This window comes from Jaculus jaculus, chromosome 5, assembly GCF_020740685.1.
Source record: "Jaculus jaculus isolate mJacJac1 chromosome 5, mJacJac1.mat.Y.cur, whole genome shotgun sequence".
In the NCBI taxonomy this organism is placed as follows: domain Eukaryota; kingdom Metazoa; phylum Chordata; class Mammalia; order Rodentia; family Dipodidae; genus Jaculus; species Jaculus jaculus.
Window position 1 is genome coordinate 126,819,800 of NC_059106.1, and position 144,179 is coordinate 126,963,978.

General features: G+C 44.2%; 1 protein-coding gene, 2 non-coding genes and 2 pseudogenes across 3 annotated transcripts; 1 reads left to right on the top strand and 4 right to left on the bottom strand.

Annotated features, from left to right (window-relative positions):
• Positions 1–2,160: 2,160 nt before the first annotated feature.
• On the top strand, positions 2,161–68,258 carry Grhl1 (grainyhead like transcription factor 1). The gene is made up of 16 exons (XM_045149363.1): positions 2,161–2,270; positions 5,666–5,852; positions 8,442–8,512; positions 13,736–14,126; positions 16,052–16,128; positions 18,151–18,307; positions 18,457–18,568; positions 19,771–19,865; positions 48,866–49,024; positions 57,220–57,271; positions 58,225–58,364; positions 60,138–60,175; positions 63,717–63,808; positions 64,123–64,208; positions 66,305–66,369; positions 67,923–68,258. Exons 1-16 carry the CDS (start codon positions 2,251–2,253, stop codon positions 68,035–68,037), a joined length of 1,857 nt encoding a protein of 618 aa, XP_045005298.1. The 5' UTR covers positions 2,161–2,250; the 3' UTR covers positions 68,038–68,258.
• LOC123461328 lies at positions 54,842–54,971 on the bottom strand. The gene has a single exon (XR_006637615.1). It is a non-coding gene; the product is annotated as a small nucleolar RNA SNORA33 (small nucleolar RNA).
• On the bottom strand, positions 55,652–56,084 carry LOC101617251 (annotated as a pseudogene).
• A 15,705-nt stretch (positions 68,259–83,963) lies between the features above and the next one.
• Positions 83,964–84,065, bottom strand: LOC123461153. Its single transcript, XR_006637470.1, has one exon. It is a non-coding gene; the product is annotated as a U6 spliceosomal RNA (small nuclear RNA).
• A 7,011-nt stretch (positions 84,066–91,076) lies between these two features.
• LOC101604581 lies at positions 91,077–111,004 on the bottom strand (annotated as a pseudogene).
• Between the last annotated feature and the right edge of the window lie 33,175 nt (positions 111,005–144,179).

A 144,179-nucleotide genomic window follows, 5' to 3' on the forward strand; every position in this document is an offset into this window, starting at 1 on the left:
TTACATGGGTACTGGAGAATCAAATCTGGGTCCTTAGGCTTCATAGGCAAGTGCCATCCAGCCCACTTATTTTTTAAAAAATATTTTATTATTTATTAGAGAGAGAGAGAAAGGAAGAGAGAGTAGGAAATGCCTTAAGCATTAAGCCATCTCTCCAGCCCTGCTTATTTTAAAAAAAATTATCTGTTTGCAAGCAGAGACAAAGGCAAGAGAATGAATGGGCATGCAAGGGCCTCCAGCTGCTGCAGTCGAACTCCAGATGCATGTGCCATTTTGTGCATCTGGCTTTAAATGGCTACTGGAGATTTATTTATTTATTGGCAGCCATGGTTTCACTTAGGCTGGCCTGAAACTGGAAATCCTCCTGCCTCAGCCTCCTGAGTGCTATCATTACAGACTTGCACCATTTAGCTATCCTTGACTTTTTTCTTTCTTTCTCTTTGTTTTTTGTTTTTCGAAGTAGGGTCTCACTGTAGTCCAGGCTGACCTGGAATTCACTATGTAGTCTCATGGCGATCCTCCTACATCTGCCTCTCTAGTGCTGGGATTAAAGGCCTGTGCCACCACACCCAGCATTATCCTTGACTTCTTGACTCACTCTCCGTATCCAATTTTCAGGAAATCCTGTTGGTTCTGCCGTCACAAACACATCTGAAATTCAAACACTCCTCCCCACTTGGCTCCATCACCCTAGGCCATGCCTCTGGCTACTGTTTATCTTTGCCTTGCATTCTTACAGTCACCTCGTATCTGGTTCCCTGCCGTTCAGTGGCCAGATTATTTTAAAACATAAGTGAGATCTGTCACTGTCCTACCCCGGTCCCTCCAACACTTCCCCATTGCAGAGAAAAGCCAAAGGCCTCAGAAAAGCCTGCGTGGCTCTGTAGTTTTCTCCCCTGCCATGCTACTCTCTGGCCATACATCCCTTCCTCCTCTGTGGCCACGTTGCTTTCCCAGCGCTTCACCGGACACACAAGTGTCCCCTCCGCCAAGATGCATGGCTCTGTCTCTTGCCTGCACCACTCACTCTTCCTCCAAGTATGTGGAGGCCTACACTTCTGGTCTTGTCATGTCTTTAAAACTGGACTTCCACCCAATTTTGTCCATCTGCCTACAGAACGCGCCACTTCTCCATATACATTGGATTTACAGTGACTCGGAGGAGGATGTTCATGGAACATGGGTTGCAGTGTCTAGAACTGCCTGGCATCATTCCGGCTGCTCAATGAGCAGGAGCTCCTCTGAGGAAGGACAATCTGGAAGGCAGGGGTGGAAAGGAGCAAGAGCTGGCATCACAAGCAGAGACTGCATAGGCAAATGAGTGTAGAGACGCCTAGGCCCAGATGGAGGTCTATGGGGCAAGCAGAGACGACATCCGAGAGGCTGGTGAAATCTCAGAGAGGTCACATGGTGGGCACCAAATAGGCGAACACTCACAGGGAAACAATGGGTTAGGTGGCTGTGGGGTTTCAGTGACCATCATACAGTGGACAGAATGAAATGGACGAGCAGGAAGACTGAAGCAGGACAGCTGCGGTGGGCAGAAGGGGCAGGGAAGCTTTCAGTGGCATTGTTCAGGAAAAAGCCACGAGACTCACTCAGAGAACTGGAAGGTGAGAAAAGGGCCAGCGAAAGGCACGGGAGGTGCCTTGGCCTGGCTAGTGCACCGGATCCGTGGGGTCCTTGAGAGGGAGAGAGTGGGAGCACGGGTGGGTGAGCCAGGAAGAGTCTCCACTGACCGGGACGGTCGTGAAGGGGGCGGCCGCGCCGAGGTGCGCTGAGAACGGGAAGTGAGAGCTGAAGTTCGGTGGCGCCGGCGCGGGCGCCAACCCAGCGAGCGCAGACCCGAGCCGGCGGAGAGGCACAGCCGGAGCGCAGTCGCGCGGAGCGCCGCCCTACGGCCCGCGAGAACCCCCCTCCCTCACCCCCGGCCCCGGCGGCCTCGCCCCAGGCCCGGCTCTCCGACGAATCGGGAGGCGCACCGGGCTCCTCGGCCTCCGAAGTCCCGCCCCAGACTGGCTCACCGCCAGCCAATGGGCGGCCGAGCCTGGGCGCCCAGTGCGCGCTGCCGGCGCGGAGCCGGCTCAGAGCGAGAAAAGCGAACCCAACCCGTCGGGGCCGCCGCTCCGGACCCGCCAGCCGCCGCCGCGCGCCGCCCGCCGCCCGCCGCCGCCTCCTCCCCCCCGGATCGGGTGTACTGTCCCAACCCGAAAGTCCAGTTCTGCGGCCCGGCAGCGGCGAGTGAGCGCGATGACACAGGAGTACGACAAGTGAGTGAGGCGCGGGCGCGGAGTCCGGCCGCGAGGGGCCATCGCTGCCCGCTGCCCTGCCGCCCGCCCGCTCGCCCCGGCGACGGGCTGAGCTGGGCGCCGGCTCCGAAGGCCCGCACGGCGGCGCGGCGGGGGGCGGTAGGCCGTGCGCTCCGTCCGGCCCGCCGCCTTTACCTCCCCTTTGTTCGGTGCTGCCTGCGCGGGGGACACGCGACCCTGAGCGGGGCCTTTCCCTGCTTCCCGGGTTCGCATCCCGGGAGGGCGCGAGGACCGACGGGGCGGTCGGGGTCGCCTCTCCCCAGATGCTCTAATGGGTCTTTGGGACGCGCTTCGCGACGGACAGGTAGACTCTTGGCAGTCGGCTGCCTTGTCACCCACGGGCTGCCAGAACTCCCAGAGATTTTGGGGCAGGTGGAGGTGTCCGGTGTCCTGGCATTTTGTTTTTCCTGGCTGGTGTGTGAGAAAACTGCTGTGGGTGCTCTTTGCCACTGGCCTCGCTGATGGTAATTAATTACAGATGACCGTGTTTTTACTGTTCGGGACGATCAAGCGGAAGAAACTGAAAACGGGGTGATAAGCTAGGAAATACTGTACAATCCGTATGCCTTTGGGAGTCCGTGATTTTAAAGAAGCATTTAGACAGGTGTTTAATGATAGTGTAAGATGTGCTAAGACGCTTGTGGAACTAGGGTGAAGGATAGTTCTGTATTTTATTTGCATCTTTTCTGTAAATATAAAACTGTTCCTAAAGACCAAGCCAATCAGTAAATCCCAGGCAGATACTTTCATAATTATTTGTTAAGGTCATTGTAGGTGTGCTTGTTTTCTGGATGAAAAGGTTAAGATATGTGTGGAGTCAGGAAAAAAAAAAAGGATTAATTTTGTCCTGTAGAATGTGCGGCTAAATTGTTGCTTGACTTTAATTTTAGCAGCCTGAAAGAGCACTTATGGAGGGTCTGTGGGTCATCTGAAGACACTGATGGGACAACAGCTTGATAGTCATAAAGAAGTAGATTGCAACTGCTCTTGTGTTTATTTCTTGACTTATTGTTCAGTTAAGGTAAAAGTCCCAAAGCTAACATTTTGGCCTTAGGCACACTTTGGAAATATAAAATGCCTTCCGGGTGACCACAGACATAAAGTCACTTGAAAAAATATTTATTTTTGATACTTGTACGAGTTTAGGGTGGGGGTGAGAGAAGAAGGGAAGCTGAAAAACTAGCATTACAGCAATCAGATGAGCCAAGTGTTGGCATAGTCTTCTGCAAGTAGCTATTAGACTATTAATAATAGCTCAGTAGTGCACCAGGAAATCTCCCTGAGGTACCACTGCCTCAGTAACTGTTGGACTATGGACCTGATGACTTAGGGAATGTCACTGTAACTTTATTATGTTAAATCTTGAGATTTGTATAGACAGCCTTCTCCATTTTTTAAGCAGGTTGTCTATTTTGAACAAACCTTTCTGTTTGTTTCATGTTAAAATAATAGGCTATCTCCAGACTTGAGCAATTAGGATTATATTCCTAGGTATGAGTAAAGATACAGGCTCTGAAATAGCTCTTCCTTCAGACTGAGGGTGAATGAAATTTCTGGACTTTGCCTTCCCTTTTCAAGAATGTCCTCCTTTTTCTTTTCTTTTTCTTTTTCTTTATTTATTTGCAAGCAGAAAGAGAGGAGAGAGAATGGGCACACCAGGGGATGTAGCCACTGCGAATAGACTACAGATGCATGGGCCATTTTGTGCTTCTGGCTTTACATGGGTACTGGGGAATCGAACCTGGTTGCTGGGTTAGGCTTTTGCAGGCAAGCACCTTAACTGCTAAGCAATCTCTCCAGTCTGTCCTCCTTTTGCTATATCTGTTTTTAAAGTGCCTGGGTGACTGCCAAACTCTAACCTTTGTTGATTACTTGAAAAGATAATCAGTCTTTCTACACTCACTTTTCGAAAAGGTAGGTCACCTCTAGGCCATTTACATATTTCATTTGTGTGTTGCAATGAGAACTGATCCTTAAATTTGCTTGTTAGAACAGTGACAATTCAGAGGAGGTGCGGACATTCAAACCCATTTATTCCTTTTAAAAAAATAACTGCTTCATCTTGCTAAAGTCAATGTTCCATTTTTTCTCCTTATTGACTTACTAAATAGTCCCAACTGCACAGTTGTTGAGACTGTTTACACTGCAAGGTTTTGGAATCAGTAATGTTTGCTTGAATCGTTTAAATTAAACCTTCTATAAAGCTTCACTAAGCTCACCATTGACTTTTCTGGATTTTTCCCACCAATCTATACTGTTACTGTGAAATAGTCCTTGCCCACTATGAAAAACAGGTAAAAATATTCTTTATTTTTTTTTGGGGGGGGCGGGGTGCTAGGGATTCACAAGGGAAAACTCAGGGCTCTAAGCAGAGTAAGTAATTACACACTGTTCTCTTAAAAACTAGTAAAGCCTTTTAAAATCATATTTCTCCACTTGTTCAAAAATAATCTCTTTAAATTCAGTGGCTTCATATACAGTAGGGTTCACTCCCATGCCAGAGAATGGTGCCTCTGTATTGATTTATAGTCCCCTTTAGCTACATTCCATGCTCATTCTGCTGGTAATCAGTGGAGTCTTCTCTGTCATATGCCCTGGAGGACTAAGCCAGCTATCTCTTTTGCTTCCTGGCCCTCCTCCCTGCTCCTGGGTCTCAGAAGCAGCCTCGGCGGGTGGGCGGGGGATGGAGGGAGTAACATGTAGCAGCATGAGGAACCGTCTGTGGGCTTGGGAAGAGGGTGCAGGCTGCGTGTGTTTGAGGAGACGTTCCCTTTGCCTCACTGTGTGTGTTTATGCAGAGCATTTGAATAGCTTGGTGGCTTCTTGGCGGTATTTGGTGTTTTTACAAATAGTAACCCCTGGGTAGATGCCTACCATGGATGGCTTGGCTTCAGGTTTTCTCCCTGGTCTGTGTCTTTCTGAGGGACCCATGGGTCTATACCTAAGTGTCTATACCTGCCTGTTGGTTTTGTCTTGATTTGACTTATGAGGATCATTGATGAAACTAATAAATCATGAGACAATTTAAAAATGGGTCTTTAGCAAAAGTGTTTCATGTCCATAAAGTTCATCCTTAATTTTTTGGAAGTTTTTACCTAAACGTTTTAAAAAGACATGCCTTCTGGAGGAGTTTAACATCATTTTCTTGGTACTTGATTTGCTGTGCTGGGGATGGAACCTAGAGCCTTGCCTATACCAGGCAAGTGTTCCGCCATCTATAATTATTTCCTGGCGTGAAGCCATGTCCTATATTATAGGACTGTCAAGGAATCGTAAGGTTCTTAAAAATCAGCTTCTGATGCCGTACTGTAGGAAGCATGAATTTTTACTTTTTTCTTCTTCCAATTTCTCTGAAGCAAACGGCCAGTGTTGGTTCTTCAGAATGAAGCCCTGTATCCACAGCGGCGCTCCTACACTAGCGAGGATGAGGCTTGGAAATCGTTCCTGGAAAACCCTCTCACTGCAGCCACCAAGGCGATGATGAGCATCAATGGGGACGAAGACAGCGCGGCTGCCCTGGGCTTGCTCTACGACTACTACAAGGTCGGCTGCCTCTAGTCTCAGACGCACTGGATTGGGCAGCATATAAAACAGTCATTTGCTGGCAGCATGTAAAGCTAGTTGCTTCTGTAGTGACTATAAATAGTTTAATGAGTACTTTGCCTTACTGTGGTTCAAAGCTGAACATCTACGATTATAGAATCAAAGGGTTGTTTTTAAAACATGTGAAGCAGCCAGCCGCCCTGCTTTATCTAAAGGGGACGCTGCCATAAAAAGGAGGTGGGAGCTGTGTCTTACTGTGTTTGTACATTTTACCAAAGGTAGTTCCTAGTGCCATGAAGAGTGGGCACAGCAATGTTTCTTTGCAGGCAGAGTGATTGTCTTTCACTTACTTTGATTGTAGGATTTATGGGGGAAAAATCAACATTAAGAAAATATTTATTTGAGAGACAGTGAGTATGACAGGGCCTCTAGTCACTGTAAATGAACTCCAGATACATGCACCACCTTGTGCATCTGTGGGTACTGGGGAAGCGAAACTGGGTCATTAGGCTTCACAGGCAAGTGTCTTAATGGCTAAGCCATCTCTCCAGCCCCATATATTTTTTTTAGTTAATTCTGGGACCTTCTGGTTCTAAGATCAAAAATATGTTCTGAGGTTTTTGTTTTTTTTTTTTTGCATTATATGTGTGTAGGGTGTGTGTATGCATGTTCATATATGTGAGGGTTACATGTGTGTATGTGTGGAGGCCAGAGACATCAGGTCTATTTAATCACTGTCTACCTTATTTGTTGAGGCGAGGTCTCTCTGTCTCTCTTTATTTATTTTTTTGACGTGGGTCTTCCTCTAGTCCAGGCTGACCTGGAATTTACTATGTAGTCTCAGGTGACCTTAAACTCACAGCAGTCCTCCTACCTCTGCCTCCCGAGTGCTGGGATTAAAGGTGTGTGCCACCATAGCTAGGACTCACCAATGTGGCTAGGCTAGCTAGCCAGGTTGCCCTGGGGATGCCCTGTTCTGCCTCCTGGTGTTACAGGCAGGCTGCCACGTCCCCTGGCTTTTATGTGGGTGCTGGGGATCTGAACTGTAGTCTTCACACTTGCTTAGCGAGCACTTTGTCCACTGAGCCATCTTTCCAGCCTCAGAATATGTTTTGTTGCTGTTTCTAGACATCTGGACTAGTCTTAAATATCACCTGTACCATAGAGGGTTTTTCACATGGTTTTCATTCTCTGAAGAGGACACTGCTCATCTGCCTCATTGTCCTCATTAGAGTCCCCAGAATTCAGCTGCCATTCACTGATGACATGTATCACACCGGACATGTGGTCAAATGTTTGTCACTTTTCGCTCTGATGTCCTGCCACTGTGATGTATTTAGCTGAGGTTCCAGTTCTGCTTTGGTTCATGCCAGAGGCTGTCTTCTTCGTGGTACAGCATAGTGGCTGCTTGGAGCCTGGCATGCTTTTCCTTTACCCTGACCATAATAAGCCAGGCATGGTGGCACATGCCTTTAGTTCCAGTACTTGGGAGGCAGACGTAGAAACATTGTTGTGAGTTCAAGGCCAATCTGAGACTACAGTATGAATTCCAGGTCAGCCTGAGCTAGAGTAAGACCCTATCTTGGGAAAAAAAAAAAACAAAACAGTTCACAATAGGAGCTGGAGAGATGGCTTAGCGGTTAGGGTGCTTGCCTGCAAAACCTAAGGACTCAGGTCCAATTCTCCAGTACCCACAGAAGCCAGATGCAGAAGGGGCACGTGCATCTGGAGTTTGTTTGCAGTGGCTGGAAACACTTGTGTGTCATTCTCTCTCCATCTGCCTCTTTCCCCCCCCCCAAATAAATAAATAAAATGTATTCTTCTAAATAACAGTACCCTGAGTGGAAGCACAGCTTTTGCCAGGTGGCTCTTGTCTAGCTGTTTCCATGTGTAACTTGCGTGCATTTATTGTGCTAGTACCGCTGCCTTCGTAAAGATAGGAACTGCTCACTTAGCTCTGGGAAGAAATGAATTGTCTCCTGCCTGCTCCTTGACTTTGCATTTGGCCTGAGAGGAGAGCAGCGTGGTGGAGTGGTTTGGAGGTTGAGGGGCTCCGTGTGGCTTCAGCAACTTCTCTGCCAGGTTATGTATACAAGTGGGTACAACCAGGCACAGGTGTTTCTTCTTCTTTTTAAAAAAATTTTTATGTTTACTTTTATTTATTTATTTGAGAGAGACACACAGAGAGAGAAAATGGGCATGCCAGGGCTTCCAGCCACTGCAAAAGAACTCCAGATGTGCGTGCCCCCTTGTGCATCAGGCTTACGTGGGTCCTGGGGAATCGAGCCTTGAACCAGGGTCCTTAGGCTTCACAGGCAAGTGTTTAAACGCTAAGCCATCTCTCCAGCCCAGGTGCTTCTTTGAAGATGTGACACCCATACCCCAATGATGGTGTTTCTGAGACCCTGAGCTTGTCGGACAAGTAAGGAGCAGTTGCTACTGACTCTTTGCGGTGGTGCAGACTGAACGCTCCTTGAGAGCAGATGTGCCTTCCTCAATTGAGAGTGCTGCAAAAGAAAATAAAAGGTGGCTTCTTTAGGTAAAGCCTTCTCCATTGAATCAGGACTGACTTCTTTTCACATGTGTTAGGTTCCAAGAGAGAGAAGGTCGTCAGCAGCAAAGCCAGAGGGTGAGCACCTGGAGCCAGAGCACAGCAAAAGGTAAGGCTCCTTACGGGTGGCAGAAAAGGCACAGTGGAGGACAGCGTGCTCGCCCTGCCCAGGAAATGGGGGGGGGGTGGGGGGGTGGCGGGGGGGGCGTGGGGAGAGGTGACAGGACAACTCCTCACTTGGCATTCAGATCTTCTTATTGATTTGTGTCTGTTATTCTGAGAAGTTAGACTTTTTTTTTTCTTTTTTGGTTTTTCAAGGTAGGGTTTCACTCTAGCCCAGGCTGACCTGGAATTTTCTAGGTAGTCTCACTCAAGGTGGCCTCAAACTTACGGTGATCCTCCTACCTCTGTCTCCTGAGTACTAGGATTAAAGGCGTGCACCACCATGCCCAGCTAGAAGTTAGATGTTTACTTATTTACTTTCACTATTTATAAAACTATTTTATTTATTTATTTGAGGGAGAGAGATGAGGGGGTCATGGAGATGGAGAAAGAATGGGTGCGCCAGGGCCTCCAGCCACTGCAGACAAACTCCAGATGCATGTGCCATTTTGTGCATCTGGTTTACACGGGCCCTGGGGAACAGAACCTGGATCCTTTGGCTTTTCAGGCCAGCGCCTTAACCACTAAGCCATCCCTCCAGCCCTAAAGATATTTTTTTTGTTTACTTATTTGGGGGAGGGAGAGAAAGAGAGAAAGTGCACCAGAGCCTCTAGTCATTGCATACAGACTCCAGACGCATGAACCACCATGTGCATCTGGCTTATGTGGGTATTGGGCAATTGAACCTGGGTCCTCAGGCTTTGCAGGCAAGTGCCTTAATGACTAGGCCGTCTCTCCAGCCCTGTTTTTGATTTTTAAAAACATTTAAAAAATATTTATTTATTTAATTATTTGAGAGAGAAAGAGGCAGAGAGAGAGGGAGAGAGAGAGAGAAGAAAAGACAGACAGAGAGAGAATGGGCATGCCAGGGTCTTGCAACCAAACTCCAAACACAGGTGGATACTGTGGAGTCAAACTTGGGTCCTTAGGCTTTGCAGACAAACTCCTTAACAACTAAGCAATCTCTCCAGCCCAGTTGTTGTTTTTGAAACAGGGTCTCACGTAGCCTAGGCTGGCTGTGGTCTCCTGATTCTCATGCCTTTGCTTTTCACCTCCTTGGCACAGAAAGGAAGAGCCAAGAGAGGAATAGAGCCAACTAAGTTAGCTTTGTCTTTTGAGTGATGGGCCAAGGTGACTAACACGCTTCGTGTGGGAAGTCAGCACTTGGCTCTTGAAAGAAATGAACTGTCCATGAACTGGCCCTGCCCGTTTCTTTGACTCTGCCTATGGCTTGAGAGGAGAGCAGCGAGATGGAGTGGTCTAGAAGTTGAAGGACTCGGTGTGCTGGGATTACAGGAGTATACCACCCCCAACTGGTTTATGCTTTGCTGGGGATTGAACCTAGGGCCTTGTGTGTACTAGGCAAGTACTCTACCAACTGAGCTATATCTCCAGCCCAAGTTATTTGTTTATTTAGGCTAAGTTCCTGTTCCTAGAAACAAAAGCATCAAATTTCTGGTCCTCCAAAAGGATTTTTTTTTTTTGAGGTAGGATTTCACTGTAGCCCAGGCTGACTTGCAATTCACTGTGTAGTCTCAGAGTGGCCTCGAACTCACTACAACCCTCCTACTTTCGCCTCCTGGCCTCCCTAACTGGGATTAAAGATGTGCACCTCGATGCCTGGCTCAGAGGGATTTTTTTTTTTAAGTTTTTTAAATACATATTTATTTATTTATTTATTTGAGAGTGACACAGAGAGAGAGAGAGAGAATGGGCATGACAGGGCCTCCAGCCACTGCAAATGAACTCCAGATGCATGCGCCCCCTTGTATATCTGGCTAACGTGGGTCCAGGGGAATCGAGCCTCGAACCAGGGTCCTTAGGCTTCACAGGCAAGTGCTTAACCACCAAGCCATCTCTCCAGCCCTGGAGGGATGATTTTAGTGAAAACTTTATGTGTTTGCTCATTTGCTTTGAGACCCTGTTAAGGAGGATGTGGTAGTGTGCACAGGGTCTTTTAAAAAAATACTTGGTAGCCAGGTGTGGTGGCACACGCCTTTAATCCCAGCACTTGGGAGGCAGAGGATCACCATGAGGTCAATGCTACCCTGAGACTACATAGTGACTTCCAGGTCAGCCTGAGCTAGAGTGAGACCCTACCTTGAAAAACAAGAAAAAAAAAAAAAAACAACTTGGGAGCTGGAGAGATGGCTTTGCAGTTAAGGTGCTTGCCTGAAAAGTGAAAGGACCTAGGTTCCATTCCCCAGAACCCATGTAAGCCAGATGCACTAGGTAGTGCACATGTCTGGAGTTTTTTCCTAGTAGCTGAAGGCCTTGGTGTGCCCATTTTCTCTCTATCTGTCTCTCTCTCAAAAAAATTAAATTAAATTAATTTAAAGCATTTTAAAAAATAGCTGGGCATGTGGCACATGCCTAATCCAAGCACTTGGGAGGGAGAAGCAGAAGGGTGGAGAATTCAAGTCTGCCTAGACTGTAGCTAGCAAGACCTTGTCTCAGAAACAGCAGGGATTGGAGTTGTAGCTTGGTGATGGAACATTTGCCTAGCATGGAGAAGGCCTTGTGTTCAAGCCCCGGCTCAGCAAAAAGAAAAGGAAAAATTAAATACTAATGATTATTGAACAGTCACCTGAATAAAAGTGAAGTAAATTAAATAGCATTCAAATTCCTCTTGAAGGTATTTTTGGTTAAAACTTTCATAGAGTTAAATTAAGACTTTACTTTATGGTCATGAAAAACTTAAACATTCTAAATTGTCCCATATTTTATTAATAATAAAAAAATAAGGGGCTGGAGAGATGGCTTAGCAGTTAAGGCGCTTGCCTGCGAAGCCTAAGGATCCAGGTTCCATTCACCAGGTCCCACATAAGCCAAATACGCAAGGTGGTATATGCATCTGGAGTTTGTTTGCAGTGGCTAGAGGCCCTGGCGTCCCCATTCTGAGGAGGCAGAGGTAGGAGGATTGCTGTGAGTTCAAGGCCAGCCTGGGACTGCAGAGTTAGCCTGGGTTAGAGTGAGACCCTACCTCAGAAAAAACAAACAAAATAGTAGGCACGGTGGCATACACCTGTAATCTCAGTGCTCAGGAAACAGACGCAGGAGGATTATGAGTTCAAGGCCAGCCTGATCTAAGGATTGAAACCCTGTCTCAAAAAAAAAAAAAAAAAGACATTTAGAGAAAGAATGATCAGGAATTGCCGCCTCCCGACAAGCATGCCCTTCTTGTTTCCGCATGCACACAGATTTGGTGTGGCTGTGGTTACAGTCACAGATAGGCTTTGGTAGTATGCTTTCTACCACTTAATTTGTTTCATAAATATTTTCCATGTTGTTACTTGAGTCTTCATAAATATCTGTTGGAGAATGGCATATTTATGGCTTTTTTACACATTTATTTTTTATTTATTTATTTTTTGATTTTTTGAGGAAGGGTCTCACTCTAGCCCAGGCTGACCTGTAATTCACTATGTAATCTTAGGGTGGCCTCGAACTCATGGTGATCTCTTACCTCTGCTTCCCAAGAACTGGGATTAAAGGCATGCACCATCACACCTGGCTACTTTTACTTTTTTTTTTTTTTTTTTGGTTTTTCGAGGTAGGGTCTCACTCTAGCCCAGGCTGACCTGGAATTCACTATGGAGTCTCAGGGTGGCCTCAAACTCATGGCAATCCTCCTACCTCTGCCTCCCGAATGCTAGGATTAAAGGTGTGCACCACCACGCCCGGCTACTTTTACTTTTTAAAATGGACCTTTTCATATGGTAGGAGAAATACTGTAAGCACATAGGTATTCATTACCTGCTTCAGCAGCTGCCAATACAGTTTCTCCTTCCTCTTTAACATTCAAATTAGTTGGTTTCATTTTATTGATTTTGCTGGAGTAATTAAAACAATTTTTTTTTGTTTATTTTTTATTTATTTATTTGAGAGTGACAGAGAGAGAGAAAGAGGCAGAGAGAGAGAGAGAGAGAGAGAGAGAGAGGGAGAGAGGGCTTCCAGCTACTGCAAACAAACTCCAGATGCGTGCACCCCCTTGTGCGTCTGGCTAATGTGGGTTCTGGGGAACCAAGTCTCGAACTGGGTCCTTAGGCTTCACAGGCAAGTGCTTAACCACTAAGCCATCTCTCTAGCCCAATTTTGCTGAAGTAATTTAAAATAAACTGTATTGCAGCAATATATCTTTTTTATTATGACAAAGCTTCAGTGAAAAACTTCATATTGAGACAAGTCCTTCGAAAGTTATTTAGGTTAAGTAAGAACTCCTGCCTCAGCCTATAGACTTTCTTTCTTTCTTTTTTTTTTTTTAGGATAACTTCTCAGGAGTGACTTAATGGTTCAGGGTTTGATCTTGAAATGTACAAAGTACCAATTTTTTTCCCTTTAACATTTCAGGGGACTTTACAAAACAAATCCATGGGCTTGGGATGTAGCTTCATGGAAGAACGCTTGCATGTAAAAGGGCCTGAGTTCTATCCCCAGCACCAAAAAAAAAAAGACAAAACAAACAGAATCCCCCACATACACATTACCTGCTCACTAGAAATAATCATGCATTGTCCAGAATACTTTTGGACCCCAAAATAATTTAATACAAAACACCTACCAGTGTTCTTTGGAAAGGAAATCCAGATGGCATCAGTATCAGGACTATAATGGCAAATATTTCTGATGTGTGTACCCAGAGTCCCTCCTTTCATTCCAGTCTCAGAACCCTGCCCCCCCTCCCCCCAGGACAGACACCATTGCTTCCGTATTTCACAGATGAGGGTTAGGTACTGAGGGATCAAGTAGTTTGCACAATCAGACACAGATTTGAACCCGAGTACTCTGACGCCAGAGTCTGATCTGACGCCAGAGTCTGATCAAATTACCCTCAAGGTTATAGTAAAAATATTACTGAAAATAGCGCTTATTGGAGGAGAGCTGAGTCCTCAGCATTTCAGAGATTTTGCTTTTGCTTTTGGGTTTTACCCAACCGAATGGCGATGAAGTGTTCACTAGTAGTGGGTTGTGCCATTTTCTGTGGAGTCTGTCTCTACTGGGTGTGTTATTACCGTGAGGAACCTCAGTCACCAGGGGGTGCAGGGTATCTGCAGTACTGTGTGCCATGCATGCATGAGGCCCTACCTTCAGCCCCAGCACCACCCTCTGCCAGTTGTCAAAGAACTTTATCAACATCATTTTGAAAAGTTTTCTTTCTCCTTCCCTAAAGAAACAGCATACCAAGTGTGACCGAGCAGCCCCTCATTTCTGCTGGAGAAAACAGAGTGCAAGTACTGAAAAATGTGCCCTTCAACATTGTCCTTCCCCATGCCAACCAACTGGGTGTTGATAAGAGAGGCCATTTAACAGCTCCTGATACAACAGTCACTGTCTCCATAGCAACTATGCCTACTCACTCCATCAAGACCGAAATCCAGCCACATGGCTTTGCAGTGGGAATACCCCCAGCGGTGTACCATCCCGAGCCCACTGAGCGCGTGGTGGTTTTCGACCGGAACCTCAATACTGACCAGTTCAGCTCTGGTGCTCAGCCCCCCAACGCTCAGCGGCGGACTCCAGACTCCACCTTCTCTGAGACCTTCAAGGAGGGTGTTCAGGAGGTACAAGAAGCAAAACCATCTTCCTAAGACAGCACTGTATTTGTATAAGTATTTGGTTGCACCTTTTCCTTGTTATGTAAGCTTGAAACTCAGCCTGCAATGAGCGGATCCGGAGTAAATGATTTTTTTTTTTTTTTAAGAGAAAAGACTCATAGGTATAATATGTAAGCTAAGCCTACAAATCCAGAAATTATCAAGGGCACATGGCTAATCTTACCAGCAGCTGAGTTAACAATTAAGATTTCTGCTAAGAGATTCTCTGGGGAGAGAGAAAGGGAGCCCATGTGTTATTGTCCATTAACCACAAGTTTATTTCCACCATCTGTTTTCAACTTTTGAATATTTTATTTTATTTTTATTTATTTGAGAGAGAGAGAGAGAGACAAAGAGAGAAAAAGAATGGGCATGCGAGGTCCTCCAGTCACTGCAAATGAACTCCAGATACATGTGCCACCTTGTGCATCTGGCTTATGTGGGTCCTTTGGCTTTGCAGGCAAGTGCCTTAAATGCTAAGCCATTTCTCCAGCCCTGTTTTCAACTTTTATACCAGACCCAAGCCAGCTCCTGAAGCTAGCCTTAACCTTTGCTGGGTGCTTCATGGTTGGTGGCTGTCCAGGAAGGAAGAAGTTCACAGGTACATCTTGTGAAATTTCAGAGTTGTGACAGTTTATGATCGTGTACATCTCAATCAAGTATAAACTAGAGATGCATGATGTTGGAAACACTTCTCACTGTCCTTATGGTGGAAAAAAAAAATATTTGTCCCAGCTTGTGGAATTAGGAGTAGAAGGTGGCCACTCCCAGTGAAAGGTACTATCAGATTTGCCCAGCCCTGGTGCGAGTGTAGCTGCTAGCCCCTGTGACATTACGGATGCAGATCCTAGACTTGAACATGGAGCATGTGTGAAAGCTGGGAGGGAGAGTGGCTCAGGGGTGCTTAGTGAAAGCTGTATATGATGGTCTTTATTTACTTGAGTGGTATAGAAAAATGGATATTTTGGTTTTTTTTAAATATTTTTATTTTTATTTATTTTTTAAACAAACTCCAGATGCATGCACCACTTTGTGCATATGGATTTATGCTGGTACTGGAGAATTGAACCCAGGTAGTTAGGCATTGCAGGCAAATGCTTTAACCACTGAGCCATCTCTCCAGCCTATATTTTTTTATTTTATTTACTTATTATTTATTTGAGAGAAAGATGGGCAGATAGAGAGAATGGGTGCACCAGGGCCTCTAGCCACTGCAAACAAACTCCAGATGCATGTGCCACCTTGTGCATCTGGCTTACATGGGTACTGGGGAATCAACCCTGGGTCTTTAGGCTTCCCAGGCAAGTGCCTTAACTGCTAAGACATCTCTCCAGCCCTTTTTGTTTTTTATAACATTTGTTTTGTTTTGTAAAAATTTATTTGAAAGAGAGAGGGAAGGAGGGAGAGGGGAAGAATGGGTACACCAAGGCCTCTAGCCACTGCAAATGAACTCCAGATGCATGCGCCACCTTTTGCATAGGTTTACATGGGTACTGGGGAGTTGAACCTGGGTCCTTAGGCTTCTCAGGCAAGTGCCTTTAACCACTAAGCCATCTCTCCAGCCCTTCTTTTATTTTTTGAGGTAGAGTCTCACTCTAGCCCAGGCTGACCTGGACTTCACTGTGTAGTCTCCAAGTGGCCTTGAACTCATGGCTCTCCTCATACATCTGCTTCCCAAGTGCTGGGATTAAAGGCATGTGCCGTCACACCAGCTTTTCATGACATTTTTGTTGATTTTTTTTGTAGTAGATTTAGAATTCTTATATTGAAACAAACCTTGAAAGAGGGTTGTGGGTTGTTATAATCCACACTCTGTATGGTGTGCCAGACCTTGGTCCTTGGTAACCATGAAAACAGTTAAATAGATGTGGCTTATTACATTGATATTTCAGGTTTTCTTCCCCTCGGACCTCAGTCTGCGGATGCCTGGCATGAATTCAGAGGACTATGTGTTTGACAGTGTTTCTGGGTAATAGTTGTCTTTTAATTTAACTTTTTAAATTTCAGCATTTATGATCTCTTGCCTGTTTGTAACCTTGATTCTGACAAATCTGGGGTAGCTGTGGCATACTTTCTCTTCCTCTGGCTCCGAGCCAGCTGTGGCTTTTATCTTCTGTGGTCTGGGCATTTGCTGCAGGACATTTGATTTGGGGCTCTGGTTTCCAGTTTCCTCAGCTCCTGGTGTTTGTGCTTTTTCTTCCCTGGCTTCCTTCTCTGATGTGGCAGGGTGGACTCTGGAAGGAGAGATGGGGCACTGAACTAGATTGCTGGGGCCCCTTTTATTCCCAAAAGTTTATAGTTAGATGAGCATTTAGGAGTAACTTTTAAGTGGATGAAGACCTTTTTTTGGGGGGGAGGTTGAGGGTTTTGAGGTAGGGTCTCACTCTAGCCCAGGCAGACTCACACCTTAAGTTTGTTTTGTTTTTAAGTCTAGGATTTCAATTTATCATTTTATGTATTTTTTAACATGTATTATATTTTTAAATAAAAATGTTTATCTAATGTCAGGATGCTTGTTTGTTTGTTTTTCAAGGCAGAGTATCACTCTAGCCCAGGCTGACCTGGAACTCACCCTGCAGTTCCAGGCTGGCCTCAAACATACCTCTGCCTCCCCACTGCTGGGATTAAAAAGTGTATGCCTGAAAAAATTTTTTTTTAATCTTTTTTATTTGCAAGCAGAGAGAGAAAGAAAGAGGGTGGGAAGGAGGGGTTGAGAGAGAGAGAATGGTCATGCCAGGGCCTCTGGTCACTGCAGTTGAACTCCAGACACATGTGCCATTTTGTGCATCTGGCTTTAGGTGAGTACTGGGGAATCCGATCCAGACCGTCAGGCTTCAGGCAAGCGCCTTTAACCACTGAGCCATATCTCCAGCCCGTGTCTAGTGCTTTAAAGGAGCTTCTTGTTTGTTTTTTTGAGGTAGGGTTTCACTGTAGCTCAGGCTGACCTGGAGTTCACTATGTAGTCTCAGGTTGGTCTCAGATGCCCCTAGGGTTTGGAATAGGGTTAGCAGATTTTTTTCCTGTAACACGATAGAAAATAAGTATTTTAGGCTTTTTGGGCCACCCAAAAAGTAGTTTTGTGACTGCCCAGCTCTACTATCACTGTAAACAGGGAGCTCAGGTGATGCAGAAACCAATGGTGACTGGATTCTAATAAGATATTATTCACAAGCATAGGTGTAGTTTGCCAACCTCTAGTCTAGGAAGGTTCTTTTTTTAAAATATTTTTAAAACTTTTTAATTCATTTTTATTTAGTTAGTTGAGAGTGACAGAGAGAGAAAGAGGCAGACAGAGAGAGAGAGAATGGGCACACCAGGGCCTCCAGCCACTGCAAATGAACTCCAGATGCATGTGTCCCCTTGTGCATCTGGCTAACGTGGGTCCTGGGGAAATGAGCCTTGAACCGGGGTCCTTAGGCTTCACAGGCAAGTGTGTAACCGCTAAGGCATCTCTCCAGCCCGCCTCAGAAGGCTCTTAAGGGGCAGGTCTGAGTGGTGGCTAGGAAACACAGCATTATGGTGTACCTATGTAGAGAATTTAAATTGTACACAGAAGCAACAAGAAAGTGCTGGTGGGCCAAATATGATTTAATCCCAGGCTTCCAGCCCCTTCTGGCAACTTTGGCTTGATAAACACCTGATTGGCAGCATGTCCTAGGAGGTGACTTCCACCACACTATGACTTACTGATATCTCAGCCTGTCCTCCAAGCGTCTAGTTGTTCACACGTCATCATGGAACTTCTAGTCGGTGTTTGTAGCATCCCTGCCCCACCCAGTGTGAAAAGCTCTGGTCATTGGGTACTTGTGTTTAGGATTCTATTTATCAGGAAAAGGTAGCATATGCTGCTTGTAATATGATGCAGTTGGATGTTTGCTGGCTGGTCTGCTGTCTTAGCACACGTTCACTGGAGCCTTCCAGGACTGCAATGAAGTGTTCAGGAAACCCTCAAGGAACTCATCTAGAGATCTATGACTTCTTTGTCCTTTAGGAACAACTTTGAATATACCCTAGAAGCTTCCAAGTCACTTCGGCAGAAGCCAGGGGACAGCACTATGACTTATTTGAACAAAGGCCAGTTCTATCCTATCACCTTAAAGGAAGTGAGCAGCAATGAAGGCATCCACCACCCCATCAGCAAAGTTCGAGTAAGTTCTCCAGGGATGCCTCCAGGTTGGAAGCAGCTCTGACGGCCTGAAAGTGTCATTTGAAGCTTTAACATCTAACACTAAATAAGTTTCCCCAACACTGCTGCACCCCTCGGTGTCTTTACGCTGTGCTGCCTTCTGGTTCACAGAGTGTGATCATGGTGGTTTTTGCTGAAGACAAAAGCCGAGAGGATCAGCTAAGGCATTGGAAGTACTGGCACTCGCGGCAGCACACGGCCAAACAAAGGTGCATTGACATCGGTGAGTGGCTCGGGAGCCTGCCTGTATTCCCAGAGGTGCAAGCACCCAGCCTTCTAAATCCAGTTATTTTTGGCAACCATCAGCTTCCTGCCGAAAGCACTTGAGTTGTTATGCCAGCCACTGGTCTGTTCCAGACCCTGTCCCGCACCTCCTGGAACTGGCACACTTTCCTCACAGGGCTTGTGCCCAGGCGGGGCCTTCCCATGTGTCTCTGGAGCCAGGAGCTTTATCCAGCCCACAGAGGAGAGTCCCACTTTTTTAGCCTGCTCTCTTCTTTTTTTTTCTCCTTCTTTGTGATGTTGGGGAACATGTTCTGGGCAAGCTCTCTGCCACTGAGCTATAACTAAGCTGCCTGGCCTTTTTTTTTTTTTTTTGAGGGATGTCTTGAGGAGGTGCTTGTTATAATCTGGAGATGATAAGGAGGAGAAGAAAAAGTAAAAAGAAACACCATTGCTATGCAGTTGTTGGGTGGTCTTCCCTAGCTTCTGCGGAACGATGTTGCCCGTCTCACTTGCCCTGCGGTGCGGCAGCAGACTGGGCACTGCCTGTTTCCCAAGCCTCTGCTCCATTGTATCCACCACACAGGTGGCCCATGTTCATCTTAGGGCTGCTTTTTTTGTGCCTTCTGTGACACTCATGGTCTCTTTGGAAGAATCAGAACCAAGGGTGAAACTGGTGTTCCAGGCTGGCCTCAAATTTGTAGTGACTTTCTTGCTTCAGCTTCCTGGTTGCTGGTTTACAGGCATATGCATCACTTGGCCCAGAGAACTGAGTTCTGAACTTGGTTCTATAAAGATCTACATATTCTAGGGCTGGAGACATGGCTTAGCAGTCGAGGCGTTTGCCTGCAAAACTTAAGGATCCAGGTTCGATTCCCCAGTACCCACATAAGCCAGATGCATGGCACATGCATTTGGAGTTCATTTGCAGTGGCTAGAGGCCCTGGTGTGCCCATTTTTTTCTCTATCTGCCTCTTTCTCTCTCTCTCCAATAAATAAATATATTTTATAAAAAGATCTACATATTCTAATTTTGGCTCCATGATATTAAATTAAATGTATCTAATCTTGCCTCATACAACAAAATTTCTGGGATTCTCTATCTTCATTTGATTTCAAATTTCTAAATATCCTTTTGAGCTGCTTTGATCTCACATGGAAACTAACAGTCATGAATTTCTTCTCGTTCATCACTCCATACAGCTGACTACAAAGAAAGCTTCAATACCATCAGTAACATTGAAGAGATTGCTTATAATGCCATTTCCTTCACCTGGGACATTAATGACGAGGCAAAGGTATGTCAGAAGGTCAGGGTGCGTCCCTCTCTAGCTGTTTGAGTGTTGTGACAGCTGATCTCAATTTGCAGGGTTGCATGTTTTCACTGCTCCGTGTAAGGAAGCTGTCCGTTCCGCTTTGTCCTCCTCAGCCACAGCATCTTCACTGGCACCCTTCAACACACAGAGTCCAATGTGTGAAACCTTGGTACTGAGCTGTCAGCTGCTACTGCTCCCTGTTTGACCCCCAGTACCACCTGATCCCTCATTCACTCAGCTTCACTTCCTCATTTGCAGAGTGGTGTTCATACCTGTCACCTCCCTCCATTCAAGGGTGATGTGAGGATTAGTGCCACAGTGCTTGTCAACCTGGTGGAGTTCCTGGAGAAAGGCTTCAAAATGCAAGATATAATTAGCAATCCTCATTTCCCATCATTCCTGTGTAAACATAACTCACTAAGACTCTTCTGCCTTGAGCTTTTTCTATTGTTAATGGCCTCCAGTTAAGACGGTCATTTGGATACTCTGATGGGAGTTTTTAGTCCACTTAAAAAAAAAAGTATATTCTTAATTGTATCTACCTTTCCTAGTACATTCTTTCCTTGTAGGATAATCTCTCTGCTAAACTATTAGCATTTGAATTACTTTAAAAATTAAGAGCTTGAGAAACTGTTACTGGATAGTTGTTGAAATGAGACTGATGTCTGGTTTGTGCAGCAATCTTAGTAATGTTTTTCTCTAGAATCTAGTACAAATTCTCATTTCTTTCCTATCCTTTTAAAAAATTTATATGAGAGAGAGACAGAGACAGAAAGAAAGAGGCAGAGAGAGAGAGAGAATTGGCTTATCAGGGCTTTCTGCCACTGTACACAAACTCTAGATGCATGTGCCACTTGGTGCATTTGGCTTTATGTGGGTACTGGGAATCGAATCTGGGTTGTTAGGCTTGGCAGGCAGGTGCCTTAACCACTCATCTCTCTAGCCCTGTTTTGGAGGTTATTGAGATAGGGCCTTGCTCTAGTCCAGACTGACCTGGACTTCACTATGTAGTCTCAGGCCACTGCAGGCAGGCACACTCTGCTGCAGGCCTGGCATGGGGTGCCACATGAGCCTGTACGCATGCAGCCATATACCATACACATATACCACATTACACATATGAGCAAAAAAATCAATTGATTAATCAAATGATGAAGTCTGGGGAAATGACTCAACCGTTAAGACACTTACTTGTAAAGCCTGCTGGCCTGGATTCAACTCCCTAGCACCCAAGTGCAAAAGCAAGATGCATAAAGTGGCACATGTGTCTGAAGGTTGTTTTCAGAGGCCCTAGTGCACCCATGCTCTGTTTGTCTTTTACTTTGTCGCAAATAAAAGAATATTTTAAAAAATCAAATGAGGAGGCTCTTGGGAGTCACATGAAGTTCGTGCTGGAATTACCTTGCTGTCTGAATTGTCATGTGTGTAATGTAGAGGGGGGTCTTCCCATGGCAGGAGACAGCTGGCAAGGAAGCTCTGGTGACTGTAATGGCTTCCCTGCTGACCCACACAACCGAGTTCCAAGCCTGCTTTGTCCAGAACTGGGTGCTGAATTAAGTATCCGATTCTCGCAAAGGGGCTTCCAGGGGAAAAGTAAGTTTGCCACTTCCTGTAGTTGTGTCAGTTATGTTGAAATTAAATGCTGTAATAGAGGTTGGTGTCTGGCTTCTAAGAAGGATCAGTGAGGGGAGGTGGCCTGTGCCCTCTGGGTGCTTCTGGTCTCACAGCTCCTGAGAAAAGCTTCCTGTTGGTTACTGACTGGGAAACTGTGGAGCAGGCAGCAACCAAACTAAGTCCTGAGTTCACTTTTCTGGCTTATGTGTGACCTTGGATCGGTCCCTCAGTTCCTAAGCTCAGTTTTTGCCCTTTTGCCACTCTAGAAAAATCAAAAGCTAAAGTACCAGCTCTTTTCTCTGTCGGGTGTGGCCAGGGTTAATAAGCACTGTCAGGGCCTTAGAGATCTTGGCTAGAAGGGCCTGCCATGGGCAGGGCACTGTGTTTGTTTGATGTGTCACTCTCAAGGGTGGGAGTAAGGAAAGCTGAGACAACAGATAGGGACAGTGGGTGTTCGGTATTCATACCGAGAGAGGTTCTCCTGGAGGAGGAGGGTCTGCCAGCTTCATGCCCTGCTACCTGATGGAGGCACAGTAGGCTCACTCCCCACCCCTCCCGACCCAACACATGTGCCAATATTCAGAGTTCACAGCTCCACCTGCTCCCCAGAAGGTGGAGCGCCATTTCTTAATGAGATTGCTCCCTTTTGAAGCCGGTATCCGCCATCAGCCTTAAGTCTGTGTTGGAATTCAGCATTTAGATTCCTCGCTTTCCCTTGCCAAATTGATGTTTCTGCTTTTATGCTTAAAATAATTAATGCCTCAGGGTAGAGTGAGCAGATGTGCAAGCAGAATCCTGTATAGTTGAGGTGTTTTGTTTAATTACTTTGCCCCCTGAGAATAATCTATCTTCTTACATGGACACTTGTTCTCACTTAAGACAGGTTGGGTTTGGGGCTGGGGAGATGGCTCACTGGTTAAAGGCACTTCCTTGCAAAGTCTGATGGCCTAGGTTCGTTTTCCCAGTGCCCACATAAAGCCAGATGCACAAAATGGTGCATACATCTGGAGTTTGTTTCCAGAGGCAAGAGGCCTTGACATACTCATTCTCATTCATTCATATTCATTCCCCCTTTCTTCTTTGTCTGTCTTTTTTTTTTTTTTTCTTTTTTCTGGTGGTACTGAGGATCCAACCCAGGGCTTCATTCTTGCCAGGTAAGCACTCTACCACTGAGCTATACCACAAGCATAAGTAAATTTGCTTCAAGGATTTGTAACTTCAATTCCTTCTTTCCCATAGACATAAGAGTCTGTGGGAGTTTAGTGGCATCCCTTTCCCCCATCTCATGATACTTCATACCTTTCTGGCCATGCCACAATGAATAAACCCAGAGTTGTGACCCAGCGTCGACCTCTGAGACTTACCTATAGCTTTTATCTCTTACTTTGAGATCACTGTATTTTGAGGGAAAACGAAGGTGAATCACAAACATCTTGGCTTCCCTTGGGCAAACAGTGTCCCAGCCAGGACGGACCTCACTGTGCCTGTGCTCACTTAGTTCATGAATGTAAGCATGTACCTGCTGGTGCCATGGAAACACTAAGGAAAACACTGTTTGTTTTTGAAGTGGTCAGAGAGAAGTTGCTTTGAAAAGTAGAACTATCATAGGGTATAGACCAGTTTTACTCATTTTGTGGTTTTCCATCAAAGTTAGTCAGGCATCTTCTAAAGAGTTAGCATTCTTTTTTCCTTTCTTTTTTTTCAAGGTAGGGTCTCACTCTAGCCCAGGCTGACCCAGAATTCACTATGTAGTCTCAGGCTGGCCTCAAACTCAAAGTATTCCTCCTACCTCTGCTTCTTGAGTGCTGTGATTAAAGGTGTGTGCTACCATACCTGGCTAAGGGTTGGGATTCTCTAAACAGATTACAGTTCAGACCTTGACATTTTACTGGACAATAACTTAGATGACTTTCCTATTTTTTAAAGCTTAAGTTAATTTGTTTACTTAATTGCATGTGTACATATAAGTGTACCAGGGTCTCTTACCATGCAAATTCACACCAGACACATGTACTACTTTATGTGTCTAGTTTTATGGGTGTGGCTAAGGAATTGAATCCAGGCCAGCAGGCTTTTGCAAAGCAAGTGCCTTTAACCACTGAGCCATGTCCCCAACCCCAGATTTCTTGCCGCTTGCTGCATAGCTGAGACTCCTCTTGGAGGTAAGTTCATCAGAGAGAAGCAGTGGCTATCTTTGAAACATGGGAGATTGGCAAGTGCTGAAGTGCAGTAATTATAGGGTAAGACATGAGGGCCCTGGCTACCAGTGGAAGAGTGGATGGGGGCAATGAGGGACGTACAGTGAGGCAGGGCAAGTGCAGCCATGCGGACATTTGCCCCATGCCAGCAGGTACCTTTCACACAGCAGCAGCCAGACGAAGTTGCCACAAGCAAAGCCTCATGCTAGCTGCAGATTCTCTGAACTCCAGATCTGTGGTCCCACGCTCTAACACTAGGATTGTGGATTGTTAAATAGGCTTTGTGGGGTAGCCTGAGGCCTTAATCATAACATCATGGTATCTGAAGAAAGATGCACGCTACTTCACACACGAACTGTGGGGACACAAACACTTGGTCACTTGGAGCTCTCTGTTGCGCACTAGTTTCCGTGTCTCCTAACCCGAGTGAGTAATTGTGAACATGTTGCATGTCTTGGCCTAGAAACTCATTTCTTGCTTGAGTGGTAACCTGAAACATTTACAACAGCATTGAGATTTGGTTAGTGATATGAAGTGAGGACCTCTCAGAGCCTGAAGATCTAAAATAAATAAAGGAAAAGAGAAGTCAGGGAGAGAACTACGTTCTTTGAGGGCCTGTTTTCAGCAGTGCTGTACTGTGCTGTGCTGAGGGGCTGTACCTGTGTTCATACTCTCCCCAGCACCGTCCAACAGCACTTAGTCCTTTGAGATTCTCCTTGTAGCTTGGTGATGAAATGAGTCCTCTGATGAAACAAAACTCTAGATCCTAAATTGGATAGCAAGAGCTGTTGATGGGAGATTGTTTATCGCCATCCTTTCAAATGTACACGTTGTTTCTGATAGGGCAGCATTGTGGACTTTCTAATAGAAGTTCCTTCAGAAGAGCACTATTGCTGTGCAGTTCACTGTGTGGTGATCAGCTGTAGAGGATTGGAAATTATGAGGCAAGAAGGAGTTCCTTGAGTCTGCTGTGGCCTGGCAGTCCTCTCCCAGGACACTCTGCACCAAGGAAGGCCAGCCAGTAGTGTCCTGGGAGTGGCACTAATCACAGTCCATGAGCCAGAATGGCAAAGAGGAAGATGACCATCAGCTCAAGATTTATTTATTTTTTTTGGTTTTTCTCACTCTAGCCCAGGCTAACCTGGAACTCACTATGTAGTCTCAGGGTGGCCTTGAACTCATGTCAATACTCCTACCTAAAGGCATGAGCCACTCCACCCGGCTTATGTTTTATTTATTTATTGAAATATAGTGAGAGAGAGAGAGAGAGAGATCACACATGAGAGAGAGAGAGAGAGAGAGTGAGAGCATGATGGGCGCACCAGGCCCTCTAGCCACTGCAAAGTCCAGACACCTGTGTCACCGTGTGCATCTGGCTTATGTGGGATCTGGGGATTCAAACCTGGGTCCTTAGGCTTTACAGGCAAACGACTCAACCACTAAGCCATCTCTGTAGCCCGGGTCAAGATTTTTTTGTTGTGTCCAGGTAGATATGATCTTTGTGACTATTAAGCAGATCCCTTAAGGATGTAATGAATTCCAGAGATATAAAGTACCTAACCAATGTGTGTTTCCTTTTTCTTATCTTTTTTTTTTTTTAATTTATTTGAGAGCGACAGACACAGAGAGAAAGACAGATAGAGGGAGAGAGAGAGAATGGGCGCGCCAGGGCTTCCAGCCTCTGCAAACGAACTCCAGACGCGTGCACCCCCTTGTGCATCTGGCTAACGTGGGACCTGGGGAACTGAGCCTTGAACTGGGGTCCTTAGGCTTCACAGGCAAGCGCTTAACTGCTAAGCCATCTCTCCAGCCCGTTTTTTTCTTATCTTTTATTTTACAGAGGGAGAGGGAGAGAGAGAAAGAGAGAATTGGTGCTCTAGGGCCTCAGCCACTGTCATTGAACTCCAGACACTTGCACCACCTAGTGGACATGTGCAACCTTGCGCTTGGCTCACCTTTGTGCATCTGGCTTACATGGGATCTGGAGAGTGGACCATGGGTCTTTAGGCTTTGCAGCAAGTGCCTTAACCACTGAGCCATCTCTCCAGCCTCAATATGTTAGTCTAGAAGATAAATTGTATTGCAAGTGCCATTTACACATTCTGTGCAAAGGAGCTCGCTGTCAGGTGAATGTACGGCTCCTCCTGGAGGGAGTGCTGTCAGAGAAGTGTTAATTGGACAGCCTAGTTGTTCTGCTGTATTGTGTATTCTGTGGCTCAAGACTGCCTCAGTTCTGGACTTTTCTCCATGGTGCTGTCCTAAAGCCCCCAGTAACCAGCACGTGACTATTTCTGTGCTGTGATCCTGTCTCAGGCTTCTCATCTCTTCCTAGCTCATTTCCTGCCTTCCATATAGGGAAGACAGAAGGGAAGGGAAGGGCTAGGGACAGTCAGAGGCAGGACAGTGTCACAGAGTCTTGTTCCCTGGACGAGGAAAACCCTGTCAAATACGACTCTGTCTTCACTGTTAATGATAATCTGTCAGCGCTGGGAAGGCACTCTGCGGTATTCGGAGGGGTTGTCCTGAGACCGAGTGTTTGATGTCATGGAGAGGCTCATGTTCCTAAAGAAAGAGGATTAAAACAGAACTTGGCACTCTACTGCAGGTCCCACAGGCTTTACCACGAGGGTACTTGTGTTTAGATGGAGCGTGGCATCTCTCCCTTTGTCTCCTTGTCTCAGCCACAGCGTGCAGAGTTCCTGAGCCGCGACTGTGGAGGCCGGTAGAGCGCATTCTGTAAAGGGTGTGACCGCTCTGGTAACTTGAACTTCAGGCGTTTTGTATGCACTCGTGAGATGCAGGTTTATGAGTTTAATAATAGTTTTTTTTTTTTGTTTTGCCTCAGTGTAATATTTGGAATTCATTGTGAGAGTAATTTTTAATTTGTTTGGACTGAACATATTGCTTGCATTTATAAGGATTCCTTTCTAGTGAGGCATCAGTCAAGGGTGCCATTAAAATAAGGTGTTGCCATGTTTGGTTGCATTAAGCAGGGACAGGTTTGGTTTGTTTCACAACTTTAAATTTCTAGTGTGAATGAGAGGGTGGAGGGCAGAGAGAAATGAGTCAAATATCCTACTTGGAATGGCAGTTCCATGAAGGCAGGAGATTTAAACCTCGGGTAGTACTCCCTGGCCCAAGTAGAGAAGTCAGGAAGTACTGTTACTTTTAAAACAAAGGATAGGAGACACAGAGTCTAGACAGATCACAAAACTAACCAGACTGTTCTGGGTTGTCTGAGGGTTCCTGTCCTGAAGCCCCAGGGTAAACTCAAGGTAACTATCTGCATTGAGATTCATTTCTCTTGAAGATTTTACTTTTACACAGTTTTAAAATGCCAGTATGTTAAAGTAGAAAAATGTACTTTCCAGAGCAGCAGATACATTCCTTTATAAAGAATGAGGATTCTGGGCTAGAGAGATGGCTAAGCGGTTAAGGTGCTTGCCTGCAAAACCTTACAACTTGAGTTTGATTTTCCAGTACCCACATAAAGCCAGATGCACAAAGTGGTGCAGGCATCTGGAATCCATGACACACCCATTCGTTCTGTTTGTGTCTCTTGTATCTCTGATGGCTTACATATAAATAAAAATATTTTTTGAAATATGTGGATTTTTAAAGAGCTGATCAGTATTGAAAATGACCATATGATTTTCTTATTTGGAAATTTGTGGATCATGATATTGATATTTGCAGATATTGAATCAGAATTAGAAATTATTCTCTGTGACAGCTGTCTGGGTATGATTCTGAGGGTAGTTTCTCTGAAATGTCTTTTCTTTCTTTTGTTTTTTTGTATTTTTGAGGTCGGGTCTCACTCTAGCCCAGGCTGACCTGGAATTCACACTGTAGTCTCAGGCTAGCTTCCAACTTGTAGCGATCCTCCTATCTCTGCCTCCCTAGTGCTGGGATTAAAGACGTGCACCACCATGCCCAGCATGAAATGTATTTCTTTTCAAGCTTGGTGCTTAGGGTTTGAAACATTTCAAGATGTGTACTCTTCAGTGTCTAAGCAAGAAGGTCTCTCCAGATGTACAGCAAAACAAAAAACACAGTGGATCATGGTGGAGCTTTAAAATCTACAGCTAACAATAGCCTGCATTTATTCAGCACATGCCTAAGGGTAAGGGCCCAGCATAGATAGGATGTCTCTGCCACTGGGATGCTTGGCAGCTGAGGAAAGCCTTAGGTTGGTAGTGAAACTTGCATCTTGTGAAACGGGTTTATTTAACCATTCATCTGTGCTGTTGTCATTTCAGTTTTTTTCCTTTTTTTTTTTTTAGGGGCAGAGGGCAAATATCTCCTTTCTCTGCCACTCTCAAGAAACAATAAGCTCTTATTTGATAGCTTGTCATCTTAACTCTCCTTCTCAGGGGCTGTCCTGAAATCCCATCTGTGGTTTTGACTCTGGCCTGAGTTCAGGGTGTATGAGACCTTGGCATCTGAGTTTCTTGTAAACAGCAGCTCATCCTGGACAGCCCCCCCAGGCCTTTAGTTCCCATAGGAAACTCTCACATTAATTCATGGATTTTTGCCTTTAGCCTTTCACTCTTGTGTATCTAGAACTTGTGCTTGGCAGTCAGCTTGCCTGTGGAATCACCTTTCCACCCCATTTGCTCACCTGTCCTATTCTGTACCCAGGGATGGTGGAATGTGGTCTGTGTTTGCCTTGTGTCACGCCCCCATCCAGTTCTGCATATTTCGGAGCTCACAGTCTACTTGTTTGGGACAATAAGTGCCAGATCACTGTACCTGCCAGGTGTCCTTAAGTTCACCACATCTTGTGCACAGGACGTGAGAGAGGGAAGATAGTGCGCAAGCCGTTCTGAATGCCTTCTCCTCATCTCTCTCTATCTCCGTGACTTTTCCCCTGGCCCTGGTGCCGGTGCCACACAGAAACTAAGGCACGGTGTGGGCGGTGTGGGAAGCGGTGCTGTGGCAACAGCAGGCCTGCTGACTAGGTGCTTGTTTTTCCTCCAGGGAACACCCTCCCGCCCGCCGGGCCCAGGCCGTGGGAAGAGAGCGAGTCAGTGTTTTTCTCCTCCCACGTCCCTGCCCGCCCCACCCCTTCCTACCCATTGGTTTCCTTTCTTCTGATGGTCATTTGATAGTCTGAGAAATAACAGAAATGCTAGCTGCATACTAGAAGAGCTCACAGCGACAGTGTCTGGTGGTGGGACATCACAGTCCCCTTCCATGGTCAGAGCAGCAAGGAAGTGTGCCGCGCTAGGATTATCTGCCCCCTAGTCCTGGGGCTGCATGGCTTCTGAGAGGGGGATGACTCATTTCCAATACCTGCTCAGTCTCTGTGCACCCATTAAGCAGCCGGGGAGTGGGAAGTGGGGGAAGTGCAGGGCAGCCCAGAGCTAGGCATCAGGCTTGTCTGTGTGTGCTCTTTGACGGGGAAGGTGGGAGGAGGGCTGGAATTATGATTAGGTGTTGGCCATGTAAAGCCTACTAAATGTTCTCAGCTAATTAGACCTCAGCCAAGAATTAGATCTTGATTTCTTTTTTTTTTTTTTAATTTAATTTAATTTTATTTGAGAAAGAGAGAGAACTGGCACTCCAGGGCCTCAGCTACTGAACTCAAATTCCAGACACTTATGCCACCTAGTGGGGAGGTGCAACCTTGCACTTGCCTCACCTTTGTATGTCTGGCTAACGTTGGATCTGGAGAGTAGAACATGGTTCCTTAGGCTTCGCAGGCAAGTGCCTGAACCACTAAGCCATCTCTCCAGCCCGATTTCTTATTTAAAAAAAAATATTTTTATGTTTTCATTTGCAAGGGGAGAGAAAGAAAATGAATAGATGCACCAGGGCCGCCTCTAGCCATTGCAAATGAATTAGCGGGCTTACATGGGACCTGGAGAATCAAACCTTGGTCCTCAGGCTTCGCAGGCAAGTGCCTTAACCACTAAGCCGTCTCTCACACCCATGACCTCATGTTTTAATTACAGCTGTCAGGAAATTTGTACCTTTGAAGAGTTGCTTAAAACTCTGAAGTGATTTCTATATAGATTTAGGGAATTAAATTCCAATTTATTCTACAGTTTCTACTTTAACGTTAGTATTAGAAACATTGCATTCTATAAATGATTTTATGGATATTACATCTCTATTTTTCTAATTTTGAATCTTAATGAGTTAGAATAATACAGGCTCCCAGAGGCCATAGTGACTATATCCAAGATGGCTATAGCTGTGTCTCATGGTCATTAGCTAAGTCCCATGACTTACTTCTAGCAAGTAGGGGCTTTTAATTTCATGTCTCATCATCAAGATGACCTTCTTTTAGCCCCCTAGGTATTCCTTTTCTACCTTTCCAAAGAATTTTTCCATACCTGTCTTTTCTTAATATTTTATTTTTAATATATTTTTTATTTATTTATTTGACAGAGAAAGAGAGAATGGGCATGCCAGGGCCTCCAGCCACTGCAAACGAACTCCAGATGCATGTTCCCCCTTCTGCATCTGGCTAACATGGGTCCTGAGGAATCGAACCTGGGTCCTTTGGCTTTGCAGGCAAGCACCTTAACCACTAAGCCATCTCTCCAGCCCCATACTGTCTTTTTATGTGGCAGTATGGTTTCCAGAAATGGCATTGAGATTGAAGTCTGAAGAACTGGGGCTTTTTCTTCTGTTCACTATGTTTCTTTTGTTGCTGTTGTTTTGTTCTTGTATTTTTGAGGCAGGGTGTCACTCTAGCCCAAGCTGACCTGTAACTCACTCTGTAGTCCCAGGCTGGCCTCAAACTCCCAGAAACCCTCCTGCCTATGCCTCCAGAGTACTGGGATTAAAGACGTGAGCCACCATGCCTGGCACCATGTGTCTTTTATAATTGGTGTCTTTGGAACTTGTGCCTTGGCCACAGCTAGTGAAAAGATGGTGACATTGACAGTGAGGTATTCATGGGAAGGGTGGGCAATCAGAATAAGTGCATTTGTGAAATGTCAAGCTCTTTCATTTACCAGCTTTCTGAAGCATCTTCCCTACTTAAATCAACCTAATTTTCTTTTGCTATTGGTTCATCCAGTAGTTAGAGCTCTATTGAACTTTATAACTGTGCATCATAACACACAGATGACAGCTGTTTATGCCATCTCAGTTGAGCAAGCAGCTGTCAGCTCTGAGGCTAAGTCTTCTCCACAAGTCCATGTTCAGTCTGAAGTGCACTAGCAAAGTGCTTTCATCCACTGAAGATTAATGGACCAGTATGACTCATTCCTAACATCCCTCCAGGGATCTCTGTGCACATCATCAATGTATTGCTCCTAGGTGGAAGAACTGGCTCGAGATGTTATGTTGCAGAGTTGGCTTCCCTAACTACACTTACTCCTGCAGCCAGTCCTCATACTTTCCTGTGAGCACTGGGAGGGGACAGAAAATGATTCAAGGGTGAAGCCTGTTCTCTAGCGATTGCACTCTTCATATGATGATACACATCATCAGTGGGGCTACAGATGCATCCTTGGCAGCTCTGGGGAAGAAGTGCTGTCAACTGAAGGACTCTCAGAAAGCTTCCTTGACTGTTAAATACTTTTTAAAAATTCTTATTTATTTATTTGAGAGTGACAGACAGATAGAGAGAGAAAGAGGGAGAGAAAGAGAATGAGTGTGCCAGGTCCTCCAGGCACTGCAAGTGAACTCTAGTTGCATGTGCCACCTTGTGCATCTGGCTTATGTGGTTCCTGGGGAATTGAGCCTTGAACCAGAGTCCTTAGGCTTCACAGGGAAGCACTTAACTGCTAAGCCATCTCTCCAGCTCCCCCCCCCCCTTTTTTTAGGCAGAGTCTCACTCTAGCCCAGGTTGACCAGGAATTCACTTTGTAGTCCCAGGCTGGACTTGAGCTTACTTGCTATGTAGCCCAGGGTAACTTTGAACTCATGATTCTCCTACCTCAGCCTCCAGCTGCTGAGATCACAAGCATGAACCACCATACCTGGCTCTTTGAAGATTATTTATTTATTTTTAGAGACAGCACATTTGAGAGAGAATTGGCACACCAGGGCCTCAGCCACTGCAAGTGAACTCCAGATGCTTGTGCCACCTAGTGCTTATGTGCGACCTTGTGCTTGGGTAACCTTTGTGTGTCTGACTTACATGGAATCTGGAGAGATCAAACACAGGTCCTTAGGCTTCACAGGCAAGTGCCTTAACTGCTATGCCATCTCTCCAGCCCAATTAATCTTTTAATTTTTTAAAATTATTGACAGCTTCTATAATTATAGACAATAAACCATGATAATTCCCTCCCCTATAACTTTTCCCTTCATAACTCCACTCTCCATCATATCCCTACCTCCTCTTGATCAGTCTGTCTTTTATTTTGATGTCATCATCTTTTCTTCCTATTATGAGGGTCTTATGTAGGTAGTACCAGGCACTGCAAGGTCATAGATATCCAGGCCATGTTGTACCTGGAAGAGTCCATTATAAGGAATCCTACCCTTCCTTTGGCTCTTACATTCTTTTTGCCATATCTTCTGCAGTGGACCCTGAGCCTTGGAAAGTGTGACAGAGATGTTTCAGTGTGAGCACTCCTCTGTCACTTCTTCTTAGCACTATGGTGCCTTGTGAGTCATCCCAGAGGTCACTGCCATCTGTAAAGAAGCTTCTGTAACCAAAACTGAGAGTAGCATTAATATATGGATATGAACATTAAGAGAAGTGTTTACCAGGAAGTTTGATGAGCATAATGTATGCATGTAGTCAGACATTATACCCCTAGGGCTTATGACTTCCCCTGTTGTAGGTTTTTCAGTATCAGGCATGTATTTTAACCCGTGGACTGGACCCCCAGTCCAATTAGAGAGTAGTTGGTTTCCCCCTTAACAGACATGCCGCTATGGCACATGTTGGCTCATTTGGCCTGGCTGGCCAAATTTAAGGTTTGTAGTGTCCATTGTTGTTTATCTCCACTGATAACTTCTCTCTCTCTCCCATGGAGCTATATGCAACATTGCTTTTTCCATCTTTCTGTCAGTTGGTTTGTCTTTGAAGATTTGTAATACTATGTTCTTAGTTCATTAATAAGACTTGTTAAATTCAGGATCATACTTGGTATTCCAAAGAGTCTCATCCTGCAAGAGATGTCAGTGTCACTATTTGGACTTAGGTATTGGGTTAACCCAACAGGAGGCTATAGGGCACTGTGAGGCCAAGCTTTTTAAAAACTATTTTATTTTTATTTATTTATCTGAAAGAGATAAAAAGGCAGATAGAGGGAATGGGTGTGTCATGGTCTCCAGATGCTGCAAACAAGCTCCAGTTGTATGTGCCACCTGTGCATCTGGTTAACATGGGTCCTGGGGAATTGAACCTGGATCCTGTGGCTTTGCAGGCAAGTGCCTTTACTGCTAAGCCATTTCTCCAGCCCTACCAAGCATTTTTTTTTTCAAATTAATGTATCTTTTATTAACAACTTTCATGATTGTAAACAATATCACATGGTAATGCCCTCCCTCCCCTCACTTTCCCCTTTGAAACTCCACTCCATCATATCCCCTCCCTGTCTCAATCAGTCTTTTATTTTGATGTCATGATTTTTTTCCTCTTATTATGATGGTCTTGTGTAGGTAGTGTCAGGCACTGTGAGGACATGGCTATCCAGGCCATTTGGTGTCTGGAGGAGCACATTTTAAGTAGACCTACCCTTCCTTTGGCCCTTATATTGTTTCCGTCACCGCTTCCACAATGGATCCTGAGCCTTGGAAGGTGTGATAGAGATATTGCAGTGCTGAGCACTCCTCTGTCACTTTTTCCCAGCACCATGATGCCTTCTGAATCATCCCAAGGTCACTGCCATCTGAAAAGAGACGATTTTCTACCAAAAGTGAGAGTAGCATTAATATATGGGTATGAACATTAAGAGAAGTGCTTATTGGGCAGTTTGATAAGCATAGTATATACATTTAACCCGACAGCAGCAGAGGTTACACCCCTAGGGCTCATGACTACCCCTGTTGTAGGTTTTCAGTATCAGGGATGTATTCCCTCCCATGGAGCACTACCAAGCATTTTTTAATATGTAAATAGAATAGTCTTGTTCAAATAGGCCTAGATACTAGATATTTAGGGGTTAAGAAGTTTTCTGCCTTTTAAGAAGGATTTGTATATTTGCATATGAGATAATGCTGTAGGTGGTAGAAAATGGCTGGAAAGGTAAAGTAGAGCCACAAGTTCAGCATGTTTAATGCTGAGGTGTTTAGTCCTTATTATGTACACTTGTAAGTGTTTCAAGCGAGAATAAGTAAGTAGGTGGCAGAGGCAGGAGGATTGTGAGTTCAAGGCCAACCTAGTGAGGAAGGAAGGAAAAGGATTAAGGTTGAGCAGTGATACTGATACTTGCCTAATATTGAGAACCTCTCTTCTCCTTGCTTTTTTCTTTTTTTTTGTTATTTATTTATTTATTTATTTATTTGAGAGCGATAGAGAAAGAGGCAGCTAGATAGATAAACAGATAGATAGATAGATAGATAGATAGATAGATAGATAGATAGATAGATAGATAGAGAGAATGGGCACATCAGGGCCTTTAGCCACTGCAAAGGAACTCCAGACGCATGTGCCCCTTGTGCATCTGGCTAACGTGGGACCTGGGGAATCGAGCCTCGAACTAGGGTCCTTAGGCTTGACAGGCAAGCGCTTAACCGCTAAGCCATCTATCTCTCCAGCCCTCTTCTCCTTGCTTGATTTGCTCAGGACTAGAGAAAGAAGGGCTAGTTTATACAATTTTGTTGTGGCACTTCTTTATTGAGTGTTTACTGTATTTATGTGGGAGCATTCTTGTATTTAAAGCTCTGTGAGGATTTGAGGATAGATATATTTTGTATTCTCATTTTTTGTCCCTCATTGCTCATTGCCAGTATTTAATTCAGGAGAATTCTGTAATAGGTGACAAAATAATTACTAAGCACTTGGAGAATTTTTCAAAGTGAATTTTTCAAACCACAGTCCTGCCCTCAAGGTATGCAGGGTACTTAATAACTAGTGTGACAGAGTTAAACAGAGATATGTGCTCAGGATTTCCTGCTGTTGACCTAGGTGATAATCTTGACCTTAGAGAAGTGGCTCTTCACTTATAGAAGCTCATAGTTTGTCCTCATGAGTCCTTGAGGGGAGGGAAAAGCCACCTAGTATAGGTCGATCAGTGGTGAGATGGGCCTGTGGACAGACTGCCATGGGGCACACTGTGGAGCATTGCATTCCATTGGGTTAACTCAGCAGTGAAGGTGTGTGCACTGGTGCTAGGTCTTTGTTGAGAAGGAAAACATCAGTGAGAGTGAAGTAAAAGGACTTTCTTTTCTTTTTTAAGGTAGGGTCTCATTCTAGCCCTGGCTGACCTGGAATTCACTCTGTAGTCTCAGGGTGGCCTTGAACTCATGCGATCCTCCTACCTCTGTCTCCGGAGTGGTGGAATTAAAGGTGTGTGCCACCACACCTGGCATAAGAGGAGTTTTTAAGTTGAGGGAAAAGGAAACAACTTCAAAGTGCAATAGTTCCTCTAAAGGAGGATGGGACCTAGGGTGGGAGGACTCTGAAGGAGGACTGGTTCCAGGGTGGGAGGACACTAAAGGAGGACCGGATCCAGGGTGGGAGGACACTAAAGGAGGACTGGATCCAGGGTGGGAGGACTCTAAAGGAAGACCGGATCCAGGGTGGGAGGACTCTGGAGGAGGACTGGATCCAGGGTGGGAGGACTCTAAAGGAGGACCGGATCCAGGGTGGGAGACTCTAAAGGAGGACCGGATCCAGGGTGGGAGGACTCTAAAGGAGGACCGGATCCAGGGTGGGAGGACACTAAAGGAGGACTGGATCCAGGGTGGGGGGACTCTAAAGTAGGACCGGATCCAGGGTGGGAGGACTCTGGAGGAGGACTGGATCCAGGGTGGGAGGACTCTAAAGGAGGACCAGATCCAGGGTGGGAGACTCTAAAGGAGGACCAGATCCAGGGTGGGAGGACACTGGAGGAGGACCGGATCCAGGGTGGGAGACTCTAAAGGAGGACCAGATCCAGGGTGGGAGGACTCTGGAGGAGGACCGGATCCAGGGTGGGAGGATTCTGGAGGAGGGCTGGATCCAGGGTGGGAGGACTCTGGAGGAGGACCGGATCCAGGGTGGGAGGACTCTAAAGGAGGACTGGATCCAGGGTGGGAGGACTCTAAAGGAGGACTGGATCCAGGGTGGGAGGACTCTAAAGGAGGACCGGATCCAGGGTGGGAGGACTCTAAAGGAGGACCGGATCCAGGGTGGGAGACTCTAAAGGAGGACCAGATCCAGGGTGGGAGGACACTGGAGGAGGACTGGATCCAGGGTGGGAGGACTCTGGAGGAGGACCGGATCCAGGGTGGGAGGACTCTAAAGGAGGACCAGATCTAGGGTGGGAGACTCTAAAGGAGGACCAGATCCAGGGTGGGAGGACACTGAAGGAGGACCGGATCCAGGGTGGGGGGACTCTGAAGGAGGACCGGATCCAGGGTGGGAGGACACTGGAGGAGGACTGGATCCAGGGTGGGAGGACTCTGGAGGAGGACCGGATCCAGGGTGGGAGGACTCTGGAGGAGGACTGGATCCAGGGTGGGAGGACTCTGGAGGAGGACTGGATCCAGGGTGGGAGGACTCTGGAGGAGGACCGGATCCAGGGTGGGAGGACACTGAAGGAGGACCAGATCCAGGGTGGGAGGACTCTGAAGGAGGACCGGATCCAGGGTGGGAGACTCTAAAGGAGGACTGGATCCAGGGTGGCAAGTGGAGCAGGGCCTGGAGGTCTCAACGATCGGATTCCCTTCTTCAGTCTGGGTAGCCATTGCCAGTGACTTTTCTCACTGCTGTACTTTTCCTGGGGCACTGAGCTGGTATTATCCAGTGGTGCCCTAGGGTCTGACATTCACTCTGAGCAGAATCTATTGCTACTCTGTTTCTCTTTCTGTTTGAGAACTAGATTCCTTGAATGAGATCTTTATCCCTTAAGAAGGAAGCCACATCCAAATGATCACAAGGGTGATTTGTATTGTTGAATGAGCCTTAAGGCTGACATTTTGAAGATTTTATGCTCATATTCATCAGAGAAAACCATATTAAGAAAGCCTTAAGAAGTTATTCTCAACTTCACAGCAGCAATTTACAGGGGCATGCAACATTCTTCCCAATCAGTGGAAAAAAACCAAAATCCAAGACCATTTAGGTGTCATGTTCCTTCTTGTACATGAATTTTAATATATAATATTACTGTTAGTCATCATGGTAAAATTTAAAGAACAATAACCTTATTGCTAATTCATGAAAAATATCATGTGTTAGTGATCTCTCTGCTGTATGGGGTGTTCCTACAATTTCCTCTTAGAGTTTAAATTCACTTATTAAAGTTCATATTCAGGGTTGGTTGAGATAGCTCAGTAGATAAAGTGCTCACTGTATAAAAGTGAGGACCTGGAACCCACATAAAATGCTGGGAGGTTGAGACAGGGAACCCCTGAGGCTCACTGACTGATTGACCTAACTGAATCTGTGAGTTCTAGGTTCAGCAACAGATCCTATCTCAAAAAGTACAAGTGGAGAGCAATCAAGGAAGAAGCCCGATGTCTGCCTCTGGCCTCTGTGCACATTTGCATGCACATCACACGCACGTGCTCCCGTGTATATATGAACATGTTTGCCTGGCTCCTCTCTTTACACAGCCCGCACGTATTACTGCCATTGTGCTTGGTTTGTGGTTATAAATCCCTAGAGCAGTAGGGGAGTCTCAAATCGATACACTTCATTCTCTGTTGCCTCTGCTTTGCCTGCTGGAAAAATGACCTTTGGGGTCGTCCCTGAGCACCCCGCTCCTTGTGTCTCTGAGTTATATGCAGTACCCTGAGGTTGTCATGTGCTTCCTTGAGTCTTTGGACTGTAGTTCAGCACCTGGCTTCTTGTTGCTTTCTGTGCTTAGGAGCACTTGTAATGAGCCAATTCCTTTGACAACGTCCGTCACTTTATTTTCTTGTTTTACTCCCATTTTCAACTGAGGTTTGCAAATAAAATGAAATCTGAAGTATTCTGAATGCAGAAATTCTCAGATTCTCAGCCAAGAATGAGGAACTGCCCTTTGAAAAATGGGCTGGACGTTTAAAAGAATCTTGCAGAGCATCTTTGGCCTGTTCAACACTTTGTTTTTGTGGTTAGTTTTTTTTTTTTTTTTTCTCTTACAAGAAGTTTGGGTGGGAACATTAGTTGCTTGTCTTTCGAGACAATGTTTTGGTTGTTTGCAGAGCACCCTACTTTTCCTCAAAATAAATAGCAAGGAAATAAAAAATCAGAAGGGGCCATAAGATGCCATTGTAGAGATCTTCACAGTAGTGTAAGGAGGGAAGGTTGTGTTGTTTTTTTTTTAATTTTTAAATTTTTATTAACATTTTCCATGATTATAAAAAAAATCCCATGGTAATTCCCTCCCTCCCCCCTGACACTTTCCCCTTTGAAATTCCATTGCATATTTTTTTAATCATAATTTTACTTAAGAGAGAAAGAAGCAAATAGAATGGGTGCACTAGGGCCTCCAGCCGCTGCAACCAAACTCCAGACACATGCTCCTCCTTGTGCATATGGCTTATGTAGCTCCTGGTGACTTGAGCCTAGGTCCTTTGGCTTTGTAGGCAAGCACCTTAACCACTAAGTCATCTCTCCAGCCTGGGAGGTTGTGTTTTGATCACCCTATTTGCAGGCTTCACCATTAGGCTTGGAAGTGTGTGGTGTGCACACACACACACACACATCTCTACATGTTTCATAGAGAAGCTGGGCCTGTGACCATCTCATTCTGCTCCTCTGACATCCTCTGTGGAGTTTTCCTGTAATCATACAATAGAGGGTATGAGTCTGCCTGGTGAGAATGGTCTGAGCATTTATTTTATCCAGATCTGGATGACATGGCCTATCGTCTTGGCTATTTGGAGGCAGAGCCTGCCAGTCTTAAGGGCTAAAACTGGGAAGACAGCTAATCTTGTCTTTCCATAGGACCTAGAGGGGAGCTGTGGCTCATATTTTTTTTATTTTTTATTTTTTATTGACAAATTCCATAATTATAGAAAATGACCCATGGTAATTCTCTCCCTCCCCCCACTTTCCTCTTTGCAGCTCCACCCTCCATCATATGTTTTCCCCTCTCAATCAGTCTCTCCTTTTATTTTGATGTCTTGATCTTTTCCTCTTATTATGATGGTCTTGTGTAGGTAGTGTCAGGCACTGCAAAGTCATGGATATCTAGGCCATTATCAGACATTTTTGTGTCTGGAGGAACACACTGTAACAAATCCTACCCTTTCTTTGGCAAGAAAATCTTTCCTTTTTTTAATGAGCAGAAAAATCATTCTTTTAGTAAAATTACCAAAAAAAGTTGGTATAATGCACAGTATACAGAACATGTTGAAGATGTGATGTCCCCTACCTTGTCAGTCTTGACAAGGTCCATGCAGGGATATGTCTCATAATGAAATAACATCTTTGTCATTTGTGATTGATTGCATGATGGATTTTGAGACCAGGATCAAGCTGGCCTTGAAATTTCTAAGTAGCTGAGGATGACTGTGAACTTTTGGTTCCCCTGCTTCTACTTAAGTGCTGAATGTTAGAATGACAGGTGGGCCCACCGCACCCAGTTGATGTGCTGCTGGGAATTGAACCCAGGGCCTTAATGTGTGCCAGGCAGGCACTCTGCCAACTGAGCTACCTCCCCAGCATTTTTTTTTCTTTTTTTCTTTTTTTTTTTTTTTTTGAGGTAGGGTCTCACTCTGGCCCAGGAAGACCTGGAATTCATTATGGAGTCTCAGGGTGGCCTCAAACTCATGGCGATCCTCCTACCTCTGCCTCCCGAGTGCTGGGATTAAAGGTGTGTGCCACCATGTCCGGCTTCAGTTTTTTTTATTAACAACTTCCATTGATTGTAAACAATATTCCACGGTAATTCCCTCCCTCCCCCCACTTTCCCTTTTGAAACTCCTTTCTCCATCATATCCCCTCCCCCTCTCAATCACTCTCTCTTTTATTTTGATGTCATGATCTTTTCCTCCTACTATGATGGTCATGTGTAAGTAGTATCAGGCACTGTGAGATCATGGATATCCAAGCCATTTTGTGTCTGGGAGGAGCAAGTGGTAAAGCGTCCTACCCTTCCTTTGGCTCTTACATTCTTTCCACCACCTCTTCCACATTAGACCCTGACTTTGGAAGGTGTGATAGAGATTTTACAGTAATGAGTACTCCGGTGACTTCTTTCCAGCACCATGATGCCTTCTGAGTCATCACAGGGTCACTGCCATCTGAAAAGAGAAGGTTCTCTACCAAAAGTGAGAGTAGCATTAATATATGAGTATGAACATTAAGAGAAGTGCTTATTGGGCAGTTTGATAAGCATAGCATATACATTTAGCCAAAAAGCAGCAGACGTTACACCCCTAGGCCTCATGACTAACCCTGTTTTAAGTTTTAGTATCAGGGATGTATTCCTTCCCATGAGGTGGGCCTCCAGTCCAATTAGAGGGCACTTGGTTTCTAGCATGATACACGTGCCACTATTGCACCTGTTAGCTCATTTGGCCTGGCTGGCCAAATATAAGGATTGCAGTGTCCACTGTTGAGTATCTTCACTGGTGATTTCTCTCTCTCCCATTGGACTGCATGCAGAATGGCTTCTTCCAGATTTCTTTCAACTGGTCTACAGAGAGGAGGTTTTCAGCTCAGTTCCAGCAGGATTTCTCAGTGGCCTTGCAGCCTGAGTATGTGGAGTCTTCAGCAATATGGTCTTACCATCTATTCCTGGTGGGAAACCAAGGGCCTCAGCCTGTAATGTTTTGGGGGCATCACGGACCTCTCTGGCCAACAACTCATTGGAAGGTATCCCATCCCTGGCACTGAAAATTTTCTAGCAACAACCTACGGCTCCTGAATGTTCCATTGTCCATAAAAATCAGATTCCATGTGATTTATTTATATCCTGTTAGATTTTGATTAGCCCTCTGTCCACCTTTCTTTACTCAATCTGACCTCACTTGGGCCTTTTCACCCCCATTAATCTATTCTACTTACATATATACAATACCACCCTATTAAGTACCCTCTCCCTTCCTTTCTCTTCAGTTTATATCTCTTTTCTAGCTTATTGGCATTTGTAACTGAGTTTTATTCCACTCACACAGAAGTCCAGTCATCTGTAGCTAGGGATCCACATATAAGAGAGAGAACATGTGATGTTTGGCTTTCTGGGCCTGGGTTACCTCACAGTATAATCCTGTCCAGATCCATCCATTTTCCTGCAAATTTCATAACTTCATTTTTCTTTACCGCTGAGTAGAACTCCATTGTATAAATGTGCCATATCTTCATTATCCACTCATCAGTTGAGGGACATCTAGACTGGTTCCATTTCCCAGCTATTGTGAATTGAGTGGCAGTAAGCATGGTTGAACAAGAATTTCTAAGGTAATGACATAAGTCCTTAGGATATATGCTTACGAGTGCTATAGCTGGGCCCTATGGTAGATCTATTTTTAGCTGTCTTAGGAACCTCCACACTGATTTCCCCAATGGCTGAACCAGATTGCATTCCCACCGACAGTGTAGAAGGGTTTCCCTTTTTCCACATCCTTGCCAGCATTTATGGTCATTTGTTTTCATGGTGGTAGCCAATCTGACAGGAGTGAGATGGAATCTCAATGTAGTTTTAATCTGCATTTCCCTGATAACTAGTGATGTCGAACATTTTTTTAGATGTTTATATGCCATCTGTGTTTCTTCTTTTGAGAACTCTCTATTTAGTTCCATAGCCCATTTTTTAATTGGGTTGTTTGATTTCTTACTATTTAACTTTTTGAGCTCTTTGTATAACCTAGATATTTATCCTCTATCAGATGTACCACTGGGACAGATTTTCTCATTTTGTAGGTTGCCTCTTTACTCTATTCACAGTGTCTTTTACCATACAAATGGCTTGCAGTTTCCTTAGGTCCCAGTGGTTAATCTGTGGTTTTATTGCCTGAGCAATTGGAGTTATATTCAGAAAGTCCTTGCCAAGACCAATATGTTGAAGGGTTCCCCCTACTTTTTCCTCTAGCAGTTTCAGAGTTTGAGATCTGATATTAAGGTCTTCGATCCATTTGGACTTAATTCTTGTGTATTGAGAGAGAAAAGGATCTATTTTCATCCTTCTACAGATACATATCCAGTTTTCCCATCACCATTTGCTGAAGAGGCTTTTTTCCAGTGAATATTTTTTGCATTTTTGTCAAAGCTCAAGTGGCTATAGCTCCCCAGACTTACATATGGGTCCTCTCTTCAGTTCCATTGGTCTATGTATCTGCTTTTGTGACAGTACCATGCTGTTTTTCTTACTATGGCTCTGTAGTATTGGTTAAAATCAGGTATGGTGATACCACCAGCCTTGTTTTTATTGCTCAAAATTCTTTTAGATATTTGAGCTTTTTTATGTTTCCAAATGAATTTTTGGATTTTATTTTCTATTTGCATGAAGAATGCCATTGGAATTTTGATGGGGATTGCATTAAATGTATAGATTGCTTTTGGTAAGATTGCCATTTTCACAATATTTCTTCTTCCGATCCAAGAACAAGGGATATCTTTCCATTTCCTAGAGTCTTCTGCAATTTCTCACTTGAGTGTCTTAAAGTTTTCATTGTAGAGATCCTTCACTTCCTTGGTTGGGTTTATTCTAAGGTACTTTATTTATTTATTTTGATGCAATTGTGAATGGGAGTGCTTCTCTGATTTCATCCTCTGTGTTTGTTGTTAGCATATAGGAAGGCTACTGATTTCTGTGTATTTTGTATCCTGCCACATGGCTATCGGTGTTTATCAGCTCTAACAGTTTGCTGGTAGGGTCTTTAGGGTCCTTTATGTGTAGAATTGTGTCATCTGCAAATAATGATAACTTAATCTCATTTCCAATTTGTATCTCTTTTATGTGTACCGTTTGCCTTATTGCTATGGTTAAGACTTCCAGTACTATATTAAATAAAAGGGTTTGTCTTGTTCCTGATTTTAGTGGAAAAGATTCCAATTTTTCCCCATTTAGTAATATGTTGGTTGTAGGGTTGTCATAAATAGCCTTTATTATATTGAGATGTGTTCCTTCTATTCTTAATCTCTGTATGACTTTTATCATGAAGGGATGTTGGATTTTGTCAAATGCTTTCTCTGCATCTAATGTGATGATCATGTGATTTTTGTCCTTCAACCCATTTATATAATGTATTACATTTAGAGATTTGCGTATATTGAACCATCCCTGCATCTCTGGGATAAAGCCTACTTGGTCAGGGTGAATGATTTTTTGGATATATTCTTGTATTCTGTTTGCCAATATTTTATTGAGAATTTTTGCATCTATGTTCATGAGGGAGATTGGTCTGTAATTTTCTTCTTTTGTTCTATCTTTGCCTGGTTTTGGTATCAGGGTGATGCTGGCTTCAAAGAAGGAATTTGATAGGATTCCTTCTTTTTCTATTTTATGGAAAAGCTTAAGAAGCAGTGGTGATAGTTCTTCCCTAAAGGTCTGGTAAAATTCACCAGTGAATCCCTCTGGGCCTGGACTGTTTTTTAGTTTGGAGATTTTTGATAACTGCTTGGATTTCCATACTTGTTATAGGTCTATTTAAGAGATTAATCTCATTTTGATTTAGGTAGGTCATATAAATCAAGGAAATCATCCATTTCATTTTAGATTTTCATACTTAGTGGAGTATATGTTTTTATAGTATGTCCCTGTGATTATTTGATTTTCTCTGATATCTGTTGTGATGCTGCCTTTTTCATCTCTAATTTTATTAAGTTTTGTCTCTTCTCTCTTTCATTTGGTCAGGTTTGCTAAGGATTTATCAATCTTGTTTATCCTTTCAAAGAACCAACTCTTTCTTTCATTGATTCTTTGGATTGTTTTTGTTTGTTTGTTTGTTTCTAGTTTATTAATTTCTGCCCTATTTTTGTTTTTTTGAGGTAGAGTTTCACTCTAACCCAGGTGGACCTGGAATTCACTGTGTAGTCTCAGGGTGGCCTTAAACTCACAGTGATCCTTCTACCTCTGCCTCCCCAGTGCTAGGACTAAAGGTGTGTGTCACCATGCCCAGGTTTTATAGGCTTTTAGTAGGGCCTTCTCTGGTCAGTATGTTAGGAACTTTTGAGTACCTGAGGATTGTTATGACCTTATTGAATAGCAAGATTGAACAAAATGCTACAGTCTGTGTATTTCTATTGATTGATTTATACTTTATGGGATTGTGCCTCTGTACATTTTTAAAATTTTAATAAACCAGATTGGGTATATAAAAGTACGTGTAGAAATCTGAACTCTTTAAAGAAGGAAACCACATACCTAGGTGTGTTTGATATCTGAGTTTTGGAGCTAAAGGAGTCCTTCTGCGTGCTGAAGAATGTCATTGTGTAGAAGAATCCCTCCCCAGGGAACTTTCCATCCTGGCTCTTCACTTCATACCTGGGAACACCCACTCAGGCTGAGGAGTCTGAGACCCCAGTCCGGTGGCCATGCCCTTCAGCCTCATTGCTTCCAAAGATTCCAGTGGGACCCAGGGTGCCTTTGCCTTTGCTTGAAAGATGAGCTAGCTCCAGGCCTCTTGTGTGCAGGGGACCCGCTAGAAGACTTGTGAAGCCCTTCCCCTAAATATCTGACTCAGGCTCTGGGTGGAGGGGACTAGTTCCCAGGTGGCGTTTTGTGAGACTTCCTTTTCCCCAAGCAGCAGGTGTGATGTTTTATATGCTTTGCATGGTGCCTTCATAGAACCCAGATTCATAGACTCTGGACTGGCTAATGTGTCACTCCGTGGTTTTGTCTGTGATGTAAACAGAGTAGGGCTGTGGACTCATCCTCTTCCATGTGAAGAGATAGTTACAAGGTCCTGGGCCTCCACCACCTGGTCATGTGACAGGTCACCTGACAGGTGCCGGACCCAGGTTGCAGCAGTAGTTAATGGACACAGCTGGGGCCAAAAGTAGTCGCTTTGATTTTCAGATCAAAGCCACCTTTGTTGGGCACCTCACCTCCTCTTACACAGGGGCCTCTTGCTCCCCTTACTGGCCTGAAGGCCTAAGCCCAGCGTGGAAGCTTCTCAACCCAGCATGCCCCCTTGGTGGTCCTGCATGTTCTTGTCATGGATTCTTCCTAATTTTCTCTTTTGAGCCCTTCAGGCCACTGTCCCTCATGGCATAGTATGCTTCTCTTGCTCACCCCTGTCCCTACTTTCTGGTGTGTTTGTGTATTTATCTAGGCAAGGTGACATTCTTTTAAATGTTGAGTTAGCAATGCTGTAAGCTTCTCTGACACATTTAAAGTCTAAGTTTGGAAAGAACTTTTATAAGTAGGAGGCAAATGTGTACAAGTGAAAAAGTGTAAGTAACCCTGAATAACCATGAGGGCAGGGGCCTTCTGAAGGCTCCTTGGGTCCTGCTTATTTCTGCTCTGAATAGAGACTTGAAGCTGGGAAACAAGGGGAAGCCAGTATTACCATGGAGTCCTCTTGTCAAGGCAATAGCACTTTGGGTCAGAGACTTCCTGGAATTATTGAACTAAAATATAACTTTTCCCAGGAAGCTGTTTCTGAATTAGGAACTGTGCTATATGGCTCAGGATGACTGAGTAGAGTTTAGATCTTTCCATTTGGTTGTAAGTGAAAGGCTCAGTGGTTTGGTAGCTTTACCTTGTTAACACAGACTGCTGCCTTCTCCTCAGAGTATGTCCCATACACTGTCTTCTACATCTTGTTGTGGACTTCTGGATTGTATAGAAAATATTTTTTAATTTTTATCTTCAAAAATATTTTTATTTATTTATTGGCAAACACAGAGAGAGAGAGAAAGAAAGAGAGAGAGATAGAGAGAGAGAGAGAAAGGGCCTTTAGCCCCTATTAATGAACTCCAGATGCATGGGACACATTGTGCATCTGGCTTTACTTGGGTGCTGGGGAATCAAACCTAGGTTGTCAGGCCTTGCAGATAAGAACCTTAACCACTTAGCCATCTCTTCAGCCCTGAAATGTTTTATTTTCTAATGTGTAATATACCAGGTCAGAGTACAGTTTTCTATAATGCAGTTTTAAAGTACTGTGTGCCACAGTCTGCCTATATATCTAGACTTCGTCTTTACAGAACTGGAGCAGTTTTGCTTATTTACTGGATGTGGGCGGAAAGAAAAGCTTCCACAATTACTATGCCCTGGTAAAGAGAGAACAGGTTCTCAGTGTGGAGAAGAAGGGAATCTAAGATGTGGGCCTGCCCCACCGGTGTCTGCAGTCTGGTCTGGGGAGCGAAACAGAGACATCAGGATAGAAGCACAGCACTCTACCCCAGGCCTCCAACCAGAGTCTGGCTGCAAAGATCAATTTGGAGAAAAAGAAACTGTGCAAAGGCGAGAAGATCCTGAAGTGAATCTCAGTTTCCTTGGCTTTCCATCTGGGACACCTTTTTTTTCTTTTAAATTACATTTTATTTATTTATTATTTATTTTTCAACTTTTATTTTATTTTTAATTTTTATTAGCATTTTCCATGATTATTAAAAAAAAATCCCATGTTAATTCCCTCCCTCCCCCCCACACTTTCCCCTTTGAAATTCCATTCTCTATCATATTACCTCCCCATCACAATCATTGTACTTACATATATATAATATCAACCTATTAAGTACCCTCCTCTCCATCTGGGACACCTTTAATGGCTCCTCTGTGGCAAGAGGACAGTGCCCTCTCCTAGGTGCCAGCAAGACCACCATGTAGAGTGAAGAGCTAGCTCTGCATGGTCCCAGCACACAGGAGTGGCGGGGACTGTTCTCACTGCTCTCAGCCAGAAGCCTGCACGGGGAGACAGGGGCTCATGTGGAGGTGGGATCAGCCTCACCCTTGAGGACCTGGACAGGCAGAGCAGAGCTGTGGGGCTGCCCTGACCAGAAGCTCACATGGTCAGCAACAATGCAGGGATGGGCTCAGCCATGCCCAGGAACAGTGAGGCCTGTCTGGGAAGGTTGGTGAAGGGATGAGATTGAGAGGTAAGGAAGAGAGGAGATTTTCAAATCTGATACAGTCTTTTAAGGATTTCTTTTTTGTCTTTTCTCACTTGAAAATATAAAATAAATGATGATAGAATAAGGGTAAAAAACAAAAACAAAAAACCTCTTTCCACATTTTCATACTGTCTAGAAAACCTTCTTGGTCTTCGTGGTTTCATTTTTTCTGTCTTTGACTTCTGCTCATGCTTCCTTCCCTTTCATTTATTGTTCTTATCACCACCCTCTGCTGAACCCCAGCCCCCGACACACACACACTTCCTTTCATAGCCTAAGGTCACGCCTGTCTACGTCTCTGTTCAGCCAGGGACACCCAGTGCTGCTTGTGGTAACCTGCCCTTGGTAGTTGAGGCCTTAGGGCCTGGAAGGTTTCTCAGATTGTCCTGTTTAAGGATCTTTGAACTGTGCTTCTAATGCTATCCACTATGTGGTGATCATGCACCAGAAATAAGTTCTAAAGCCAGTGGACTGGGAAATCAGAAGCACTGTAACCATGTTTGTGGACAAGTTACAAATCCAAAATCATAAAAGTAGTGGAAGCCAGGTGTGGTGGTGCACACCCTTAATCCCAGCGCTCAGGAGGCAGGGGTGGGAGGAATGCTGTGAGTTTGAGGCCAGTCCAGGACTACAGAGTGAGACCCTTCCTTGAAAACAAAATAAGCAAAAAACAAACAAACCAAAAAGGGGACATGTTCATTAGCTATGCAGAGATCCATCAGCTTTGCTGAGTACCAACCCCCAGAACGTCTCTGTTTGAAGCAGGGTCTCACTGTAGCTCAGGCTGATCTGATAGTCACTCTGTAGCCCAGGCTGGCCTTGAGTTCATGATGATCCTGCCTCAGCCCCCCAAGTGCTGGAATTAAAGGCACATGCCACCACGCCAAGCTGTTTTGAACTTTTTTTTTAAGGTTTATAGAGACTTTATTAGATTGAGAGAAAGAAAGAGCAGGGAGTACAAAGAGCTCCTGACATGTGGGGGCAGGAGGGGGAGACAGCATATGTGGGAGGAGGGGTCCCCAGCTCCCTTTGTCTCAGGCCAGCCAGGCTGCGATGGGGGAGGTGCTTACCAGAGCAGGGACCTGGAGTTCAAGAGAGGAGAACAGCCAAAATGAGGTCTGTTTTAACTTTTAAAAAATTTTATTTGTTTAAGAAAAAGAGGGAGAGAATGAGAGAGGGAGAGAGAGAGGGAGGGAATGGGCACACCAGGACTTGGACAGAGACAGAGGGAAAGGTGTGCTGTCCTCTGACTTCCTTCTTGGAGAGTATCCCTGCCACTTGGAGCATGACCAGGGGCATGCTAGCTGCTACTTCTGTGTCTTAAAAATTTGCTGGGGAGATGGCTCAGTGGTCAAGGCACTTGCCCGCAATGCCTAACAACCCAGGTTCAATTCCCCAATAATCGTGTAAACCAAGATGCACGATGCAGTGCATGCACCTGGAATTTATTTGCAGTTTTGCAGTGGCTAGACGCCCTGATGCACCCATTTCTCTTCACCTTTCTCGATCCTCTGTCTTTCCTTGCAAATAATAAAATATTTAAAAAAAATTGTCTATGTGGGTCAGTGATACTTCGGCTGATAAAAGAAAATGGGCACCACAGGTGACTAGCTCAAAGCCCGCCTGAGAGTGTCTCCAAAGTACTCCATGTCTTTCCTGACTTACTCACCGTGGGCATTTCCACCACCTCGCTGTGGCACCTCCTTAGATGAGGAGTGCATTGCTTACCAGTTCATGATCGCTGAAGATGCATGCTGCTGCTGCTGATTATCCTAACAGGTGGTACCAACAGATAGGGCTAGGGTTCCAGACTTAGTGCTGAGCTGTCAAACAGCTGCAGAGAAAAGTGCTGTGGGGACAATGGCAGATGACATCAGCAGTGACAGCCACACTCTTCCACTTGTCCTGGTCAAAACTACAGCGTTATCCTGGCCAAGAGTGAACAGAGCTTCCAAGCTTCCCCCTTCGCCCTCCACCCCCATGTTCAGAAGTGGTTTGTGAATACACCCTTTGTTGCCTCCAGGAAGGGCGAGAAGCCGAGCTGAGCTGGAGCTCAAGCCACTGCGAGCGTTTGCACATGCTGTGCTGAGTTGAACCTTCTCTCCCCTCCTCAGGTGTTTATCTCTGTGAACTGCTTAAGCACAGACTTCTCCTCGCAGAAGGGCGTGAAGGGGCTGCCTCTTAACATCCAGATCGACACTTACAGCTACAACCACCGCAGCAACAAGCCAGTGCACCGGGCCTACTGCCAGATCAAAGTCTTCTGTGACAAGGTGAGAGGAGCGGATACGTGGAGGAGCTTAGCCTCACAGGGCATTTATTATTGTAGCCTTGCCTGCGCAGAAGCATTATAAAGAGGAGTGGGACTTGTTTTAACTAAACAGTTAGACTTGACGGCATGTTTTTACTGAGTCTGTCTGATCAAGCAGAGGTGGTGCCCTGGGTGGGCCTGGGTTCGCATGCACTGTATTGACCACCCTGTGCCTGGCTTGCCTCCCTGCAAGCTTTTTATAAAAAGTAATTATTATTTAAAAAGATTTTAGAGAGAGAATGAGCACACTAGCACCTCTAACGACTGCATCCGAACTCTAGCAGCATGTGCTCCCTTGTGCATCTGGCTTACATGGGTCCTGGGGAATCGATCCTGGGTCTTTAGGCTTCACAGGCAAGCACCTTAACTGTTAAGCCATCTCTCCAGCCCCTCCTGTAGGCCTTTTGACAGGCCATCAGCCATTTCCTGATAGTAGGTAATGACACTGAAGTTCTTTTTATCTCAGCACAGGATGGGCGGCAAGGTAAGGATAGGGTCCGAGGTGATTTCCTCTCTGAAGTTTCTCTGGAAAATAGATGGTCACTTTTGCTAACACAGAGCCAGGGGCTGAGCCACTTTAATCCGAGAGTCTGCTTGCGTCTGAGGGAAGGGACCATTGTGTTTGCACTGGAGCACAGTTGCAAAGGAATGAGTGGCACATTGAACACAGATTGGGCCAGACTGACTTTTTCCAGTCAGAAATATTGAGATATATATCCCACTTATATATCATATGTAGGTACACACACACACATATTTCTTCTTGCTTCATTTTGTTGAAAGATTCTTGTGTTACGACTTTTAGAACGTACTAGATAACTGGAAGCGCACCTGCTGTCACAGGCCTTTTGACTGGCTGCAAACGTCACTTGACCACAGGAGGGCGCCGGGACCTCGGGTTTGGAGAGCTCCCTTAACAGCCCGTCAGCGCCTCTCCCCTTGCTTGCGTTTGCACCTGCTAGTGGGCCAAGGTGTGCCCCTGTTCTGTTGTGGTGGCCTGTGACGGAAATCTCAGTGCTTTCACACAATACCAGTTTGCTGTCTTGGTAGTTCAGAAGTCTGACATGGGTCACACCGGGCCAGAATCAAGGTGTGTGCAGGTGTGCGCCCCTTTCTAGAGTGTCTGCCTGCTGCACGTTGCTGCTCCCTGCGCAGCCTGCGCAGGCTGGTGGTGGCCACCCCACATCTCTCCATCTTCACACTTGTTCTCATTTTCCCCCTCCCTCTCCCACCCCTGTGATTACCTGGGGCGTCTACGGATGACCCAGGATGAATCCCCGTCTTCCAGTCAGCCACTTAGCAGCCTTTCCGCTCCTTTGTCATGTGATCTGCCCAGTCCCAGACGCCAGGACAAGGTGTGGTTATTGCTGGCACACAGGTGTTTCTCATATGTTCACATATGAGTCACAGCTGATAGGTTCCAGCACTTACGTCACTAGGTCACTTCCCATCATACCACATTCCTTTGTAGTTGAGTGAAACCCTGGGGAGACAGGTGTGGTGTGTGTCTGTAATCCCAGCACTCCGGAGGCTGAGCAGGAGGATCATAGGTTTGAGGCCAGCCTGGGCTACATAGCCAGACCCTGTCTCAAACAAAATAGAAAAAAAAAAAAAAAAAACAACCCAGAGAAGAAACCAGTCTAACAGAAATCTGGCTATCAGCATGTCTGTGTTCTTTTTCTAACTCTATGGAGAAATTGTAATTTTATTAAAGTGCTTTTTCCACCTCTATTGTTTCTTCAAAAACTTTTCCAGGTTAATAATTTTTCTTGACAGTCTTAGGAATTGATGAGTTCATTTATGTTTTTATTGTTTTGATAGATAGAGAGGATGGGCAGGCCAGGGCCTCCTTCCACTGCAAACAAATTTCAAATGAATGTGCCGCTTTGTACATGTGGCTTTGCATGGGTACTGGGGAACTGGACCCAGACCAACAGACTTTGCAAACAAACACTGTTAACTTCCAAGGCATTCTCCAGCCTGATGAGTTCATTTTTGAACACTGTCGCGATGCTTAGTTTTCATAAGGCTTTGCAAACAAGGGGTAGGTCCTTGAGGTACCTACCATGAGCCTGCCTTGGAGGTACCTGTCAGGAGACACTGAGCTGACGTCTAATCAGATCAAGGACTTTCCCAGGGCTCAGTGTGGTCATTGCCTAGAGCAGCATCCCCACAATTTTCTATGGTGTTTTTAATTTCTAATCTGTTATGGACTTGTACTTCGGTAAAGTATGATAAATATTCAAGTGAAATGCCAGAAAAAACAAGATGGATATATATACATGTAAGTCATGTAAATAGAAGCTCTGGCTTTTTTTTTTTTTTTTTTCTTCTTCTCAAGGTAGGGTCTCACTCAAGCCCAGGTTGACCTGGCGGCTCCTCTGTAGTCTCCAGGCTGGCCTTGAACTCATAGTGACCCTCCTATTTCTGCCTCCTGAGTATTGGAATTAAAGTTGTGTGCCTCAACACCAGGCCTTGTTTTTTGTTTATTTCAAAGCATAGTCTCATTCCAGCCCAGGCTGACCTGGAACTCTGTGGCCCCAGGCTGGCCTTGAACTCACACTGATTCTCTTACCTCAGCCTCCCTAGTGCTGGAATTCAAGGTGTGTGCCACCATACCAGACTTAGAAGGCCCTTTTTTTTCCTCTCTCATGATTCACTGGCCATGAAATTGTTCTGCATAATTGCTTCCCAAATGCTGTTTGTGAACTGATGCTAGCTTGCAGGTGGCACTGAATACTGCTGTGACAGAGTTCTAGAATGTTCTAGCAGGTTTGAGAGCAGGTTGCATATGCTGCTAGTCAGTCGCAAAAGTCTTCTCCAGATGAAAAGTTTGTATGTGAAGTTTTGAAGAGAAGTAATGTATAGATTCATTCTTCTATACAAGTTCAGTTTTAATATTAAGACTTTGGGGGAGCCTTAAATATTGGTAAGCTGATTTAGCAAGTGAGGCTCAGGAAAGGTTTTATAGACTGTCTGTGGGAAATGTAGAAAGTGGTTCCCTCTGCTCTATGACTGCAGAGGAACAGCATGCTGCTGTCCTGTGAGGCACAAGGCCTTTTTTAAAGTTGCAGGAGTGTGTATATGTTTAGGACAACATCTGATTTCATGTTCTGCATTACTGTTGACCTGCCAGTCTGTCAACTTAGGTCACACACCCGGGGAACACGCCTTGCAGCTTGCATAGTGGGCTGGACACGCACTGCAGTCAGTCACTGGTCTTTCATTGATTAGGTACGAGCATGTAGGTAGAAATGAACATCACCCAAAACTGGCTAGAAACGTGCTTCCAGTGGTGTATATATGTCAGTGGACACTCAGATGTCACCAGCCTCTGTGGTTATGGCTTCCTTTGAGAGGCCCTTTAAAAGTCCATTCCTGTTTCTCCCTACCTACGGAACCCGTAATCCTAGAGATGGATAGAGATGAAAGTTGCTGGCCTCATCTCCTGTTCTCGGTCCTTATGATATAAAGAATCAACAATAAATGCTTTATAGTGTAGCAGGGCACTGGGGGCCATAGAAGATGAAACTGTATCAGCTGACATAAAATCCTGATTGAGGAGAAATATCATGTATTTGTTAGGTGTGATTGATTTTCAAACTTGAACTTTTCAAGCCCATGAGACCGCACATGGCCTCACCCTCCACTCCTGATCCTCAGTCTTTGCTATGAGCTAGGCCACCCCTCTGTGAAGTGACCGCTTCTGAGGTCTGCCCTGCCCGCCTCGACTCTTTACCACTTGCCTGCTTCTCAGAGCCCGTCCTTTCTAAGGTCTGACATCAGTTTATTTCAGTTGACTTCCTTCTGCTGGCTGTCAACATCTCACAACTCTGTCTCCATTTGTAGTCAAAAACTAGAAGTGAGACATCTCGACATGTCATCAGAAGGACCGCCTCCAGTCCAATTAGAGAGAAGTTGCCTTTCCCCATAAAAGACATGCCACTGTTGCACCCATTGGCTCATTTGGCATGGCTGGTCAAATATAAGGCTTGCAATATCCACTGTTGAGTATCTTCACTGGTGATTTCTCTTTCTCTCCCACTGAACTGCATGCAGCAAAGGTTTTTCCAGCTTTCTGTCAGCTGGTCTACAGGGAGGAGGTTTTCAGCTCAGCTCCAGCAAGATTTCTCAGTGACCTTGCAGCCCAAGTATGTGGGGTCTTCAGCAATAGTGTCTTTCCATCTCTTCCTGGTGGGAAACCAAGGGCCTCGGCAATGGCCTGTAATGTTTTGGGGGCATCAGGGACCTCCCTGGCCAACAGCTTACTGGAAGGTATCCCATCCCTGGCACTTAAAATTTTCTAGTAACAATCTATGGCTCTTTGTGTTCCATTGTCCAAAAAAGTATGTTTCCATATGATTTATTTATATCCTCTTAGATTTTGATTAGCCCTCCTCTACATTTCCTTTACTCAGTCTCTTCCTCTGACCTCACTTAGGCCTTTTTACCCCCATTAATCTGTTCTTCTACTTACATATATACGATCCCATCCTATTAAGTCCCCCCTCCCTCCCTATCTATTCCCTTTATTATGTCCCCTTTATTGCTTACTGGCCTCTGCTACTAAGTTTTATTCCTACTCACATAGGAGTCCAATCATTTGTAGCTAGGATCCACATATGAGAAAGAACATGTGACGTTTGGCTTTCTGGGCCTGGGTTACCTCACTAAGTATAATCCTTTCCAGATCCATCTGTTTTCCTGCATATTTCATAATTTCGTTTTTCTTTACCACTGAGTCGAACTCCATTGTGTAAATGTGCCACATCTTCATTATCCACTCATCAGTTGAGGGACATCTAGACCTAGCTATTGTGAATAGAGTGGCAATAAACATGGTTGAGCAATAAACATGGTTGAGCAAGTATCTCTAAGGTAGTGAGATGAGTCCTTAGGATATATGCTTGGGAGTGCTATAGCTGGGTCATATGGTAAATCTCAAATAGAAAGTTTTTATCAGCTATTTATTATAATTGCTTAACTCATCTCAGGGATTTTCTCATATTAGAAGCAGTAGCAATTTAACACATTTTCAGAGAAAATGGGGCAGAAATTGGATTTTTTTTTTCTTTTTCAAGGTAAGGTCTTACTCTAGCCCAAGCTGACCTGGAATTCACTATGTTGTCTCAGGGTGGTCTCAAACTCTCAGTGGTTCTCCTACCTCTGCCTCCCCAGTGCTGGAACTGAAGGTGTGCACCACCACTGCCCTGCTAGAAATTGGATCTTTAACCAGTGGAAATTGAGTAGGCTCTCTCTTTTTTAAAAAATTTATTTGCAAGTACAGAGAGAAAGAAGAAAAACAGAAAGAATGGGCACACCAGAGCCTCCAGCTACTGCAAATGAACTCCAGATGGATGCACCACTTTGTGCATCTGGCTTTATGTGGGTACTGGGGAATCAAACCTGGGTTGTTAGGATTTCTAGACAAGTGCCTTAACCACTGAGCCATCTCTCCAGCTGCTTTTTTTTTTTTTTTTTTGAGGTAGGGTCTCACTCTAGCCCTGGCTGACCTGGACTTCACTATGTAGTCTCAGGGTACCCTCCAACTCTGAGTAATCATACCTCTGCCTCCTGAATGCTGGAATTAAAGGCGTGCGTCACACACCCAGCTTTGTTTTTTGAGACAGGTTTTAGGTAGCCCTGGCCGGCCTCACACCAGTTTTAGTGCCGAGGGTGACCATGAACTTCTGACCCTCTTCTCTCATCTTTCTGGTACTGAGATTGCAGGTGTGTGCCACCACATGTGGTCCTGGTCCATCTTTTATTTTTTTAAAATTATTGTAGCCATTTTCAGGGACCTTAATGAACTCAGTTGTTCTTAAGGCCCATAACATGGCATCACTTTTGCTAGCTTTTTCTAAATTTCTCAGAAACACATTCAGGTAAGCAGATAAATTGGCTGGCTGTGGTCCATATTATTTTTAAATTTTTTTCCTCTTTATTTATTTACTTGTTTTAGTTTTTAATTTTACTTATTTATTTGCAATCAGAGAGAGAGAGAAAAAAAAATGGGCATGCCAGGGCCTCCAGTCACTGCAAACGAACTCCAGATGTATGTGCCCCTTGTGCATCTGGCTTATATGGGCCCTGGGGAATCGAACCTGGGTCCTTTGGCTTCACAGGCAAATGCCTTAACTGCTAAGCCATTTCTCCAGCCCTGTGGCCCATCTTAATAAAGAAAAATCTCATTGATACTTCCTCCCAGAATTATTTTCTTCATCAGGGTCATAGTTATCAGCTCTGTCACTGAGAACAAATACAGGGTCACTTCTTGAGATAACCTCATTATCCCAAAGTCATTCCTATTAGGTGTTGATTGAGAGAGTCAAAAGAAATGGGAGTCAGAAGGTTCCCACAATGTCCTTTAACTTGGCTTGCACTATATGCCTATTGGGAATGGATTCTTTCAGCTTTTCTTTGTCTGCAAAGTGCTTATTTCCCTTCTGATATGAAAGATTTCTGACTTCCTGTCGTCACTGCTTCTGAGTCTGCCGTCATCTGTCTTTACTCTGCTCATGTCTTCTTGTATGTGAACTCTCAAGATTTTCTTTCATTGGTTTTGAGCAGGGTTTTTTTTTTGTTTTTTTTTTTTTTTACTTAATAAATCTTATTTTTCCAAATGTACAGTCAGTTGAGTTGAACCTGTTCATGCATCTTCACCAGCAGCGGGGGCATCTCCACCCTTGGTATTTCTGGTGTAAATCACTTGAGTTCTGTGCTTCGAAACCAGTTTGATAAGTCCTTTACTAAGGAGCTCCTGAAGGGCTGCCCTGGCCAGGGAACTGCGGATCTTCAGTCTCTCAGAGACCACAGCAGGGGTAAATAAGCTTATAGTTGGGAACTTTTTTACAGAGTTTGTTGTACATAACTTTGTCAAACAGGACTAGGTTGTTGAGCTTGTCCCGAACTGTGCCTTTGGACCACTTCTTTTTGGCCTTGCCCCCAGACTCGTTGACTGGGTCTTTGTCTTTCTTAGCCGACTTCCCGGCGTCTTTCTTATTGTTGTTGTTGGGCGACATGGCGAAGCTTGGAGAGCCGCTGCGACCACGCGGCTTCGCTAAGATGTCAGAGGAAAAAAAAACAATTGAGCAGTTTTTTATGGTAAATCTATGTGTGTTTTTTGCTCTTGGAATTCATTGTGCTTCTTGACTTTGGTGAGAATTGGTGGCTTTATGGATCCCATTAAATTTGGAGACATTTTGGTCTTCAAATATGCATGTTCCTTCCGTTCTTATAGGTCTTATACACATATAAGGGGCTTGAAGTTGTCCCAGAGAGCTCACTGATGCCCTTTTTTTCCTTCTTTTTTCGGCGTGGATTGCTTTTCTCCTGTTGCATTTTGGATTGTTATGTCCCAAGTTCACTGATATTTTGGTCTGAACTCCTCAATTCCATTCATTGCTATTTTCATCTTTGACATTATCATTTTTAATTTTTTACTAGTTTTGTTTTTTAAAGTCGGCTTACGAAGTAACAGGTTGACTCATGGCATTTTTGTATATTGTACTTTTCAGCTTCAGTAGTTCAAGTTGGATCTCGGTTTGTCTTTTTGTAGTGCTGGAGAGTAAATTCGAGGCCTGGCACATGCTGGGTAATTGCTTTATGACAGAGCTACACTCTTAGCCGAGTTTAGTAATTATCCCCGGCTTGTGAACGATCGGAGTACAGTACACTCAGCCAGCTTTACATCCTTGTCTGAAATCTGCTAATTCTGGGTCAGCTCAATGGTATGATTGTCCTTTTTCCAGTCATGTTTTCCTACCTGTATGTGCGCGCACATGTGTTTTCTTCCTACTTGTGTGCCTGGCTGTCTCATTGGATACCAGGACTTGTGCATTTTACCTTGTTGGAGGCTCACCACACACACACACACACACACACACACACGCGCGCGCGCGCGCGTGCGTGCGCCAAAAAAGAATAGGGTTATGAAGTTACTTATTAGTATATATTAATTGTAGAAAGAGGTTTTATTATGACATTCCAATACATGCATATAATAGGCTTTGACCAAAGGAATAGGCTTTGTAGAAGAAACTCCTATGGCAAGCCCCATGAGCACAGTCAGTAACAGAATTCATTTTCAAAGAGGAGACTTAACTCGTTCAAGGGACCTGATCCACCGAATCCTGTCTTGTCCTCTTTTACCTGCAGGGAGCAGAGCGGAAAATCAGGGATGAAGAACGAAAGCAAAGCAAGAGAAAAGGCAAGTGTACTGACCTGCTGCGGGGAATGCCTGGCCATGGGGGTCCCACCAGCTGCATTCTGGTCCCTGCAGAACGTGGCTGGACACAGCAAAGACCATTGTGGTTGGTCTGCTGCCATGTGGCACCAGTATTGCTGCCTTGGCCAGCTTCTGCAGATGAGGGCCGGTTTGCCTGCAGAGCCGCAGGGCGGTACCTTGGGCTGTCCCAAGCTCAGGCTTTTTCAGCTGTCTTTTGGGGCTCAGGGGCTGGGTCCTGAGAAGTGCCACACTGTCCCCATGAGCTGACTGAAGCCAGAGCTGTCCAAATTTGTAAAAATAGTGGCAACAACCCTAAGAATTAAGGCTGTCTTAATTCCCAGTGAACGTTGTCTTATGTAGAATGTAACAGTTGGAAAATCCATAAGGATCCTATTTGGACATTTCCCCAGAAAAGTCTTTTTTCTCTTACTGTATGTGAATCAGTTCTCTCACTGGCATCAAAGTGCTGCCTCCAAGCACTGCTTGAAAACAGCTAATGGAACAACAGCTCATTACAAAGGGCCAGGTGATGAGGGAAGAGGACTCCACGTGAATGAATTCCAAGTAGCACACTTACTCTTAAATGTGGTGTTGAGTCTCTTACTGTGCTCTGAATTCAACTGTAAACTATTTCATGACAACAGTGAAGGTGGAATGACGTCCAGATTGTGTTCACACAATGACGGGTTAGTCCTATCAGATGAAAACTACATGTACTTTGCCTCTGCTCCAAATCTGTGCATCTCAGATATTTATTTATGTAATTACTGTATGTCATGCAAATCTATTTGCATTGATCCAGATAAGGTGTTCAGCTATTTCATTATAAATATGTGCAACAAATAAATCCCTATGAATTTTAAGAAAAATGTCCCATGGCCTGCTTCCAGCTTCTAACTATGACCTGTTGACGCTGGCTTCCTTTTCCTCCCCAGTTTCTGACGTTAAAGTGCCACTGCTTCCCTCACACAAGCGAACAGACATCACGGTGTTCAAGCCCTTCCTCGATCTCGACACTCAGCCTGTGCTCTTTATTCCTGACGTGCACTTTGCCAACCTGCAGCGGGGCAGCCATGTAGGTAACCAGTCTCCTCGGGGAGGTGGCAAAGCAGGGCAAAAATAAACTCTTTGTTTTTTTTTTTTTTTTTTTCTGGTTTTTCGAGTTAAGGTCTCACCCCAGCCTGCGCTGACCTAGAATTTACCATGCAGACTCAGGATGGCCTTGAACTCAGGGCCATCCTTCTCCCTCTGCCTTCCAAGTGCTGGGATTTAAGGTGTGTGCCACCACACCTGGCATTTGGTATTTAGTTAGGACAAAGAGGAGCTAGACTTCAGTGAACCTTGACCAGTTAGTCAGATCTCTGGAGCATTCAGTCATGATGCCCCCAAAACCAAAGGTGAGGTTAATTCAGAGACAACAGTGCCAGGCATGTCAGCTTAGTTTCATTATTCTTCCATGTCTTAGCTCACTGAAAGGTGTCTAGAGTAGCAACATAATTGGAGTATGAACCTCTTATCTTGTGAATTCAGCTTGGGTGATACATACATCTCTCAGAGACCATCTGAAGACCCTTCACATGGTCCCAGTTGCTGAATCATCAGTGGCATGTGCTCCTGGGTTTTAGAAACTCAAACAAAATTTAACTAATAGTCATACCCTGCTTTGTGGTAAAAAGTTTACCAGAGACAGGAGCTGTGTAGAGTAGGACTGACTTTTTAAGCTGAGCTTGGATAAATACTACAAAGACAGTCTCCTTGCTCTTAGCCATGTTTGTAAGGATTGATGATTTTCAGAGTTCTTGAGGTGAACCATTGCCAGCCAATACAATTATTGTTTATTTATTTGAGAGAGAGAAATATTCAGGGGGAGAGTGCAAACAAACTCCAGATGCATGTCCCCCCTTGTGCATCTGGCTTACTGGGTCTTTGGGCTTTGCAGGAAAGTGCCTTAACCACTAAGCCTTAACCACTAATAGGGTCTTATAGTAAATAGTTAGGCTTTTTGGTTCATATATCTCTGTTGTGCTATTCAGCTCTGCCATTCTGAAGCAGAATCAGCCTTAGGCTAATGAATGAGTGGGGCTTCCCTTCATGACATACAGTAATTACATAAGCACTTTATTTTTATATACATATATATATTTGAGAGAAATATACACATATGTATTTGTACACGTATGTATTTGTGTATGTGTGTGTGTGTGTGTGTGTGTATATATATATATATATATATATATATATATATAGAGAGAGAGAGAGAGAGAGAGAGAGAGAGAGAGAGAGAGAGAGAGGGGGAGGATATGAATGAATGAATACGGGTATGCCAGGGCCTCCAGCCACTGCAAATGAACTCCAGATGCACATGCCACCTTGTGCATTTGGCTTTATGTGGGTCCTGGGGAATCAAACCTGGATCTTTCGGCTTTACTAGCAAGCACTTTAAATGCTAAGCCACCTCTCCAGCTCTGTATAAGCACTTTCAGCAGGTCTGGCCTATACACCATAGTACACCATCCCCAAATTCAAAACAGCTGTAAAAATCTGGGCATTGAAAGATAAGGATATAGATTGTATATCTCAGAAAAAAGGATTTGGTGTTAGATTGGTCACTTAAAATTATTCCTAGCCTGACATGGTGGCCCACATCTTTGATCCAGCACTTGGGAAGCAGAGGTAGGAGGATCACTGTCAGTTTGAGGCTAGCCTGTGATTTCAGAGTAAGTTTTATGTCAGCCTGGGCTTGGGTGAGACCCTGCCTCAAACAAACAACAACATTATTTTAGAGATTATTCATGATCTGAAATATTTGGAACCTCTGTCTGAAAAGCATCTGTGTTTTTGATCATAGGTTCTTTCCATTGCCTCAGAAGAGTTGGAGGGTGAAGGGTAAGGATTTATATTTGGTTTTTCTTTAATCTCATTTTATTTTGAAATCATCTCAAACTTAGCGAAAAAAACTACAGAAACAGAAATTGCAGAAAAGAAATCATTTTCCCCTGAGCTATTTAAGTGTAAGTTTCACAATCTAGGTGGTGGCACCTATCCATTCCCCAGCTATGGGAGAGCTAAGGCAGGAAGATCACAAGTTTGAGGCCAGCCTGGGCTTCACAGCAAGTTCCAGGCCAGGGCTATTCAACAAGACCTCTTTTCCTCTTTTCTTTCTATTTCATTTTTTTGGGGGGTGGGGTGAGATGTGGTATAGTGTGTGTATGTATAGTATATACAAGTGTATGTGTGTGCACAGATGTGCCAGAGAAAACACCCGGTGCCCTCCTCTATAACTCTTCCACTTTTGTTTCCTTAAGACAGAGTCTGTCACTGAACCCCACCCAACCCTCACTCCACAGGCCTAGGGTTACAGGTGCTTGTGGCCCTGTCCACCTTTTTTGGGAAAAAAAAAATTATTTATCTATTTGCAAGAAGGGGGGAGGGAGAGAGGGCAAATGGGTGTGCCAGGGCCTCCACCACTGCAAATGCACTTCATATGCTTGCACCACTCTGTGTATCTGGCTTTACATGTGCGCTAGGGGAATCAAATCGAACCTTAGCAAGTGTCTTAACCACTGAACCATCTCTCCAAGCCCCGTCCAGATTTTTATATGGGTACTGGGAATTGAATTCAGGTTCTCATGCTTGTGTGGCAAGATCTCATACCCACTGAGCCATTTCCCCAGCCCTGTAGATCCTTTTTCAAAAAACAAAGAGAATGCCAGGCATGATGGTGCATGCATTTCCAGCACTCAAGAGGCAGAGATAGGAAGATTGCTGTGAGTTCTAGGCTACCCTGAGACTACATAGTGAATTCCAGGGCAGCCTGGGCTTGAGTGAGACCCTACTTTGAAAAACCAAAAAAAAAAAAAAAAAGAGTCAATTGCAGACCCCAAGCCCCATCATTCCCGAGTACTTGGATATATGGTTCTTCTAAATAAGGGCATCTCCAAACATCACCAGAGTCTGGATGTTCACACTGATCCCGTAATGCTTATGCTCACTTCCAGTTTTGCTGGTTGTCCCAATAACATCTTTTACATAAAACAGGGTTCAGTTCAGACCTTCGTGCCATGGTTGCCATGCCTCTTTGCCTTTGGTCTGGAACAGCCTGGCCTTTGACTTTCCTGATGGAGCCTTTCAGAAGGTTACAAGCTGGTTGTGTGGTGAGGGCCCTCATTTCAGGCGTCCTCCCCTTGGCCTTGGGCTCTGCTTACCTGGTCCTCAGTGTTCCCTGTGACCGCTGCTCGAGCTTCTCTGCTGGGTGGGATTTCTTCCTTGTGTAGAAAGTGCTCTGGGGGAAGATACATTCCGTAAATGCCTCACTCACGGCCACACTTCACATTTATTCACTGACTTATTTATATCAACATGGAACTCAGTTTCCCATTTTAAGCTGTAATCCATCACTGCCACTCACGTGGGCTCACAGATGCCCCAGAGCAGGCATGGGACAGGCCTCCAAGTTGGCCCCTGGTCCTTTCGCCTGGCCCCTGACCTTGGAGCCCTGCCTTCCACTCGGAGGCTAGTGTTTGCCCTTCTAGCTACAGAAGCAGCTTCTTGTGCTGGAAACCCCTGATGGAGGAGTGTTTGGAACCTAGGCTGGTACCCTGGGTGTGCAGGGACACAGTGGTTGCCCTCTAGGCTCTGTGCCTGGCAGACATCTGCTGGGCAGAGGGATTGTTACAGTCTCTCCAGCCTGTGCAGATCCCAGCCCAGGCTGTCCTTCCTGATAGCAAGCTTACAGGGCTGAATTTTGAAGAAGGGGAAAGTTCTGCTTTGGTGTTTTAAATATTTTTTCTTGATACAGAAGTGCATGTTGATGGAGAACGTTGGTGTGAATGCCATCCTCAGCCTGTCCTTTCCCTCATTTCTGTTTGCTCGTTTTTGAGTCAAGGTTTCATGTATCCTACGTTGGCTTCAAACTTGTGATGGGTGATCTTGAACTTCTGATCCTCCTACCTCCTGGGTTCTAAGTGTGCACTGCCGTGCGTGGTTTTATGTGGGGCTGGGGATCAGACCCAGTAGAGCACTCGACTAACTGAACTGCATCCCCAGCTGGTGTGGTTTCTTTTTTTGACACTGGGTCTTACTCTAGCCATGCTGGTCTAGGACTCACTAAGCAGCCCAGGCTGGCTTCGAACTCAGCTCATTCTGCATCAGCCTCCCAAGTACTAGAATTATAGACCCAAGCCTCCAAGCCCATCTGTTTTGTTTTTGTTGTGGCGTGCTTTTGTCTTCCCTCATGCCCCAGTCCTCACCCGTGGTTACAGCTGTGCCTTCTCGCTGCTGGCCAGGCCTGTGCCGCTCATCCGCTCAGGGTTGTCGGGCATGGGTCCTACGGCTCCTTTACTAGGTCCCTGTTAAGAGGTACAACCTGAGGTGTACAGATGCTTTAAGGCCCGCTCCCTGATCCCGAGATGATTGTCCTACTCAAAGCCATGCACTCACTTTCTTCCTTTTCAGTTATTTGTGTGCTTGCTTACCTTATCACCCCTCCCTGTTGGATTGTCTAGAACGTGTGCCTTTGATCGCAGTTGCTCAGATCATGCACTTTGCCGGGTGTGGTGGTGCACGCCTTTAGTTCCAACACTTAGGAGGCAGAGGTAGGAGGATCACCATGAGTTCAGGGCCACCCTGAGACTACATAGTGAATTCCAGGTCAGCCTGGGCTAGAGGGAGACCCTACCTAGGAAAAACAAAAAAACAACCAACCAACCAACAACAACAACAACAAAAAGAAACCCGCAGAAGCAGATCATGTACTTTTTTATTCTCATTGTCCTTGTCCACCCTCCCCTTTTATTTCCGTGGACACGAGCATGTTAAACCCTTCAGAAGCGATGCTGTGATTATCCTCCAAGTCCTCTCTTCACCTGTCCTACTTGTAGGCCTGGAGTCTCCTACAGTATAGACCACACACTTTGGCTATGGCAGTCTATGTCATAGAGCTTGCAAAGATTCCCTCTTACCTGTGACATAAAATATGTGGCTCCCTAATGGTAAAGGACGGAGCCCTTCCTCTGTGTGTCTTTTGGGGAATGTTTTGTCAGCAGGCCTGGCCTGTGTTTTCTTGGTCACTGTTTCTCACTGTTTTGAGTGTCTCTTCTTTTATTTCCATATCTCCTCTAAAAATTTTTCCTGGAAAGCAGCCTATGTCCCAGGGAGGCAGCTGGGTTAGTAGTTAGTAGAGCAGTGATGATGGATGTCCACAGGTGACTAGAATGGCCTACTGTTACCATAGTCAAGAGCCTGGGCTCAGTCAGATATTTGCTCTTGGCCTCAGACTTGTCAGCCACAAAGCAAGGAAGCTGGACCAGATCAAGAGTGAAAGCTACTGTGGGTCTAAAATCCACTGGTACACACTAAGCATCCTTCTTCTAAGCATGTGGTTGATTGAAATTGAAGTTGTTAACTGCATGTTTTGGATCACCCACAGGTCTGCCTTGAAAAGGGGGCCATTTGGAACAGAAGATGACTTTGTTGTTCCACCTCCTGCGAAGCTTGCCCGGATAGAAGAACCAAAGAGAGGTGTGTTGGTTTCTGTTGACCCATGGGCACTTTACATCAGCACTGAGCTCTATTGGTGAGCACCATACGGTGCATGACGCTGGCTTGTCCAGCTTTTCACTTCCTCTAGTATCCCTCTGTCAGCCTGACACACTGCCAGAACATGAGCTACTGCAGGTTCAGGGGACACTCAGGACATGGGTGATGGTGCGTGTTGTCCTTAATGGGAATGTGTCTGGTTATCTTAACCCACACCCATGACCTGTTGTCACGTTTTGCTCACGTGAATGAACTGTTTCCTTTCTTTTTCCTCCTTGCTCTTGGCTGGGAACTAGTGCTGCTCTATGTTCGCAAGGAATCGGAAGAGGTCTTCGATGCCCTGATGCTCAAGACCCCGACTTTGAAGGGCTTGATGGAGGCGGTGAGTAGAGCATATGCAGCAGTTTAGAACCTGAAGGCAGCACTCCACAGCTTCCCACTGGAGTCCTTCGTCACAGCGTACAGACCCGTGCTCTGCTGATACCGTGACCCTTTTCTCAGACGTTCTTTGTGTATGCTTATTGCACATTTGGTTAGCCTCGGGCCATCCTCTCTTGTCTGCAGGTATGACTTGTCCACACAGGTCAGACCTCTTGTGCCTGGCCTCAAAGGTGGGTCATTCCTGCAGATGGGTTCCACCTAATTGAATGAACCTGTGATGGCCTGTGGGATAGTTTAACTTTTATGTTCTCGGTGAAGGGAATATGTGTAGCAAATCACTTAGAGGCTGACCGAAGTTACTTTGAATCAAGCCAAACCTTAAAATCATAAAATGGTGGCTCAGTTGGGCCTGGTGGCACCCACACCTATGAGCTCATCACACTAGCGGTTAAAGCGAGAAGATTGAGAACTTGAGACCCACCTAGACTATGCAGTCAGCCCAGTTCAAAACCAAACCAACACGACAGTCACTCCTTGGTCTGCCTTTGCTGCTCATCTTTGCTGAACTGTGCAAGATCTTCTCAGATCGTACCTGAGAAAATGCAGAGGTGTGACCAGTGATAACCAGAAATCCTTCTTATAGGAGCCAGTAGAGGGCTGTGGTCAGCTGAACTAGTGTCCCTTCTGGGATGCCAGAAGGAAGGATGCGCAGAAGGAAATGTGCAGTGCCAGTTCTCCTTTCTGCTCAGCCTCTGCCGCATTCTAGAGTAAGCCCTTGTCCTGCTACTTCTGACCTCAGGTCCTTAAGACTGTGGAAATCTTTGATCTCAGAGTGGTGCGTATTCAGACTGGCAGCATCCCTCGGCTCCTCTGACAACTGCATGCAGCACACTGTATGCCCAGTGTGACCTGTAACTCGCCATGTAGCTCAGCTGGCCTCAAACTCGAGGTTCTCCTGTCTTGCAGTTGTGCCCTACCACATCCAGCTTAACAAATCAGACAAGGGGTCTGCTTTGGGTGAGTTGCCATTGTAGGCACTCGGAGTTAGCAGGGTGAGTGAGCGAGTGTCACATGGAGTATACTACCCAAGTAGGAAGGCAGTCAATTAAGAAATTCACATGTAAATTTTCAGCTGCAGAAAGTGCAAGGAAAGTGCATAGAATAAGTGAGGGGACAGGTAGCCTCTGCCATCTCTTAGTATGTCCTTTTGTGTTTGGGTTGGTGTCAATTCAGTGATCTCCTAGCCTGAGCATCCTGAGTGCTGGGATTACAGGTGTGCCCACCATGCCCAGCTTCACCAGTTTCTTAGGTACCATGTAAACTCATGAAATGGGAGAGAAGAGTGTGGAAAAGTTGAAGAATCACTGTATTCATGTGACTTGTTCATAGCTCTCAAGGAATGAATGCATGTCATGTGTCAAACCCATAGCATGTAAAGTGCAGAGTATGAACGTGGGCTTGAGTGAGTGAGTAATGCGATAGCAACATTGGTTCCTTGGCATAACAACACCAGGACTGGACAATGGGGAAACCTAAAACTGCTCTGTGAAAATAAAGCCTATTAATTTCATTTCAAAAATCAAGATCATAGAATTCACTCCCATTATCCTAGTTATAGGCATCTGTCTTTTTTTAAATCAGTTGGCTTATGGGAAAATAGCAAGAACCTGTGGTTCCAGCTTCATTTAAAAGTTCCACCTCCCCCAGGGTATAGGCTGTCTCACTCATCTCTGTGTGTGCACCTTGTGAACACACAGGGGGCTAAGGCAAGGGGAGTGCAAGCTTGAGGGCAGCTTGAGCTACATAGCAAGACGTTGGCTTTGAAAAAATAAAGGAGCTGGGTGTGGTGGTGCACACCTTCATCCCAGCACTGGGGAGGCAAAGGTAGGAGGATTGCCTTGAGTTGAGGCCACCCTGAGACTACAGACTGAATTCCAGGTCACTCTGGGCTACAGTGAGACCCTACCTTGAAAAACAAAAACAAAAAATAAAGATAAAGGAGAAACACAAAGTTGAGTGACTGTACGGCATGTGTATATGGTTATATGTTTTTAAAGCCTTGGAAACATTTTAAATTATCTTTCTCTATTCTTTTAGATCTCTGACAAGTATGATGTCCCCCATGACAAGATTGGGAAAATATTCAAGAAGTGCAAGAAAGGGTGAGCAGGGATGGACACTTGGCGTGCCTCTGACGAGAGACTCCCTCCGTAGAGACCCATGTGCACTGACGTGCAGTGTAGGAGCAGCCACGGAGACGCCCGTGCTGCAGTGTGGGGTTTCTGCGCTCTTCTCTTTTTGAGTCAGAGTTGCATTCCCCTCTGTGCCTAGGCTGGCCTTAAATTCACAGCAGTGTTCCTGTCTTAGCCTCTGGAGTGCTAGCCAGCACACCTGGCTTGCTTTTCCTTACTAAATGATTTACTTTAAATTGATCTTCCTTCAAGGATTTTTTTTTTTTCAAGAAAAGTTTGTATTTGCTTTTCTTCCACATGGCAGCCTTGAAGTGGCTTCATATTCCAGGATGCATGACAGAATTGCCTAAGAATATCATAAACAGCTCTACTATTTATGCAGTGCCTGTCCTAAGACAGGTGCTGTGCAGGGCACGGGCCACTTATCTGATTGCCACACGGGCTTCCTGAGATGGGTCTTACTATTTGCGGTTTACAAATGAGGCATCTGAGGCTGAGATAGTGGGAAAGGCTTGTCCAAGATCACATGCTTGGTTGTCACGAGTGGTGGTGGAGCCATGTTTGAAACCGGTTTGACTAACTAAAGGCCTTGCTTCCTTGGTATTTGAGCACTTAAGCCTGGATTGTATTTTCAAGGCATTTCACACTGCATCTCTGTCCAGAAATGAATATGTTAGTTCTGTTTTTCTTTTTTTTTTTTTTTTAAGTATTTTTTTGTTCATTTTTTATTTATTTGAGAGCGACAGACACAGGGAGAAAGACAGATAGAGGGAGAGAGAGAGAATGGGCGTGCCAGGGCTTCCAGCCTTTGCAAACGAACTCCAGACGCGTGCGCCCCCTTGTGCATCTGGCTAACGTGGGACCTGGGGAACTGAGCCTCGAACCGGGGTCCTTAGGCTTCACAGGCAAGCGCTTAACCACTAAGCCATCTCTCCAGCCCTAGTTCTGTTTTTCTTCAGTGCCTGTGCCATCTAGCATTCATAGCAGATTATATAGTATAAGACCTTTTGTTCTACTTTTTGTTGTTGTTTTTGAGGTAGGGTCTCACTCTAGCCAAGGCTGACCTGGAATTCACTCTGTAGTCTCAGGGTGGCCTTGAACTCACGGTGGTCCTCCTACCTCTGCCTCCCCGAGTGCTGGGAATAAAGACATGCACCACCGCGCCCTCTGGTCTTTTGTTCTACTTAACCAAGTCTGAATTGGGATATTCTGGCTAAATTTAGAAGGGTTAAGCTTAAGTAGTGTGTTCATACTTTAAAGATTAACTTGTCAGGGAGGTTAATTGGTCAGGGGGCTGTGGCTACAAGTCATGAAAATGAGTTTTGTCCATAGATTTCTCAAGTTGAATCAGCGAGTGTTCTGTAGTTTTGCTCACAGATTGGGCGGGGGGTGGGCTGTACCTGGAGAGGTGAACCTCTTCCTCGTGGGTCACAGCTAGAGAGTGCAGAGATAATAAGTAAACACAAGTCTCACTACAGAGCAAGGCAGAGGAGTGGAGACTAACCTCATGTCTCCTTCCCTAGGATCCTGGTGAACATGGATGACAACATTGTGAAGCATTATTCTAATGAAGACACCTTCCAGCTACAGATTGAAGAAGCTGGTGGATCATACAAGCTCACCCTGACTGAGATCTAAGACATGGGGCCCCGGCCCCAGCTCCCCTTGGAAGTGGGAGTCCAACAGCGGTGTTCCTTGTTCTGTAGATCTTACTATTTGGCCAGCAGATGGACTCGGGCACCCACCTACAGACACAGTGACTGTCAGAGAAGGAATCCTTTCACATTGGAGATGGAACTGCATTTAATGTATCACATTGGTGTTTTCGCATGACAGAAATCATGTATCATGGTGTTTGAATTTCTGATATACTTATATATAATATATATTATATATATAATATGTCTATATTTTATATATATACACTTATATATAAGTATATATGTCTAGGAAACTAAAAGTGAGAAGTCTGTACCAGGGTTTAGCAGACTCTGGGAACCTTTAGGGTATCTGCTACCTTATTTATCAAAATCTCGGGGAGCTCTGCCTGTGTCCACAGTAGCAGTGGGCTGTCACTTGTGGAAATCAGGAAGGCGGAGGCTTGGCTTTAAGGATTTTGTGTTCATGCCTGACCTCAGTGTAACTCCAACTGCCTTGGGGAGTGCGCCCAGCCCCTGAGCTCTCTCCCTCCACCTCTCATCCTCCAATCATGTTTACTAAATAGGGCATGTTACCAGAACCTTCCTTTGCAACTTCCTTGGACATATCAACAGCCTTTCTTATGAAGAACTTAAGTGGGTTACAGTGTGAAACTAGTTAGTTAAGTTAAAGCTGCCTTGTATATAAGTGCAATATCTTTTTGAAGGTCTGTCTGTAAATGTGTATATAAATGTCTGATATAAATATATAATATATAAATACAGTGTCTGTGTACAAATAGTGAAGGTAAGCAGGAAAGATCTACCTTGAAAATTTTCCCTAGAAAAGAGGTAAAGTTATTTTTGATAACATGGACCAAACAGAATGCTTTGTCTTTCCAAACACGAGCCACTGTTCACTAGCATGGCAAGCCTTGTCAACTGACAGAGTCTGTCCGCTGTGGAGCACACTGCGTGGGTTTCTGTACTGTCCGCTATAGAAAACGTGGCTATCCTGTCTGCTGTGAAGAACATTGCGTGAGTTTCTGTACTGTCCACTGTGGAGAATGTTCTGTGGGTTTCTGTATTGCTTCACAAACGAAGTGAAAGGACGACTCAACTGCAGCTGCTCTCTGAGGAGTGTGTGAGTGTCACCGCCCGGTGCCCATGCAGCACGCCACTGTCATCTTGAGCCAGCCCTGTCACTCCTCTCCCTGGCCCAAGAAGTGGTTCTGACCCTAGCCTGTCTCAAGAGTTTTCAAGCCTTGATTATTGCATATGCTAACAATTCTAGAAAGCATTCATATACTGCCATGGCAAGGGAATGTTTTGTACACATTCAAATATTTAAGAAAACTTTAAAATGTAATTTTATAACAAATATTATAACAAAATCACGGGTATCTTTAGGTTCAGGGAGCTAGGTCATTCGTATCAGTAGTACTGTTATTAATAGTAGGTTAACATGCTCTAATGAAGTATGTGAATTAAAATTGCTAGTTTTCTAAAGTATCATGGGACACGGGTCATACGACTTTTATATTTTGTTTTATGCAATCAATTTTCTCATTTTTAATTGTATTATTGAACATGTTTTAAACCAAAGGGATTAAATTTTATATGTCTATTTCGTAATATGTCATTTCCTTTTATTCAGCTTGACTTTTTTCCTTCCATTTGTCTATCCAGTCATCCATTTATTTTTTTGTTTTATTTTGATTTGTTTTTATTATTATTTTTGTTTGCTTTTTTGATGTAGGAACTTACTCTATCCTTGACTGACCTGGAATTCACTAGGTAGTTTCAGGCTGGCCTTGAACTCACAGAGATCCTTCCTACCTCTGCATCCTAAGTGCTGGGATTAAAGGTGTGCACCACCACACCCAGCTTCCATTTGTTTTTTTTTATTAGAGACAATTTCACTGCATAACCAAGGCTAGCCTTGAATTTATGAACTTTCTGTGTCATCCTCCCCAGTGCTGGGATTACAGGTGGGAATCACCACATGTCTAAAATAAATTTTTGTTTTTGCAAGCAGAGAGAAGAGAGCCAGTCAGAAAGAACGGGTACACCAGGGCCTCCAGCCACTGCAAACTAACACCAGATGCATGTGCCACTTTGCGCATCTTCCTTTACATAGGTACGGGGGAATAGAACCTGGATCATTAGGCTTTGCAGGCAAGTGCCTTAACTGCTGAGCCATCTCTCCAGCCCCTAAAATAATTTTTTTTTTTTTTTTTGGTTTTATGAGGTAGGGTCTCACTCTGGCCCATGCTGACCTGGAATTCACTATGTAGTCTCAGGGTGGCCTGAACTCACAGCAATCCTCCTACCTCTGCCTCCCGAGTGCTGGGATTAAAGGTGTGCGTCCCCATGCCCAGCGGTCTAATGAGCTTATGTGATTGGTGGTGAAATCAGTGCCCTGAAGGAGTTCCTGTGCCGTGTACATACTTGTAACGCCAGTGTTTAGGCCCAAAGTCCTTTACCTACAGACTAGATTTCTAATGGCTCAGTGGCTCAAGCCTAGTTTAGCTGGAACTGTTAACTGCTGCCTTGGGAGCCCTTCTTCCTGTCCTGGCCCTTCCTCCTTTCCTCCCCACTCCTTGTACTTCTGTCTTCCTCCTCCTCCCTCAGTTCTGACTTCTTCCTAAGAAACTGCCTGGCCCTGCCCTGGAGGCAGCAGCCTTCTGGGCCTCCCCAAGGGGCAATTCCCCTGGGCCTCAGCCCAGGCTCCCTTATGAGACACTTTCCAGTCCACCAAGCTTCTCATTTCCTGGGGGCTTCCCAGTACTATTTACATTATAAGCACTCAAGAGACATAATGCTAAAGTGACTAGTCGGTACCTTCAGATAACCCAGTCATTTTTTTGTTGTTGTTTATTTTTGTTTATTTATTTGAGAGTGACAGAGAGAGAGAGAAAGAGGCAGAGGGAGAGAGAAAGAGAATGGGCGTGCCAGGGCCTCCAGGCACGGCAAACAAACTCCAGATGTGTGCGCCCTCTTGTGCATCTGGCTAATGTGGGTCCTGGGGAATCGAGCCTTGAACCGGGGTCCTTAGGCTTCACTGGCAAGCGCTTAACTGCTAAGCCATCTCTCCAGCCCCCCAGTCATTTTTTGCAAGACTAAAGCAGGAAGATTTTGTAGAAGTTACATGCTCAGAAATTAGTCTAGGTGGGAATTGAACCCAGTAGTCCATAGTGAAGAGCCAGTAGGTAGAAATTGGTGATCAGTGATTCCTAAAGCACAAGTACCCAAGAGCGTGACTTGTGGAAAGGTGGTTTCAAGGTGGCTGAGTCCCTGTACATGAGGACAAGCAGACTTGTGCCTTGGTAGAAATATTCCTTCATGTAAGTGTTCTTTAGAGATGGGCTTTGTACATTCCCATACCCATATGCCCCATAACGAAGCAGGGTATTGCCATCTATCTAATGTCATGACATTTACATCCTACTTAAGGTCCACCATCAGTGAACAGCCAGGCTTAGGTCCCACCCTTCTTCCTCTGATAGTCTCCCCATGGCCCAGACCTGGCTGGCTGAGTGGCCCCACCTCTGTTCATGTGTCTCTATACAAGCATGCACACCCTCAGTTCTGAGCTGCTTTAGCTACTGTCCTCTTCACATTATGAGCCAAAGGTTGCTTTCATTGTATTGAAACTGTAACACATCCCAAGGAAAGATAAATTCATTTAACAACTAGAATGAATGTTGCAGCTCTAGAAGATTTCTCTGGGACATAAATATTTCACCTCCCTAATCCCACTCCAAGATAATCACTGAGACGATTCCAAAGGAGAAAAGTTTCTGGAATTGGCTAAATGGATTAGGTTTGAAGACAGTAATGACTCCATTTTTCAGTAGTAAAAAGAAAGTGAGGGCTGGAGAGATGGCTTAGTGGTTAAGGTGCTTTCTCGGAAAGCCTAAAAAGTCATGTTAGAATCTCCAGGTCCCACATAAGCCAGGCAGAGTGATGCAAGCCTGCAATGTCACACATACACACAAGGGGGTGTATACATCTGGAGTTCATTTGCAGTGGCTGAAGGCCCTGCTGTGCCTATTTTCTTTCTCTCTCCCTCTCATAAAAAAAAAAGAGGCTGGGTGTGGTGGTGCAGACCTTTAATCCCAGCACTCAGGAGGCAGAGGTAGGAGGATCGCCATGATTTTGAGGCCACTCCGAGACTACAGAGTGAATTCCAGGTCAGCCTGGGCCAGAGTAAGACCCTACCTTGAAAAAAAATATATATATATATATAAATGTATATATTGGTGCAAGTCTGGAGAGATAGCTCAGCAGATAAAATGCTTGCTGCACAAGACGAATACCTGCATTTAAGTCAAAAGTTCCAGGTAAGCCAGGTCTGATGGCACACACCTTTAATCCCAGCACTTGGGAGGCAGAGGTATTAGGGATCACCATGAGTTCAAGGCTACCCTGAGACAATATAGTAAATTCCAGGTCAGCCTGGGATAGAGTGAGACCCTACCTCAAAACAACAACAACAACAAAAGTTCAAGTTCCAGGTAAGATGGCAGCACAGTAGACATACCAAAGCAACCTGTGGGGGGAAATAAGCATAACAGCAGCAAAATACACTCAGCTACCAAAAAGTGAAGGTGTATAATGAATTATCAATCTCAGCAGAGAAGCAAAAGAGACCCAGAGCTTCCAGCAGGCAGCCAGCTAGAAGCAGCTCCCTCCATGGCACTGGTCCTTGTGGCCACCAGCTCTGCCTGAGCTGCAGGAGAGGCCAGGTGAAGGGATTACTCCACTCACACCAGCCTCCTCGCGCACAGTCAAGAAACTTGAAGAAGACAGAGGAACCAAATGAGCGGCTCATGAGGAGGAATTATCATGGGGACCAGCTGTGCAGCTCCGGTACAACTTCAGCCATCCTCCATAGCCTCCCCTCCCCCAACTGCCAGGACCCACAACTACTGGAGACACAGCACCCAGAACAGGTGATCAGAGCAGCAGACCTACTAACCCAGTCAGCTTAGCCAAGCCTGCAACGCAATAGAGGGACCCGAGCAGGCCGCAGCATAGGTGAGACTGAAGCCATCCCCAAAGGTAACAGGACCTACTTACACCAGGTCAGTACCTGCCCCAAAGCCTGGTGTATGGCCCTGCGCTAGAAATGCTAACTGCACATTCCATATCGGGGCAGGTTATGTGTTAGATCTGATTGATGGTTGGCTTTGCTAGTCTTAAATAAGCTGTATTTTGGGGTTGTCCTGTGTTACTTCCTGAGTTATAGTGCCTTTGTCTTCTGCCATTCTTGGGGGCAGGGTCTCACTCAGCCCCATGCTGACCTGGAACCCTTTACAGGCCAGAAAGCCTCCCAGGTGACAGGATTAAGCGGGTGGGACAGCACATACCCAAAGGGACTTTGACTTTCTTAGATTATCTGTTTGTTTTAATGCCCACTCTTACATACTCTGTGCTGGTTTTGATTGAATGTGTATATTGCTCAGCTGAATTTTAGAATTTGCCTACATTTTGCTCCACCCAGACTACTAGAATATTTGCATAGCAGGCAAATCCAACACCTAGGGTTACTTCTGCTGTTACTCTGGGAGTAATGTAAGAGCCACACATGGCACCTTAAGCTCCTACCCTAAAGATATACAACAGATTCACACACCTAAAAATACTGTAGATAATTAGAAAACTCGATTATCAAATCAATCCAAGTTGCAAAAATTTCTACATTAAAATACAAGAAACAGAAAAATCAGGCTAGAGAAATGACTAAGCAGTTAAGGTGCTTGCCTGCAAAGCCAAAGGACTGAGGTTCAATCCCCCAGGACCCACTTAGGCCAGATGCACAAGGTGAGGCATGGATCTGGATTTGCAGTGGTTGTAAGCCCTGACAGAATTGGTGCACCAATTCTCTTTCTCTTTCTCTCCCTCTCCCCTCTTCTCTCTCTCAAATAGATCAAGACAATATAATTCCATCAAAAATTCTACAGGCATCAGAAATGACTTCTAGTGAGACTGGTTTAGATCAAATGCCTGGCAAAGATTTCAAAAGAATGATGATTGATTGAAGAAATCAAAGGAGTCAAAGAAGAAAACAAACTTCTAAAATGAGAATACAGGAAACCAACTTAATGAAATAAGTAGGTCAGTACAAGACATGAGTAAGGAAATAGAAATACTGGAGACAACCAATCAGAAATATTAGAAATGAAGAACATAGTAAGTCAAATATAAGATTCTGTAGAAAGTCTCATCAATAGGATGGATGGAAGAGAGAACAGATTATCAAAACTAGAAGAACAGGTGGCTAGCTGGGTGGTGCATGCCTTTAATCCCAGCATTTGGGAGGTAGAGGTAGGAGTGCTATGAGTTCAAGGCTTCCTTGAGAATACATAGTGAATTCCAGGTCAGCCTGGGCTACAGTGAAACCCTACCTCAAAAAAAAAAAAAAAAAAAAGAGAGAGAAAGAAAGAAAGAAACCAGGTGGCAGATCTATTACAATCCAACAAAGAGAAAGACTAACAGGAATGCATGAATGGGAAATTCAAGACATTCATACCACTATGAAGAGATCAAACATAAGAATTCAGCTTATAGTAGAAGGGGAAGAATTTCTCTCCAAAGGCATAGTAAGTATTTTCAACAAAATCATAAAAGAAAATTTCCCCCAAATAGGGAAAGAGATGCCAATACAGACATAGAAAGCCTATGGAATGCCAAACAGACAAAAATTATACCTCATGGTATAAAAGAATTATACATCCTGTGGTAATTAAACTACTAAACATATAAACCAAAGAAAATATATTGAAAGCAGTTAGAAAAATCAAGTCATATACAAAGGCAAGCCCATCAGTATAACAGCAGATTACTTAACACAAACTTTAAAAGCCAGAAGGAGCTGGGCATGGTGGTGCACACTTTTAATCCCAGCACTTCGGAGGCAGAGGTAGGAAGATCACTGTGATTCGAGGCTACACTGAGACTACATAGTCAATTCCAGGTTATCCTGGACTAGAATGAGACACTATCTCACACACACACAAAAAAAGACAGAAGGGCTTGGAATGATGTATTCCAAGTTCTGAAAGCTAACAATCAAACAAGATTACTTTATTCAGCAAAGCCATCTACCCAAATTAACAGAGAAATAAGGACATTCCACGATATAATAGGCTAAAGGAATATATAAAACTAAACCAGCTCTACAGAAAATAAGATGGGATTCTTCATACTGAAGAGTAAGGAAAGAACACACATGAAGAAACAGGAAGAAATAAACCATACTCAAATAATAGTTAATACAAAGGAGTAAAGGACAAACAGGAAGCACTACAAAACAAGAATGGCAAGAATAAATACACACCTTTCAATAATAACTCAATATAAATGGCCTCAATGCCCCAACTAAAATACACAAGCTTGCAGATTGAATTAAAAGGCAAGATCCTTCTGTTTGTTGCCTCCAAGAAACTCACCTCTCTGTAAAAGACAGACACTATCTTAGGGTGAAAAGATGGACAATGGTATTTCAAGCAAACTGGCCTAGAAAACAAGCAGGTGTTGCTATCCTAATACCTGAGAGGATAGACTTCAAACCAACATTAGTGAGGAAAGATAAAGAAGGTCGCTGTATATTGATCAAAGGAACCATTCAACAGAAAGATATTACAATTCTAAACATATATGCAGGAACATGGGTGCTCCCATTTTCATCAAACAAACACTATTAGACTTAAAGTCGCAGATAACACCAAGAACAATTGGAGTTGGTGACTTCAATACTTCACTCTCATCAATTGACAGGTCATCCTGACAAAAAATAGAGATGCATCTGGATTAAATGATGTCATGGAACAAATGGACCTAACAGCTATCTACAGAACATTTCATCTAAATGCTACAAAATACACATTCTTTTCAGTAGCACATGGAATATTCTCTAAAATAGACCATATATTAGGACACAAAGAAAATCTTAACAAATACAGGAAAATTGAAATAGTTCCTTTTATTCTATCGGAACATAATGTGATTAAACTACAAATCAACAAAAATCTATACAGCATAGACAAAATCATGGAAACTAAACAGTCCACTACTGAAGGATGAATGGGTCATTGATGAAATCAAAAAGGAAATAAAAATTCATAGTATCAAATGATAAAGAGAACACAACATACCAAAACCTTTGGGATATAGTGAAGGCAGTCCTAAGAGGGAAGTTTATAGCTTTAAGTGCCTATATTAAGAAATTAGAAAAATCACAAATAAACAATTTAGTGCTTCATCTTAAGGCCTTGGGAAAAGAAAAACAAGGCAAACAAAAAGTTGGTAGATGGAAAGAAATAAAGATTAGGGGAGAAATTACTGAAATAGAAACCAAACAAACAATACAATCAATGAAACAGTTGGTTCTTTGATAGGACAAACAAGATTCATAAACCCTTAGCAACTCTGACCAAAAGAAAGAGAGAAGAGACACTAATAAAATTAGAGATGAAAAAGGAACCATTACAACAGATACCAACGAAATTCAGAAAATCAGAGGATTTTAAGAATATATACTCCACTAAGTTTAAAAATATATACTCCACTAATTCTGCAAGAAATAATTTCCTAGATCTATATGACCTACCAAAATTAAATCAAGATGAGATAAACCACTTAAATAGACCTATAACAAGTATGGAGATCAAGGAGTTATAAAAAAATTTTCCAACTAAAAAATGTCCAGGCCTGAATGGATTCATAGATGAATTTTACCAGACCTTCATGAAAGAACTAACACCAATGCTTCTCAAAGTTTTTCATAAAATAGAAAAGGAAGTAATTCTACCAAACTCCTCTAAGAAGCCAGCATCATCCTGATACCAAAACCAGAGAAAGACAAAACGAAAAAGTAAAATTACATACCAATCTTCCTCATGAGCATAGATGTGAAAATTCTCAACAAAATAAAGTTCATTCACAGCAACCAAGTAGGCTTTATCCCACAAATGCAGGGACGGTTCAACATATACAAATTAATAAATATAATACACTATATAAATGGACTGAAGAACAAAAATCACGTGATCATCTCAATAGATGCAGAAAAAGCATTTGACAAAATCCAACTTCCCTTAGTTGTGAAAGTTCTAGAGCAACTGGGAAAGAAGGAACATATCTCAACATAATAAAGACTATTAATGACAAACCTACAGTGAACACAATACTAAATGGAGAAAAACTTGAAGCTTTTCCACTAAAATCAGGAACAAGACAAGGGTGTCTACTGTCCCCACTTTTATAGTACTAGCAGTAAGACACACATAAAAGGGATACACATTGGAAAGGATGAGATCAAATTATCATTATCTGTAGATGATAGGATTCTATCATAAAGGACCCTAAAGACTTTTACCAGCTAACTGTCAGAGCTGATAAACACTTTTAGCAACATAGCAGGATGCAAAACAAACACACAGAAGTCACTAGCATTCTTATATGCTAACAACAAACATGCTGAGGATGAAATCAGGGGATCACTCGCATTCACAATTACCTGAAAAAATAAATAAAGTGCCTTGGAATAAACCTAACAAAGAAAGTGAAGGATCTCTACAGTGAAGAATTTTAACACTCCAGAGAGAAATTGCAGAAGCCAGGTGTGGTGATACATGCCTTAAATACCAGCACTTGGTAGAGGTAGGACTGCTGTGAGTTCAGCCAACCCTGAGACAACATAGTGAAATCCAGCCTGAGCTAGAGCATGACCCTACATGTGTGTGTGTGTGTGTGTGTGTGTGCGCGCGCGCGCATGTGCGTGCATGCAGAAAGAGAGAGACACAGAGAGAGAGAAGTTGTAGAAGACACTAAGAAATGGAAAACATCCCATGTTCTTTAATTGGAAGAATTAATATTGTGAAAATGTCAATCTTACCAAAAGCAATTTACACATTTAATGCAATCCCCATCAAAATTCCACTGGCCTTTTTCATAGAAATAGAAAAAAATCCTAAAATTAATTTTGAAGTACAAAAAAACTCAAATAATAAAAAGAATTTTGAGAAACAAAAATAAGGCTGGCGGTATCACCATACCCGATTTTAAGCTACGCTACAGTGCAAGAGTAACAGAAACGGCATGGTACTGGCACAAAAACAGACACGGATGTCAATGGATCAGAACAGAGGACCCAGATGTAAATCCAGGCAGCTGCAGCCATTTGATATTCAATAAAAACGCCAAAACTATTCATTAGAGGGGCTGGAGAGATGGCTTAGTGGTTAAGATGCTTTATGTATTTTATTTTATCATTTTTATTTAGCATTATTTTTATTTATTTGGATGTATTTACTCTGTGTCATTTGTTGGAGGTATCTAACTTGTGATTTTGTTGCTATTGCTGTTGAGGCAGGGCCTCACTCTAATCCAGGCTGACCTGGAAGTTATTCTGTAACCCAAACTGGCCTTGAGCTCACAGTGCTGCCCTTACCTTAATGTTGCATTCACATTCTCTTTACTGAGACAAAAAACTCAGCTAGAAGCTGCTTTTGAGAGGAAATAGTTTAATTCAGGTTTACCATTTCGAGAAGTTTCATTATGGCAGGAAGAGCATGGCTATGATGGTTTGATTCGGGTGTTCCCCATAAACTTAGGTGTTCTGAATGCTAGGTTCCCAGCTGATGGATATTTGGGAATTGATGCCTCCTGGAGGGAGTGTATTGTTGGGGGCAGGCTTATGAGTGTTATAGCTAGTTTCCCCTTGCCAGTGTTTGGCATACCCTCCTGTTACTGTGGTCCACCTTATGTTGTCCAGGGGGTGATGTCCACTCTCTGCTCATGCCATCATTTTCCCCTGCATCATGGAGTTTCCTCTCGAGCCTGTTAGCCAAAATAAATCTCTTTTTCCCAGAAGCTGCTCTTAGTTGGGTGATTTCTACCAGCAATGTGAACTGGACTGCAGTAAAGCGGTACCGGGAGTGGGGTTGCTGCTAGACACCTGACTGTGTGGCTTTGGCCTTTTGGAGCTGATTTTCAAGAGGAATGTGGGAGGATTTGAAATCTTGGCCTAAGAGATGCCTTGCAATGCTGTAAGTACAGCTTGATGGACCATTCTGGTCTGAGCTGAAAGACTTGATTGCAGTAAGAACTATGGACTGTGAGGTTTGGCTTATGAGAGTGAGAAGGAGCTTTGCTTGGACTGGGCTAGCAGTTTGTGTGAGAAGCTTGCTCTTATACCCATGTCCTGAGAAGTTGTGCAGGGTTGATTTGCATAGACATGAACTGGTGTGAGCAGAGGGATATGGCACAGAAAGGAAAATCTTTGGGTGAACTGTTGCCCATTCAGCTGCAACTAAGAGATTACAACCTTTGAGCCTGGGCTAGCTCTCCTGCGCTCGCTGGGGCAACAGGAAGAATGTAAATTCTTTTGAAGGGGCCTGAGTGCTCTAGGAGTGTCCTATTCTTCAAAGTCTGCTTTATTCCCTACCTGGTTTTGTGGAGTATAAGAAATGCAGGAAAGAGAGGGTCATTGAGTTTGCAACATGGTCTTGTGTTTTGGAAATGGCCATGGGCAGTGTGAAGCAGGTTTGCTGGTTGCCTGCATGGAGACCCAATGGGGCCATGAGGATGAACCATGGATTGCAGGGGAGACCCAGTGGAGATGCCAGGACCACGAGATGGCTGCCAAAGAGAGCTGCCAGCCATGATGAAGTTTTCCAGTACTGTGAGTAGCCTAGCTGGAGGGATAGAATTGGAATGCCAGAGACTTGTTGCTGGTTAGAATTATCAGACTTGGAGATTTGTCATTGACTAGACTTGTTGGACTTAGAATTTGAGTTTAATGTTTGCCCTGGTTGTTTTAAATCTTGTACTGGCTGGATGTTTCTTTGATATGCCCAATGCCATCTTTTGCAGTGTGAATATTTATTCTGTGCCATTCTGGGTTTTTTGAGGTATGTTGTGGGATCTTGAACTATGGGGATGTTTGAACACCATTGGAAATGATAAAAAACTATGGGGACTTTTAAAGTTGGACTGAATACATGCCATTTAAAATCATGTATGTTCATCAGTTTATGGGAGCCAGGGGTGGAATGTGGTGGTTTGATTCAGGTGTTCTGAATGCTATGTTCCTAGCCCATGGATATTTGGGAATTAATGCCTCCTGAAGGGAGTTTATTGTTAGGGGCAGGCTTATGGGTGTTATAGCCAGTTTTCCCTTGCCAGTGTTTGGCACACCCTCCTGTTGCTGTGGTCCACCTTATGTTGGCCAGGGGGTGATGACCAACCTCTGCTCATGCCATCGTTTCCCCCTGACATTGTGGAGCTTCCCCTCAAGCCCATAAGCCAAAATAAATCTCTTTTTCCCAGAAGCTGCTCTTGGTTGGGTGATTTCTACCAGCAATGCGAACTGGACTGCAACACTGGCATAGCAGAAGGCTGTCACATATCTGGGTGGAAGAGTCTAAGTTGTAGGCTTGGGGCTAGGCTAATAAACCTCAAGGTCTGCCCAGCAACATACCACCTCCAGTAAGGCTCCACCTCCCAAAGGCTCAACCATCTGGGCATTGAGTACCATGGGATACCTTCCAGTGAGTTGTTGGGCAGAAAGGCCCCTGATGTCCCCAAAACATTATAGGCCACTGCCAATGTTCTTGGTTTCCCCCAAGAAATATATGGTAAGACCCTACTCATGAAGACTCCACATGCTTTGGCTACAAGGTCACCGAGAAATCTTGCTGAAGCTGAACTGAAAATCTCCTCTGTTTGGACCAGCTGACAGAATGCTGGAAAAAGCTATGCTGCGTGCAGATGAATGGGAGAGAGAAATCATCAGTGATGAAAACAATGGACACCACAAACCTTAAGTTTGGCCAGCCAGGACACATGACCTAACAGGTGTAATAGTGGCATGTCTCTTATGGGAGAAACCAACCACTCTCTAATTGGACTGGAGCCCTGTACATGGGAAGGAATACATGCCTGGTATTGAAAACTTAATCAAAAAATCTATGGTAGGGGAGGTCATGAGTCCTAGGAGTGTAACACCTATTCTTGTCTGGCTAAATGAGTATACTTTGCTTACCAAACTGCCCTGTAAACATTTTTCTTAACATTCATACCCATATATTAATGCTACTCTCACTTCTGGTTAGAAAGGCTTCTCTTTTCAGATGGTGGTGACCACTGGGAGGACCCAAAAGACATCACAGTGCTGAGGAGAAGCAACAGAGGAGTATTCAGCATGGAAATATCTCTGTCACACCCTCCAAGGCTCATGGTCCATTGCAGAAAAGAGATAGCAGAAAGAATGTAAGGGCCAAAAGAAGGGTAGGAATGCTTACAATGCAATTTTCCAGACCCAAATTGGCCTCAATATCCATGACTTCACAGTGCCTGGCACTATCTTCACAAGACCCTCATAATAGGAGGAAAAGATGATGACATCAAAATAGAAGAGAGACTAGCTGAGAGAGGGAGGGGATATGGTGGAGAGTGGATTTGTGAAGGGAAAGTGGGGGAGAGGAGGAAATTATCATGGTTTATTGTCTATAATTATGGAAGTTTTAATAAAGTTTTTTAAAAGTTGGATTCAGGGTTGGGGAGATGGATCAGCGATTATGGCACTTGCCTGTAAAGCCTAATGACCCAGGGTTCAATTCCCTAGTACCCACATAAAGCCAGATATACAGGGTGCTGCATGTATCTTGAGTCCATTTGCAGAGGCTGGAGACCCTGGCATGCTTAGTCTTTCCCCCTCCCCCATCTTTCTCTCTCTCCTCCCTCCCTCCCCCTCTCTCTTTCTCCCCTTGCAAAGAAGTAATAAATAAAATAAGAAGTTGGATGCTTTAGCACTGGTGTCTGCAATCCCAGTACACCTAGGGTGATAGAAAGGTGGAGATAGGAAAATTGCTTAGGAGCTCATCCAGCTAGCCTGGCAAGCCCAGTGATGACCAACCAACCATGGGAAGCCCTGCCTCTAACAAGGTGGAAGGCAAGCACTGACACCCCGAGTTGTCCTCTGACCTCCACATGCAAGCCATGGCACCTGTGTTCCCCACTCACACATATGAATGCGCGTGCGCACACACCCACACCCACACCCACCCACACACACACGCATCAGGAAAAAAAGAATTTCAACACAGTTAACATTGGTTTTGAAGGTTGCAGGCATAAACACAATATTTCTGGGCTGGAAGGTGACTTAAGAGGTTTAAGTAACTTGCTCAGGTTCAATTTCCCAGTACTGATGTAGAGACAACTATACAAAGTGGCACAGGTGTATAGAGTTTGTTTATAGCAGCAAGAAGCCCTGGTGCACCCATGCTCTCTTCTTCTCTCTCCCCATCACAAATAAATAAATACAATTTTTTTTTCAAAAAGACAATACTCTGGCCTGGGGAGATGATTCAGCAGTTACAGGCACTTGCTTGCAAAACCTTGGGCTCAATTCCCTGTACCCACATGGAGCTACATGCACAGGATGGTGCATACATGTGGAATTCATTTGCAGTAGCAGGCAGACTTGATGTTTTTTTTTTCTCTCTCTCTGCTTGAAAATAAATAAAATAAAAAAGGACAGCCAGGCATGGTGACACACGTCTTTAATCCCAGCACTCAGGAGGCAGAGGTAGGAGGATCGCCATGAGTTCAAGGCCACCCTGAGACTACATAGTGAATTCCAGGTCAGCCTGACTACAGTGAGACCCTACCTCACAAAACAAAACAAACAAAAAAAGACAACACTCCTTTCATGTGAAGAATGTTAACATAGCAATAACCTATGCTCAAGTGTACATGACTGTTGCAGTCCGGTTCGCATTGCTGGTAGAAATCACCCAACCAAGAGCTGCTTCTGGGAAAAAGAGATTTATTTTGGCTTACAGGCTCGAGGGGAAGCTCCACGATGGCAGGGAAAATGATGGCATGAGCAGAGGGTGGACATCACCCCCTGGCCAACATAAGGTGGACTACAGCAACAGGAGGGTGTGCCAAACACTGGCATGGGGAAACTGGCTATAAAGCCCATAAGCCCGCCCCCAACAATACACTCCCTCCAGGAGGCGTTAATTCCCAAGTTTATGGGGGACACCTGAATCAAACCACCACAATGACGTTCAAGAATGGCCTGCTTCTTTCTCAGAATCTCACAAACAATTTGGGAGTCTTACAAACAAGAGAAACCTTCAGTGATGGTAAAGGTGTTTTAACTTCCTTGGTAACCCTTGTGACGACTGCACCAGTAGGTTTCACTTTATCAATTGTAATTCAGTGTACATCACAGACCCTATGATCAGGCTGGAGAGATGGCTTAGTGATTAAGGCACTTGCCTGTGGAGCTTAAGAACTCGGGTTCAACTCTCCAGTACTCACATAAGCCAGATGCACAAGGTGGCAGATGAATCTGGAGTTTGTTTGCAGTGGCTTGAGGCCCTGGAACACCTATCCTCTCTCTAGCTGCCTCTCTCTCTCTCAAATAAATAAAGAAGAAAAGACCCTGTGATCTCATTTACCCAAAAAGGTAAGATTCCTTAGCAGCCCTTTCAGACATAACTTCTGAAGCCACCAGAAACAGTATGTATGTGTGTGTGTGTATATATGATTATAATATAATATATATATATAATATATACACACACACACATATATATATACTACACACTTTATGACTTTTAAATAATTTTAATAATTTTAATTATGGCTTTTAAAAGCCTACACCCATGTGTCTTACTGTTTACTACGTGCTTAAATATGTTTTAAAATGTCTTTTTCAGCCAGGTGTGGTGGCATACACCTTTAATCCCAGCACTTGAGAGGCAGAGGTAAGGTGGATCGCTGTGAGTTCAAGGCCACCCTGAGACTACATAGTGAATTCCAGGTCAGCTGGACTAGAGTGAAACCCTACCTCTCAAAAAATCAAAATAATAACAACTAAAATTGTCTTTCATCTTTTTTTAAAATATGAATGCTTTCCAGTTTGCATGTCATCCTTGCACAGGGGCCATGCTAATCTCTGTATTGTTCCAATTTTGGTATATGTGCTGCTAAAGCGAGCACTGTTTGCCTGACGGCTGGGTAAGGGGTTCATTTCAAGCTCACAGATCCAGAGGAAGTTCCATCAAATGGCAGAAGAAGCTGGCTCCCATTCATAAATCCAAGCAGAGACGCCAGCAAGCAGCCAGCAACACAAGCAAGCCCAGCCAGGGCTCAAAACCTTTCTGCAGGCCTTTAGGCTTGAATTCAGATCTGCCTCCCAAACACACCTTAGGGCTGGACCCCAGGAAACACCACCAGTGTTACCTCTTCTAGCTAGGTGGCTGGAAATCCAAGTTACCATCTTTTTTTTTTATTGGTTTTTTGAGGTAGGGTCTCACTCTAGCCCAGGCTGACCTGGAATTCACTATGGAGTCTCAGGGTGGCCTTGAACTCATGGTGATCCTTCTACCTCTGCCTCCCAAGTGCTGGGATTAAAGGCACCCGGCTCCAAGTTACCATCTTTAATAAAACACTTGAGTAGCCAGGCATGGTGGCGCATGCCTTTAATCCCAGCACTTGGGAGGCTGAGGTAGAAGGATCGTCGTGAGTTCAAGGCTACTCTGAGACTAGTGAATTCCAGGTAAGCCTGGGTTTGAGCAAGACCCTACCTCGCAAAACAAACAAACAAACAAACAAACAAACAAACAAACCACTTGGGTCTATGGGGGGGCACACATTGAAACTACCACACCTACCATGGCATTCTCATCTACACATGTGCATGGGCCACACAAGTTGAAAAAAATGTCTTTCAATAAACTCTAACTCCACTTCATATTGGCTCATCCCTAAATTCTTTTCTGTAGCAAAATCAAGGACCCATGGGCAGGAGAGATGGCTCAGTAGTCAAGGAGCTTGCCTGCAAGCCTTGGTTAGATTCCCCAGTACCCAGGTGCACAATGTGGCACGTGCATCTGGAGTTTATTTGCAGTAGCGGCAGGCCCTGGCATGCCCATTCTCTCTTCTATCTCTCTCTGCTTGTGAATAAATAAATAAAATATTTTTTAAATGTTAAAAAAAAAATCAAGCCTCCAGTTTTACTTGAGTGAAGGTCTCTGAATAGGCCTCAGGCTGCAACAGGCTTACATGGAGACGGGGCCGTGGCGGAATGTGGGACTTTGAATGTGAAACGTCCCCCATAGCCTCAACTTTGTTTAGACTTTCTCATTTCAAAGGAATTTCATTCTTACAATTTAGAACATGCCAGCTTGGCACAATGACACACATTTTTAAACTTTATTTTATTCTTTTATTATTAATAACTTCCATGATTGTAAATAATATCCCATGGTAATACCCTCCCTCCCCCAACTTTCTCCTTTGAAACGCCAGTCTCCATCATATCCCCTCCCCCTCTCGATCAGTCTCTCTTTTATTTTGACATCATGATCTTTTTCCTCCTATTATGATGGTCTTGTGTAGGTAGTGTCAGGCACTGTGAGGTCATGGAGATCCAGGCCATTTTGTGTCTGGAGGAGCACATTGTAAGCAGTCCTGCCCTTCCTTTGGCTCTTACATTCTTTCCACCACCTCTTCCACAATGGAGAGCCTTGGGAGATGTGCTAGAGGAATTGCATTCCTCTGTTACTTCTCAGCACCATGATGTCTTCTGAGTCATCCCAAGGTCATTGCCATCTGAAAAGAAAAGCTTCTCTAATCAAAAGTGAGAGTAACATTAATATATGGATGGGTATGAACATTAAGAGAAGTGCTTGTTGGGCAGTTTGAAGAGCATATTATATACATTTAGCCAGACAGCAGCAGGCGTTACACCCCAGGGCTCATGACTACCCCTGTTGTAGGTTTTCAGTATCAGGGATGTATTCTCTCCCACGGAGCACGCCTCCAGTCCAATTATAGATCAATTGGGTTCTCCATAACAGACATGCCATTATTGCACCTGTTGGCTCATTTGGCCTGCCTAAGGCTGGCAGTGTCTACTGTTGAGTCTCTCACTGGTGATTTCTCTCTCCCATTGAACTGCATGCAGTGTAACTTTTTCACGCTTTTTGTCAGCTGGTCTAGATGGAGGAGATTATCAGCTCAGCTCCAGCAGGATTTCTCAGTGACCTTGCAGCCCAAGTATGTGGGGTCTTCAGCAATAGTGTTTTACACTTATTCCAGGTGGGAAACTCAGGGCCTTGGTAATGGCCTGTAATGTTTTGAGGGTATCAGTGACCTCCCTGGCCAACAGCTCACTGGAAGGTATCTCATCCCTGGCACTGAAATTTTTCTACTAACAATCTATGGCTTCTGAGTGTTCCATTGTCCAAAAAAGTAGGTTTCCATATGACTTATTTATATCCTCTTAGGTTTTGATTAGTCCTCCCTCTACCTTTCCTTTACTCAATCTCTTCCCCTGACCTCACTTAGGCCTTTTCACCCCCATTATTCTGTTATTCTACTTACATATATACAATACTATCCCTTTAATACCCCCCTCCCTCCCTTTATATTCCCTTTATGTCCCCTTTCTAGCTTACTGACCTCTTCTACTGAGTCTTATTTCTACTCACATAGTAGTCCAATCATTTGTAGCTAGGATTCACATATGAGAGAGAACGTATGATGTTTGGCTTTTGGGGCCTGGGTGCCTCACTTAGTATAATCCTTTCCAGATCCACCCATTTTCCCGAAATTTTCATAATTTCATTTTACTTTACTGCTGACTAGAACTCCATTGTGTAAATGTGCCATATCTTCATTATCCACTCATCAGTTGAAGGACATCTAGGCTGGTTCCATTTCCTAGCTATTGTGAATAGAGCAGCAATAAACATGGTTGAGCAAGTATCTTTAAGGAAATGAGATGAGTCCTTAGGATATATGCCTAGGAGTACCATAGCTGGGTCATATGGTAGAGCTATTTTTAGCTGTCTCAGGAACCTCCACACTGATTTCTATAATGGCTGGACCAGATTGCATTCCCACAGTGTAGAAGCATTCCTCTTTTTCCACATCCTTGCTAGCATTTATGGTCATTGGTTTTCATGATGGTAGCCATTCTGACAGGCGTGAGATGGAATCTCAACGTAGTTTTTTTTTTTTTTTTTCAATTTATTTATTTGAGAGTGACAGAGAGAAAGAGGGAGAGAAAGAGAGGGAATGGGCACACCAAGCCTTCCAGCCACTGCAAACAAACTCCAGACACATGCGCCCCCTTGTGCATCTGGCTAACATGGGTCCTGGGGAATCAAGCCTTGAACCTGGGTCCGTAGGCTTCACAGGCAAGTGCTTAACCACTAAGCCATCTCTCCAGCCCTCAATGTAGTTTTAATCTGCATTTACCTGATGACTAGGGATGTAGAACATTTTTTTAGATGCTTATATGCCATCCATATTTCTTCTTTTGAGAACTCTCTAGTTCCACAGCCCATTTTTTAAAAAAATATATTTTATTTATTTATTTGAGAGAAAGAGGGAGGAAGAGAGAGAGAGAGAGAGAGAGAGGGAGGGAGGGAGAGAATGGGCTCACCAGGGCCTCCAGCCACTGCAAACGAACTCCAGATGCATGTGTCCCCTTGTGCATCTGGCTTACATGGGTATACCAGAGTTGAACCAGGATCCTTTGGCTTTTCAGGCAAACACCTTAACTGCTAAACCATCTCTCCAGCCTTTTTTTTTTTTAGGTAGGGTCTTGTTCTAGCCCAGGCTAGAATTCACTATGTAGTCTCAGGGTGGCCTTGTACTCATGGCAATCTTCCTACCTCTGCCTCCTGAGTGCTGGGATTAAAGGTATGCACCACCACGCCCAGCTTCCCACAGCCCCCCCTTTTTTTTTTTTCCTTAGGTAGGGTTTCACTCTAGCTCAGGCTGACGTGGAATTCACTATGTAGTCTCAGGGTGGCCTTGAATTTATGGAAATTCTACCTCTGCCTCCTGACTGCTGGAATTAAAGGCATGCACCACCACGCCCGGCTTTACAGCCCATTTTTAATTAGGTTGTTTGATTTCTTATTATTTAGTTTTTTGAATTCTTTGTATATTTCGGATACTAATCCTCTGTCATATGTATAGATGGTAAAGAATTTCTCCCATTCTATAGGTTCTATAGGTTGCCTCTTTGCTCTATTCACAGTGTCCTTTGCTGTACAAAAGCTTTGTAATTTCATGAGGTCTCAGTGGTTGATCCATGATTTTATTTCCTGAGAAATTGGGGTCATATTCAGAAAGTCTTTGCCAAGACCAATATGTTGAAGAGTTTCCCCTACTTTTTCCTCTAGCAGTTCCAGAATTTCTGGTCTGATATTAAGGTCTTTAATCCATTTGGACTTAATTCTTGTGCATGGAGAGAGATAAGGATCTATTTTCATTCTTCTACACATATATTTCCAGTTTTCCCAGAACCATTTGCTGAAGAGGCTGGCTTTTTGCCAATGAGTGTTTTTGACATTTTTGTTGAACATTAGGTGGCTGTAGCTACCCGGACTTATATTTGGGTCCTCTATTCTGTTCAATTGCTCTATATGTCTGTTTTTGTGCCAGTACCATGCTGTTTTTTTTTAAAATTATTTATTTGTTTATTTGAGAGAAACAGACAGAGAAAGAGGCAGATATATATATAGAGAGAACGGGCATGCCAGGGCCTTCAGCCACTGCAAACAAACTCCAGATGTGTGCGCCCCATTGTGCATCTGGCTAATGTGGGTCCTGGGGAATAGAACCTCGAATCAGAGTCCTTAGGCTTCACAGGCAAGTGCTTAACCACTAAGCCATCTCTCCAGCCCACCATGCTGTTTTTGTTACTATGACTTTGTAATATAGCTTAAATTGGGGTATGGTAATACCACCAGCCTTATTTCTGTTGCTTAAAATTGTTTTAGATATTCAAAGTTTTTTGTGTTTCCAAATGAAGTTTTGGATTTTTGTTTTCAATTTCCATGAAGAATTTCACTGGAATTCTTATGGGGATTTCATTAAATGTGTAGATTGCTTTTGGTAAAATTGCCATTTTCCACAATATTGATTCTTCCAATCCAAGAACAAGGGATGAATGACACATTTTTATTCCCAGCACATGGGAGGCTGAGATGGAAGGACTGCCATGAGCTTGAGGTCAGCCTGGGCTAGAGAGAGACCCTGCTTCAAACACACACACACACACACACACACACACACACACACACACACACACACACACGAGCTTTCCATAGATGGGGTCTTTCCCCAGAGCACTTTTTCTATTGCCCCAGTAAAAAGTGAGGGTTTTTTTTTTTTTAATGTTTTTGGTTTTTGTTTGTTTGTTTGTTTTTAGAGCTAGGGTCTCACTCTAGCCCAGGCTAACTTGGAATTCACTATGTAGTCTCAGGGTGGGCTCTACCTCATGGCGATCCTCCTGCCTCTGTCTCCTCAGTGCTGGGCTTAAAGGCATGCACCACCACGCCAGGCAAGGGTTTTCTTTAATCTTATTCATCACTTTAATGTCTTTAACAATTACAGATGCCCTGTCAGCTGCACTCTCTTGTTTGGAACTTTAAACTTTCTGACCCCTCTAATCTTCACTTTTTCATACTTTTTTGCTCTCTTGCTATAGATCAGAATAAGAGGAGGGAGCAGTAACCATAACACAGCTGAAACACTATGCTGCCTTAAAATTCCCTCTGCCAAACAAATTAGTCTGCAGCTTTTCAATTCAGCTTTATTCATGTTCTCAGGGCACAGGCAGAATGCAGTCAGGTTCTTTGCTAGAATATAACATGAACGGCATTTAGCCCAGTTTCCAATAAAACCCTATTCCCCTCTGAAATTTTATGAGCTAGGCTTCTATTGTCTGTGGTTCTCTCAGCATTCTGGTCTTCCAAGCTTCTTAATGGCTCCTTAAGCTCTGCTTACAGCATTATAAGGCTTCTCTAGCCCAAATTTTCAAACTCTTCCACATTCCTCAGGTAAATATGTTCCAAAGACTTACAAACCACATAGATTTATCACAGCAATGCTTCCACTTCTTCTTTTTTTTTTTTTAATGTTTCTTTATTTGCAAGGAAAGAGAAAGACAGAGAGAATATGAATGGGGACGCCACTGCAAACAAACTTGATACACGCATCACTTTGTGCTTTACATGTGTATTGGGGAATCGAACCCAGACTGTCAAGCTTTGCAAGCAAGTGCCTTTAACCACTCAGTCATTTCTCCAGCCCCCTATTTTTGGTTGTTTTTTGAGGCAGGGTCTCACTCTAGCCCAGGCTGACTTGGAACTCATTCTGTAGCTCCAGGCTGTCCTCAAACTCATGGCAATCCTCCCACCTCAGCCTCCTAATGGTGGGATTAAAAGTATGCACCCCCATGCCCAGCCTGGTTCCACCTCTTGGTACCACATTTTCATATCAGTTACTTTTCTTGCTGCTGTGATCAAATACCTGACAAGAAACAGTTTAAGGAAAGAAAGGGTTTATTTCAGTTTATAGTTCTGAGGTACACTCTGTCATGGAGGGGGAAACGTGTGACAGGAGCGGTACGGTAGTTTGTCACACTCTATCCACAGTCAGTAAGCAGACAGCAAACAGGACATGGGACCAGGCTATAAAATCTCAAGGTCCATCCCCAGGGACCCACTTTTTCCAGAGAGGCTCCCCCTCCTAAAGATTCTACAACTGTCCTAAACAGTGCCACTAGATGGAGGAATCAAGTGTTCGTACACGTGAGCCTATGGGGGTTTCACATTCAAACTACAACACCCAGGGAGCTGGTGAAACATTTCTGGCAATGTCTGTGAGGGAGTTTCTGGAGTGAGTGGACTGAATTTAAAATAAAAGATTGCACTGGGCCGGGCGTGGTGGTGCACGCCTTTAATCCCAGCACTCGGGAGGCAGAGATAGGAGGATCGCCATGAGTTCAAGGCCACCCTGAGACTACAGAGTTAATTCCAGGTCAGCCTGGACCAGAGTGAGACACTACCTCGAAAAACCAAAAAAAAAAAAAAAAAAAAAAAAAAAAAAGATTGCACTGGAGAGAGGGCAGACTTCTTGCCGTGCCAGTGCAGATGGAGGGAGAAGTGTGCCCAGCATTGCTCCCGGGCACCTGCACGGAGCACTTCATTGCTGTCCGCAGGGCTCCTGGAGGTTAAGAATGAGCGAATGCCCTGCAGGCCCAACAGACTGGGCGGTGGCTCCGGGGGACAAGAGTGACCCCACAATCGGAAGCCTCTCTTCCAGAAGCTCCTGAGGGAGAGACAACCAGAGAGCTCTGCTGCATGGCAGCTCTGCCTCATAGGCCCTAAGCAGGGCAGGGCTGGAAGTCATTATTGCCAATTCACAGAACGACAACCTGGCAGTGCACAAGCTCAGTGACCTGTCCCTCAGCTGCAGATACAGCTGCCACCTCTGCACCATCCCCAGAGCCCATTAGTGCCAGCGTCGGAGGGTAGTGCCCTATCCCAGTGCCCACCCACTTCCAGCGGCTAGCCCCTCTTCCATTTTCATTCTTTGTTTAAAAAACTATTTAATTAAGCCAGGCATGGTGGCGTACACCCTTAATCCCAGCACTCAGGAGGCAGAGGTAGGAGGGCTGCTGTGAGTGTGAGGTCACCTTGAGACTACACAGTGAATTCCAAATCAGCCTAGGTTAGAGTAAGCCCTTCTCTCGAAAAAACAAAAAGAAAAAAACGTGACGGGGTGGGGGTGGGGATGTGTCCGGTGCGTGCACCAGGGCCTCCTGCGACTGCAAATCAACTCTGAACTCATGCCCCACTTTGTGCATCTTTCTTTATGTGGGTACTGGGGAGTAAAACCCATTAGACTCTGCAAGCAATTGTATTTACCCACTGAGCAATCTCTCCGTCCCCCTTTTTTATTCTTTGGGAGTTGATCCTCCAAGTAGCATATTTCCAGCCCAAGAAATCCAGCGCAGTGTCCCTTCTCCCTCACATCTCTGACTCACCGCTGCTGCCTCAGTTCCCCCAAGGCTGGGTCAGCTGGTGAGGGGCCTCCTGGAACTGCCCCAAGCCTGACTCCCACCCTGACAGCCAGCATCAGTGGTGCGGAGGAAGGCACAGGTAACTTGGCACCTAGAAGTGCTGTTGTTGAGATGCCATTCTTTCAGTTCTTGAGATGTTTTCCTTTATTTCTTTGTACATAGTTAAATAATTAGTTCAAAGAACCTGACTTAAAAAAATTATTTACTTTTTTTGACAGAGAAAGAGGGAGAGAGAGAGAGAGAATGGGCACGCCAAGGCCTCCAGCCACTGCAAACGAACTCCAGACATGTGTGTCCCTTTGTACATCTGGCTAACATGGGTCCTGGGGAATTGAAACTAGGCCCTTTGGCTTTGTAGGCAAACACCTTGACTGCTAAGCCATCCCTCCAGCACCCCCCCAACTTTTTTTAAGGATCATTTTAAATGCCTTGGTTTTATTGGTAACAGCTTGGGATGAAAATAACTCCAGATGGATTAATTAAGGCTTTCTGCTGCTTCATACAAACTCCAGACACATGTACTATTTTGCATTTGGATTCATGTGGGTACTAGGGAATTGAACCCGGGCTATCAGGCTTTGTAAGTAAGTGCCTTTAACCACTGAGCTATCATTTTTCCAGCCTCTGTCTAATAAGTCCAATGTCTAGGATACCTCAGACATTTTCTCAACCTAAAACCTGTAGATGGGCCATACTTTCTCATTTTTTTTTTTCCAAAGGCAGGGACTCACTCTAGCCCTGGCTTGAACTCACAGCAATCTTCCTACTTCAGCCTCTTGAGTGCTGGAATTAAAGATGTGTGCCACCACAGCCGTCTATACTTTCTCATCTTTTGTTTTGTTTGTTGTTGTTGAGAACTGGAGATTTTAGATAACACAACTTGGCTGCTCTGGAACTGAGATCCATTCCTTTTCAGGGTATGTTGCTGTTCGGAAAGTGACTTTCCTGAGCTGATTCTGCAAAGGTCATATTCCAGGTTGTGCTGGACAGTATAACTGGCAATTAACTAGTGATTAGACAGAGATTGCTCCAAGCACTGAAGTCTCCCAGTCTTTGGGGAGAGACTCTGTGTGGAGCTAGGGCACAGCTTCCACACAACTGGGCTGCGGTCAACTCCACCTTAGCCTTGTTTCCTGGGTGCTCAGAGCCTCCAGGTTGGTTAGAGGTGGGCTACCTCCTTGGATCTTTTCTGAGCATTTGCATAGCTCCGTGAATGTACATGGTCTCCTTGGTTTCGAGGAGCGCGATGGAGCTTACGATACACCAATACACTTTCACTGTCCGGTTGTTGCTTTTCCTTTTGTGCTTCTTGCTAAGCCTAGTGTCCGTTTTCTCAGACATTTCAGGCAGCCATGAAATTAGGCCACTTACAAATATTTTTCTTCGGACAAGTCCCTTAGGGAATACCGAGTAATCTCTATATCAGGTCAAGTAAAGACAGCTTTGCAAGTAGGGTTTCTGGGAACCTACCTATAGGTCAAATGATGACAGTTTTCCTAGGTGGTGGTTTCAGGAATGTATTCTGATCCCTTAGGTGGCTGAATTGTGGGCTTCGGGTCTTCAAAAGAGCTTTAGGAGCTGAAGAAGACAATGGACTACTTACTCTCTGTAGGGGAAGGAACAACTGACACCACAAAGACATGATGAACCTCAAGTACACTGAGTTAAAGAAGGCAAACACAGGGGCTGGGAAGATTACCCAGTGGTTACAGGCACTTGTTTGTAAAGCCTGATGGCCTAAGTTCAATTCCCCAGTAGCTATGTAAAGCCAGATGAACAAAGTGACACATATATCTGGGGTTTGTTTGCAGTGATACGAGGCCCTGATGTGCCTATTCTCTTTCCCCTCTTAAATACATAAGTAAATATTAAAAAGAAGAAGAAGCAGCTAAGAGCCCAGCATGGTGGAATACACCTTTAACCCCAGCACTTGTGAGGCAGAGGTAGGTGGATTGCCGTGAGTTTGAGGCCAGCCTGAGATTACATAGTGAATTCCAAGTTAGCCTGGGCTAGAGTGAAACCCTACCTCAAGAAACCAAAAAATATAAAAAATAAATAAAAAGCTTAGACACCATCAACCCCCGCCCCGCCAAAAAAGAGCATACTAAATGCTAAAATTCTAGAAAACACATAGCAATCTCTATTGGTAACAAAAAGATTAGCAGCTGCCTGGGCAGCAGTTTGTCCTCAGTGGAATGAGAATTCCAGGGTTAAAGACAGATGAAACTCAACAAAACTGTACACCTTCAATGGGTGCACTTTGTTGTACGTGAATTTCGTAAGCTCAGCTAAGCTATTTTAAAAGCTGGAACTAGGGCTGAAGAGATGGTTTAGCATTTAAGGCGTTTGCCTGCTAAGCCTATGGACCCATGTTGGACTCTCCAGATCCCACATAAGCCAGATGCACAAAGGTAAGACAAGTGCAAGGTCGCACATGCCCACTAGGTGGCACAAGCTTCTGGAGTTCAATCGCAGCGGCTGAGGCCCTGGTGCGCCTCTTCCTCTAAAATAAAAAAGGATAAAGCCGGGCATGGTGGCACACGCCTTTAATCCCAGCACTTGGGAGGCAGAGGTAGGATGATCGCCGAGAGTTCGAGGCCACCCTGAGACTACATAGTTAATTACAGGTCAGCCTGGACCAGAATGAGACCCTACCTCGAAAAATCAAAAAAAAAAAAAAAAAAAAAAAAAAGATAAAAAATAAAATAAAAAACTGGATCCACTCTCAAAAACAACTGCTACCTGCCACACAGTCCTGCAGTTCCAGCTCCCTGCATTCAGAGTGACCAAGATCCTGTCTCTCAGTAAGACTCGATCCTCTCCCAGGTACCTGTCCTTGCTTGTCCCTCTGTCTCCACAGGATGGCCCACCCAGCTTCCACTCTCCCTGCAAACAAGCACTCTCCCTCCACTTAGCTGACCCTTCAAGACTGGGGCCAGGCCCTGCCCTGTGCTGCCCTAGAATTCCACTCCTGTCCCTGTCGCAGCAGAATCCTCTCTGCCCATCCCCTGCCTTTGTCCTGAGCACCTGGCAGGCAAAGGAGGAAGGGCCAGTGGTTTTCTCTTAGATACAATGAAGCACTTTGCAGGGGCCCCACTCATGTATCTGGTGGCTGCAATAAACTTGGCAAAGCATGCATTCAGCAAGTGAGCCCCAGGGGCTGATAGTGTGATTGTGGCCCTGGCAGTCTCCAGGCTTGGAGGCATCTTGGCTGAAGGAGTGAAATACAGTATGCCTGGACAGGTCAGACATAAGCTGGTCACCCAGTGACCTATGTTCTGATTAGCAGATACCCTCTGGACACATTGCGGCGGCCTCCTGGTCACAGCTTGACTGGACAGGCCCAGCTGTGCCTGAGGGAGGAAGACATCTGCAGCATTTCCCATCTGCCTTTCCACTCCTGGGCAAGCCTCTGGCCCCAGGTGTGGAGAACTGGAGAGGAGCAAGGAGTTCCAGGAGGCCTCACATCCTCCAGAACCCTGTCCACCCAGGTCCTCTGCTCTGGCTCCAGAAAGCCCCATTAGGACAGCCAGGGCTGGAGAAGCCTCACCCACACAGGGGACAGATGGCCGCAGTGGGCCTTTCTCCCACAGGCCTCCACGTACAGGCCAGTCTGCCTGAGACCAGCAGACCTGCCAGGCCTGTGTACAGGTACGTGCAGCCTTCCGGATGGCCAGCAGCCAGGCAGGAGCTGGCCTATGGGCGTCTGGCCTAGCTGGCTGGCGGCCCTCTTGTTCTTGCTGGCCTTGGTGCACAGCTGGCGGACACTGTGAACTTTCCCCCACTTCTAGCTCTGGCCTCCAGATGATTCCAAGCCTCTGAAGTCTATGCACATCACATGTTGCTGGCACAGGAGCCTCCCACCCTCTTCCCTGCTCCTGGCTCAGGGCTGACGGCTGTGTACTAAAGAGCCTCTGGACCCCAAGCAAGGCCCAGTTATCAGAACAGAGTTTCAGGCTGAGACCTGTGGAGCTGGGCAGAACTGAAGCCAGGCACCGGGTCCACTGGCCCCAACTTTTATGCCAGTACTTGTTGCTTTTGTCCATGAGGCACCCTGAGGTGAGGGAAAAGGTGCTGCTGCTGATGCCATCAAATAGAGGGCCGGGCTGCTAACACTGTGTCCATGGGACAGTGCTCTAGCCTCTGACGTCCTGCTTAGGTCTGAGCCACTGTCCTCTAACCCTCCCTCCATCACTGGGCCTCTGGTGGGAGCTCACGTTGGCATTCATCTCCTGCTTTAAGAGCAGGGCAGTTTGGAGTAGAAACCACTACACCCAAATGGAAGCCTACAGACCCAATGCCCACTAGCATGATGACCCCGTGGGACAGCATGGCAGGACGATGCCATGCTCACAGAAGGAAAGGGCTTATTTTGGCTTACAGACTTGAGGGAAGCTCCATGATGGCAGAGGAAATGGCATGACCAGAGGGTGGACCTCACCTCCTGGCCAACATCAGGTAGACAACAGCCACAGGAGAGGTGCCAAACACTGGCAAGGAGAAGAAACATAAGCCCGCCCCCAACAATACACTTCCCTCCGGGTGGATCCAATTCCCAAAATGCCACCATCTGGGGACCTAGCATTCAGGACACATAAGTTTACCGGGGGCGGGGGCACCTGAATCAAACCACCACCAGACATGATATGATGACCATGGACAGACAGGGTAGCAGAGCCCTTGAGTCAAGACACTCTCAGTTGCCCCTCCTCCCTGATGGCACTTCTTTTTTCTTTCTTTCTTTTTTTTTTAATAAATTAGACTTTATCAGTACACAAGTAAGCTTACTTAAAATCAGCTCAGTTCCTTATTAAAAATAAAAGAAGCTTCCATAACCTGCTTCCACAGATGTATACAACTAGAATGGATTCCTGCGAAACCCGTCGTTCTGGTGGGGACATCAATATTCGATGGCCCAGGTACTCTGACACTTTCTCTTGACACTGAGTGACAGTCACAACCAAAAACTCCTGGATGAAGAGGAAGACTACATAAAGCAGCTTCATCAACTGTCCCTGAAGGAAGACTGGTGCCATCAAAAGAGCTGCCAGCACTTCAGCTGAGCATGATCCTTCATCCCGCTGTTCTTGGTTCAGTTTCTGTAGTCCCTGGAAACTTACTTCAGTCTTCTTGAGCTCTGGATAGCCACGTATCTGAGATTTTACAAACGTGTAAAGATGAGTCAGGAGCCTTTTTGCTTCTGGTATCATCCACACAACGGTAAAATAAGCATCTAGAAGTAAGCGTATCCAATCCATAATCTGGCTCGGGGTTGGAGGGTGTTTTCTGGAAAGAGTCACAGGAGCATTCCCACTACACTAGAAAGGAAAAACAAGTCCTGGAGAAGCAGAGGGATGCTGTGCAGGGAGGCCCTTCGGGTGAGGCAGAAGAAGGGCCTCGCTGCATGCGGAATGGAGACTCGCATTTAGCAGAGCCGCTTGCTTTGGGGTCACCGGACATGAGGTCACAGGGTGTGAGGTCACAGGGCACAAGGCAGTCTCTGGTGCCCCCGAAGGCTTTTCGTGTGACTCCTGATGACAGCTACTGCAATCGCTGTCTTCGGGATTGAAGCCTTTGTGGAGAATTTCACTTTGCTCTTCCATTTTCTCATTGTGGGCACTATAATCAAACACGGACTCCATATTGATATGAAGGTCCTGAAGACTGTCATCACCAATGCTCAAGAAAAGTTTTAGGCAGGCGGAGGTGACAGACCCCGGGGTGTCGGGGACTGCCGCGGGCAGAGCTGCAGCGAAAGCACATGTCTGGATGAGCCGCATGAAGCAGTTCTGGGGACTAAAGGACGGTTCTGCTTTACATCTTCCCCGAAGTCCTGCCACTGTGTCCCCAGTGACACTGTGAAAGGTAGGTGTCCACCTGGCCAACAGTTTATGCAGTTCTACTTAAATGTGTTTTTCCGAATCTTTCCTTATTGCTGATAAAAGTTGTTCAGATTCTGGGATGTTTGATTGTGAATTTGTCTCAATTTTTTTACTTCTTAAAACTATTGACTGCTCCTCACTGTGGGATCCAGGTCCGCACCCCCAATAGGTTTCTTAGTTCACGAAATGTGGTCTGGGATGAGTGCCTGGATCTTTACTCTGGAATTTTCTGAGGGCACCTGCTAACGATGGCATGTCACACTTGTAAGGAATCACAGTTAGAAGTCTCCTATGCAGCATGAACAAAGTTTCCCTGTAATACCAGAGCTGACCACTGGTTCCTTCTGGCAACTCTTTTGAAGTCTGTAATGTCTGTAATTATATGTTCCCTATGGAGAGGCATTCTAATGACATCAAGGAGATAAATTTCCAGTCCACACATGAAGTAAAATTTGGTTTAGCAGATTTTTCTTGTCCAAGTAAGATTGTATATTTGCCTAAGCTATGTGATTTGCACAACTGTACTTGAGCAAAATAATGTCTGTGTTTTTCAGTAATAAAAATTAAAGCTAGATGCTTAAATACCATGAAAAACTTTGAGCATATAATTGCTTCTTCATTTGGTAGGACGGTTTCAATCTTCTGCTGAGGCTCTGCAAGCAAGGCCTCTAAACCACCAACGGCACCACTGCTGAACAGTGACAATGGTTCTGTCCCTTGTATTGAGTGGATCCTATGGACCTCAGCTGACAACGTAGCTTTAAATACTTTTTCCAGGTTTACATCTTTATTGTTCCATATTCTCAAAACCATATATTCTCCAATTTGGAAGTTGCACACAGCTGGACATGTTATAATTTGGCCTTGTTGCACTGACCAGCTCCCCAAGGGTTTCTGATCGGAAACCTCAGAGAGCACGATGGTCCTGCCGCTGTCTGTCACTAGGAACTGGTCTGCTTTGTCACGCAGTTCCATGCTGAGGAGTCCTTCAGGCCCGGTTCCCAGGACTCGGGCAAACAATGTGAATTCTTCCTCCAGGGCCACAACCTTTTTCCCTGATGGCACTTCTTGTTCTTCGGGTCCAGGGCTGGTGTCAGTAAGCAAGCCTGTGGCGTCTTCCAGGCCTTCCGCTGTGCCTCCGGTCTAGTTCCAGCTCTCTGGGCAAGGGTGTTTCCAGGCTGAAGTTCCCGGGCCTCCAGCAGGGCTGGGGTACCCACATCCATCTGTCCTAGGATAAGTTCTCATAACTTTCCAGCCAGCAGGGAGAACCTTCCAGGTGGCTGAAGTTCTGGGAGGAAGGCTTCTTATCTAAAGCTTCACAAGATGGTCACACCCATGTAAGAATACTCCACAGTATTCACTAGGACACAAAAAGGGGAATCTAATTGTATTGCCACAAGTATCCCAGACACATGGCGGTGGGCTACCTGGAGGCGGTTCTTCCCTGCTTACTGTGTGACGGGCACATTGGTCCACCACTCCTATGTTTCAGTGTCTTCAATGTGACACTGGAAAAGTGACTAATCTAACTTTAAGGATTCATATGAAGATGGTGTAGGGTTTGAATGGAAACTGTCCCCTATAGCCTCAAGTATTTGTGATTAGGCCCCAAGTAACAAAATGTAAATTTTGGATATAGAATGCTAACTGAGCTTGTCAGAAAATATTTTATGTTTATATGTTTTTAATATTTTATTTATTTATTTTTTGAGACAGAGAAAGACAGATAGAAAGAGAGAACAAGCAAGGCAAACAAACTACAGATGCATGCACCACCTTGTGCAAAACATCTGGCTTATGTGGGTACTGGAGAATCAAACCTGAGTCCTTAGGCTTTGCAGGCAAGTGCCTTAACCGCCAAGTCATCTCTCCAGTTCCTTTTATGTTTTATGCTTACTTTGTGGAATATTGAGTTTATATGCATTGGCTTTTTGAGGTAGGGTTTCACTCTAGCCCAGGCTGATCTGGAGTTCACTATGTAGTCTCAGGGTAGCCTCAAACTCACAGCAATCCTTCTACCTCCACCTCCCAAGTGCTGGGATTAAAGGCATGCACCACCATGTCTGGCTAAAAAAATACTTTATTTCATTTATTTGAGAGACAGAGAGAAGCACAGAGTGAGTATGGGCATAACAGGGTCTCCTGCCACTGCAAATGAACTCCAGACACATGCACCACTTCGTGCATCTAACTTTATGTGGGTACTGGGAGGGTCAAACCTGAGTCATTCACTTTCAGGCTTGGCAAGCAGGCAAGCACTTTAACCACTGAGCCATCCATCTTTCCAGCCCAAACATTGAGTTTTTTTTTTTAATTTTTATTAACATTTTCCATGATTATAAAATATATCCCATGGTAATTCCCTCACTCCCCACCCCCACACTTTCCCATTTGAAATTCCATTCTCCATCATATTACCTCCCCATTACAATCACTGTAATTACAGATATACAATATCAACCTATTAAGTATCCTCCTCCCTTCCTTTCTCTTCCCTTTATGTCTCCTTTTTAACTTACTGGCCTCTGCTACTAAGTATTTTCATTCTCACGCAGAAGCCCAGTCATCTGTAGCTAGGATCCACATATGAGGGAGAACATGTGGCGCTTGGCTTTCTGGGTCTGGGCCAAACATTGAGTTTTAAATGCTAATGATCAATGCTAGTCTGTGGGGAAATACAGGTCCTACCTGGGATTGCTGTGCTGGGTTTATGCATTGAAATGTTGTTGGGACACAGATTCATGCTGACAGGAAGGGGGACCTCAAGGTTTCCAGACGTGCAAGGCTAGGACCACACTAGGAGGCATGCAGTGATGGGGTGAAGACAAGGAGAGATCCCACAGGCAAAATCAGCATGTGGCTGTGACCAGTGGGTGACTGGACACAGCAGCAGAGGCAAAGGCTGAGGTTCATTTGTCCAATGTTGTCTGGTCTGCCTTTTTAGAGGTTTTTGATTTGGGAGCTGAAAAGATTTCTCAATGGTTAGTGATGCTTGCTAGTGGCTGCCTTCTCCCCCCACCCAAATATATATATATATATTGAGTGTGATCCTTCTGCCCCCTGAGTTCTGGTATTAAATGCATGCACCACCACACCTGGCTAGAATAGTTTTTAAAAAAGAAAAGGGAGGAGTTGGAGATATGTTTCGGCAGTTAAAATGCTTGCCTGTAAGGCCTAAGAACCCAGGTTTGATTCCCTAGTACCCACATAAAGCCAGATGCATAAGGTGGCACATGTGTCTGGAGTTTGTTTGCAATGGCTAGAGGCCCTGGCGTGTCCATTCCCTCTTCTCTCTCTCTCAAGTAAATAATAAATAAATAAAATATTTTTTTTTAAAAGGAAAGAAATGGCTTTTGTTTCCTTCCCAAAAATCTTGAGTTGAACTGTCAGGTGAGGCATTGCACGGAAGGGGTCCTTCTCTGGTTAGGGGACGTGGCAGCTGAAGAGGAGTGTGGAGCATGCCAGTGTAAGAAGGGCTCCTGTCGAGGAGGACAGGTCAGCTGGAGGATGTGAGCTGCATAGAGGAGAGTGGAACCTCGGTGTCAGAGTCTAAGAAGTAAGATAGAAAGCTGGAGAGATGGCTCAGTGGTTAAGTGCTTGCCTCTAGAGCCTAATGACCCAGGTTCAAATCCCCAGTACCCATGTAAGCCAGATGTACAAAGTGGCACATGCTTCTGGAATTTGTTTGCAGTGGCTAGAAGCCCTTGTACACCTATATTCTCTCTTTCTCTCTCCCCACCCCTCTCTCCTTGTAAAGAATTAAATAATTTTTTTTTAAAGACAGGAAAGTCTGGCATGATGTTAAGATCCAACAGGGTGAAGTAGGCATCCCTTATATGAGCTGCCCATGGCTGTAGAGCTGGAGGGGTGCAAGCAGTGAGAAAGGGGAGACCATGAGGGGACTGCTATGAGTTGCTGGAGTCTGAACATGGTGACATTTTCTGGGGAGTAGCACTCTACACTATGCCCAATCTGAGAAGGGCAGTCTTGTAGGGCCAGGCGTGCACACTGGTATAGAAGATTAGCCATAGGCAGGAGACACAGGTCCAATAAATAAACTCACTAAGAATCATGTAAATGTTCTCTCTTTATCAAATAAATAAATAATATTAAAAATCATTTATAAGGCTGGAGAGATGGTTCCATGGTTAAGGCATTTGCCTACAAAGACTAAGGACCTGGATTCTATTCCCCAGTACCACATAAAGCCAGATACACACAGTGGTGCATGCATCTATAGTTTGTTTACAGTGGCTAGCGGTCCTGGCACAACTATTCTGTGTGTGTGTCTCTTTCTCTCTCCCTTAAACAAATAGATACATAATATTTTAAAAATATTCTATTTTAATTTATTTATTTGACTGAGACAGAGGGAGAGAGAAAGAATGGGCATGCCAGGGCCTCCAGCCACTGCAAATGAACTCCAGACACATGCGTCCCCTTGTGCATCTGGCTAACATGGGTCCTGGGGAATTGAACCAGGGTCCTTTGGCTTTGCAGGCAAACGTCTTAACTGTTAAGCCATCCCTCCAGCCCCATAATATTTTCAAAAAGGCTTGGCTATAGAGATGGCTTTGTTGTTAAGGTGCTTGCCTGCAAAGCCAAAGGACCCAGGTTCAATTCCCCAGGACCATATGCACAAGGTAGCATATGCATCTGGAGTTCAGCTGAAGGGACTAGAGGCCCTGACACACCCATTCTCTCTTTCTCTATCTGTATCTTTCAAATAAATAAAATTAAAAAATTTTAAAAATAATAATGTAATTTTTTTTCCTGTCAGAGGGAGTTACAAATGTGGAAAGAAGACTAGAAGGAACCTTGCATTTCTGACTGAAAGGCAGCATTTCCAGACTTTTTTTTTAAAATTAGAGTCTCTCTGTAGGCCAGACTGACTATATAGTATTAGGGTAGCCTTGAACTCACTGTGATCCTCCCATCTCTGCCTCCCAAGTGCTGGGATTAAGGGTTTGCACCACCACTCCTGGCCAGTCAGTCTTCCCTTTTGATAGATGCACGAGTAAGTGAAGACATGAGTGTTCAACTGTGCTGCTGTGTATGTGCACATGTGTGACCTGGTACGGCTGCAGCATATGTGCACATGTGTGCACTTGAGCTGCCTGATGTGGGCATTGCATCTCCTTGTGGGGCTCATGTTCAGAAAGTGGGGTTGTAGCATGATCTGAGAGTCAACATTTTCTTACTTCCATTCATGGCACATGTGACCTTCTGTCTTTCTCAATGCCTCTTCTTCTCGTGGTCTCTTTTTAAAAAATATTTAACTTGATTTATTTATTTGAGAAAGAGAAAGAGGGAAGGAGAAGACAAGGAGAATAGGTGCACCAGGGCCTGTAGCCATTGCAAACGAACTCCAGACACATGCACCACCTTGTGCAGCTGGTTTTATGTGGGTACTGGGGAATCGAAACTGGGTTGTTAAGACTTTGCAGGAAAGTGCCTTAACCACTGAGCTAATCTCTCCAGCCTGAGTTAAGTTTTTAATTTAAACTTTTAAAATTATTTATTTATTTATTTGAGAGAGAGGTAGACAGAGACAGAGACAGAGACAGAGAGAAATGGGTGGCCCAGAGCCTCCAGCCACTGCAAAACAAATTCCAGATGCATGTGCCACCTCCTGAGGAAACAAACCTGGGTCCTTTGGCTTTGCAGGCAAGCACCTTAACTGCTAAGCCATCCCTCCAGTCCGTTGAGAGTCAAGTTTTTGACATGCTGACATCCAAAGGACACTCATGGAACATGCTGCACAGGTTCAAGTACACAGTTTGTCATTGCAGTGAAAGTGACATTGAGGTGCCTGAAAATTGACGTAAGCAACCATTAAAGCTAGTGAGGGCCTCATAGCATAGAGCTTCGCTGTGTGACCTCGATAATCAGGGACTTTAATGCTGGCTAAACTAATGGGGCTCAGAGTCAGAGAAGTACACAATATTAAAGGTCAGAGCAGATGAGGCTACACCAGTGTACTTGTGGCCGGCAATGATCAAGGTTAGATCCCTGACCTCCAAGGACTCTGAGAGACAGGTCCTGCTCTTTTGATGGCTGTCTTCCTGAGAATGGTTCTTAGGTTGGCTTGGTCTGGCTGACTTGCCAGTCAGTGGCTGGCTGGTGACTTTGGGAAGGGGCCACGTGGGGCAGTAGCCTGGGCTATCTCAGGAGTTCCTGTAAGAAGGAATACTTCTGTGCTATACCTGCCCCATGGGCCCCTTTCTGGAGCTAAGAGGAATTTTCTCTCAGCTGAGGTAGGCCAACCTGGAGGCAAAGGGATGCTTTCCAAGGGACAGGAGGGAGCCGGCCTCCCTCGGTCCTTACTGTGCCCTGGCTGTTGCTCTGGGTCCTGGTACGCAGCTCATTCAGCCTCCATGTCAGTCAAGGCTCTTGGTGCAGGAGACAGAAAATTGTGTGGCTCAGAGAGGTGGGAAAGTAGCTCTAAAATCCATATGAATTCTGGGGACAGATAGAATGTGGCTGGGAACTGACCAGGCTGCAGCCTATACCCAGCTCAAGGCTGCAGGGCACCGCACCTTTCCTGTAGTCAAGGCAGGGCAGAAGCAAGGTGCCAGCATTCATCTGCTCAGCATGTCCCCATCCCTACTACCTCTGCAAGGGACAGGGGTCTGGTCCTGAGGCCCGAGTCATGGGATATAGCCTGCGACCTTGTAAGAGTCCACAACACGGGTTTCCTGGAGCCAGGAAGGGGGTGTGAAGGTAGCCATAAACGGCACAAGTCCCTTCCCTGCCTTAGGATTCTCTGAGAGCAGAGGAGCTGCTCAATGGAAGCACCTGGAAGGGCGGCTGCATGGGAAGCCGCTAGGTGGCTGTTGTCTGGGAGACGTCATGGAGGTCACTGTGACGCTAGCCAGGCTGCTTCAGAGTGGACATGCTGGTGTGTTGGGACAGGCTGGGGACTCAGGGTGGACAGCTAGGAGCAAGTGACAAGCGTTGCCCCTTTGTGAGTGTCTCCTACAAGAGCACCACCCTCAGCGCTGGCCTGACACTTCCCAGGACACCTGTACAACCATCTCTGAGAAGGAAGGGGGCACCCAGGTCCCAAGCCTGGAGACTCGACATTTCTCACTGGGAGTCAGATGTTTCTGGAACTAGACCTGAAGAAAGGCAATCATTCCAGACCACCTTTGGTCACAGAGAATATTTCTGGCTATAGCTGGGCCATGGATTAGATGCAGGAGGCTGGGAGAAGGGGAGGTGACAAAAACAGAAGCATGATAAAATAAGGGTGGGGAGACACCGGAAAGGGCTCTCTGGGGGCGGGCAAGGTGCTGGGGTTGATCTAATTTGGTCACTGGTGGGAAGCAGAATGGGAGGGAGTCAGGAAGTTTTACAGAGTAACCATTGTATTGGAGGGGAAGGCAGTTTGATAGTCAATCCTGCTGACCTTTGACCACCCTGGCGACATCCTCATCCTTCAGTCCTGTCACAAATGTCTCCTTACCCAGACAAGGGTCTACTATGCAGCCTGAGAGCCAAGGGACCACCTGGGCAAGAGCCTCTGGCTTCCAAAAAGACCCAATAGCAGACACACAGCATCTGTGTGCTTGCCAAGGCCTTTGCTCAGGAGGTCAAGCTGTGTACCCAGCAGTCACATGAGGAGGCTCACCTCCCACCTCAGCAGCTGGCAGCTGAAGGAGGACCAGGGAAAGGGGGCGAGGGGTAATAAGGCTCGGCAGCTCTGGTGTCCTCCAGCGTGATGCCTCAAATGCTCAGACATTCCAGGGTGAGTAAGCTCTGCCAGACACCTAGGAATCTGTGAACAAGTGGGGTGGACTGTAGATGGCACAGACCGTGTTTGTGCATGTGGGTGTGCGCGCACACACATGTGCTAGTTTTTCTTCTTTTTCTTTTTTTTTTTTGGTTTTTCAAGGTAGGGTCTTGCTCTAGCTCAGGCTGACCTGGAATTCACTATGTAGTCTCAGAGTGGCCACGAACTCATGGTGATCTTCCTACCTCTTGTAAGCATGACTCCCTCCTTTCCCAGCAATCATTAGGGGCTGCTAGCTACTCTGACATCAGCCACTTTAATCCACCCAGAAACTTTGGTCATTGATGCATGTCATTTCATTTGAGACAGGGTATCACTATGTCCTTGAATTTTGTTGTGTCCTTGAACTCTCCATGTAGCCCAAGGCTAGTCTGGAACTCTCCATCCGCCTTGCTTCCAAATCCAGCAACTGAGTCTCCTTTACACATACTGAAGGACAGCCCGTGCCAACCTACCAGCGTGAAGTAAGATGCACACACTCACATTCGGAAAGAGTCTGGTTTTGATGAAACTATTTCTTTTTATTTCATCTTATTCATTTATTTGAGAGAGAAAGAGGCAGATAAAGACAGAATGTGTGTATCAGGGCCTCTAGCCACTGAAAATAAACTCCAGACGCTTGCGCCACCTTGTGCATCTGCCTTATGTGGGTACTGGGGAATAGAACCTGGGTCCTTAGGCTTTGTAGGCAAGTGCCTTAACCACTAAGCAACCTTTCCAGTCCAAGGATATGGTTTTGAAACACTGGACAACTGAGGCGCCATCAGCTAGAAGCCAAATACCTTCCCCTGAAAAAATTGTACAAGTGACTCTCCTTTAGTGCAAGAGGTGAGAAAGGGGTGAAGGACAGGAGTATGCCATCCTCCAACATGAGAGAACATGGCTAGGATGAGGGGAAGGACAGCTATCCATCACTGAATAATGAGCCATCCCCAACACCCCCCCACACACACATACACTCCTATGTACTCTGCAGCTTTATTATTTTTTTTTTTTAAATTGTGCTGCAGGAAATCTGTGGCTCTCAGGCTGGGCTTGGGCCTGTTCTGAGCTATTTACTCCTCAGGTACTCTTGTGAATCCTTCATAGGCCCAGGAGTCTCTGAGGGCAAGCCCCACCTCCTGGCTCCCTGCTACATGCTATTCTTTTGCTCTGGAACACTTCCATGAACAAATGTTGAACACACAAGAATAACTACCACATAGTCGGGCGTGGTGGCGCACGCCTTTAATCCTAGCACTCAATTTTACGGGCTGGAGAGATTGCTTAGTGGTTAAAGCGCTTGCCTGCAAAGCCAAAGGACCCAGGTTCAATTCCCCAGGACCCACATAAGCCAGATGCAAAAGGTAGCACATGCATCTGGAGTTGTTTGCAGTAGCTGGAGGCCCTGGCATGCCCATTCTCTCTCTCTCTCTCCAAATAAATAAAACTTAAAAATAAAAAATAAAATTATAAACCAGGTGTGGTGGCACACACCTTTAATCCCAGCACCGGGAGGCAGAGGTAGGAGGATTGCCATGAGTTTGAGGCCAGCCTGAGATTGCATAGTCAATTCCAGGTCAGCCTGGGCCATAATGAGACCCTACCTCAACCCCCCCAAATTATATACATATATTATTTTATTATATATTTATATTATATATAATTATATAAAATAATATATAATATATAAATAAATTCTATATATACATATATATATATACATACACACACACACACACACACACACACACACACACACACACACACACATATATATATAAATAAATTTTAAAGTGACTGGTGTCTGGTTATTGTTGTGGTTGGTTTCTGGTAAGCACCCTTCCATGTGTGACCTTGCCCACTAACTTGAGTCTAGAGTCCTCAGGAAGGGAGCGTTTGTATATTCCCACCTTATGTCAATGTGCAGTTAACCTATAGAAGATAGATTTGGGTGGACTTCTGGGTAATATGGCAGCATAGTAGCCATGCCAAAGCAGCCGAGGGAGGGCAAAAAGCAGAAAAACAGCAAAAAACACTCTTCTGCCAAAAAATGAAGGTGCATAAGTTATCAACCACAGCAGAGGAGAGACTCAGATCTTCTAGAAAGGGGGAAACCAGCCAGAATCCCATTGAGGCACTGGTGGCCCCAGACCTCACACGTGCCCGCCCGGCCAGCATGGAGCTACAGGAGCAGAAACCAGGTAGAGTGAAATTCCACTCACATCAGCCTCCCGACAACGTCGAGAAACCCGAAGGAGAAGACAGCAGGGACCAGCTGAACAGCTGCTGAAGAACACAGATGGGACCCGCTGAGCAGCTCCAATACACTCCCCCACCCTGCCTCTGCCACAGGGCATCCAGCATACCCAATCAGAACACTAGGGGCTGGAGAGATGCCTTAGTGGTTAAGGCATTTGCCTGAAAAGCCAAAGGACCTAGGTTCAACTCCTCAGGACCCATGTAAGCCAGATGCACACGATGGTGCATGTGTCTGGAGTTCGTTTTCAGTGACTAGATGCCCTGGATGCCCATTCTCTCTCTCTCTCTCTCTTTCTCCTCCTCCTCTCTTCCTCTGTCTGACTCTGTCTCAGATAAATAAATAAAAATAAAAATATTTTTAAAAAGGACACTAGATCCACATCCCAACAGACAGGGATCAAGGTGAGCCCTCAGCATTTGTGAGATTGGAAGCCATTCCAAAAGGTAATAAAAGGCCTACTTATCCAAAAGCAGGTACCCAGGCCTGCACTGGAAGTGCTAATCTCTCTTTCCGTGTCAGGGAAGTTATGTGCTACGTATTCTTTGTTGCCTTTACCATTCTCAAATAGGCTGTATTTTGGTGTTGACTACTGTTGCCTTAGATGCTCTCTGATTTTTAGGGCCTTTGTCTTTTTCTCTGTCATTATCAGGGGCAGGGCCTGACTCAGCACCAGGCTGGCTTGGAATCCATTTCAGACCAGAAATCTCAACCTCCCAGTTGACAGTATTGAGGGTGTGGGGCAACACACACCCTTAGGGACCTTGGCTTTATTAGATTATCTGTTTGTTTTAATCCTTACTCTTGCATAAATACTCCCTGCTGGTTTGGATTGAATGTGTACGCTGCTCAGTTGAATTTTAGAATTTGCTAGTAAATTGCTCTACCCAGTCAATTAGAACACTTGACTAGTAGACAAACTCAACCCCTAGGGTCACTTCTGCTGTTTTTCTTGGAGTATAAGAGCTTCACCTGGCATCTTAAACTCCTGCCCTGAAGATATATAAAGTTGGATTTACACAGCTAAGAACGCTGCAGGTAATTAGAAAACCCAAGGATAAAATTAACTCAAGATGCAAAAATCTCTACATTATAATACAAGAAACACAAAAAAATCAAGAGAATACAATCCCACAAAAAATGATAAATACACCAGAAATGACCTCCTCTGAGGCTGTTTTAGATGAACTATGGACAAAGATTAAAAAAATATAGTGAGAGGGAATTACCATGGGATATTTTTTTATAATCATGGAAAATGTTAATAAAAATTAAAAAATATATACACATATATACATATATATGTGTGTGTGTGTGTATATATATATATACTCTATATATATATATATATATATATATATATATATATATATATATATATATATAGTGCTTGAAGAAATCAAAGGCATCAAAGAAAACAAATTCCTGAAGGAATCCCAAGAGAACGCAGGAAACTTGTGTTTTAATGAAATAATGAGGTCAATACAAGACATGAGATGAGTACGGAAATAAAAATAATGAAAAAAGGGCTGGAGAGATGGCTTAGCCATTAAGCACTTTCCTGTGAAGCCTAAGGATCCTTATTCGAGGCTCAATTCCCCAGGACCCACATTAGCCAGATGCACAAGAGGGCGTACCCATCTGGAGTTCATTTGCAGTAGCTGGAGGCCCTGGTGTACCCACTGTTTCCCTCTCTCTCTCTCTCTCTCTCTCTCTCTCTCTCTGTCTCTTTCTCTTTCTCTGTCTGTTGCTCTCAAATAAATAAATAAAAATTAAAAAAAATACTTTTAAAATAATGAAAAAATACTAATCAGTAACACTAGAATTGCAAAACAGAGTTAAGTGAAATAGAAAATTGTGTAGAAAGTCACACCAGTAGGATGGATCAAGGAGAGGACAGAATATCTAAACTAGAAGACCAAGTGGCAGATCTAAAACAGTCCAACAAAGAGAAAGACAAATCAATAGGAAGGCATGAATGGGAATTTCAACACATTCAGGACACTATGAAGAGATCAAACATAAGAATTCAGGACACAGTAGAAGAAGAATTTCACTCCAAAGGCATGACAGGTATTTTCAACAAAATATAAAATAAAACTTCCCCCAAACTGGGAAAGTGGTGCCAATACAGATACAGGAAGTCTATAGAAAAAGCCAAACAGACAACATCAGGAAAGAACCTCTCACCACCATATTATAATTAAACTACAAAATCCACAAACCAAAGAAAATATATTGAAAGTAGTCAGAAAGAAAAATCAAGTGACATACAAAGGCAAGCCCATCAAGATAACAGCACATTACTCAACACAAACTTTATTGTTTTGTTTTGATTTTTTTTAATTTTTAAAATATTATTTATTTTTATTTATTTGACAGAGGGAAGAAGGGAGAGAGAGAATGGGCATTCCAGGACCTCCAGCTCCTGCAAATGAGTTCCAAACACACGCACCACCTTGTGTACCTGGCTTACATGGGTACTGGGGAATCGAACCTGAGGTCTTTAGCTTTGCAAGCAAGCGCCTTAACAGCTAAGCCATCCCTCCAGCTTTCAACACAAACTTTAAAAGCCAGAAGGGCTTGGAATGATGTATTCTAAGTTCTGGAAGGTACAACTGTCAGCCAAGTTAGCTTTATCCTGCAAAGCTACCCATCCATTAAGCAGATGGAGAAATAAGGACATTCCACAATAAAAACAGGATAAAGGAATATATGAAAATGAAACCAGCTTTATAGAAAATACTTGAAAGGATCCTCCATGCAGAAAAGAAAGAAAAGCACAAACGTAAGCAAACAGGAAAAAATAGACCATACTCAAATACTAGTTTATACAAGAGAATAAAGAAAAAACTGGAAGAATTACAAAACAAGAATGGCAAGAATAAACACATACCTTTCAATTATAACTTACTATCAATGGCCTCGATGCCCCAACCAAAAGACACAGGTTTGCAGGCTGGACTTAAAAACCAGGATCCTTCTATTTGTTGCCACCAAGAAACTCACCTTTCCATAAGAGATGGACATTGTTGCAGTCAGGTTTGCATTGCTGGTAGAAATCAACCTAACAAGAGCAGCTTGTGGGAAAAGAGGTTTATTTTGGCTTACAGGCTTGACGTGAAGGTCCATGGTGGCAGGGGAAAATGAGGGCATGAGCAGATGGTGGACATCATCCTCTGGCCAACATAAGGTGGACCATAGCAACAGGAGAGTTTGCCAAACACTGGCAAGGGGAAACTGGCTATAACACCCATAAGCCCCTACCCAACAATACACTCCCTCCAGGAGACATTAATTCCCAAATCTCCATCAGCTGGGCATTCAGAACACATAAGTTTATGAGGGACACCTGAATCAAACCACCACATTCCACTTCTGGCCCCCATAAACTGATAACCATCCATGCTTTAAAAGTCCCTATATTTTTTATCAATCCCAGTGATATTCATATATCTTCATAATCCAAGATCTTTTAACTGAGCCATAATACCAAAAAGTCCCCCCAAAACCCATACTGGCACAGAATAAGCATTCATACTGCAAAAGATGGCTCAGGGTCAATTGCAAAAGAGGTGGCAAAAAGAATGTAAGAATGTAATTGAAAAGTCATCCCAGCAAAAAATAAACAGAGAAACATCTGGATTAAATGAGGTCATAGAACAAATGGACCTAACAGATATATATAGGATATTTCATCCAAATGCTGCAGAATTAAGAAATTGGAGCTGGGCATAGTGGTACACACCTTTGATCCAGCACTTGGGTGGTAGAAGTAGGAGGATCGCCATGAGTTCAAGGCCACCTTGAGACTACATAGTGAATTCCAGGTCAGCCTGAGCTAAAGTGAAATCCCACCTTGAAAACTAAACTAAATAAATTAAAAGATCACAAGTAAAAAACTTAATGCTTTACCTTATGATCTTGGAAAAAAAACAAGGCAAACAAAAATTAGCAGAAGGGAAGAAAAAATAAAGATTAGAGCAGAATTTAATGAAATAGACCCACCAATAAAACAAAAGAAAAATCAATGAAACAAAGAGTTGGTTCTTTGAAAGGATAAATAAGATTGACAAACCTTAGCAAATCTGACCAAAAGAAAGAAGAGACACAAATTAAAATTAGAGATGAAAAAGACACTACTAAACAAATACCAAAGAAATTCAGAAAATGATCAGGATATGCTTTAAGAACATATACTATTTCCCACAAGGAATAGATGGTAAGACCCTACTGCTGAAGACTCCACATACTTGGGCTGCAAGGTCACTGAGAAACCCTGCTGGAGCTGAGCTGAAAACCTCCTCCATGTAGACCAGCTGACAGAAAGCTAGAAAAAGCCATGCTGAATGCAGTTCAATGGGAGAGAGAGAAATCATCAGTGAAGATACCCAACAGTGGACACTGAAAGCCTTATATTTGGCCAGCCAGGCCAAATGAGCCAATGGGTTCAATAGTGGCATGTCTGTTATGGGGGAGACCAACCACCTTCTAATTTGAATGGAGGCCTGCTCCAAGCGAGGGAATATGTCCCTGATACTGAAAACCTACAATACAAACCCTAGGAGACATGAGCCCTAGGAGTGTAATGTCTGCTTCTGTCTAGCTGAAAGTATATACTATGCTCATCAAACTGCCCAGTAAGCACTTCTCTTAATGTTCATACCCATATATTAATGCTACTCTCACTATTGGCTAGAGATCCTTCTCTTTTCAGATGGCAGTGACCTTGGGATGATTCAGGAGGCACCATGGTACTGAATCACATGATCACCTCAATAGACATTTCACAAAATCCAACATCCTTTCATGATAAATGTCCTACAGAAACTAGGAATAGAAGGAACATATCTCAACATAATCAAGGTATTTATGACACCTACAGCCAACATAATACTAAATGGGGAGAAACCTGAAACTTTTCTGCTAAAATCAGGAACAAGACAAGGGTGTCCACTTTTATTTAATATAGTATGGGATGTCTTAACTATAGCAATAAGTCAAAGCAAGTGACACAAATTGAAAGGAAGAGATCAAATCATCATTATTTGTAGATGATATGATTCTTGTTGTTGTTGTTGTTGTTTTTTGAGGTAGGGTCTCACTCTAACTCAGGCTGACCTAGAATTCACTATGTTGTTTCAGGGTGGCTTTGAACTCACAGCGATCCTCCTAGCTATGCCTCCCAAGTACTGGGATTAAAGGCATGGGCCACCACACCTGGCTTATGATTCTTTATATAAAGGACCCTAAAGAATCTACCAGCAAACAGAGCTGATAAACACTTTCAGCAATATATCAGGATACAAAATAAACACAGAAATCAGCAGCCTTCCTATATACTAACAACAAACATGCTGAGGATGAAGTCAGGGAATCAGGTATCCCTCATAAACCTAGGTGTTCTGAATTCTAGGTTCCCAACTGATGCAGATTGGAGAACTAATGCCTCTTGGAAGCAGTATATTGTGGGGGGCAAGCTTATGGGTGTTATAGCCAGCTCCTCCTTGCCAGTGTCTGGCACCCTCTCCTGTCGCTATTGTTCACCTTACGTTGGCCTTATGTTGGTGGTGGTGTCCACCATCTGCTCATTCCATCGTTTTTACCTGCCATCACACAGCTTTCCCTCAAGTCTGTAAGCCCAAATTAACCTTCCCCCCCCCCCAAAGCTGCTCTTTTTTGGGGGATTTCTGCCAGCAATGTGGACCTGACTGCAACACATGCTGAGGATGAAGTCAGCAAATCACTCACATTCACAAGTCCCTCAATAAATAAATAAATAAATGAAGAAAGAAAGAAAGAACCTAGGAATAAAACTAACCAAGGAAGTAAAGAATCTCTACAATGCAAACTTTAAAACACTCAAGACAGAAATTGCACTGGGAAATGGAAAGATATCCCATGTTCTTGGATTGGAAGAATCATTACTGTGAAAATATCAATCTTACCAAAACCAACCTACATATTTAGTGAAATCCCCATCAAAATTCCAATGGCATTTTTCATGGAAATAGAAAAAAACAATCCTAAAATTCGTTTGGAAGCACAAAAAATCTCGAATATCTAAAACAATTTTGAGCAACAAAAATAAGACTGGTGGTATCACTATACCTGATTTTAACCTATATTACAGAACCATAGTAACAAAAACAGCATGGTACTAGCACAAAAACAGACTATGTAGATCAATGGAACAGAATAGAGGACCCAGATGTAAGTCCAGATAGCTAAGGCCACCTGATCTTCGACAAAAATGCCAAAAATACTCATTGGAGAAAAGATGGCCTCTTCAGCAAATGGTATTGGAAAAACTGGAATATGTATCTGTAGAAGGATGAAAATAGATCTTTATCTCTCTCCATGCATAAGAATTAAGTCCAAATGGATCAAATGCCTTAATATCAGACCTGAAACTCTGAAACTGCTAGAAGAAAAAGTAGGAGAGACCCTTCAACATATTGGCATAAGAACCAACTTTCTGAATATAATTCCAGTTGCTCAGGAAATAAAACCACTAATCAAACTGGTTTACTGGAACCTCATGAAATTACAAAGCTTTTGTACAGCAAAGACATTGTGAATATAGCAAAGAGGCAACCTACAGAATAGGAGAAAATCTGTGCCAGCTGTACATCTGACAGAGGACTAATATGTAGGATATATAAAGAACTCAATGGAGGGAGGGAGGGTATTACCATGGGGTATTTTTTATAATCATGGAAGTTGTTAATAAAAATTTGGGAGAAAAAAAACGAGGCCCTGAGTTCAAATCTCCAGCACCTACACAAATGCTAAATGTGGTGGCATGCACCCATAATCCTAGTGCTGGGGAGGTGAAGACAGGAAATCCAGGGCACTCACTGACTAGCTAATCTAGCAAAATTGGCAAGATCCAGGTGTAGTAAGAGTCCCCGCCTCAAAAATGAGGTAGAGTGTGATTGAGGAAGACACCTGACATTGACCTCTGGCTTCCAAACATAAATGTATATCCACACATATGTGTATATTTATATACATACGAACATTATACAAACATGTATGGATATTACATACCCCTGCACATGTCATAGAAAGATGCTTACGGGGCTGGAGAGATTGCTCAGTGGTTAAAGACACTTGCCTGCAAAGTCTAAAGACCCAGGTTCGGTTCTCCAGTACCCACATAACCCAGTTGCACAAGGTGGCGCATGCATCTGGAATTTGTTTACAGTGGTTGAAGGCCCTGAAGCACCCATTCTCTCTTTCTCTCTTCCTCCCTCCCTCCCTTTCTCTGCCTCTCTCTCCCCCCCCCCCCAAAAAAAATAAAAGATTCTTATGGCATCAAAAGAAAAAAGAAGTCAGAAAACTAAATAATAAGAAATCAAGTAACCCAATTAAAAAATAGGCTATGGAACTAACTATAACATCATCAAAATAAGAAATACAGATGGCATGCAAACATATAAAAACATTCTATATTCTTAGCCATCAGGGAAATGCAACTTTAAACTACTTTAAGATTCCATGTCATTCCTGTCAGAATGGCTATTATCAAGAAAACAAAGGGCCATAAATGCCAGGAAGGACACAGAAAAAGAGGAATACACCTACACTGTTAGGGGGAATGTAATCTGGTACAGCCATTGCGGAAATCAGTGTGGAGGTTCTTGAAAGAGCTAAAATAGATTTACCATATAACCCACCTATAACACTCCTAGGCATATGTCCTAAGGACTCATCTCTCTACCTTAGAGGTACTTGCGTATCCATGTTTATTGTTACTATTCACATTAGCTAGGAAATGGAGCCAGCCTAGATGGACCTCAACTGATGAGTATATAATGAAGATGTGATACATTTACACAATGGAGTTCTATTCATCAGTAAAGAAAAGTGAAATTATGGAATTTGCAGGGAAATAGATTTACCTATCAAAGATTATACTTAGTGATGTAACCCAGCCCCAGAAAGCCAAGAACCCCATGTTCTCTCTTATATGTGGATCCTAGCTACTAATGTGAGTTGGAATAAAACTCAGTAGCAGAGGCAAGTAAGCTAGAAGGGAGGAAAGTGAGAGGGAGGACTTAACAGGATGGTATTGTATATATGCAAGTAGAAGGACAGATTACTGGGGGTGGAAAGGCTTAAGTGAGGTTAGGGGAAGAGACTGAGTAAAGGAAGGGTAGGGGAGGGTTAATAAAAATCTAAGATGATATGAATAAGTCATATATAAACCTCCGTTTTTGGACAATGGTGCACCCAGAAGCCATAGATCATTGCTAAAAAAATTTCAGTGTCAGGGATGGGACACCTTCCAGTGAGTTGTTGGCCAGGGAGGTCCCTGTTACCACCAAAACATTACAGGCCATTGCCAAGGCCCTTGGTTTCCCACTAGGAATAGATGGTAGGATCCTATTGCTGAAGACTTCACATGCTTGTGCTGCAAGGTCACTGAGAAATCCTGCTAGAGCTGAGCTGAAAACCTTCTCCCTATAGATCAGCTGACAGAAAGCTGTCGAAAGCTATACTGCATGCAGCTCCATAGGAGAGAGAGAAATAATCAGTGGAGATAAACAACAGTGCAAGCCTTAAGTTGAGCTGGCCACGCCAGACAAGCCAATGGATGCAATAGTGGCATATCTGTTATGGGGGGAACCAACTGCTCTTTAATTGGACTGAAGGTCAGCTCCATGGAAAGGAATACATACTGAAAGACCTATGACAAAGGAAGCCATGATCCCTAGGGATGTAATGCCTGCTAATGTCTGTCTAAATGCATATATCATGCTCACCAGACTTCCCAGTAAGCACTTCTCTTAATGTTCATACCCTTATATTAATGCTACTCTCACTTTTGGTTAGAGAAGCTTCTTTTCAGATGGCAGTGCCCTCTCAGATGACTCAGGAGATACCATAGTGCTGAGATGTGACAAATGATTGCTCAGTACTGAAACATTTCTACCACAACTTGGAAGGCTCAATGTCCATTGCAGAAGAGGTGGCAACAAGAACGTGAGAGCCAAAGGAAGGATATGACTCCTTATGATATCCAGATACACAAAATGGTCTGGATATCCATGACATAACACTATTTACATAAGACACACAACAGGAGGAAAAGATGATGACATCAAAATAAATTGAGAGGGGGACAGGATACAATGAAGCAAGGAGTTACGAAGAGAAAAGTTGGGGAAGGGTATTATCATGGTTTATTTTCTATAATTAGAGAATTTGTCAATAATTTAAAACAAAGATAGACTTCCAGTTAAGATGGTGGTGTAGGAACCACGCCAAAGCAACCTAGGGGAGAAAAAGCCAAAAACAAACAAACAACAACAACAAAAAAAAACCCCAGCAAAATATACTCTTCTACCAAAAGGTGAGGTGTATAAAAAATTACCAACTGTGGGATGGAGGGATGGCTTAGTGGTTAAGGCATTTGCCTGCAAAGCCAAAGGACCCAGGTTCGATTCCCCAGGACCCACATTAGTCAGATGTACAAGGGGCACATGTGTCTGCAGTTCATTTGCAGTGGCTAGAGGCCCTGGTATGCCCATTCGTTCTCTCTCTCTCTCACTCTTTCTCTGTCAAATAAATAAATAAATATAAAATACTAAAAAAGAAAAAAAAAAGAAATCACCAACTGTAGCAGAGAAGTAGGAGAGATCCAGAGCATCTAGAGCCCACACAGGCAGGCAGAAGCACCTCCAACTGCACCAGCACCAGGTCCGCAGGGCCACAGCTGCAAGGCTCAGCTTCAGCCACAGGAAAAGCCAGGTGAAGGGATTTTCCACTCACACCGGAGCTCTTCACAAACTCAAGAAACGTGAAGGGAGGATCACAGTGACCAATGGAGGACCAGACCATGAGGTAGAGGATAACGTGGACCAGCAGGAGAACTAGACCCACCAGCCACAGTCTCCCCTCCCCCACCACCAGTGTAAGCGCCAGCAAGCACCAGAGTCTTGGGGAAGGGAGATCCCAGCACCAGCAACCAGACCAGTGATCCAGTGACCCAGCCAGCATACTTGAACCCACAGTGCACCAAAGAGGGACCCAAGAAGGAGCACAGCATAAATGAGACCAAAACCATCCCAAAAAGTAACTGGGATTACACCAGGTCAGTACCCACCAAATAAGCCTGGTATATAGGCTTGATTGGGAAGTGCTAATTGCACCTTCCATATTAGGATAAATTATATGTTAAATCTGATGGATGGTTGGATTTGCCATTCTTAAGCTATATTTTGGGCTTGTTACTTGTTGCTTTCTGATTTATAGTGGCTTTATTTCCTCTTCTGTCATTCATTAAGTAAGGGTCTCACTTAGTCACAAGCTGACTTGAAACCCTCAACAGACCAGAAATCTTAACCTCCTAGATGACAGGATTAAGGGCATGGGGCAACACACATCCTAAGGGATTGAGACTTTGTTAGAGGATCTGGTTTTCATAATACCTACTCTTGCATAAATACTTTGATCTGTTTTTCATTGAAATCATACATTGTTTAGTTAAATTTTAGAATCTGCCTTTATTTTGTTCCATTCAGCCTACTTGAATATTCTCATAGCAAGCAAACCCAACAACTAGGGTCACTTTTCTTGATACTCTGAGAGTCTTAACAGCCACACCTAGCACCTTAAGCTTCTACCCTGAAGATATATAACATCAGATTGATTGATACAACTAATAATACTGCAGCTAACTAGAAAATCCAAGCATTAAATTAATCCAAGATAAAGAGAGTCTAGGCCCAGATGAATTCACTGGTGAATTTTACCAGACCTTCAGGGAAGAACTGACACCATTGCTTCTTAAGCTTTTCCATAAAATAGAAAAAGAAAGAATCCTACCAAACTCCTTCTATGAAGCCAGCATCACCTGATACCAAAGCCAGGCAAACATAGAACAAAAAAAGAAAATTACAGACCAATCTCCCTCATGAGCATAGATGCAAAAATTCTCAACAAAATATTGGCAAACAGAATACAAGAATATACTAGAATGATCATTCATCCCAACCAAGTAGGCTTTATCCCAGAGATACAGGGATGGTTCAACATATGCAAATCAATAAATGTAATACATTATAAATGTACTGAAGGACAAAAATCACATGGTCATCTCATTAGATGTAGAGAAAGCATGTGACAAAATCCAATATCCCTTCATGATAAAAGTCCTACAGAGACTGGGAATAAAAGGAACATATCTCAATATAATAAAGGCTATTTATGATAAGCCTACAACCAACATATTATTAATGGGGAAAAATTGGAAGCTTTTCCACTAAATCAGGAACAAGACAAGGGTGTCCACTGTCCCCACTTTTATTTAATATACTACTGGAAGTCTCAGCCATAGCAATAAGGCAAGAGACATACATAAGAGGGATATAAATTGGAAAGGAAGATATCCAATATATGAAGATGACATGATTCTATACATAAAGGACCCTAAAGACTCTACCAGCAAACTGTTAGAGCTGATAAACACCTATAGTCATGTAGCAAGATACAAAGTAAACACACAGAAATCAGTAGCCTTCCTATATGCCAACAACAAACACACAGATGGTGAAATTAGAGAAGCACTTCCATTTACAATTGCATAAAAAAAATACCTTGGAATAAACCTAACTAAGGAAGTAAAAGGATCTTTATAATGAAAAATTTACAACACTCAACTGAGAAATTGAAGAAGACACTGGGAAATGGAAAAACATCTTTAGTTCTTGAATCAGAAGAACCAATATTGTGGAAAAGGCAATCTTACCAAAAGAAATCTATACATTTAATGCAATCCCCATCAAAATTCCAAAGGCATTCTTCATAGAAATAGAAAAAACAATCCAAAAATTCATTTGGAAGCACAAAAAGTCTCAAATATCTAAAACAATACTAAGCAACAAAAACAAGGCTGGTGGTGTCACCATACCTGATTTTAACCAATACTACAGAGCCATAGTAAGAAAAACAGCATGGTACTGGCACAAAAGCAGACATGTAGATCAATGGAACAGAATAGAGGGCCCAGATTAAGTCCAGGTAGCTATAGCCACCTGGTATTTGATAAATATGCAAAAAATACTCAATGGAGAAAGACAGCTTCTTCAGCAAATAGTGCTGGGAAAACTGAATGTGTATCTGTAGAAAGATGAAGTAGATCCTTCTCTCTCTCTCCATGCAAAAGAATTATGTCCAAATAGATTAAAGACCTTAATATCAGACCTATAACTCTGAAATTGCTAGAGGAATAAATAGGGGAAACCCTTCAACATATTGGTCTTGGCAAAGACTTTCTGAATATAACACCAATTACTCAGGCAATAAAACCACAGATTAACCACTGGGAACCTCAAAAAATTACAAAGATTTTGTATGGCAAAAGACACTGAATAAAGTAAAAAGGAATCTATATAATGGGAAAAAAGTCTTTGCCAGCTATACATCTGATAGAGGATTAATATGTAGGATATACAAAGAACTCAAAAAATTAAATAATAAGAAATCAAACAAGCCAATTAAAACATGGGCTATGGAACTAAATAGAGAGTTGTCAATAGAAGAAATACAGATGGCAGATAAGCATCTAAAACATGTTCTACATCCCTAGTCATCAGGGAAATGCAGGTTAAAACTATGTTGAGATTCCACCTCACTCCTGTCAGATTTGCTACCATCATGAAAACAAATGATCATAAATGCTGGTGAGGATGTGGCAAAAGAGGAACACTTCTACACTGTTGATGGGAATGCAATCTGGTCCAGCCATTGTGGTAATCAGTGTGGAGGTTCCAAACATAGCTAAAAATAGATCTACCATATGACCCAGCTGTAGCACTCCCAGGCATGTATCCTAAGGACTAATGTCATTACCTTAGAGATGCTCAACCATGTTTATTGCTGCTCAATTCACAATAGCTGGGAAATGGAACCAGCCTAGATGTCCCTCAGGGATGAATGAATAATGAAGATATGGCACATTTATACAATGGAGTTTTACTCAGCGGTCAAGAAAAATGAAGTTATGAAATTTGCAGGAAAATGGATGGATCTGGAAAGGATTATACTAAGTAAGGGAACCCAGGCCCAAAAAACCAAGCATCACATGTTCTCTCTCATATGTGGATCCTAGCTACAGATGATTGGACTTCTGTGTGAGTAGGAAGAAAACTCTGTAGCAAAGGCCAGTAAGCTAGAAAAGAGATATAAAGGGAAGAGAAAGGAAGGGAGGGGGTACTTAATAGGATGGTATTGTATATGTGTAATTAGAAGAATAGATTAATGGGGGTGAAAATGCCCAAGTGAGGTCAGGAGAAGAGGCTGAGTAAAAGAATGGTGGAGGGAGGGCTAATCAAAATCTAAGAGGATATAAATAAATCATATGGAAACCTACTTTTTTGAACAATGGAACACAAGGAGCCATAGATTGTTACTAGATAATTTTCAGTGTCAGGGATGGTATACCTTCCAGTGAGTTGTTGGCCAGGGAGGTCCCTGATGCCCCCAAAACATTATAGGCCATAGCTGAGGCTCTTGGTTTCCCACCCTGAATAGATGGTAAGACCCTATTGCTGAAGACCCCACATACTTGGGCTCTGCAAGGCCACTGAGAAATCCTGCTGGAACTGAGCTGATAAACTCCTCCATGTAGACCAGCTTACAGAAAGCTGGTAGAAGCCATTCTGCATGCAGTTCAATGGAGGAGAGAGAAATTACCAGTGAAGACACTCAACAGTGGACACTGCAAGCCTTCTATTTGGCCAGCCAAGCCAAATGAGCCAACTTGTACAACAGTGGCACATCTGTCATGGTGGAAACCAACTGCCCTCTAATTGGACTAGAGGCCTGCTCCATGGGAGGGAATACATCCCTGATATTGAAAACCTACAACAGGGATAGTCATGAGCCCTAGGGGTGTAACGTCTGCTGCTGTCTGGCTAAATGTATATACTATACTCATCAAACTGCCCAGCAAGCACTTCTCTTAATGTTCATACCTATACATTAATGCTATTCTCACTTTTGGTGGAAAACCTTCTATTTTTAGATGGCAGTGACCTTGGGATGACTCAGAAAACATTATGGTGCTGAGGAAGTGAGTGCTCAGCACTGCAATATCTCTATCACACCTTCCAAGGCTCAGGGTCCACTGAGGAAGAGGTGGCAGAAAGAATGTAAGAGCCAAAGGAAGGGTAGGACTCGTTACAACGTGCTCCCTCCAGACACAAAATGGCCTAGATATCCATGACCTCACAGTGCCTCACACTATCTACACAAGACCATCATAATAGGAGGAAAAGATCATGACATCAAAATAAGAGAGACTGATTGACAGGAGGAGGGCATATGATGGAGAGTAGAGTTTCAAAGGGGAAAGTGGAGGGAGGGAGGACATTACCATGGGATATTATTTATAATCATGGAAGTTATTAATAAAAATAAATTAATTAATAAATTAAGAACAAACAAACAAACAAAAAAGATAGAGACAAAGTAGGTAGGAGCATGGGGGATTTATGTACTATTTCAAGTTGGTAAAAATACAGCAAGTAGCTCTTTTCCAGTGGCAGATGGGAGAAGTTAATTTGTAGCAATTGCCAATTCTTGTGGTAAAAATATTCCCATTGTGTTGGGTTGGAGAGATGGCTTAGTGAAGACACTTGCCTGCAAAGTGTATGGACTCAGGCTTGATTCTCCAGTACCCATGGAAAGCCAGATGCACAAAGTGGTGCATGTATCTGGAATTTGTTTGAAGCAGCTGGAGGTGCTGGTACACCCATTCTCTCTGTCTCTCTTCTCTCTCTCCTTGCAAAAAAAGTTTTAAAATTAAGAAAAAGGGGCTAGACAGATTGCTTAGTGGTTAAGGTGCTTGCCTACAAAGCCAAGGGACCCAGGTTCGATTCCCCAGTACCCAAGTAAGCCAGACACACAAAGTGGCACATGCGTCTGGACTTCATTTGTAGTGGCTGAAGGTCCCGGCACCCCCAGTCTCTTGTCTATCTGCTTCTTCCTTTCTCTCTCACAAATAAATAAATAAAAATTTAAAAATATATTTTAGAAAGAAAATTGCATTAAAAACATTAAAAAGGAAGCATTCCCATTGTGAATGATTTTGATCTACTAGCAGATATGGAGATGTTTGGAATAGCTATTTCCTCTGGGCTTAACATGACCATAACCATCATAGAGCAGACATTGTTACCTGACCTATAGAATACCTTGGCCTCTCACACATGGCAATGAAATAAGCAAAATCCTTTGGTCATGGTTAGGTCTAGATGTCATGTTAACATTCCCTCATAGATGGAGGGGAGGGGAGGGTCATCAGAACCTCACTGGAGATTCTACCTGCAGCACCCTCCTGCCTCCCAGCTGCATGTGGTCTTCTGGTGTGCTAGAGTCCACAGGAGGTGGAAACTTGGCCGAAGGTGAGACTCCAGCGATGTGTTCTCATGAGTTGTCACCCATGCTGGGTGATGTAGTTGCTTTTGAGTCGTCCTGCTCCTGTGAGTGAACCTTCACCCATGCTCCCAATTAGCTCATTGGTTCTCCAAGGTGGGCTTGCATGGAATGACTCCTTTGGTCTGTCAGCATCTGTTACAGTTAGGTTTGCACTGCTGGCAGAAATCACCTGGCCAAGAGTAGCTTGTGGGGGAAAAATGGTTTATTTTGGCTTAGAGGTTCAAGGGAGAACTCCATCATGGCAGGGGAAACTGATGGAAAAAACAGAGGGTGGACATCGCCTCGCCAACATCAGCTGGACAATGGCAACAGGAGAGTGTGCCCAACATGGGCAAAGGAAAACATGGCTATAACACCCATAAGCCCATCCTCAACAATACATGGCCTCCAAGAGGCATTAATTCCCAAATCTTCATCATCTGGAAACCTAACATTCAGAACACCTAAGTTTATGGGGACACCTGAATCAAACCACCACATTCCACCTCTGGCCCTCATAAACTGATAACTATACATGATATAAAATACAATGCATTCATCCAACTTTAAAAGTCCCCATATTTTTTTTATCAGTCTTAATGATATTCAAACATCCCCATAATCCAAGGTCTTTTAACTGAGCCATAATACCAAAAAACCCATAATAGCACAGAATAAACATTCACACTGCAAAAGGTGGCATTGGGCATAGCAAAGAAATATTCTACCAATACAAGATTTAAAACAACCAGGGCAAACATCAAATTCTATAGCTCTAAGTCCAACAACTCTAGCCAGTGACAAGTCTTCATGTCCAATAATTCTAACCACCAACAAGTCCCTGGAGTTCCAATTGCACCCCTCCAGCTAGGCTACTCACATTCCTAGAAAACTTCATCTGGGGCCAGCAGCTCTCCTTAGCAGCCATCTTGAGGTCCTGGCATCTCCACGGGTCCCACTGAAACCCATGGTTCATCCTCACAGCTTCATCAGGTCTCCATGCAGGCAATCCTGCTTCACACTGCCCATGGCCATTTCCAAAACACAAGACCATGTTGCAAATTCAATGACCCTCTCTTTCCTGCATTTCTTGTACTCCATAATACCAGATGGGGGCGCATTTGTTAATCCAGGGGTAATAAAGCAGACTTTGAAAAACAAGATACTCCTTCTGCTGGCCCAGTCTCAGTGGTTGTAAACACATCATACAATTGCTGCTGAGTGAGTAGCAATTTCAGCCCAGAGGTTTCACTTTTTCTGTACTATGTCCCTCTACTCACACCAGTCCATTTCTACGCAATGCAACCCTGCACAAGTTCTCAGGACACAGGCATAACAGCAAGCCTCTCACACAAACTGCTTCTAAGCCTAGTCTAGGCAAAGCTCTTTCTCACCCTCACAAACCAAATCTTACAATCCATACCTCTTACTGCATTCAGATCTTTCAAGTCTGACCAGAATAGTCCATCAAGCTGTACTTACATCACTTCAAGGCACCGCTTAGGCCAAGGTTTCAAATCCTTCCATATTCCTCTTAAAAATCAGCTCTAAAAGGCCAGAGTCAAAGTCAGGTGTCTAGCAGCAATGCCATTCCTCTGGTACCTCAGTCTATATTACTTAGGGTTCTCTAGAGGAACAGAACTGCTAGAATGAAATTATATTAAAAAGGGGAATTTATTAGATTGCCTCATGGTAGTCCAATAGCAGTTACAGGCCCAAGAATCAAGGAACCTGGTAGCTGCTCAGTCCACATGGCCAGCTGCCTCAGCAGTCCCAATCTGGTACTGAAGGCCTGGAGGCTTCCTGAGGAATGGATGGTTTTCAATCCACAAGGGTCTTCAGTTGACACTGGTCTTCAATCCATGCTGGAAGGCAGTAAGCAGCTCTGCTGGCCAAGTGGAAGGAAGGGGCTCTTTTCACCCAGAGCCTTATATAATCCTTATATAATGTCCCCTTCTGAGCTGGGCATGGTGGCACATGCCTTTAACCCCAGCACTTGGGAGGCAGAGGCAGGAGGATCACTGTGAGTTTGAGGTCACCTGGAACTACACAGTGAATTCCAGGTCATCCTGGACTAGAGTGAAAACTAAATAAATAAATAAATAAATAAATTTCCCCTCTGAAAGGGGCCACCCACTCTGTGGGAAGGATTTCCTCCTTCAGTTAATCCTTCCTGGAAGCAACCTTGGGGACCCACCCAAAAGGGATTTCTGTGGATTACTAAACAGATCAAGTTGACAACATCTTAACTATCACAGCATCTTTTTAAAATTTTTATTTTTATTTATTTGAGAAAGAGGAGGAAAGAGAGAGAGACACAGAGAGGGAATGGGCATGCCAGGCCTTGTAGCCACGGAAAACAAACTCCAGATGCCTGTGCCACTTTGTTCATCTGGCTTTACGTGAGTACTGGAGAACTGAACCTGAGTCCTCAGGCAGTGCAGGAAAGCACTTTAACTGCTGAGCCATCTCTGCAGCCCAGTGCCAGCATCTTAACTGTGGTGAATAGACATTTGTGTACATCCCCCATTCTCCAAGATAAGTCACACAAAAGCAGAACATGGAAATGAGAATTAATGGGTTTCATTTGCATGGAAAGGCAGTCTGAGCTGGTTCTCCCGCATCCAACAAAGGCCAATCAGCAGGGAAGTGAAGTTGAGGCTTGGAGCAGGTAGGTGGACTCTGGTGGCTCAGCCTTACCTTCAGGGCCTTAGATAGGGTAAAAGAACTTCAGCCCCTCACCAAGCCCTGGCTGCTATTCTTTGAGCCTGTTATCTCCTCTTTTTTTATTATTTATTCGAAGCCAAGAGAGAATGGGTGCACCAGGACCTTAAACCTCTGCAAATGAACTCCAGATGCATGTGCCACTCTTCGTGCATACAGATGTATGTGGGTACTGGAAAACTGAACCCTGGTTGTTAGACTTTGCAGGCAAATGCCTTAACCATTGAGCCATCTCTGCAGGCCTGTTTCCTCTTTAGAGGAGTAAAGAGCAAGACCTTGGCTGGAGCACTGAGCTGTTCCCCTCGTACTTGGAAGGTCTGGGAGATAGCACCCAGGCTCAGGTACAGGGCAGGGCAGACACAGCCTGGAATGCATGAGAATTGGGTCAAATAAGATGGAGATCCTGGCTCTTCTCTATCAGCTCAGCCTTGTGCCCATCACAGGGCTTGGACTGAGTCATAGCTGGACTAGGTCCTGGACTTAGGGAGCAGTGCCCATACCATCCATGTGAAGTCTGGGGAGCAGTTAACCCTGCCTGCAGCTGGGAATTCCACTGTAGCAACTATGTGAAGAAATGACATAAGAAGCCAGCATAGCAACCAGGGAATGGGGGAGAGTCTGGCAACACCCAAAAACGAAGTTCACCAGGCTGCAGGACTGGTCTCACTCCATGCAGCAAAACCGCAGCAGCTCTCAGTCCCTAGGTGTGATGGTGACCTGTCTGCATCAAACTGCCTGGCCTAGGTACCCAGTCCATTCAGTGTGTTGCCATTGAGGTGTTTTGCACATATGGTTGACATCTACAGTCTGTTAACTAAGCAGAAATCACCCTCATTAGAGTGCTCATGTGGGGGCTTTGTCCAGTGAAAGGATGAAAGTACAGACCTGGGGTTCCTGAGAAAGAAGGAAGGAGGGAGAAACTGTTGCCCCAGGAGGTCCAGGCTGCCACCTGCCCTGTGATTTCCACCTTGTCTGGTCTGCTCCAACTCTATGGATGGCAAGGTATTGTAATCCCACAGTAGTGAGACACAGTACCCAGGAAGATTTCAGGGTCAGGTGTGCTGTGTCTTATGGTAGAAGATTCTGTTCTTGTTATCTAGGCTTTATGGACTGATTGACTGACCAACTGCAATATTAGTGATTGCACCCATGACTTTGGGTGTGCTAGGCAAGCACTCTAGTGCTGAGTTCTATCCTCAGCCCTCTTTTGGCTTGTTACCTTAAGACAAGATCTCACTGAGGAGCCCAGTCTGTGGTAGAGACTGGTCTAAATTTCCAGTCCTCCCAAGTACTGGGATTACAGGTCAGAGCCATCATGGACTGGCTCTTGTACTGTTTTGTTTGTTTATTTGTTTTTGTTTTTCAAGATAGGGTCTTGCTCTAGCTTAGGCTGACCTGGAATTCACTATAGAGTCTCAGGCTATCCTCAAACTCTTGGTGATCCTCCTACCTCTGCTTCCCAAGTGCAGAGATTAAAGGCTTGTGCCACCAGCTTTCTTGTACATTTTTTTTTAAAATTAATTAATTTATTTGTAAAAAGCAAAGGGAGAAAGAAAGAGAGAGAGAATGGGTGTGCCAGGACATCTAGCCACTGCAAACAAACTCCAGATGCATGCTCCAATTTGTGCATCTGGCTTTACATGGGTAGTGGGGAATTGTACCTGGATCCTTTGGCTTTGCCAGAAAGTGTCTTAATTAGTAAACCATTTCTCCTGCTCCCCCCCCTTTTTTTTTTGAGTTAGGGTCTCATTCTAGCCCAGGCTGACCTGGAATTCACTATGCAGTCTCAGGATGGCCTTGAACTCATGGCAATTCTCCTACTTCTGCCTCCTGAGTGCTGGGATTAAAGGCGTGAACTACCACGCCCAGCTCCTGCTCCTAATTTTAAAAACTATTTTATTTATTTTTTTTTGGGGGGGGAGAAAGAATGGGTGCACCAGGGCCTCTAGCTACTCACTGCAAATGAACTCCAGATGCATGTGCCACTTTGTGCATCTGGCTTTACATGGGTACTGGGGAAATGAACCCAGGTCCTGAGGCTTTCAGGCAAGCACCTTAACCACTGAACAATCTCTCCAGCCCCTCATATTATTATTATTATTATTATTATTATTAATTATTTTGTTTGTTTTAAGGTAGCCCAGGTTGACCTGGAATTCACTATGTAGTCTCAGGCTGGCCTCAGACTCTTGGCGATCCTTCTACCTCTGCCTCCCAAGTGCTGGGACTAAGTGTGCCACTATGCCCGGCTCTTGTAGTATTTTTATATTTTTTATTTTGTGGCAGTTTTGATATAAGACATTGGATTCAGGGCAGGAAGGATCTGGGCTCATGTCCTGTCTCTGTCTCTCACGAGCTATGTGAGAGGTGAATGCCAGCATCTCAATTCTCCTTGGAGAACTTGTGATTCTGCTGAGGTTTGTTCGTTTGTTTGTTGAGACAGGGTTTCACTGTCTCAAGTTGTCCTGGAACTGACTAGAATAAACCAGGCTGGCCTTGAGCCCACAGTGATCCTCCTGCTTCAGCTGACAAAGTGTTGGAATTGCGAGGATGAGCAATCACACCCAGCTACATTATTTCAGCTATAAATTGTTTTGGTTTGCAGTCCTGGGGAGTGAACCTAGGGCCTGCATATGTTAGGCAAGTACTCTACCACTAAAGTAGATCCTAGCCTTTAGACCTCATGTTTTGTTTTTCTTCGTTTTGGTTTTTCAAGGTAGGGTCTCGCTCTAGCCCAGGTTGACCTGGAATTCACTACATAGTATCAGGGTGACCTCAAACTCACAGTGATCCTTCTACCTCTGCCTCTTGAGTACTGAGATTAAAGGCGTGCACCACCACGCCCAGTCAGACCTCATGTTTTTAAAGGGAGCAGTGTATGTATTCATGAACATATAAACATACCAGGGGTGCCAGTCTTCTCGATAGGAGAGCATGAATGAGGGGCTGTGCCATGTGACATTGAACCCATGGCCTAAGCAACCCAACTTGAACAAGTCAGAACAATTGTCAGTCAGCCAGTTCACAAAGATATACATAAGGTCAAGGCACATATAATTAATCATTAGGGAAAGGCAAACTGCTCTCACAGCAATAAACCACTTCAAGCCCCCTAAGACAGCTAAGAGGAAGACTGGGGTGAAGAGGTGGTTCAGTGGTTCAAGGTGCTTGCTTGCAAAGCCTGCTGGCCTGGAATCAATTCCCTAGTACCATGCACAAAGTGATCACATATATCTGGAGCTCATTTGCAGTGGTAAGAGGCTCTGGTGTGTTCATATCCTTTCTCTCTCTCTCTCTCTCTTCACAAAAAAATAAAAATATGTTTTTTAAAAAATTAGGAAGGGGCTAGAGAGATTGCTTAGTGGTTAAGGCCTAAGGACCCAGATTTGACTCCCCAGATCCCACATAAAGCCAGCTGCACAAGGTGACACATGCACACAAGGTTGCACATGGGCATAAGGTGGCACGTGTGTCTGGTGTTCGATTACAGTGGCTAAGGCCCTGGAACACCAAGTCCCTCCCTCTCTCTCATAAAAAAAGAGGAAGACTCAACCGCATGTGGTGAGGTTCAGAGTCAGTGAAACTGCCATTGCTTTTGGGAGGCCAGATGGTGGACCTACTTTAAAACCAGTTTAGTGGCTTCTTAGAAAGTTAAACATACATTTACCCTATGACCCAGAAATGTGATTCCTAGGTTTTACATAAGAGAAATAAAAGTGCACATCCACAGACTTGAGTATAAGGTTTTTATAGCAGCTTTATTCCTAATCATCAAAAATTGGGAATGTGGGTTAAGATGGCGGCGTAGGTACCACGCCAAAACAGCCTGGGGGGGGAAGACCAAAAAAAACTCAGCAAAATACACACTTTTACTAAAAAGTGAGGTGTATAGGAAGTTGAGGCGGCAGCGGAGAAGTGGAAGAGTTATAGAGCATCCAGAGCCTGCACAGCCGGGAACAGCGGCTCCGGGGCCGCTCGGCTACCCGCCGCAACCGCGGAGCGGCAGAAAACCGCCGGACTCTCGGCTCGAGCCGCAGGACAAGCCAGGTGCGGGATTTTCCCCTCACACCGCGCTCTCCGCAACTCGGGAAACGTGAGGGGAGAGCGGCAGCGAGCAACGGAGGGGGGAGCAGACCGCGAGGTAAAAGCACACGTGGAGAAACGATACAACCAGAACAGCGCGGCTCCCTCCCCTCCCCTGCCGCCTGAACCCAGCTCCAGCGAACACAGCAGCGGCCCGGGACCCGGCCACGCCAACTTGGGCTGACGGCGGGACCCAAGCAGGAGCAGAATTCGGCAGCAACTTCAGCGGCTCCAGCACCGGTACCAGTGGCCCCAGCAGCAGCGGACCCAGGAGCGACTTCGGGGTGAGCAGCACCGGTGGACACGGCAACGGCAGCTTCAGCAGCGGTGGGGGCTCCGGGGGAGGCAGCTATAACAGCTGCAGAGGCGGCAGCAGCGGCTCGGTTTGCCCCGTAGGAAAAGCAAGTGCCCAGCTCCAGAAATCAGAACAGCAGCCCGACGACCCAGGCAGCAACTTGACTGAGACCACAATCACCCAAGGTAACTGGGATTGCACCACGGAAGGGTCTCACTTGGTCACAAACTGACTTGGATACCTCAATAGACCAGAAATCTAAGCCTCTTTGTTGATAGAGGATCTGGTCATTATAATAACTACTCTTGCATACATACTCGGGGCTGTTTTTGATGGAATGGGTACAGTGTTTAGTTAAATTTTAGAATCTACCAGTATATTATTCCACTCAGCCTGCTTGAATACTCCTATAGCAGGGAAACTCAACCCCTAAGAACATCTTTGTAGATACTCTGAGAGTCTTAAGAGCCACACCTAATACCTTAAGGTCCTACCCTGAAAATATATTACATCAAATCAATTGATACAGCTAAGAATACACAGCTAGCTAGAAAATCCAAGCATTAACTTAATCCAAGATGCAAAAATATATACATTATAACACAAGAAACACTAAAAAGCAAGACGATATAAATCCACCTAAAAGTATTAATGCATCAGAAATGTCCTCCAGTGAGAAAGAGTTAGAGGAAATGCCTGAGAAAGAGTTCAAAAGAATAATTATAAATATGTTCAAAGAGGTCAAAGAACACATGAAAACAATCAAAGAAGAAATCAAAGAGGAAATCAAAGAGGAAATCAAAGGAATCAAAGAAGAGGCAGGACACCAATTTAATGAAATAAAGAAGGCAATACAAGACATAAATAGAGAAATAGAAATAATAAAGAAAAACCAGTCAGAATTACTAGCAATGAAGAACACAGTTAATGAAATAAAAAACTCTGTAGAAAATCTCACCAGTAGGATGGATGAGGGAGAGGACAGAATATCTAAGCTAGAAGATCAGGTGGCAGACCTAATGCAGTCCAACAAAGAGAAAGACAAACTTATAGAAAAGTATGAGTGGGAATTTCAAGATATTCGGGACACTATGAAAAGATCCAATATAAGAATTCAGGGCATAGTAGAAGGAGAAGAATTCCACTCCAGAGGCATAGTAGGCATCTTCAACAAAATCATAGAGGAAAATTTTCCCCAAATTGGGAAAGAGGTGCCAATACAGATACAGGAAGCCTTTAGAACCCCAGCCAGACAAAACCCAGAAAGAAACTCTCCTCGCCACATTATACTCAAACTTCCAAACACACAAACCAAAGAAAAAATATTGAAAGCAGTTAGAGAGAAAAATCAAGTTACCTACAAAAGCAAGCCCATCAGGATTACAGCAGATTACTCAACACAAACTTTTAAAGCCAGAAGGGCCTGGAGTGATATATTCCAAGTTCTGAAAGATAACAACTGTCAACCAAGGTTACTTTATCCTGCAAAGTTATCCATCCAAATAGATGGAGAAATAAAGACATTCCATGACAAAAGCAGGTTAAAGGAATATCTGAAGACAAAACCAGCTCTACAGAAAATACTTGATAGAATCCTCCATGCTGAACAAAAGGAAAAGCACACATATAAGGAACCTAGAAAAAACCAGCCATACTCAAATACCAGTTAACAGAAGAGAGCACAGGTAGAACAAGTAACACACACACACACACACAAATGGCAAACATAAATACACACCTTTCAATAATATCTCTTAATATCAACGGTCTCAATGCCCCAACGAAAAGGCATAGATTTGCAGACTGGGTTAAAAAGCAGGATCCTACAATTTGTTGTCTTCAAGAAACTCACCTTTCTACAAAGGATAGACATTATCTTAGGGTGAAAGGTTGGAAGACGGTGTTTCAAGCAAATGGGCCTAGAAAACAAGCAGGGGTTGCTATCCTAATATCAGACAGGGTGGACTTTAGTCCGAAGTTAGTCAAAAAAGATAAGGAAGGTCACTTTATATTGATTAAGGGCACACTCCAACAGGAGGACATTACAATCCTAAACATATATGCACCTAACATGGGGGCTCCCAAATTCGTCAAACAAACACTATTAGAACTAAGGTCACAGATAACACCAAACACGGTGGTGGTGGGTGACTTTAACACCCCACTCTCATCAATTGACAGGTCATCCAGGGAAAGAATAAACAGAGAGGCATCTGGACTAAATGAGGTCATAAAAGATATGGACCTAACAGATATATACAGGACATTTCATCCAAAGGCTGCAGAATATACATTCTTTTCAGCAGCACATGGAACATTCTCTAAAATAGACCATACATTAGGACACAAAGCAAATCTTAACAAATTCAGGAAAATTGAAATAATTCCTTGCATTCTATCTGACCACAATGGAATTAAACTACAAATCAGTAGCAAGAAAGGCTACAGAGCATACACAAAATCATGGAAGCTAAACAATACACTACTAAATGATGAGTGGGTCAATGAAGAAATCAAAAAGGAAATCAAAAAATTTATAGAGTCAAATGATAATGAGAACACAACATACCAAAATCTCTGGGACACAATGAAGGCAGTTCTAAGAGGTAAATTTATAGCCTTAAGTGCCTATATTAAGAAATTAGAAAGGTCGCAAGTAAACGACCTAATGCATCGCCTTAAAGCCTTGGAAAAAGAAGAACAAGGCAAACCAAAAAGTAGTAGACGGGAAGAAATAATAAAGATTAGGGCAGAAATTAATGAAATAGAAACAAAAAGAACAATCCAAAGAATCAATGAAACAAAGAGTTGGTTCTTTGAAAGGATAAACAAGATTGATAAACCCTTAGCAAATCTGACCAAAAGAAAGAGAGAAGAGACACAAATTAATAAAATCAGAGATGAACAAGGTAACATCACAACAGATTCCAGAGAAATTCAAAAAATTATAGGGACATACTATAAAAGCATATACTCCACAAAGTATGAAAATCTGAAAGAAATGGATGATTTCCTTGATCTATATGACCTACCTAAATTAAATCAAAATGAGATTAATCACTTAAATAGACCTATAACAAACATGGAGATCCGAGCAGTTATCAATAATCTTCCAACTAAAAAAAGCCCAGGCCCGGATGGATTCACTGCTGAATTTTACCAGACTTTTAAGGAAGAGCTAACACCATTGCTTCTTAAGCTTTTCCAGGAAATAGAAAAAGAAGGAATCCTACCAAACTCCTTCTATGAGGCCAGCATCACCCTGATACCAAAACCAGGCAAAGATAGAACAAAAAAAGAAAATTACAGACCAATCTCCCTCATGAACATAGATGCAAAAATTCTCAACAAAATATTGGCAAACAGAATACAAGAGTATATCAAAAAGATCATTCACCCTGACCAAGTAGGCTTTATCCCAGAGATGCAGGGATGGTTCAACATACGCAAATCTATAAATGTAATACATTACATAAATGGGTTGAAGGACAAAAACCACATGATCATCTCATTAGATGCAGAGAAAGCATTTGACAAAATCCAACATCCCTTCATGATAAAAGTCCTACAGAGACTGGGAATAGAAGGAACATATCTCAATATAATAAAGGCTATTTATGACAAGCCTACAGCCAACATATTACTAAATGGGGAAAAACTGGAAGCTTTTCCACTAAAATCAGGAACAAGACAAGGGTGTCCACTGTCTCCACTTCTATTTAATATAGTTTTGGAAGTCTTAGCCATAGCAATAAGGCAAGAGACACACATAAAAGGGATACAAATTGGAAAGGAAGAAATCAAGTTATCACTATTTGCAGATGACATGATTCTATACATAAAGGACCCTAAAGACTCTACTAGCAAGCTGTTAGAGCTAATCAAAACCTACAGCAATGTAGCAGGATACAAAATAAATACACAGAAATCAGTAGCCTTCATATATGCTAACAACAAACACACAGAGGATGAAATCAGAGAATCACTCCCATTCACAATTGCATCAAAAAAAATAAAATACCTTGGAATAAACCTAACCAAGGAAGTAAAGAATCTATACAATGAGAACTTTAAGACACTCAAGCGAGAAATTGCAGAAGACACTAGAAAGTGGAGAAACATCCCTTGTTCCTGGCTTGGAAGAATCAATATCGTGAAAATGGCAATCTTACCTAAAGCAATCTACACATTTAATGCAATCCCTATCAAAATTCCAAAGGCTTTCTTCATGGAAATAGAAAAAACAATCCAAAAATTCATTTGGAATCATAAAAAACCTCGAATATCTAAAATAATACTGAGCAACAAAAAAGAGGCTGGTGGTATCACCATACCTGATTTTAACCTATACTACAGAGCCATAGTAACAAAAACAGCATGGTACTGGCACAAAAACAGACATGTAGATCAGTGGAACAGAATAGAGGACCCAGATGTAAGCCCAAGTAGCTATAGCCACCTGATATTCGATAAAAATGCCAAAAATACTCATTGGAGAAAAGACAGCCTCTTCAGCAAATGGTGTTTTGAAAACTGGATAAATATCTGCAGAAGGATGAAAATAGATTCTTCTCTCTCGCCATGCACAAGAATTAAGTCCAAATGGATTAAAGACCTTAACATCAGACCGGAAACTTTGAAACTGCTAGAGGAAAAAGTAGGGGAAACCCTCCAACATATTGGTCTTGGCAAAGACTTTCTAAATACAACCCCAATTGCTCAGGCAATAAAACCACAGATTAACCACTGGGACCTAATGAAATTACAAAGATTTTGCACCGCAAAGGACACAGTGAAAAAAGCAAAGAGGCAACCTACAGAATGGGAAAAAATCTTCGCCAGCTATATATCGGATAAAGGATTAATATCTAGGATATACAAAGAACTCAAAAAGTTAACTAATAAGGAATCAAACAGGCCAATCAAAAAATGGGCTAAGGAGCTAAATAGAGAGTTCTCAAAGGAAGAAATACGAATGGCATATAAGCACCTAAAAAAATGTTCTACGTCACTAGTCATCAGGGAAATGCAGATTAAAACTACATTGAGATTCCATCTCACTCCTGTCAGATTGGCCACCATCATGAAAACAAATGATCATAAATGTTGGCGGGGATGTGGAAAAAAAGGAACCCTTCTGCACTGCTGGTGGGAATGCAATCTGGTCCAGCCATTGTGGAAAACAGTGTGGAGGTTCCTAAAGCAGCTAGAGATTGATCTACCATATGACCCAGCTATAGCACTCCTAGGCATATATCCAAAGGACTCATCTCATTTCCTTAGAAGTACATGCTCAACCATGTTTATTGCTGCTCAATTTATAATAGCTGGGAAATGGAACCAGCCTAGATGTCCCTCAACAGATGAGTGGATAATGAAGATGTGGTACATTTATACAATGGAGTTCTACTCAGCGGTAAAGAAAAATGAAGTTATGAAATTTGCAGAAAAATGGATGGACCTGGAAAGTATTATACTAAGTCAGGTAACCCAGGCCCAGAAAGCCAAGCGCCACATGTTCTCCCTCATATGGGGATCCTAGCTACAGATGACTGGGCTTCTGTGTGAGAATGAAAATACTTAGTAGCAGAGGCCAGTAAGTTGAAAAGGAGACATAAAGGGTGGAGAAAGGAAGGGAGGAGGATACTTAATAGGTTGATATTGTATATATGTAATTACAATGATTGTAATGGGGAGGTAATATGATTGAGAATGGAATTTCAAACGGGAAAGTGTGGGGGTGGGGAGGGAGGGAATTAACATGGGATATATTTTATAATCATGGAAAATGTTAATAAAAATTTAAAAAAAATAAAAAAAAAAAAAAAAAAATTGGGAATGTGATTGAGATGGGGAGGTAATATGATGGAGAATGGAATTTCAAAGGGGAAAGTGTGGGGGGGAGGATATTATCATGGGATATTTTTTATAATCATGGAAAATGTTAATAAAAATTGTAAAAAGATAAAAAAAAGAATAATATTAAAAAAATGGAAATGTATTTGGCCAGCTAGGCCAAATGAGCCAACAGGTGCAATAGTGGCAGGTCTGTCATGGTGGAAACCAACTGCCCTCTAATTGGACTAGAGGCCTGCTCCATGGGGAGGGGGGAATACATCCCTGATACTAAAAACTTAAAACAGGGGTAGTCATGAGCCCTAGGGGTGTAACGTCTGCTGCTGTCTGGCTAAATGTATACACTATGCTTATCAAACTGCCCAGTAAGCACTTCTCTTAATTTCATACCCTTATATTAATGCTACTCTCACTTTGGGTAGACAATCTTCTCTTTCAGATGGCAGTAACCTTGGGATGACTCAAAAGGTATCATAGTGCTGGAAAGAAGTGACTGGAGTACTGCATAACATCTCCATCACACCTTCCAAGGTCAGGGTCCACTGAGGAAGAGGTGGCAGAAAGAATGTAAGAGCCAAAGGAAGGGTAGGACTCCTTACAACGTGCTCCCTCCAGACATAAAATGGCCTGGATATCCATGACCTCACAGTGCCTGACACTACCTACACAAGACCATCATAAGAGGAGGAAAAGATCATGACATCAAAATAATAAGAGAGACGGATTGAGATGGGGAGGGGATATGATGGAGAATGTAGTTTCAAAGGGAAAAGTTGGGGGAGGGAGGGCATTACCATGGGATATGTTTTTATAATCATGTTAGTTGTTAATAAAAAAAAAAAAAGAAAAAAACTGGAAATGAAGAATTGGGCTGGAGGGCTGGCTTAGCAGTTAAGGCATTTGCCTGCAAAGCCAAAGGACCCAGGTTTGATTCCCCAGGACCCACGTTAGCCAGATGCACAAGGGGGCGCACACATCTGGAGTTCGTTTGCAGTGGCTGCAGGCCCTGGCATGCTCATTCTCTCTCTCTCTCTCCCTCCCCTTTTCTCTGTCAAATAAATAAATAAATAAATGAGTTTGAGGCCACTCTGAGACCACATAGTGAATTCCAGGTTGGGGTGGGCTAGAGCAAGACCCTACCTCAAAAAAAAAAAAAAGTAATAGTAATACCAAAAACTTGGAAGCATGAGCATGGCTGGAGGTGTGGCTCAGTGGTAGAGTGCTTGCGTAGCATGCATGAGGCCTAGGTTTTTTCTTGAGTACACACACACACACACACACACACACACACACACACACACACACAAAACTGGAAACAAAAGATGATCCGATAGACAAAATGGGACACATCTCTACAGTAGCGACTTGCTATTCAACAAAATCTCCCAAATGCCAAACAAAGAAATAGATCAGAATTCTTGGTACCCTTATGAGCACGGATCATCTCAAAAACGCTAAGCTGACCACACAGGAAAGTACATAAATTACATGATTCCATTTCTGCGAATTGCAATGACAAAAATCAAACTAGCGGCCTCCTGTCGCTCAGAATGGGGTGGACTGGTGGCAAAAGGACACGGGAAACAGGACAGAGGGGATTTTATTCCTGCTTTTGCCCCTGGGTTGCATCCATTTTATTCTGTATTTCTGCTCCCTGCAGGCTCCTCGTCCCACAGGGGTCAAATCAATCCTTTACTCCCCTTTGCCCTTGTATTGCTCAATTCAAATCTGATCATAGGGGCTGGAGAGATGGTTCAGCAGTTAAGGCACTTATGCTTGATGACTCTGGTTCCATTCTCCAGTATCCATGTAATTTCTAACTACCTGGGTTCCATTCCCCAATATCCACATAAAGCCAGATGCACAGAGTGGTGCATGTATCTGGAGTAGTTTGTTTGCTATGGCTGGAGGCCCTGGCACACCCATTATCTCCCTCTCCCCGCTTTCTCTCTCTGCTTGCAAATAAAGAAAATAAAATAGGGCTGGAGAGAGGCCCTGGCACACCCATTATCTCCCTCTCCCCACTTTCTCTCTCTGCTTGCAAATAAAGAAAATAAAATAGGGCTGGAGAGATGGGTTAGTGGCTAAGGTGTTTGCCTGCAAAGCCAAAGGACCTTGGTTTGATTCCCCAGGACCCATGTAAGCCAGATGCACAAGGGGGCACATGCGTCTAGTTTGTTTGCAATGGCTGGAGGCCCTGTCACACCCATTCTCTCTCTCTCTCCCTCTCTCTTAAATAAATAAATTAATTTAATTAAATAAATTTAAAGAAAATAAAACAAAAAAATCTGACCATAGGGTCTGCCATGGGGGGATCCTATTGGCCTTGGGTGACCTGCCCTTCTTGCAGTTCTTCTGACAGGGACACTGGCCACTGGACTCCATTTCTACCCTGAACAGTGTTCTCTGGGAGGGCGGCAAAAGCTCTGTCTCTGGAACCTCAGGCTCAGGTCAGGTCTGATTCTTGGAAGGGTCTGTGAAAATTAATTGCTGAAGCCCATGTTTACTTTCTGCACTAGATGGGAGTCATTTCATTCCTCCATGTGCTCGAAATGGGAGCTATCCATGAACAGGACAATTTTAGTCCTCAAGGCCACACCAACCAGGACCACTGGAACATCTGGAGTCCAGCTGACACTTGCTGGAATGCAGAGAAAACTACACAGGTTGATCTATCTTCACTGCTCACACCCCACAAGGGGAAACTGAGGCAGGGTGGAAAGTCTTCCCAGGCCAGACTCGTCCCACCCCAATGCACTGTCCAGTCAATCAACTCAGATGTTGTCTCTCCAGAGTGGAAGTGGTGGCCAGGCCCACCCAATAGGAGCAGAGGGATTTTCCCAAGCAGAAGTAAAGCAAGGACTTCAGGGAGGCCCTGTGTAACAAGGGGAGTTCCCAGCACCCACTTCCCACCTTTTCTCCACTTAGGGGAAAGCACCAGCCAAGACACCCTGGTCCCCTCCCTTCCTTCCCAACCCAGTGCTTTGTAAAGTAGAACCAGGAAGCTAGACGTCAGGGATTTTGAATGGCCTCCAACCCCTGCTATGAAACAGCTGAGCAGGGAAGTGTGACAGAGTCCAAAAGGGGCCCCAAGGCCTTGCTATAATACGGTCTGCTCTGGAATGCGTCCTAGGACCACACCCCGCGAGGTGGCCCACCCACCCAGGATGTGAGATCAGCGGTGCTACTTCATATACCAGGATTTCTGAGGGGACTCGATCTAGTCTCTGTCCCTGCCAAAGTCTCTAAGTGTCTCATATGCCCAAGTGATTGACAAAAACCCCACATAAAGGCCCAGGCATAAAACAAAGCCACCCCTTCATTTCCCTTGTTAACTGGTCTCAGCACAAAGGCAAGATTGGGTCCAGCTAAGCAGAAAAAAAAAAAAAAAAAAAAAAGCCAGTTAAGAGTTGTGGCTTATAAAACATCATTTCTAGGTTTTTTTTTAAAGTCCAAGCTTCTTTATTTAAGAGAGGAAGAGAGAGAGAGAGAGAGAGAGAAAGAGAGAGAGAGGGAGGGAGGGAGGGAGGGAGGGAGGGAGGGAGGGAGGGAGGTGCCAGAACCTCTTGCTGCTGCAAACTCCAGACTCCTGCTCAGCTTTGTGTGTCTGGCTTTACACGGGCATCAAGGAATCGAACGCAGACACCAGGCTTTGTATGCAAACCATCTTTAACCACTGAGCCATCTCCTCAGCCCTCACCTCATTTCTGTTCTTTTCTTTAAATTTTATTTTATTTTATTTGGTTTTTCGAGGTAGGGTCTCACTCTAGCCCAGGCTGACCTGGAATTCACTCTCTAGTCTCAGGGTGGCCTCGAACTCATGGCAATCCTCCTACCTCTGTTCCCAGTGCTGGGATTAAAGGCGTGCGCCACCATGCCTGGCTTCATTTCTGTTCTTAAAAGAACTCAGCTGGTGTGGTGGCACACACCTTTAATTCCAGCTCTGGGGAGGCAGAGGTAGAAGGATTGCTGTGAGTTCGAGGCCAGCCTGAGACTACAGAGTGAATTCTAGATCAACCTGGGTTAGAGCAAAACTGTCCCACCACCAAAAAAAAAAAAAAAAAAGAATGAGCTAAGGGTGCTGGGAACACAGCTTAGTTGATAAAGTGAAGACCAGACTTCAATCTCCAGAACCCATGTTAGAAAGAAGAAAGAAAGAAAGAAAAAGAAGGAAGGAAGAAAGGAAGGAATGAGAAAAAGAGGAAGGAAGGAAGGAAGGGAATGAGGGGGAAGGGAGCTCAGCTTGGCAGCTCACACTTCTAATGCCTGCATTGGGAGGTGGAGACAGGCGGATCCCTGGGGCTCACTGGCTGGCCAGTGTAGCCTACTTGAAGCCTTGTCTCAGATAGTGGACAGAATTCCTGAAGAACAACACCTGAGGTTGTCCCTCTGGCTTGCACTCTCTCTCTCCCCTTTCTCTCTCTCTCTCTTAGGTAGGAGTAATTACTGAATAAAATGAGAATTTACAATGTCCATCATGGTCTTGGAAAGTCTACAAAAACGACTGGGGCCATAAGACTGAATCTTAGCAAGAACCTTCCAGAATGGAAAACAGTGACTTGAAGTTGAATGTGCACAGCTTGGAGTGCATGATTAAGAAAACTGAACCAAGCCAAGCATGGTGGTGCATGCCTTTAATCCCAGCACTCGGGAGGCAGAGGTAGGAGGATCGCTGTAAATTCAAGGCCACCCTGAGACTACAGGGTGAATTCCAGGTCAGCCTGGACTACAGTGAGACTCTACCTCGAAAAACCAACAGCCGGGCATGGTGGCGCACGCTTTTAATCCCAGCACTCGGGAGGCAGAGGTAGGAGGATTGCCATGAGTTCAAGGCCACCCTGAGATGACAGAGTTAATTCCAGGTCAGCCTGGACCAGAGTGAGACCCTACCTCAAAAAACCAAAAAAAGGGCTGGAGAGATGGCTTAGCGGTTAAGCGCTTGCCTGTGAAGCCTAAGGACCCCGGTTCGAGGCTCAGTTCCCCAGGTCCCACGTTAGCCAGATGCACAAGGGGGTGCACGCGTCTGGAGTTCGTTTGCAGAGGCTGGAAGCCCTGGCGCGCCCATTCTCTCTCTCTCCCTCTATCTGTCTTTCTCTCTGTGTCTGTCGCTCTCAAATAAATAAATAAAAAATTTAAAAAAAAACCAAAAAAATAAAGAAAAACCAACAGAAAAAAAAAAAAAAGAAAACTGAACCAAATAAAATGTGTGTGTGGTGTTTACATATAGGAAGCTGACTGGCACTGAGGAGGAGTAGAGGAACGCCAGGGCTTTCATGTGTGTGTCCCTCCCAATTTTACCTTGAAGCCCTAATCCCAAGGTCGTGACATAAGGAAGTGGGGACTTTGGGAGTCAGGGAGACTGTCAGGGTAGAGCCCTTAGGACTGTGACGCTGGGACTCCTTCCCTCAGAAGAGGCCAGAGAGTGGCTAGGAGTCTTTCTGCCATGGGTAAGGCCTGAGCCACAAGACATCACCTGTAGCCTAGAAGGTGGCTTCCCAGGCTTCAAGCTGCCGGCCCCAAACTCATGCCCATGAGGTTTCACTGCAGCACATTAGATTGACTAGGACAGTAAAATTAAAAATGAGGGAGAGGGTTGGAGAGATGACTTAGCAGTTAAGTTAAGGCGCATGCCTGCGAAGCCTAAGGACCCAGGTTCAATTCTCTAGGTCCCACATAAACCAGATGCACATTGTGGCACACACATCTGGAGTTCATTTGCAGTGGGAGAGGCCCTGGTGCACTCATTCATTCTCTCTCTCTCTCTCAAATATATATATATATAAATTTGACAGAGAAGGGGTTGGGGAGAATGGGTGCGCCAGGGCCTCCAGCCACTGCAAACGAACTCTAGACATGTGCACCCCCTTCTGCATCTGGTTAACGTGGGTCCTGGGGAATCGAAGCAGGGTCCTTTGACTTTGCAGGCAAATGCCTTAACCGCTAAGCCATCCCTCCAGCCCAAATTTTTATTTATTTATTTTTATTTTTTAATTTTTATTAAGATTTTCCATGATTATAAAATATATCCCATGGTAATTCCCTCCCTCCCCACCCCCACACTTTCCCATTTGAAATTCCATTCTCCATCATATTACCTCCCCATTACAATCATTGTAATTACATATATACAATATCAACCTATTAAGTATCCTCCTCCCTTCCTTTCTCTTCCCTTTATGTCTCCTTTTTAACTTACTGGCCTCTGCTACTAAGTATTTTCATTCTCACGCAGAAGCCCAGTCATCTGTAGCTAGGATCCACATGTGAGAGAGAACATGTGGCGCTTGGCTTTCTGGGCCTGGGTTACCTCACTTAGTATAATCCTAAAAAAAAGAAAGAAAAAAGAAAAAGAAAAAAGATTAAAATAAGGGAGAGGGCTAGAGAGATAGCTTAGCTGTTAACTTGCTTGCCTGTGAAGGCTTAGAACTCGGGTTTGTTTCTCCAGTACCCAAGTAGGCCAGGTGCACAAGGTGGCGCATGTGTCTGGAGTTTGTAGTGGCTGGAGACCCTGGTGCGACCATTCTTTTTCTCTCTCTCTGCGTCTCTCTCCCTTTCTCTCTCTTAAATAAGTAAATAAAATATTTAAAAAAATTAAAAAATAATGAGGGAGAATGAGAGGGTTGGGAGATGAGAAAAATGTACTTTCTTTTTATGTATTTGTTTGTATTTCTGTTTTCCATAATGAGGATGAACTACTTTTGAAAAAATATTATAAATTATTTTATACAATGATTGAAATAAACAAATCTTCTTTGGGCTGGAGAGATGGCTGAGCGGTTAAGGGGCTTGCCTACAGAGCCTACCAACACAGGTTTGACTTTCCAGTACCCACATAAAGCCAGATGCACAAAGTAGTGCATGTGTCTGGAGTTAGTTTGCAGTGGCTAGAGGCCCTAGTACACCCATTCTCTCTCTCTGCTTGAAAAAAAAAAAAAAAAACAGGTTCGATTCCCCAGGACCCACATAAGCCAGATGCACAAGGTGATGCAAGTGTCTGGAGTTTGTTTGCAGTGGCTGGAGGCCTTGATGTGCCTGTTCTCTCTCTTCCCTTCTCTCTCCCTCTCTTTGCCTCTCTCTCTCTCCCTCCCTCAAATAAAAAATAAAAATAAAACAATGAAAGGATATTTTTGCGTGTATGTGTGGTGAATGTGCATGTATGTATGCATGTGGGCACACACACACGTGTGTGTGTGTGTGTGTGTGTGTGTTTAGGCCAGGTTGACATCAGGTATCTTCCTTGATCGCTGTCCACTTCATTTACTGAGGCAGAGTCTCTCTCCCTTGAACCCAGAGCTCACTGATTCAGCAGGTCTAGCTAGCCAGCCTGCCCTGGGGATCTAATCTCCACCTCCTAGGCAGGCCACCATACATGCCCCAACTTTTATGAGGGTGCTAGAGATCCAAACTCCAGTCCTCACACTTGCATAGCAAGTACTTTATCCACTGAGCTATGTCCTCACGCACAGCTGTGGTTTTGGGTGAATTTTTTTTTTCTTTCTTGGTCTTTTGAGGTAGGGTCTGTGGTGATTTGGATCAGATGTCCCGCATAAACTCATGTGCTTTGAATGTTTGGTCCCTAGCTGGTGGAAATTTGGTAGGTGGAACTTTTCTGGAGGAGGTGTGTTGCAGGGGGCAGACTTTGGGGTGTGATAGCCAGCTCCGTCTTGCCAGAGTGGGCTCACTGTCTGGCTGCTGTTTCCCTCTGCTGTGACCGAGGTAATGTTCAGCGTCCGCTCGCGCCAGGCTTTCCCTGCCATCATGGATCTCCCCTTGAGATTGTAGCCAGAACTTTCCCACATCGGCTGCTTTTATTGGGTGCTTTATAACAGGATTGATGGTGTGGTAGTTTGAATGTGATAGTTTGAATATATGGTCCCACAGATTCAGTCATTTTTTTTTTTTTTTTATGAGAGAGGGAGA

Excerpts from the sequence above, each read along its gene's own strand:
- Grhl1 (XM_045149363.1), top strand. The coding sequence starts at position 2,251 with ATGACACAGGAGTACGACAA. Across the intron at positions 8,513-13,735 it reads GAGCCAGAGCACAGCAAAAG|AAACAGCATACCAAGTGTGA; the intron begins GTAAGGCTCCTT and ends CCTTCCCTAAAG. Across the intron at positions 58,365-60,137 it reads ACCTGCAGCGGGGCAGCCAT|GTTCTTTCCATTGCCTCAGA; the intron begins GTAGGTAACCAG and ends TTTTGATCATAG.